The 144,179-nt window shown below is 48.2% G+C and overlaps 1 protein-coding gene across 1 annotated transcript; it reads left to right on the top strand.

The window, feature by feature from the left end:
- Window positions 1-32,041: 32,041 nt before the first annotated feature.
- On the top strand, window positions 32,042-117,595 carry PTK7 (protein tyrosine kinase 7 (inactive)). The gene is made up of 20 exons (XM_073563500.1): window positions 32,042-32,193; window positions 38,639-38,932; window positions 39,000-39,102; window positions 39,175-39,362; window positions 44,322-44,469; window positions 49,083-49,213; window positions 49,279-49,545; window positions 51,522-51,658; window positions 51,749-51,884; window positions 51,967-52,086; window positions 54,479-54,628; window positions 54,712-54,865; window positions 54,952-55,079; window positions 74,078-74,269; window positions 74,340-74,480; window positions 74,560-74,792; window positions 74,905-74,979; window positions 75,127-75,278; window positions 112,484-112,662; window positions 112,743-117,595. Exons 1-20 carry the CDS (start codon window positions 32,157-32,159, stop codon window positions 112,901-112,903), a joined length of 3,126 nt encoding a protein of 1,041 aa, XP_073419601.1. The 5' UTR covers window positions 32,042-32,156; the 3' UTR covers window positions 112,904-117,595.
- Window positions 117,596-144,179: the final 26,584 nt, after the last annotated feature.

Raw genomic sequence — 144,179 nt, 5'->3', positions numbered from 1 at the left:
AGACCAGTGTATACAGGAGACATTATACAGTATAGGAGATAATGTGAGACCAGTGTGTACAGGAGATATTATACAGTATAGGAGATAATGTGAGACCAGTGTATACAGGAGATATTATACAGTATAGGAGATAATGTGAGACCAGTGTATACAGGAGATATTATACAGTATAGGAGATAATGTGTGACCAGTGTATGCAGGAGATATTATACAGTATAGGAGATAATGTGAGACCAGTGTGTACAGGAGATATTATACAGTATAGGAGATAATGTGAGACCAGTGTATACAGGAGATATTATACAGTATAGGAGATAATGTGAGACCAGTGTATGCAGGAGATATTATACAGTATAGGAGATAATGTGAGACCAGTGTGTACAGGAGATATTATACAGTATAGGAGATAATGTGAGACCAGTGTATACAGGAGATATTATACAGTATAGGAGATAATGTGTGACCAGTGTATGCAGGAGATATTATACAGTATAGGAGATAATGTGAGACCAGTGTGTACAGGAGATATTATACAGTATAGGAGATAATGTGAGACCAGTGTATACAGGAGATATTATACAGTATAGGAGATAATGTGAGACCAGTGTATGCAGGAGATATTATACAGTATAGGAGATAATGTGAGACCAGTGTATACAGGAGATATTATACAGTATAGGAGATAATGTGAGACCAGTGTATACAGGAGATATTATACAGTATAGGAGATAATGTGAGACCAGTGTATACAGGAGATATTATACAGTATAGGAGATAATGTGTGACCAGTGTATGCAGGAGACATTATACAGTATAGGAGATAATGTGAGACCAGTGTATGCAGGAGATATTATACAGTATAGGAGATAATGTGAGACCAGTGTATACAGGAGATATTATACAGTATAGGAGATAATGTGAGACCAGTGTGTACAGGAGATATTATACAGTATAGGAGATAATGTGAGACCAGTGTATGCAGGAGATATTATACAGTATAGGAGATAATGTGAGACCAGTGTATGCAGGAGATATTATACAGTATAGGAGATAATGTGAGACCAGTGTATACAGGAGATATTATACAGTATAGGAGATAATGTGAGACCAGTGTATAGAGGAGATATTATACAGTATAGGAGATAATGTGAGACCAGTGTGTACAGGAGATATTATACAGTATAGGAGATAATGTGAGACCAGTGTATGCAGGAGATATTATACAGTATAGGAGATAATGTGAGACCAGTGTATACAGGAGATATTATACAGTATAGGAGATAATGTGAGACCAGTGTGTACAGGAGATATTATACAGTATAGGAGATAATGTGAGACCAGTGTATGCAGGAGATATTATACAGTATAGGAGATAATGTGAGACCAGTGTATACAGGAGATATTATACAGTATAGGAGATAATGTGAGACCAGTGTGTACAGGAGATATTATACAGTATAGGAGATAATGTGAGACCAGTGTATGCAGGAGATATTATACAGTATAGGAGATAATGTGAGACCAGTGTATGCAGGAGATATTATACAGTATAGGAGATAATGTGAGACCAGTGTATGCAGGAGATATTATACAGTATAGGAGATAATGTGAGACCAGTGTATGCAGGAGACATTATACAGTATAGGAGATAATGTGAGACCAGTGTATACAGGAGATATTATACAGTATAGGAGATAATGTGAGACCAGTGTATGCAGGAGATATTATACAGTATAGGAGATAATGTGAGACCAGTGTATACAGGAGATATTATACAGTATAGGAGATAATGTGAGACCAGTGTATACAGGAGATATTATACAGTATAGGAGATAATGTGTGACCAGTGTATACAGGAGATATTATACAGTATAGGAGATAATGTGAGACCAGTGTATACAGGAGATATTATACAGTATAGGAGATAATGTGAGACCAGTGTATACAGGAGATATTATACAGTATAGGAGATAATGTGAGACCAGTGTATACAGGAGACATTATACAGTATAGGAGATAATGTGAGACCAGTGTATGCAGGAGATATTATACAGTATAGGAGATAATGTGTGACCAGTGTATGCAGGAGATATTATACAGTATAGGAGATAATGTGTGACCAGTGTATGCAGGAGATATTATACAGTATAGGAGATAATGTGTGACCAGTGTATGCAGGAGATATTATACAGTATAGGAGATAATGTGAGACCAGTGTATACAGGAGATATTATACAGTATAGGAGATAATGTGAGACCAGTGTATGCAGGAGACATTATACAGTATAGGAGATAATGTGAGACCAGTGTATGCAGGAGATATTATACAGTATAGGAGATAATGTGAGACCAGTGTATACAGGAGATATTATACAGTATAGGAGATAATGTGAGACCAGTGTGTACAGGAGATATTATACAGTATAGGAGATAATGTGAGACCAGTGTATGCAGGAGATATTATACAGTATAGGAGATAATGTGAGACCAGTGTATACAGGAGATATTATACAGTATAGGAGATAATGTGAGACCAGTGTATACAGGAGATATTATACAGTATAGGAGATAATGTGTGACCAGTGTATACAGGAGATATTATACAGTATAGGAGATAATGTGAGACCAGTGTATGCAGGAGATATTATACAGTATAGGAGATAATGTGAGACCAGTGTATGCAGGAGACATTATACAGTATAGGAGATAATGTGAGACCAGTGTATGCAGGAGATATTATACAGTATAGGAGATAATGTGAGACCAGTGTATGCAGGAGACATTATACAGTATAGGAGATAATGTGAGACCAGTGTATGCAGGAGATATTATACAGTATAGGAGATAATGTGAGACCAGTGTATGCAGGAGACATTATACAGTATAGGAGATAATGTGAGACCAGTGTATACAGGAGATATTATACAGTATAGGAGGTAATGTGTGACCAGTGTATGCAGGAGATATTATACAGTATAGGAGATAATGTGAGACCAGTGTATACAGGAGATATTATACAGTATAGGAGATAATGTGTGACCAGTGTATGCAGGAGATATTATACAGTATAGGAGATAATGTGAGACCAGTGTATACAGGAGATATTATACAGTATAGGAGATAATGTGAGACCAGTGTATACAGGAGACATTATACAGTATAGGAGATAATGTGTGACCAGTGTATGCAGGAGACATTATACAGTATAGGAGATAATGTGAGACCAGTGTATGCAGGAGATATTATACAGTATAGGAGATAATGTGAGACCAGTGTATGCAGGAGACATTATACAGTATAGGAGGTAATGTGTGACCAGTGTATGCAGGAGATATTATACAGTATAGGAGATAATGTGTGACCAGTGTATGCAGGAGATATTATACAGTATAGGAGGTAATGTGTGACCAGTGTATGCAGGAGATATTATACAGTATAGGAGATAATGTGAGACCAGTGTATACAGGAGACATTATACAGTATAGGAGATAATGTGTGACCAGTGTATGCAGGAGATATTATACAGTATAGGAGATAATGTGAGACCAGTGTATACAGGAGACATTATACAGTATAGGAGATAATGTGTGACCAGTGTATGCAGGAGATATTATACAGTATAGGAGATAATGTGAGACCAGTGTATGCAGGAGATATTATACAGTATAGGAGGTAATGTGTGACCAGTGTATGCAGGAGATATTATACAGTATAGGAGATAATGTGAGACCAGTGTATACAGGAGACATTATACAGTATAGGAGATAATGTGTGACCAGTGTATGCAGGAGATATTATACAGTATAGGAGATAATGTGAGACCAGTGTATACAGGAGATATTATACAGTATAGGAGATAATGTGAGACCAGTGTATACAGGAGACATTATACAGTATAGGAGATAATGTGTGACCAGTGTATGCAGGAGACATTATACAGTATAGGAGATAATGTGAGACCAGTGTATGCAGGAGATATTATACAGTATAGGAGATAATGTGAGACCAGTGTATGCAGGAGACATTATACAGTATAGGAGGTAATGTGTGACCAGTGTATGCAGGAGATATTATACAGTATAGGAGATAATGTGAGACCAGTGTATGCAGGAGATATTATACAGTATAGGAGATAATGTGAGACCAGTGTATACAGGAGACATTATACAGTATAGGAGATAATGTGAGACCAGTGTATACAGGAGACATTATACAGTATAGGAGATAATGTGTGACCAGTGTATGCAGGAGACATTATACAGTATAGGAGATAATGTGAGACCAGTGTATGCAGGAGATATTATACAGTATAGGAGATAATGTGAGACCAGTGTATGCAGGAGACATTATACAGTATAGGAGGTAATGTGTGACCAGTGTATGCAGGAGATATTATACAGTATAGGAGATAATGTGAGACCAGTGTATGCAGGAGATATTATACAGTATAGGAGATAATGTGAGACCAGTGTATACAGGAGATATTATACAGTATAGGAGATAATGTGAGACCAGTGTATACAGGAGATATTATACAGTATAGGAGATAATGTGAGACCAGTGTATACAGGAGATATTATACAGTATAGGAGATAATGTGTGACCAGTGTATGCAGGAGACATTATACAGTATAGGAGGTAATGTGTGACCAGTGTATACAGGAGATATTATACAGTATAGGAGGTAATGTGAGACCAGTGTATGCAGGAGATATTATACAGTATAGGAGATAATGTGAGACCAGTGTATACAGGAGATATTATACAGTATAGGAGATAATGTGAGACCAGTGTATGCAGGAGATATTATACAGTATAGGAGATAATGTGTGACCAGTGTATGCAGGAGACATTATACAGTATAGGAGGTAATGTGTGACCAGTGTATGCAGGAGATATTATACAGTATAGGAGATAATGTGAGACCAGTGTATACAGGAGATATTATACAGTATAGGAGATAATGTGAGACCAGTGTATACAGGAGATATTATACAGTATAGGAGATAATGTGAGACCAGTGTATACAGGAGACATTATACAGTATAGGAGATAATGTGAGACCAGTGTATGCAGGAGATATTATACAGTATAGGAGGTAATGTGAGACCAGTGTATACAGGAGACATTATACAGTATAGGAGATAATGTGTGACCAGTGTATACAGGAGATATTATACAGTATAGGAGGTAATGTGAGACCAGTGTATACAGGAGATATTATACAGTATAGGAGATAATGTGAGACCAGTGTATACAGGAGATATTATACAGTATAGGAGATAATGTGAGACCAGTGTATACAGGAGATATTATACAGTATAGGAGATAATGTGAGACCAGTGTATGCAGGAGATATTATACAGTATAGGAGATAATGTGTGACCAGTGTATACAGGAGACATTATACAGTATAGGAGATAATGTGAGACCAGTGTATACAGGAGATATTATACAGTATAGGAGATAATGTGAGACCAGTGTATGCAGGAGATATTATACAGTATAGGAGATAATGTGTGACCAGTGTATACAGGAGATATTATACAGTATAGGAGATAATGTGAGACCAGTGTATGCAGGAGATATTATACAGTATAGGAGATAATGTGAGACCAGTGTATACAGGAGACATTATACAGTATAGGAGATAATGTGAGACCAGTGTATACAGGAGATATTATACAGTATAGGAGATAATGTGTGACCAGTGTATACAGGAGATATTATACAGTATAGGAGATAATGTGTGACCAGTGTATACAGGAGATATTATACAGTATAGGAGATAATGTGAGACCAGTGTATGCAGGAGACATTATACAGTATAGGAGATAATGTGAGACCAGTGTATACAGGAGACATTATACAGTATAGGAGATAATGTGAGACCAGTGTATACAGGAGATATTATACAGTATAGGAGATAATGTGTGACCAGTGTATACAGGAGATATTATACAGTATAGGAGATAATGTGAGACCAGTGTATACAGGAGATATTATACAGTATAGGAGATAATGTGTGACCAGTGTATACAGGAGACATTATACAGTATAGGAGATAATGTGAGACCAGTGTATACAGGAGATATTATACAGTATAGGAGATAATGTGTGACCAGTGTATACAGGAGATATTATACAGTATAGGAGATAATGTGTGACCAGTGTATACAGGAGATATTATACAGTATAGGAGATAATGTGAGACCAGTGTATGCAGGAGATATTATACAGTATAGGAGATAATGTGTGACCAGTGTATACAGGAGATATTATACAGTATAGGAGATAATGTGAGACCAGTGTATGCAGGAGATATTATACAGTATAGGAGATAATGTGAGACCAGTGTATACAGGAGATATTATACAGTATAGGAGATAATGTGAGACCAGTGTATACAGGAGATATTATACAGTATAGGAGATAATGTGTGACCAGTGTATACAGGAGATATTATACAGTATAGGAGATAATGTGTGACCAGTGTATACAGGAGATATTATACAGTATAGGAGATAATGTGAGACCAGTGTATACAGGAGATATTATACAGTATAGGAGATAATGTGTGACCAGTGTATGCAGGAGATATTATACAGTATAGGAGATAATGTGTGACCAGTGTATACAGGAGATATTATACAGTATAGGAGATAATGTGAGACCAGTCTATGCAGGAGATATTATACAGTATAGGAGATAATGTGAGACCAGTGTATACAGGAGATATTATACAGTATAGGAGATAATGTGAGACCAGTGTATGCAGGAGATATTATACAGTATAGGAGATAATGTGAGACCAGTGTATACAGGAGATATTATACAGTATAGGAGATAATGTGAGACCAGTGTATACAGGAGATATTATACAGTATAGGAGATAATGTGAGACCAGTGTATACAGGAGATATTATACAGTATAGGAGATAATGTGAGACCAGTGTATACAGGAGATATTATACAGTATAGGAGATAATGTGTGACCAGTGTATACAGGAGATATTATACAGTATAGGAGATAATGTGAGACCAGTGTATACAGGAGACATTATACAGTATAGGAGATAATGTGTGACCAGTGTATGCAGGAGATATTATACAGTATAGGAGATAATGTGTGACCAGTGTATGCAGGAGATATTATACAGTATAGGAGATAATGTGAGACCAGTGTATACAGGAGATATTATACAGTATAGGAGATAATGTGTGACCAGTGTATGCAGGAGATATTATACAGTATAGGAGATAATGTGAGACCAGTGTATACAGGAGACATTATACAGTATAGGAGATAATGTGAGACCAGTGTATGCAGGAGATATTATACAGTATAGGAGATAATGTGAGACCAGTGTATACAGGAGACATTATACAGTATAGGAGATAATGTGAGACCAGTGTATACAGGAGATATTATACAGTATAGGAGATAATGTGTGACCAGTGTATGCAGGAGATATTATACAGTATAGGAGATAATGTGTGACCAGTGTATACAGGAGACATTATACAGTATAGGAGATAATGTGAGACCAGTGTATACAGGAGACATTATACAGTATAGGAGATAATGTGAGACCAGTGTATACAGGAGATATTATACAGTATAGGAGGTAATGTGAGACCAGTGTATACAGGAGATATTATACAGTATAGGAGGTAATGTGAGACCAGTGTATGCAGGAGATATTATACAGTATAGGAGATAATGTGAGACCAGTGTATACAGGAGACATTATACAGTATAGGAGATAATGTGAGACCAGTGTATGGAGGAGATATTATACAGTATAGGAGATAATGTGAGACCAGTGTATACAGGAGATATTATACAGTATAGGAGATAATGTGAGACCAGTGTATACAGGAGACATTATACAGTATAGGAGGTAATGTGAGACCAGTGTATACAGGAGATATTATACAGTATAGGAGATAATGTGAGACCAGTGTATGCAGGAGATATTATACAGTATAGGAGATAATGTGAGACCAGTGTATACAGGAGATATTATACAGTATAGGAGATAATGTGAGACCAGTGTATGCAGGAGATATTATACAGTATAGGAGATAATGTGAGACCAGTGTATGCAGGAGATATTATACAGTATAGGAGATAATGTGAGACCAGTGTATACAGGAGATATTATACAGTATAGGAGATAATGTGAGACCAGTGTATGCAGGAGATATTATACAGTATAGGAGATAATGTGAGACCAGTGTATGCAGGAGATATTATACAGTATAGGAGATAATGTGAGACCAGTGTATGCAGGAGATATTATACAGTATAGGAGATAATGTGAGACCAGTGTATACAGGAGACATTATACAGTATAGGAGATAATGTGAGACCAGTGTATGCAGGAGATATTATACAGTATAGGAGATAATGTGTGACCAGTGTATACAGGAGACATTATACAGTATAGGAGATAATGTGTGACCAGTGTATACAGGAGATATTATACAGTATAGGAGATAATGTGAGACCAGTGTATGCAGGAGATATTATACAGTATAGGAGATAATGTGAGACCAGTGTATGCAGGAGATATTATACAGTATAGGAGATAATGTGTGACCAGTGTATACAGGAGATATTATACAGTATAGGAGATAATGTGTGACCAGTGTATGCAGGAGACATTATACAGTATAGGAGATAATGTGTGACCAGTGTATGCAGGAGATATTATACAGTATAGGAGATAATGTGAGACCAGTGTATACAGGAGATATTATACAGTATAGGAGATAATGTGAGACCAGTGTATACAGGAGACATTATACAGTATAGGAGATAATGTGAGACCAGTGTATACAGGAGATATTATACAGTATAGGAGATAATGTGAGACCAGTGTATGCAGGAGATATTATACAGTATAGGAGATAATGTGAGACCAGTGTATACAGGAGACATTATACAGTATAGGAGATAATGTGAGACCAGTGTATACAGGAGACATTATACAGTATAGGAGATAATGTGAGACCAGTGTATACAGGAGATATTATACAGTATAGGAGGTAATGTGTGACCAGTGTATACAGGAGATATTATACAGTATAGGAGATAATGTGAGACCAGTGTATACAGGAGATATTATACAGTATAGGAGATAATGTGTGACCAGTGTATGCAGGAGACATTATACAGTATAGGAGATAATGTGAGACCAGTGTATACAGGAGACATTATACAGTATAGGAGATAATGTGAGACCAGTGTATACAGGAGATATTATACAGTATAGGAGGTAATGTGAGACCAGTGTATACAGGAGATATTATACAGTATAGGAGATAATGTGAGACCAGTGTATACAGGAGATATTATACAGTATAGGAGATAATGTGTGACCAGTGTATGCAGGAGACATTATACAGTATAGGAGATAATGTGAGACCAGTGTATACAGGAGACATTATACAGTATAGGAGGTAATGTGAGACCAGTGTATACAGGAGATATTATACAGTATAGGAGATAATGTGAGACCAGTGTATACAGGAGACATTATACAGTATAGGAGGTAATGTGAGACCAGTGTATACAGGAGATATTATACAGTATAGGAGATAATGTGAGACCAGTGTATGCAGGAGACATTATACAGTATAGGAGATAATGTGAGACCAGTGTATACAGGAGATATTATACAGTATAGGAGATAATGTGAGACCAGTGTATACAGGAGACATTATACAGTATAGGAGATAATGTGAGACCAGTGTATGCAGGAGACATTATACAGTATAGGAGATAATGTGAGACCAGTGTATGCAGGAGATATTATACAGTATAGGAGGTAATGTGTGACCAGTGTATACAGGAGATATTATACAGTATAGGAGGTAATGTGAGACCAGTGTATACAGGAGATATTATACAGTATAGGAGATAATGTGTGACCAGTGTATACAGGAGACATTATACAGTATAGGAGATAATGTGTGACCAGTGTATACAGGAGACATTATACAGTATAGGAGGTAATGTGAGACCAGTGTATACAGGAGACATTATACAGTATAGGAGATAATGTGAGACCAGTGTATACAGGAGACATTATACAGTAATACATATAATCCAACCATAATGCCCCCATAACATGCAAAGATAGTGAAATCACAACAATCTGAAGGGCTCGAGATAAAAAGCCTCCAGGTAGGATACAACCAATGAACATGCCAGCCACAATTGCCATATAAAACGGCACTATACAAAAATCTCAAAAAAGTACCAAGAATTGCACCCAAAATACAATATATGACCAATGCACACACAGCTAGCCAAAATATATCCTATGCCGCCAAAGTGTCGATGGAACCTGCACACATAATGTGCTATAGGAAGAAGCCACAAAAGTGGTGGGAAAGTATCACAATTAGAAGATGCTATGCACGCAGCCAAATGCAAGGAGGTGGCAAATAATTATGACAAATGACGGATGCTATGCGTGCAACCAGTGCATGTCGGTGATATCAGCCCTCCAAACACTGGGGGCAACAATTCACCTACAAGGCAAGGCATAACATGATGAATAAAAAATGAGATCCATACCGAGGCGCCAATATATTTAGGGTAACGGGTGGGGTGTTATACAGTCATGGCCAAAAGTATTGACACCCCTGCAATTCTGTCAGATAATACTCAGTTTCTTCCTGAAAATGATTGCAAACACAAATTCTTTGTTATTATTATCTTCATTTAATTTGTCTTAAATGAAAAAAACACAAAAAGAATTGTCCTAAAGCCAAATTGGATATAATTCCACACCAAACATAACAAAGAGGGTGGACAAAAGTATTGGCACTGTTCGAAAAATCATGTGATGCTTCTCTAATTTGTGTAATTAACAGCACCTGTAACTTACCTGTGGCACCTAACAGGTGTTGGCAATAACTAAATCACACTTGCAGCCAGCTGACATGGATTAAAGTTGACTCAACCTCTGTCCTGTGTCCTTGTGGGTACCACATTGAGCATGGAGAAAAGAAAGAAGACCAAAGAACTGTCTGAGGACTTGAGAAACCAAATTGTGACGAAGCATGAGCAATCTCAAGGCTACAAGTCCATCTCCAAAGACCTGAATGTTCCTGTGTCTACCGTGCGCAGTGTCATCAAGAAGTTTAAAGCCCATGGCACTGTGGCTAACCTCCCTAGATGTGGCCGGAAAAGAAAAATTGACAAGAGATTTCAACGCAAGATTGTGCGGATGTTGGATAAAGAACCTCCACTAACATCCAAACAAGTTCAAGCTGCCCTGCAGTCCGAGGATGCAACGGTGTCAACCCGTACTATCCGTCGGCATCTGAATGAAAAGGGACTGTATGGTAGGAGACCCAGGAAGACTCCACTTCTTACCCCGAGACATAAAAGAGCCAGGCTGGAGTTTGCCAAAACTTACCTGAAAAAGCCTAAAACATTTTGGAAGAATGTTCTTTGGTCAGATGAGACAAAAGTAGAGCTTTTAGGGCAAAAGCATCAACATAGAGTTTACAGGAGAAAAAAGAGGCATTCAAAGAAAAGTACATGGTCCCTACAGTCAAACATGGTGGAGGTTCCCTGATGTTTTGGGGTTGCTTTGCTGCCTCTGGCACTGGACTGCTTGACCGTGTGCATGGCATTATGAAGTCAGAAGACTACCAACAAATTTTGCAGCATAATTTAGGGCCCAGTGTGAGAAAGCTGGGTCTACCTCAGAGGTCATGGGTCTTCCAGCAGGACAATAACCCAAAACACACTTCAAAAAGCACTAGAAAATGGTTTGAGAGAAAGCACTGGAGACTTCTAAGGTGGCCAGCAATGAGTCCAGACCTGAATCCCATAGAACACCTGTGGAGAGATCTAAAAATGGCAGTTTGGAGAAGGCACCCTTCAAATATCAGGGACCTGGAGCAGTTTGCCAAAGAAGAATGGTCTAAAATTCCAGCAGAGCATTGTAAGAAACTCATTGATGGTTACCAGAAGCGGTTGGTCGCAGTTATTTTGGCTAAAGGTTGTGCAACCAAGTATTAGGCTGAGGGTGCCAATACTTTTGTCCGGCCCATTTTTGGAGTTTTGTGTGAAATGATCAATGTTTTGCTTTTTGCTTCATTCTCTTTTGCGTTTTTTCATTTAAGACAAATTAAATGAAGATAATAATACCAAAGAATTTGTGTTTGCAATCATTTTCAGGAAGAAACTGAATATTATCTGACAGAATTGCAGGGGTGTCAATACTTTTGGCCATGACTGTATATATAACAGGAAATCACTTTTTTTCCTTCCCAGAAGCCAACTTTCAATTATCCTTATTTCAAGTGATAAAAAAACCGCATGCAATGAAAAAACACATCAAAAACGCATAAAAAATGCAGGTGACCCCCCTGTGACCTCAGATGCAGATTTGGTGCAGATTTCACCTGCGCCAAATCCTGAGCAAGCAATGAGCCATGCCTGATCGTGTGCACATACCCTTAAGGCCGGGGTCACACTATCCGACGCAAAATACGGTCAGTATTTTACATGCGTAATACGGATGACAGACCCCTAAACAGTGCTCCGTATGTCATCCGTAATCAAGGTGTGGTCGCGTATTTTGCGTATGTCAGCATCCGTATGTAATCCGTATGGTGAGATTTTCTCGCAGGCTTGCAAAATGGACATATAATGAAGCCCTATGACAGGGTTTATAACAGAAACCAAAGAATATAGACACATAGAATGCATATATAGATATATAGTGTGTGTATATATATATATGTGTATTCTATGTGTCTATATCTAGTCTTTCGTTTCTTTATTAAACCTGTCAGTGTGAGTTTACTGTATCGCGCACTGAATTGCCGGCCTTGCTAAAAGACACCGGGTGCGTATTTCTCGCAAGTCACACGTGTGGTCCGTGTGTAATCCGTATTTTTTGCGCACCCATAGACTTGCATTGGCGTACTATGGCCGTAGTACGCTGACAGTCCCAGCATGCTGCGATTGGCACGGACCGTGGAATACAGATGAGAAATATACGGCTGGTGCGAGGGACCTCATAGAGAATCATTTGTCCGTGTGTAATGCGTGCTTTTAGCGCCTCTCACTCGGCCGTATTCCTCGCCAGTGTGACCCCGGCCTTAGTCCCTTTCTCACATAGCGATCTCGCTGCATGTGACAAACAGCGGTGGCCCCCGCTGTGATCTCGCTGATCGTGCTCGAATGGCCCATTTTTTCATTGTTGGTGTCCCGCTGGCCAGTGCGCATCGTAGTATTTGACGCCAACGAGCGACCTCGTTGGCGACGCAGAACACATGGACGCAGACGGGAGTCATCTGAATAGCTGCTGTGTGACAAGATACCAACGACCACCGAGGTCGTTGTATGAATTGCCGGATCATTGCTGCGTTGTTGAGTAGATCTGTCTGTTTGACAGCTCACTAGTGACGATTTAGCGACGCACCAGCGATCCTTACCAGGTCGTATCGTTGTTGGGATTGCTGGTGCGTCACTAGGTGTAACGGTACCCTTAGGGATTTGGCTTTTTCACTATCATCGTTAGGAAAGGCCGGGTGATGCAAGTTTCCCAGCTATATAAAAACCCGGCCTCCTCTAACCTTGTGCCAAAATAGCAGCCATGGGATCTTCTAAGCAGCTGCCAATTATTCTGCAAATGGTGGAGACCCACAAAGCAGGAGAAGGCTATAAGAACATAGCCAAGTATTTTCAAGTTGCCATATCCTCAGCTCGAAATGTAATTAAGAAATGGAAGTTAACAGGAACAGTTAGGTCAAGATAAGGTCTGGAAAATCAAGCAAAATTTCAGTGAGAGCTGCTTGTAGGATTGCTAGAGAAGCAAATCAGGACCCCTGCTTTATTGCAAAAGATCTTCAGAAAGATTTAGCAGACTCTGGAGTTGCAGTATATTGTTCTACTGTTCAGATACACCTGCACAAATTTGGCCCTCATGGAAGAGTCATCAGAAAAAAACCTTGCCTGAGTTCTCACCATAATATTAAGCATCAGAAGTATGAAAAGAACATCTAAACAAGCCTGATTCATGTTAGGAACAAGTCCTGTGGACTGATGAGTTTAAAATAGATCTCTGTGGCAACAATGATCAAAGGTATGTGTGGAGAGAAAAAGGTACAGAATTTCAGGAAAAGAACATCTCACCTACCATTAAGCATGAGGGTGGATCATTGATGCTTTGGGGTTGTGATGCAGCCAATGGCACAGGGAACATTTCACATGTAGAGGGAAAAATGGATTCAATGAAATGTCAACAAATTCTTGATGAAAACCTAACACCATCTGTAAAAAAATTAAATGAACACGTGGATGAGGAGAAACCGGAACCACTGTTGCATCTGGAGCCAAAATGTGTGTCCATGCAGGGATAATGAATGATACTGCCTCTCAGATCTCAGGTTCTCACCAAATGGAAGGAACAATTCAGGCAATGTCCATGTGCAGACGAAGAAAGGTGGCATTCGCCTTCTGTATAGAAGATTCCCTTTATTGGGTCCCATTAAAATTGGAAGCAAAAGAGTCTTGTGTGGCACATATCGGATGACTGCCGATTTGATTTTGATGTGTGTTTAGGATCATTATCCATTTGTAGAAGCCATCCTATCTTCACCTTCAGCGAAGGTCCATCCAGTCCCGTCCTACCCCCTCAGAGCTCCACCCAATCCCCAAAGGGCTCCACCTGATACCACCCAGCCAGAGCTGCGCCTGGTCCCCCCTGCAGAGCTCAGTCCATTTCCACCCCTCCTCTGCAGGGCTGTGCCTGTTTTCAAACCCTAACCCTGCGACCACCATCCGGTCCCGCCCCTCACCCACCGAATTCCACACCTTCCCACACCTCTGCAGAGTTGCGCTCAGTCCCACCCCTCTTTGCAGGGCTCCACCTGATCCAAACTCTGCACAGATGTGCCTGGTCCCACCCACCCCTGTGAGCTCCACATGTTCCCACCCCTTCTCCGCAGTGCTGTGCCCAGTCCAGCTCCTCTCCTGTGGGCACCATCCAGTCCTGCCCCTCCACTACAGAGCTACAGATATTCGCACCCCTTCTGTGCAGAGCTGTGCATGGTCCTGCCCTTCCACGCAGGACTCCAATTGATCTCACCCCTACATAGCTGAGCCGGATCCCATCCCTCCTGTCATGAACACCGCACTGCACTTGCTCACTGAGCCAGTGCGCGTGTAATGAGTACAAAAGATACCTGTGGAGCGGGGCAGCAGCAGTGAAGATGCGTGCATCAGACTAACAGGACCTAGAGCACGTGACTGCTGTTGGCGTGGCGTAAGCTCCACAGAGCTAGGAGCTGAAGGAAAACTCCTAGAAACGTAACTACGGGTACAAGTTACAAAGGGGCATAGGCAGAGACGTAAACCAGATCAAGCCGGGGTCAAAGCACGAGATAGCATGACAGTACCAAAGGGTTAGACAGAGCGAAGTCAGGACGTAGCAATAGATCAGAAAACCAGAACGGGCAATAGACGGTACAATAGGGGCAAACGGTAACGGAGTAACGATAGCCAAGCCAGGAGGTCAGAACCGGAGAAGACAATAGTACCAAAACGTGAGACAGAGAACAGAGTGAGGGGACAGACCGGGTCATACACGGGAAGCAAAAAAGCAATGCAGTATACACGCACACCAGGGGGGGGTCAGACACACAGCCAGAATAACAGTATAGCTGACAGGGAATCCTAGTCTGGAGTGAGTATAAATACCCCTCCCATATCCAAAGTTAGGCCAGCAAAATTAACCCTGAGAAAACAGGACATTAACCATGTCCTAACCATGACACCTCCCTTGCGAGCTCCACACGTTTTGCACTCCTCTGCGGAGCTGTGCCTGACCCCACCCTTCCTTGCAGGGCTCCACCTGATCCCACCCCTGCAGAGTTGTGCCTGGTCCAGCCCCTCACCTGTGAGTGCCATTCCATCCCACCCCTACCCCGCAGAGCTCCACACATTCCCACCTCTTCTTCATGGTGCTTTGCCTGGTCCCACCCTTCACTGCAGAGCTGTGCATGGTCCTGCACTTCCCCGCAGGGCTGTGCCCTTCCCGCTGAGCTGTAAGTGGTCCTACCCTTCTCCGCAGAGCTGTGTGTGGTCAAGCCCTTCCCGTAGAGCTGTGCCTGCTCCCATCCTTCCCCACCATTTGGTGAGCTGCATTTCTTGCTACATGTTCACAGACTTACCAGTGGAAAAGCCAAACTTCACATGCCACAAATGCGGCTTGTGTCCCTGTTGGAGGAAAAGTTTTAAAATCTCGAAGAGAGGTTAGCTACACTGAAGATCATTAAGGAAGGTGAAGAGTTCTTAGAGCAGAATTACCGTATTATTTTTCGGACTATAAGATGCATCGGACCATAAGACGCACCCCAATTTTCAGAAGGAAAATAAGGAAACAGGCACAGGTGGAGGAGTGGTCACAGGGGTCATTCAGTGATCCAGGCTCGTGCGGTGGCGGCTCTGTGCTGGGGCAGGTTGGTTGTGCTGGAGCAGCTGGGCTGTACTGGGGCAGCTGGGCTGTGCTGGGGAAGCTGTGCTGTGCTGGGGCAGCTGGGCTGTGGCAGCTGTGCTGGGGCAGCTGGGCTGTGCTGGGGCAGCTGTGCTGGGGCTGGTGGGCTGTGCTGGGGCAGGTGGGCTGTGCTGGGGCACCTGTGCTGTGCTGGGGCAGGTTGGTTGTGCTGGAGCAGCTGGGTTGTACTGGGGCAGCTGGGCTGTGCTGGGGAACCTGTGCTGTGGTGGGGCAGCTGGGCTGTGGCAGCTGTGCTGGGGCAGCTGTTGTGAGTTCATTTTCCCCTTCGTCACTGAGGTCTGGTGAACTCCCTATTCTGGTAAAAGAAGGCAATGAGCCTGATTATCAGGCACCTGAGTCTAATGAGGATGACTGGCTGAGTGGAGTCACTGACTGGATATAAGGCTGCCGACGCCCTTCTGCCCTGCGGGTGATTTCTCTGTGGACTTCTAGGACACCAGTCTGAATCCTGCTTGCCTAAAGCTAAGTTTTCTGCTTTGCCTGTGTCACGTTTCCGCCAGACTTAGGGCCTGCTGTTCCGGTCGCGGCCTCTAGGAGGCGCCGGACCGCCACTTTATCGTCAGACTCAGGGACGGCTGTTCCTGCCTCGGCCACTGGACAGGGCCGTGGTTCTGTCACGTCAGGCTCAGAGCCTACTGTCCCGGCTTTAGCCTCTAGGAGGCGCCGGTCTGTCACGTCGCCGTTAAATTCTGGGTCTGCTGCTCCTGTCGCGGTCACTAGGAGGCGCCATGGCTCGCCCGGGAGTTATGGTGCTGACAGAGTAAGGGCACCTGCGCAGGCATCTGGTGGACGCAGGCTCCACCCCTCTGTCAGTCATCAAGAGGTTACTGCATCTCCATCTGGCCTGGTCCTGGGGGCGGTACTGATGACATCATCAGTCCAGGAACCTATGAGGGGTGACCTGATCCCTGAAATACCTTGGGACTGGTCTTGCAAGCCGCCGGATATATTCTTGGTTCCCCTGTGTGTTACTGTGTGAATTGCTTTCTGACTGACTGACTTTGGCCTGGACTTCTGACTCTCCTTCTGCCTAACGATTCTGTACCTCTGCGACTCTCCTGGTTTATGACTTTCGGCCTGAATCTGACTCTGCTTCTGCCTAACGATTCTGTACCTCTGCTACTCTCCTGGTTTATGACTCTCGGCCTGAATCTGACTCTGCTTCTGCCTAACGATTCTGTACCTCTGCTACTCTCCTGGTTTATGACTCTCGGCCTGAATCTGACTCTGCTTCTGTCTACCGTTTTTGTACCATTGCTGCCCGACTGGTTTAGACTCGCATATCTCCACGTTTGTGTCCTGTATTGGAACACCTTTCTGGCGACCGTCCTGCTCTGGTCACTGCTCCTATTCAGACAGCGCCTCCTGGGCTCTGCTATAAATCCAGATCCCTGTATAGGGGTAAAGGGTATCAGTGTTTCTCGGGGTGTTGCCTGGCTGCAGCCCAGACCCGCAGGCGGACGTCACAGCCTGTTTGCATTTATGTTTTGTTTTTGTTTTCCTTGCTTTTCTGGATTCTGCCATTCCCTGCTGGGATGAGCTGAATCTCCTTTTGCCGGTTGCTCTTCCTCTGAGTTGGTGCCCCTGTTTTTGCAACAGGTGGTTCGCTTGCACGGGATTCCTGAGAACATTGTATCTGACAGAGGAGTTCAGTTTGTGTCTAGATTTTGGAGGACTTTCTGTTCCAAGCTGGGAATTCAGTTGTCCTTCTCCTCTGCTTTTCACCCTCAGACCAATGGGCAGACAGAGAGAACAAACCAGACCTTGGAGTCGTATTTGAGATGTTTTATTTCCGCTGATCAGGATGATTGGGTTTCATTTTTGCCCTTGGCCGAATTTGCTTTAAATAATAGAGCTAGTTCTGCCACATTGATGTCACCTTTTTTTTGTAACTTTGGGTTTCATCCTCGATTTTCTTCAGGGCAGGTGGAGCCTTCTGCCTGCCCAGGTGTTGACACTGTGGTGGAGAGAATGCACCAGATCTGGGACCAAGTGGTGGATAAGTTATCTCTCTCCCAGGAAAAGGCCCAGCGGTTTTCCAATCGACATAGGACCATTGGTCCCCAGTTTAAGATTGGTGATATGGTGTGGTTATCATCAAAAAATATTGCTATGAAGGTGGCTTCTCCTAAGTTTAAGCCTAGATTTATTGGACCTAACAAGATTTTGGAGATTATTAATCAGGTCTCTTTTCGTTTGGCTCTTCCTGTCACATTTAAAATCCATAATGTGTTCCATAAGTCCTTGTTGAAGAGGTTTGTTGAACCAGTTGTTCCTGGGGTGGCACCTCCAGACCCTGTATTGGTTGAAGGTAACATGGAATATGAGGTAGAGAAAATACTGGATTCCCGTCTGGCTAGACGGAGACTCCAGTATTTGGTTAAGTGGAAGGGTTATGGTCAGGAGGATAATTCCTGGGTCTCTGCCTCTGATATTCATGCCAAAAGATTGGTGCGTGCCTTTCATCGGGCTCACCCTGATCGCCCTGGTGGCGTGGTTGAGGGTTCGGTGACCCCTCCTCAAGGGGGAGGTACTGTTGTGAGTTCATTTTCCCCTTCGTCACTGAGGTCTGGTGAACTCCCTATTCTGGTAAAGGAAGGTAATGAGCCTGATTATCAGGCACCTGAGTCTAATGAGGATGACTGGCTGAGTGGAGTCACTAACTGGATATAAGGCTGCCGACGCCCTTCTGCCCTGCGGGTGATTTCTCTGTGGACTTCTAGGACACCAGTCTTATTCCTGCTTCCCTAAAGCTAAGTTTTCTGCTTTGCCTGTTTGCATTTATGTTTTGTTTTTGTTTTCCTTGCTTTTCTGGATTCTGCCATTCCCTGCTGGGATGAGCTGAATATCCTTTTGCCGGTTGCTCTGTCTTCAGAATATTCCTGAGTACTGACATAGCTTTTTTGAAGCCTAGCGTCTTCAGGGCCTTTTTCACTGTCAGTCTGTTGGCTCTTATTTTCATAGGGTTTTTCACGGATTGCAGACAGCAGCCTTCCTGTCCTTTCCTATCTAGGTAGTTTGGGCCCCGTCTTTGCTCAGTCTATCTTTCTGTCTGTGTTAGTGTTTTCATCTTGCTTCACCGTCATTATATGTTGGGGGCTGCCTATTGCTTAGGGGTCTGCAATCCGATAGCTGCCAACCTCTCTGGTTTTCTGGACTTAGCTAGCAGTTCTGTTTTTGCCTCCTACGGTGACTCAATCATAACAGAATCACCCGCCATACCGCAGATCCTAGGGTACTCAATAGCAGGAAAGAATTGTGTTTAAAAAAAAACAAAAAAAAAACGAGTGTGTATATTCTTTCCTCTATATCTCTGAGGCCGTAGGGGGAATTTTTTTTTCTCTCAATGGAGATAAAGCAATTGTCTGATCGTGTGGAGCAGCTCGCTGCGGAAGTGCTGGGAATTTCCGCCTACCTTGCTCGTTCGCATGCTGTTGAACCAAAGATCCCTACACCTGATGTATTTTTGGGGGATCGATCTAAATTTTTGAGTTTCAAAAATAATTGTAAATTATTTTTTGCCTTGAAGCCTAACTCGTCAGGGAGCTCCGCGCAGCAGGTTAAAATTGTCATCTCTTTGCTGCGTGGCGATCCCCAGGATTGGGCGTTTTCTTTGAAACCAGATGATCCTATTCTGACTAATGTGAACGCATTCTTTCAAGCCTTGGGGTTGTTGTATGACGAACCTAATGCTATTGATCAGGCTGAAAAGACCCTGTTGGCATTGAACCAGGGTCGAGATTCTGCAGAGTTGTACTGTCAAAAGTTCCGAAAGTGGGCGGTCCTTACTACCTGGAATGATAATGCCTTGGCTGCTCTCTTTCGGAAGGGTTTGTCAGAAGCCGTAAAAGATACTATGGTGGGATTTCCTGTTCCCTCTGGTCTGGACGATTCTAAGTCATTAGCCATTCAGGTTGATCAGCGTTTACGTGAACGCAGGATTGCACGAGAGGTGTTGCCACCGGTTGAACAGATGTCTGAACCTATGCAATGTGATAGAGTTTTGTCTAAGGCGCAACGTCAGGAGTTCAGAAGGCGTAATAAGCTGTGTTTTTTCTGTGGAGATGCCTCGCATATTATTTCTGTTTGTCCTAAACGAGAGAAACGCTTTGCACACACGTTTTCTGTTGGTGGTGTTCAACCTAAGTTTCTTCTGGCTATTACTCTGATCTGCTCCCTGTCCACATTTTCCGCCAAGGCTTTTGTGGATTCGGGAGCAGCGCTAAACCTAATGGACTTGGATTTTGCTAAACGTTGTGGATTTCCGATGACACCTCTGCAGACGCCTATCCCTTTGAGGGGGATTGATGCTACTCCTTTGGCTAAAAATAAACCTCAGTTTTGGACCCAGGTGGTCATGCGGGTCTCCCCAGACCATCAAGAAAATTGCAGATTTTTGGTGTTGCATGGTCTGCATGATGCCGTTGTTCTGGGGTTTCCCTGGTTGCAAATTCATAATCCAGTTTTGGATTGGAAGTCTGTGTCTGTGGTGAGTTGGGGTTGTCGGTGTGCCTTTAGTGAGGCTCCGGTGTTTTCCACCTATCCTCAGTCGCATGATGTTCCTGACTATTTGGCGGAATTTTATGATGTATTTAGTGAGAATGAGTCTGCGTCCTTGCCTCCTCATAGGAGTTATGACTGTGCTATTGAACTAAGCCCGGGGTGTAAATTTCCCAAGGGTCGGCTCTTCAATTTATCTGTAACCGAGCACGAGGCTATGCTGTCCTATATTTAGGAGGCGTTGGAGAAGGGTCATATTAGACCATCCTCTTCACCCTTAGGTGCCGGTTTTTTTTTTGTGGCCAAAAAGGATGGTTCTTTAAGGCCTTGTATTGATTATCGTGCCCTCAATAAAATTACTATTAAATATCAGTATCCGTTACCCCTGATTTCGGATCTATTCTCTAGAGTTAGAGGTGCTTGCTGGTTTACCAAGCTTGACCTCAGGGGGGCGTATAATCTTATCCGCATTAAGCAGGGGGATGAATGGAAGACGGCGTTTAATACTCCGGAGGGACATTTTGAGTACCTGGTGATGCCTTTTGGGATCATTGATGCCCCTTCTGTCTTCCAGTGCTTCATGAACGATATTTTCCGAGACTTTGTCGATAAATTTTTGATTATCTATCTGGATGATATTTTGATCTTCTCCAAGGATTGGGATTCTCATGTGGAACATATTCGGACTGTGTTCCGGATCTTGAGGGAGAATTCCCTGTATGTCAAAGGATCGAAATGCCTTTTTGGAGTACAGAGGATTTCATTTTTGGGATTTATTTTGTCTCCGTCAACTATTGAAATGGACCCGGCCAAGGTACAGGCCATTTATGATTGGGTTCAGCCCACTTCTTTGAAGGCCCTCCAGAAGTTTTTGGGTTTTGCTAATTTTTATCGGAAATTTATAGCAAAATTTTCTAGTATTGCCAAACCATTGACTTATCTGACTAAGAAGGGTGCTGATGTGTTGAATTGGTCTCTGGAGGCTGTTGCTTCCTTTCAGGAGCTGAAGCGAAGATTTACCTCCGCCCCGGTTTTGCGGCAACCTGATGTCTCACTCCCGTTCCAGGTAGAGGTGGATGCTTCTGAGATTGGTGCAGGAGCTGTTTTGTCCCAAAAGGATCCTGTAACATCTAAAATGAATCCCTGTGCTTTCCTTTCCCGAAAGCTCTCTCCATCTGAACGTAACTATGATGTGGGGAATTGGGAACTGTTGGCCATGAAATGGGCATTTGAGGAGTGGAGACATTGGTTGGAGGGAGCTAAACATTAAGTTGTGGTCCTCACTGACCACAAGAATTTGATTTACTTAGAGTCGGCTAAACGCTTGAACCCTAGACAGGCTAGGTGGGCCTTGTTTTTTACACGTTTTGATTTTGTGGTCTCTTTTCTTCCTGGAACTAAGAATGTCAAGGCAGACGCCCTCTCTAGGAGTTTCTTTGCTGATTCTCCTGTGGTGACCAAGCCTGCCACCATCTTAGGCGAAGGGGTAGTTCTTTCTGCCATCTCGCCCGATTTGAGACTTGCTCTGCAAGAGTTCCAAGAGGACAAACCTGAGCGTTGTCCCAGTGGAAAGTTGTATGTTCCTGACCAGTGGAAGAAGAGAGTGATGTCTGAAGTTCATTGCTCTGCATTGGCTGGTCATCCAGGTATTTTTGGTACTAGAGATCTGGTGAGTCGCTCTTTTTGGTGGCCCACCTTGTCTCATGATGTCAGAAATTTTGTGCAGTCCTGTGGGACTTGCTCCCGGTCTAAATCTTGTTCTCGCTCTAGTGGGTTGTTGATGCCTTTGCCGGTCCCCAGGAGGCCATGGACCCATATTTCAATGGATTTCATCTCTGATATGCCGGTCTCTCAAAGAATGACTGTTATTTGGGTGATTTGTGATAGGTTCTCTAAGATGGTTCATCTTGTACCACTCCCTAAGTTGCCATCTTCCTCTGAGTTGGTGCCCCTGTTTTTGCAACAGGTGGTTCGCTTGCACGGGATTCCTGAGAACATTGTATCTGACAGAGTTCAGTTTGTGTCTAGATTTTGGTGGACTTTCTGTTCCAAGCTGGGAATTCAGTTGTCCTTCTCCTCTGCTTTTCACCCTTAGACCAATGGGCAGACAGAGAGAACAAACCAGACCTTGGAGTCGTATTTGAGATGTTTTATTTCCGCTGATCAGGATGATTGGGTTTCATTTTTGCCCTTGGCCGAATTTGCTTTAAATAATAGAGTTAGTTCTGCCACATTGATGTCACCTTTTTTTTGTAACTTTGGGTTTCATCCTCGATTTTCTTCAGGGCAGGTGGAGCCTTCTGCCTGCCCAGGTGTTGACACTGTGGTGGAGAGAATGCACCAGATCTGGGACCAAGTGGTGGATAAGTTATCTCTCTCCCAGAAAAAGTCCCAGCGGTTTTCCAACCGACATAGGACCATTGGTCCCCAGTTTAAGATTGGTGATATGGTGTGGTTATCATCAAAAAATATTGCTATGAAGGTGGCTTCTCCTAAGTTTAAGCCTAGATTTATTGGACCTAACAAGATTTTGGAGATTATTAATCCGGTCTCTTTTCGTTTGGCTCTTCCTGTCACATTTAAAATCCATAATGTGTTCCATAAGTCCTTGTTGAAGAGGTTTGTTGAACCAGTTGTTCCTGGGGTGGCACCTCCAGACCCTGTATTGGTTGAAGGTAACATGGAATATGAGGTAGAGAAAATACTGGTTTCCCGTCTGGCTAGACGGAGACTCCAGTATTTGGTTAAGTGGAAGGGTTATGGTCAGGAGGATAATTCCTGGGTCTCTGCCTCTGATATTCATGCCAAAAGATTGGTGCGTGCCTTTCATCGGGCTCACCCTGATCGCCCTGGTGGCGTGGTTGAGGGTTCGGTGACCCCTCCTCAAGGGGGAGGTACTGTTGTGAGTTCATTTTCCCCTTCGTCACTGAGGTCTGGTGAACTCCCTATTCTGGTAAAGGAAGGTAATGAGCCTGATTATCAGGCACCTGAGTCTAATGAGGATGACTGGCTGAGTGGAGTCACTAACTGGATATAAGGCTGCCGACGCCCTTCTGCCCTGCGGGTGATTTCTCTGTGGACTTCTAGGACACCAGTCTGATTCCTGCTTCCCTAAAGCTGTTTCCTGCTTTGCCTGTTTGCATTTATGTTTTGTTTTTGTTTTCCTTGCTTTTCTGGATTCTGCCATTCCCTGCTGGGATGAGCTGAATCTCCTTTTGCCGGTTGCTCTGTCTTCAGAATATTCCTGAGTACTGACATAGCTTTTTTGAAGCCTAGCGTCTTCAGGGCCTTTTTCACTGTCAGTCTGTTGGCTCTTATTTTCATAGGGTTTTTCACGGATTGCAGACAGCAGCCTTCCTGTCCTTTCCTATCTAGGTAGTTTGGGCCCTGTCTTTGCTCAGTCTATCTTTCTGTCTGTGTTAGTGTTTTCATCTTGCTTCACCGTCATTATATGTTGGGGGCTGCCTATTGCTTAGGGGTCTGCAATCCGATAGCTGCCAACCTCTCTGGTTTTCTGGACTTAGCTAGCAGTTCTGTTTTTGCCTCCTACGGTGACTCAATCATAACAGGCAGCTGTGCTGGGGCAGCTGGGCTGTGCTGGGGCAGCTGTGCTGGGGCTGGGGCAGGTGGGCTGTGCTGGGGCAGCTGTGCTGGGGAAGGTGGGCTGTGCTGGGGCAGAAGGGCTGTGCTGGGGCACCTGTGCTGTGGCAGCTGGGCTGGGGCAGGACTGTGCTGGGGCAGGTGGGCTCTGTGGGGTGAGGGTGGCGGCTCTCTGTGCTCCGGTGCAGGGGCGGCGGCTCCGCCGGCATTTCCTCCAAGCCCAGAGGCCCCCGCACATCCCTTGCTGGCCGCCGCCATGTTGCGGTGGCCTCCAGGAGCATGGACGCCGGAAAGATGGCCGCCGGTCCGGGCCTCCGGGCTTGGAGGAAATGCCGGCGGAGCCGCCGCCCCTGCACCGGAGCACAGAGAGCCGCTAACCCTGCACCGGAGCACAGCCCGCTGCCACCACCGCACTACAGAGCCCCGCGGCACCCGCACCAGCCTCGGAGGTAGGAACATTGCGACCATAAGACGCACCCCCCACTTTCCTCCAAAATTTTGGGGAAAAAAGTGCGTCTTATGGTCCGAAAAATACAGTATCGCTTCATGTTACAGAAAGAGAAGAAATTCGGAGTGCACCTGAAGAAACAGAGGGACGGAAACATGTGACCCAGAGAAGGAGGATCGGGAGGCGGTCAGCGCCCATACTGCTCAGGAACCAGTACCAGGCTCTCACGCAGGAAAACGATGAAGAAATACATCAGGATAAGACTTTGCCAACAAACAGCAACCTTGTACGCCTTCAGAATCCTCCTGGATGGAGAAAGAAAAATGTTGTGAAGAAGAAACGGAGAGTGGTGGTCATGGAGGATTCCCAGTTGGGAGGAACAGAGGCCGCTATCTGCAGACCGAATATAACCTTGTCACGCCGCTCTCACCTGGGGGCGGGACCCTGCACACGACATCACCACTTCCGGTGCCGCGGCCGCTCTGGGGGTCCCAACGGGTGCGCACGCGCACCTCTCGTACTTAGTTCCACGGCTGCACAACGTTGCTAGTGCGCATGTGCGCTCTTCTCGGTTCTAGCTGCAGCCTTGCCCTCTCTATGGTCCTGGAGGAACTGACCCAGAAGTCCTAGCACTCCTGCCCTATATCAGGCTACCTCTTCCTATGGGAGGTGCCTGATTATTGTTGTGCTTCCTGCTTGGTCTGCTTGGTCCTTGCCTGGCTGTGCGCTGTATTCGGATCCTCTGCCTTGTGCGCCGTTTCTGTACTCTGCCTTGCCGTGCTTCCCAGCACATGCTCCTGCATACACTCTGCTCTGTGTTCTATTGTGCTTCTTTGCACACACTCTGCCTCTGCTATGTGCCCTGTCATGCTTCTTAGCACATATTCTGCCTAACCTTGCACTCAGGCGTGCTCTCTGTGCACGCTGTCTAACTCTGTACTCAGGTGTGCTCCTTTGCTCGCACCCAGGCATGCTTGTCTGTGCACGCTATACATGCTCTTGTGTACCCGCCTGGCACTATGCTGTATCTAGCGCACCCCCATGTACACGCCTTGTATTGTCCTGTACTCTCTGTGCCTCCGTACACTCACCCTGTACCCCATGTGTCCCTGTGTCCACGCTTTACACGTTCCTGGAGACACTCACTCGTGTCTCCTGTGAGACGGCCACCTGGTGCCAGCAGTCGTGGTACCTCACCCCCTTGGGCTTGCCCCTGACACTCCCTGTATAGGGGTGGTCCAAACTAGGTCAGCTCGCCCTGGGTGGGTTGGTGCCACGACCCAGAGGGTCCACACCAAGAGTCGTCACAAACCATGAGATATGTGCTGTCTTCCAGGTGCAAAAATTAAAGATGTGTCTGACAGGATAGGAGGACTCTTCAGACGGCTACTACGGAAAGTCTTCAGACTCCTTTAAATTTTTCACTTTGTTTCATTGCAGCAATTTGGAAAATTCATAAAAGTTCATTTTTTTCTCATTAATGTACACTCTATGCCCCATCTTGACTGAAAAATGCAGAAATGTAGAAATTTTTGCAAATTTATTAAAAAAGAAAAACTGAAATCTCCCATGTTCATAAGTCTTCAGCCCCTTTGCTCAGTATTGAGGAGATGCCCCTTTTGAGCTAGTGCAGCCATGATTTTTCTTGGGAATGATGCCACAAGGTTTTTACCCCTGGATTTGGGGATCCTCTGACATTCTTCCTTGCAGATCCTCTCCAGTCTTGTCAGGTTGGATGGTGAACGTTGGTGGACAGCCATTTTCCAGGTCTCTTCAGAGATGCTCTATTGGGTTTAGGTCTGGGCCAGTCAGGAATGGTCACAGAGTTGTTCTGAAGCCAGTTCTTTGTTAATTTAGCTGTGTGCTTAGGGTCATTGTCTTGTTAGAAGGTGAGCCTTTGGCCAAGTCTGAGGTCCAGAGCACTCTGGAAGAGGTTTTCATACAGGTTATCTCTGTACTTGGCCGCATTCATGTTTCCTTCAATTGCAACCAGTCGTCCTGTCCCTGCACCTGGAAAACACCCCCATAGTATGATGCTGCCACCACCATGTTTCACTGTGGGGATTGTATTGGACAGCTGATCAGTAGTGCCTGGTTTTCTCCACATATACCGCTTAGAATTTTCAGCAAAAAGTTCTATCTTCGTCTCATCAGACCAGAGAATGTTATTCCTCATAGTCTGGGAGTCCTTCATGTGTTTTTCGCAAACCCTATGCGGACTTTCATATGTCTGGCACCGAGGAGAGGCTTCCATCGGGCCACTCTGCCATAACGGCCCTACTGGTGGAGGGCTGCAGTGATAGTTGACTTTGAGGAACTTTCTCCCATCTCCTTACTGCATCTGTGGAGCTCAGCCACAGTGATCTTGGGGTTCTTCTTTACCTCTCTCACCAAGGCTCTTCTCCCACGATTGCTCAGTTTGGCTGGACGGCCAGGTCTAGGAAGACTTCTGGTGGTCCCAAACTTCTTCCATTTAAGGATTATGGAGGCCACTGTGCTCTTAGGAACCATGAGTACTGCAGAAATTCTTTTGTAACCTTGGCCAGATCTGTGCCTTGCCACAATTCTGTCTCTGAGCTGCTTGGCCAGTTCCTTTGGCCTCATGATTCTCATTTGGTCTGACATGCTCTGTGAGGTCTTATATAGACAGGTGTGCGCCTTTACAAATCAAGTCCTATCAATGTAATTACACACAGCTGGCCTCCAACGAAGGATTAGAACCATCTCAAGGAGGATCACAAGGAAATGGATAGCATGTGATTTACATATGAATGTCTGAGCAAAGGGGCTGAATACTTATGATTTTTAATAAATTTTCAAAAATTTCTACATTTCTGTATTTTTCAGTAAAGATGGGGTGCAGAGTGTACATTATTGAGAAAAAAATGAACTTTTCTGAATTTACTAAATGACTGCAATGAAACAGACGTCCGCGTACTGGTGGTAGGGTTTAGGTAGCGCAGAGAGATCCGCAGGCACCTCCGTGGAAGCTACCTGAAGACTGCCCCTCAAACACCTTCCCTCAGTCCTTGCTCCAGGCCAGTATCTTTCCTGTGGCCGGACACCGACGGACGCTAGTGTAGGTGCGGTAAGCACAGTGGCGTGTAGCTTTCCACTACCTGGCGCTGACCTAAGTACACACTCAGTCACCACTCGTAGTATCAGAGGGTAGGGGTTTTCTAATGAGTCAGTCATCAGTCCATGCATCCATCACCATACACACACCATAATATGCTACACTAGCGCATGGCCGAGCCGCCATGCGGGCTTTTTATAGCCATGCGCTTCCGGGACCTTCCAGTATCCTGGGAAGGACCAATCAGATCCGACACAGGACCTGAACACGTGACCCCTGCTCTCCACTGAGAGGTGGCCTTGCGGGCATGCCCAGTAGCACGGCATGAGGACTTAGCCTCTGGAGCGGTTCCCTGCAGAGCAGGTTGCGCTACCATTGCTGCACAAGAGGTGGCAGCAATATCCAGGCTGTCAGAGCAAGTCTGAGCAGCACGCCTGGCTCGCTGTGATTGCTGAACAGCACCCGGAGCGGTCGGAGGAGAATGGGAGACCGCTGGATGTCTGGCTTTGGATTCCCGCTGTGCAGAGTCAGGAATCCGACGCCTAACACAAATGACTCAGCAAGAAACGACCTGGAAACCATCTGCAGAGACTTTAAAAACTTAGGTAAGAAAGTGAAAGACCTGGGAGCGCAGGTGGTCTTCTCTTCCATCCTCCCAGTGGATGGCCATGGAACAAGGAGGTGGAATAAGATTCTGCAGGTGAACTGGCTACGTCGATGGTGCTGTCAGCAAGGATTTGGATTTATGGATCACGGAGTTACCTTTACGATGGGCTACTTGCTAGAGATGGGGTGCACCTTACGAAGACTGGAAAACATGTATTTGGAAGTCGCCTTGCTACACTTGTAAGGAGAGCTTTAAACTAGAACAACATGGGAAGGGAAGCAAAAGACCAGAAAAAGCCATACACCTGACAAATGCTATTGAGAACTCTGCTATTAGAAGTGGAAGGGAAGAACAAAGACAAAAGAATCTAATTAATAAAAATATTGGAGAAAGAGAAACCAATCACAAACTAAAATGTTTCTATACTAATGCACAAAGCATGGGCAACAAACAAGGAGAATTGGAACTACTAACGCAGGAAAAGAAATATGATGTCATTGGAATCACTGAAACTTGGTGGGACAATACACATGATTGGAATACAAGACTAGAAGGATACAACTTATTTGCAAGAAACAGACTTGATAAACGAGGAGGGGGTGTCGCATTGTATGTTAGAAAGCGTATATCTGCACAGAGATCCAAGCTTCAGAGACTGGGAGTTCTGTGGAAACTGTTTGGGTAAGAATACAAGGGCAGAACAATGGAAAGGACACCATTGTAGGCATTTACTACAGGCCGCCTGTGCACGCTGAAGATTTGGATGAACTCTTTATGCATCAAATGGCCAAGTTCTCCAAAAAATATGACATAGTTGTCATGGGAGATTTCAACTATCCAGACATTTGTTGGGAATCTCTTTCAGGCAAAACTAACAGGTCAAGGAAATTCTTATCCTCTCTTGCTGACAACTTTATCTTCCAAAAGGTAAGGGAGAAAACAAGGGGAACTGGTACCTTGGATCTAATCCTTATAAACAGGGAGGAAATGGTTGAGGAGGTAAAAGTGGCTGGGACACTAGGAGGTAGCGACCATGCTATTTTAGAATTTTGGATAACTAGAGGCGGAAGACCTGTGAAGACTCAGACGTCAAAGGCAGATTTTAAGGGATTCAGAAAGAGAATTGGAGGGATCCAATGGCTGGATATCCTTAAAGGGAACCTGTCACCTCGTTTTTCAGCTATAAGCTGCAGCCACGGCCTTTCGGGGCTTATCTACAGCATTCTAAAATGCTGGGGGGGGTCCGATGGGCATCGCAGGTCCGGGTCATCCCATCTTCATGTGATGTCATCTTCCTTGCTTCGTGTAGTGACTCCTGCGCAGGCGTATTGATCTGCCCTGTTGAGAACAGAGCCAAGTACGGCAGTGCGCAGGCGCTGGGCCTCTCTGACCCCTCCCCCCATGTGCTCACCCACCTATCCACTCTCTCTTTCCTCATGTGCTGACTTCTCCTGTCTGTGCTCTCTTCTTTGACCTACCCCATGTGTTATCCCCCTTGTCTGCTGTCTCTCCCCTCATGTGCGGTCCCGTTTGAGCTGTCTCCCCCTGTGCTCTGTCTATTGTTTAAAAACAGTCAGTGAAATATTTTACCTCACAAAATGAATCCTCTGTGATCCCCTGCTGTAATGGCAGTATTGTCTTTTGCTTCCCCCCCGCCCAGGAGATGTGGTATGCTCCGTACACAGTCAGACACAATTTTTAAAATTAACTTTCGTTCGTGGTAAAACCCTTTAATGTGACCGGCTTCCTCTGCCTGTAGACACGTCGCGCATCTGCCGCCGGGATCAGCCGAATGATTCACTGTGCCAGCGCGGAATTCGCACAGGCGAAGTGCGACGGTGTTCCACTGGTTATACCGCACAATAGGTTGGTACCAGCAGCAGTTTCCATATTGAGACACCCATCACTTGGGTGTTCCAATATGGCGGTCGGTGAACTTCCTCCGCTTGGAATTCTGGGATACGGTGACATCTGGACAGAACAGGAAATGAAAACATTACAAGGCAATTATATAAATAGATCATTAACTCTACAGCGCTTTACAGATATTATCGTCACTGTCCCCGATGGGGCTCATAGTCTAAATTCCCTATCAGTATGTCTTTGGAATGTGGGATGAAACCCGCCCTTCCTGCAGAGCTGTGCCTGGTCCCTCCACCCGCAGAGCTGCGCCTGGTCCCGCCCTCCCCCGCAGAGCTGCGCCTGGTCTTGGCCTCCCCCGCAGAGCTGCGCCTGGTCCCGCCCTCCCCCGCAGAGCTGCGCCTGGTCTCGGCCTCCCCCGCAGAGCTGCGCCTGGTCCCGCCCTCCCCCGCAGAGCTGCGCCTGGTCTCGGCCTCCCCCGCAGAGCTGCGCCTGGTCTCGGCCTCCCCCGCAGAGCTGCGCCTGGTCCCGGCCTCCCCCGCAGAGCTGCGCCTGGTCCCGGCCTCCCCCGCAGAGCTGCGCCTGGTCCCGGCCTCCCCCGCAGAGCTGCGCCTGGTCCCGGCCTCCCCCGCAGAGCTGCGCCTGGTCCCGGCCTCCCCCGCAGAGCTGCGCCTGGTCCCGGCCTCCCCCGCAGAGCTGCGCCTGGTCCCGGCCTCCCCCGCAGAGCTGCGCCTGGTCCCGGCCTCCCCCGCAGAGCTGCGCCTGGTCTCGGCCTCCCCCGCAGAGCTGCGCCTGGTCCCGGCCTCCCCCGCAGAGCTGCGCCTGGTCCCGGCCTCCCCCGCAGATCTGCGCCTGGTCCCGGCCTCCCCCGCAGAGCTGCGCCTGGTCCCGGCCTCCCCCGCAGATCTGCGCCTGGTCCCGGCCTCCCCCGCAGAGCTGCGCCTGGTCCCGGCCTCCCCCGCAGAGCTGCGCCTGGTCCCGGCCTCCCCCGCAGAGCTGCGCCTGGTCCCGGCCTCCCCCCGCAGAGCTTCACCCCTATTCACCATGGCGACGCTGATCCGTGCATTGGTTTTTATATTCCCAACGATAAGAACAAGGTGCGATCACAAGAATTAGAATCCTGCAGAATCTGGTACATGAAAAATATTAAAAAACAAACAAACCCATGTCTGATGTTTATTCCACGATTCTGGCAAAAACGCCATGAAATCCGCACGGTAATAACGCCGCTGTACACACAGTGCATAGACGGCCAGGAGAGGCGCACCGGCGGCGGTCACACTGGCGGCTCCCCGCCGGTCTCAGCCTCAGCTCCCAGGATACACTGCGGGCGCCGCCTGTCCACTTCCTGTTTATGTCGGCGGAGGGCGCAGGATGATGACGTCACGGAGCGGCTCAGCGGAAGAACACGCCCCCTTCAGCGGCTGCAGTGGATTGTGGGAGAAGGAAATCGGTCCGGGAGCCATGAAAGACGCCGCCGAGATGTGCTGAGGTGTGGACGGAGCCGCCATGAGCCCGAGCGCCGCCCTGTGCCTGCTGCTGAGCGGTGAGACGAGGGAAGGGAGGAGGGAGAGGGACGCAGGGCTCATCGTGGAGGAGGAGAGAGGAGAGATGGAGGAAGGAGAGAGAAGAGATGGAGGAAGGAGAGAGAAGAGATGGAGGAAGGAGAGAGAAGAGATGGAGGAGGAGAGAAGAGATGGAGGAGGAGAGAGAAGAGATGGAGGAGGAGAGAGAAGAGATGGAGGAGGAGAGAGAAGAGATGGAGGAAGAGAGAGAAGAGATGGAGGAGGAGAGAGAAGAGATGGAGGAAGGAGAGAGAAGAGATGGGGGGAAGGAGAGAGAAGAGATGGAGGAAGGAGAGAGAAGAGATGGAGGAGGAGAGAGGAGAGATGGAGGAAGGAGAGAGAAGAGACGGAGGAGGAGAGAGAAGAGACGGAGGAGGAGAGAGAAGAGATGGAGGAAGGAGAGAGAAGAGATGGAGGAGGAGAGAGGAGAGATGGAGGAAGGAGAGAGAAGAGATGGAGGAGGAGAGAGGAGAGATGGAGGAGGAGAGAGAAGAGACGGAGGAGGAGAGAGAAGAGACGGAGGAGGAGAGAGAAGAGACGGAGGAGGAGAGAGAAGAGACGGAGGAAGGAGAGAGAAGAGATGGAGGAGGAGAGAGGAGAGATGGAGGAAGGAGAGAGAAGAGACGGAGGAGGAGAGAGAAGAGACGGAGGAGGAGAGAGAAGAGATGGAGGAGGAGAGAAGAGATGGAGGAAGGAGAGAGAAGAGATGGGGGGAAGGAGAGAGAAGAGATGGAGGAAGGAGAGAGAAGAGATGGAGGAGGAGAGAGAAAAGATGGAGGAAGAGAGAAGAGATGGAGGAGGAGAGAGAAGAGATGGAGGAAGGAGAGAGAAGAGATGGAGGAGGAGAGAGAAGAGATGGAGGAGGAGAGAGGAGAGATGGAGGAAGGAGAGAGAAGAGACGGAGGAGGAGAGAGAAGAGACGGAGGAGGAGAGAGAAGAGAAGGAGGAGGAGTTGGAGGAAGGAGAGAGAAGAGATGGAGGAGGAGAGAGAAGAGATGGAGGAGGAGAGAGAAGAGATGGAGGAAGGAGAGAGAAGAGATGGAGGAAGGAGAGAGAAGAGACGGAGGAGGAGAGAGAAGAGATGGAGGAAGGAGAGAGAAGAGATGGAGGAAGGAGAGAGAAGAGATGGAGGAAGGAGAGAGAAGAGACGGAGGAAGGAGAGAGAAGAGACGGAGGAAGGAGAGAGAAGAGACGGAGGAGGAGAGAGAAGAGACGGAGGAGGAGAGAGAAGAGATGGGGGAGAGAGAAGAGATGGAGGAAGAGAGAGAAGAGATGGAGGAGGAGAGAGAAGAGATGGAGGAGGAGAGAGAAGAGATGGAGGAGGAGAGAGAAGAGATGGAGGAAGAGAGAGAAGAGATGGAGGAAGAGAGAGAAGAGATGGAGGAAGAGAGAGAAGAGATGGAGGAAGAGAGAGAAGAGATGGAGGAGGAGAGAAGAGATGGAGGAAGGAGAGAGAAGAGATGGAGGAAGAGGACGAGGAAGGAGAGAGAAGAGATGGAGGAAGAGGAGGAGGAAGGCGAGAGAAGAGATGGAGGAAGGCGAGAGAAGAGATGGAGGAAGGCGAGAGAAGAGATGGAGGAAGGCGAGAGAAGAGATGGAGGAAGGCGAGAGAAGAGATGGAGGAAGGAGAGAGAAGAGATGGATGAGGAGAGAAGAGATGGAGGAAGGAGAGAGAAGAGATGGAGGAAGGAGAGAGAAGAGATGGAGGAAGAGGAGGAGGAAGGAGAGAGAAGAGATGGAGGAGGAGAGAGAAGAGATGGAGGAAGGCGAGAGAAGAGATGGAGGAAGGCGAGAGAAGAGATGGAGGAAGGCGAGAGAAGAGATGGATGAGGAGAGAAGAGATGGAGGAAGGAGAGAGAAGAGATGGAGGAAGGAGAGAGAAGAGATGGAGGAAGGAGAGAGAAGAGATGGAGGAAGGAGAGAGAAGAGATGGAGGAAGAGGAGGAGGAAGGAGAGAGAAGAGATGGAGGAAGGCGAGAGAAGAGATGGAGGAAGGCGAGAGAAGAGATGGAGGAAGGCGAGAGAAGAGATGGAGGAAGGCGAGAGAAGAGATGGAGGAAGGCGAGAGAAGAGATGGAGGAAGGCGAGAGAAGAGATGGTGGAGGAGAGAGAAGAGATGGAGGAAGGAGAGAGAAGAGATGGAGGAAGGAGAGAGAAGAGATGGAGGAAGGAGAGAGAAGAGATGGAGGAAGGAGAGAAAAGAGATGGAGGAAGGAGAGAAAAGAGATGGTGGAAGAGAGAGAGGAGATGGAGGAAGGATAGAGAAGAGATGGAGGAAGGAGAGAGAAGAGATGGAGGAGGAGAGAGAAGAGATGGAGGAGAGAGAAGAGATTGTGGAAGAGAGAGAAGAGATTGTGGAAGAGAGAGAAGAGATTGTGGAAGAGAGAGAAGAGATTGTGGAAGAGATGGAGGAGAGAGAAGAGATTGTGGAAGAGATGGAGGAGAGAGAAGAGATGGAGGAAGAGTTGGAGGAAGGAGAGAGAAGAGATGGTGGAAGACAGAGAAGAGATGGAGGAAGGAGAGAGAAGAGATGGAGGAAGGAGAGAGAAGAGATGGAGGAAGGAGAGAGAAGAGATGGAGGAAGGAGAGAGAAGAGATGGAGGAAGGAGAGAGAAGAGATGGAGGAGGAGAGAGAAGAGATGGAGGAGGAGAGAGAAGAGATGGAGGAAGGAGAGAAGAGATGGAGGAAGGAGAGAAGAGATGGAGGAAGGAGAGAAGAGATGGGGGAGAGAGAAGAGATGGAGGAAGGAGAGAGGAGAGATGGAGGAAGGAGAGAGAAGATGGAGATGGAGGAAGGAGAGAGAAGAGATGGAGGAAGGAGAGAGAAGAGATGGAGGAAGGAGAGAAGAGATGGTGGAAGAGAGAGAAGAGATGGAGGAAGAGTTGGAGGAAGGAGTGAGAAGAGATGATGGAGGAAGGAGAGAGAAGAGATGATGGAGGAAGAGAGAGAAGAGATGGAGGAAGGAGAGAAGAGATGGAGGAAGGAGAGAAGAGATGGAGGAAGGAGAGAGAAGAGATGGAGGAAGGAGAGAGAAGAGATGGAGGAAGGAGAGAGAAGAGATGGAGGAAGGAGAGAGAAGAGATGGAGGAAGGAGAGAGAAGAGATGGAGGAAGGAGAGAGAAGAGATGGAGGAAGGAGAGAGAAGAGATGGAGGAAGGAGAGAAGAGATGGTGGAAGAGAGAGAAGAGATGGAGGAAGAGTTGGAGGAAGGAGAGAGAAGAGATGGAGGAAGGAGAGAGAAGAGATGGAGGAAGAGAGAGAAGAGATGGAGGAGAGAGAAGAGATGGAGGAAGAGTTGGAGGAAGGAGAGAGAAGAGATGGAGGAAGGAGAGAGAAGAGATGGAGGAAGGAGAGAAGAGATGGAGGAGGAGAGAGAAGAGATGGAGGAAGGAGGTAGAAGAGATGGAGGAAGGAGAGAGAAGAGATGGAGGAAGGAGAGAGAAGAGATGGAGGAAGGAGAGAGAAGAGATGGAGGAAGGAGAGAGAAGAGATGGAGGAAGGAGAGAGACGAGATGGAGGAAGGAGAGAAGAGATGGTGGAAGAGAGAGAAGAGATGGAGGAAGAGATGGAGGAAGGAGAGAGAAGAGATGGAGAAAGGAGAGAGAAGAGATGGAGGAAGGAGAGAGAAGAGATGGAGGAAGAGAGAGAAGAGATGGAGGAAGAGAGAGAAGAGATGGAGGAGAGAGAAGAGATGGAGGAAGAGTTGGAGGAAGGAGAGAGAAGAGATGGTGGAAGACAGAGAAGAGATGGAGGAAGGAGAGAGAAGAGATGGAGGAAGGAGAGAGAAGAGATGGAGGAAGGAGAGAGAAGAGATGGAGGAAGGAGAGAGAAGAGATGGAGGAGGAGAGAGAAGAGATGGAGGAAGGAGAGAAGAGATGGAGGAAGGAGAGAAGAGATGGGGGAGAGAGAAGAGATGGAGGAAGGAGAGAGGAGAGATGGAGGAAGGAGAGAGAAGATGGAGATGGAGGAGGAGAGAGAAGAGATGGAGGAAGGAGAGAGAAGAGATGGAGGAAGGAGAGAGAAGAGATGGAGGAAGGAGAGAGAAGAGATGGAGGAAAGAGAGAGAAGAGATGGAGGAAGGAGAGAGAAGAGATGGAGGAAGGAGAGAAGAGATGGTGGAAGAGAGAGAAGAGATGGAGGAAGAGTTGGAGGAAGGAGAGAGAAGAGATGGAGGAAGGAGAGAGAAGAGATGGAGGAAGAGAGAGAAGAGATGGAGGAAGGAGAGAGAAGAGATGGAGGAAGGAGAGAAGAGATGGAGGAGGAGAGAGAAGAGATGGAGGAGGAGAGAGAAGAGATGGAGTAAGGAGAGAGAAGAGATGGAGGGAGAGAGAAGAGATGGAGGAAGGAGAGAGAAGAGATGGTGGAAGAGAGAGAAGAGATGGAGGAAGAGTTGGAGGAAGGAGAGAGAAGAGATGGAGGAAGGAGAGAGAAGAGATGGAGGAAGAGAGAGAAGAGATGGAGGAAGAGAGAGAAGAGATGGAGGAAGGAGAGAGAAGAGATGGAGGAAGGAGAGAAGAGATGGAGGAGAGAGAAGAGATGGAGGAGGAGAGAGAAGAGATGGAGGAAGGAGAGAGAAGAGATGGAGGAGGAGGAGAGAGAAGAGATGGAGGAAGGTGAGAGAAGAGATGGAGGAAGGCGAGAGAAGAGATGGAGGAGGAGAGAGAGGAGAAGAGAGAAGAGATGGAGGAAGGAGAGAGAAGAGATGGGGGAAGGAGTGAAAAGAGATGGGGGATGAGTGAGAAGAGATGGAGGAGGAGAGAGAAGAGATGGAGGAGGAAAGAGAGGAGATGGAGGAGGAAAGAGAGGAGATGGAGGAGGAAAGAGAGGAGATGGAGGAGGAAAGAGAGGAGATGGAGGAGGAGAGAGAAGAGATGGAGGAGGAGAGAGAAGAGATGGAGGAGGAGAGAGAAGAGATGGAGGAGGAGAGAGAAGAGATGGAGGAGGAGAGAGAAGAGATGGAGGAGGAAAGAGAGGAGATAGAGGAGGAGTTAGAATAGATGGAGGAAGAGATGGAGAGAGAAGAGATGGAGGAGGAGAGAGAAAAGATGTAGAAGAAAGATGGAGGAGGAGAGAGAAGAGCGAGATGGCGAGAGAAGAGATGCAGGAGGAGAGAGAATAGATGGAGGAAGAGATGGAGGAGGAGAGAGAACAGATGTAGAAGAGAGAAGAGAATAGAGATGGAGGAGAGAGGAGAGATGGTTTAGGAGAGATGCAGGAGAAGAGAAGAGATGGATGACGAGAGAGGAGTAATAGAGGTGAGTGATGGGATTGAGGAGGAGAGATGGATTAGAGAAGAGATGGAGGAGGAGAGAAGAGATTGGGAAGGAGAGAGGAGATGATTGTAGGAGGAGGATAGAGAAGAGATGGAGGAGGAGAGAGAGGAGATGGAGAAGAGATGGAGGAGGAGAGAGAATAGATGGGGAAGAGCGAGAAGAGATGGAGGAGGAGAGAGAAGAGATGGAGGAAGAGAGAAGAATGATGGGGGAGGAAGGAGAGAGAAGAGATGGGGAAGGAGACAGACAAGATGGAGAAGAAGAGATATGGAAGAGAGAGATGGAGGAAGAGAGATGCAGAGAGAAGAGATGCAAGAGGAGTTAGAATAGATACAGGAAGAGATGGAGAGAGATGAGATGGAGGAGCGAGAAGAGATGTAGAAGAGAGAAGAGAATAGAGATGAAGGAGGAGAGAGAAGAGATGTAGAAGAGATGAAGAGAGGAGAGATGGTTTAGGAGAGATGCAGGAGGAGAGAAGAGATGGAGGACAAGAGGGGAGTAATAGAGGAGAGTGATGAGATTGAGCCGGAGAGATGGATTAGAGAAGAGATGGACGAGTAGAGAAGAGATTGGGAAGGAGAGAGAAGAGATGATGTAGGAGAAGAAATGCAGGAGGAGGATAGAGAAGAGATGGAGCAGGAAAGAGAGGAAAGATGAAGGGGAGGATGAGAGATGGAGGAAAGAGCGAGAAGCTATGAAGAGCTCATGGCCAAGTCTTGCTCAGTTGGAGCAGGTGGCGATAGTTCTTGTTTTTGGTGACATCGGGCACAACGTGGACCTGCCTGTCCACTCCTGACGACATTTTATGTTGCTTCTGTTGCATGTGTTATTCGTGTGGTATTGCCGGGATCCATGGTCTGACTGGACTGGCGATGACTTCTGTTGATGCCATATTGGCTTCAGACTTAGGCTTCTCTATTGTACATGGCCAGTAAGATAGTGGTGACGTTGCTGGTTTTATGTGCCAATGTTCGTACTGGTGAGGTTTGGTTGGCGGTGGTGCACTCTTTCCGACTCCTCAGATTTGGCCGTATTTGGGTGCTTTAGTTACGGTGTGCTGCTTCTGCGGAGCTCCGTCTGCCGCCCACATTCCTGGCTGCTGGCGCTGCCTGTGGTTGCTTGGTTCTCGCTAACAGTTATCTGTCTTTTCAGCTGTCAGCACCGGTAGTGCCATTGTTTTCATCAAGCAGCCATCTTCCCAGGATGCCTTGCACAGTCGCAGTGCTTTCCTGCGCTGCGAGGTGGAGGGCGCCTCCAGGGTGCAGTTTGAGTGGTTGCAGAACGGGCTTCCTGTGGAAGACACGGAGCGGCGCTTTCATGAGGAGGGAAGTCTGACTATTACCGCTGTGGACCGGAGACTGGACGCAGGAAACTTCCAGTGTGTGGCGAGGGATCTGGACTCTGGCGAGGAGGGGCGCAGCGCCAACGCCTCCTTCAATATTAAGTGTAAGTTGCTGGTGGGTGCTGAGAGTCTTGTGGGGCGAAAGAGCATGCTCATGTGGTCACATTTCAGGGATAGAGAGTGGTCCGGTGTCCCTGCAGAGTCCGGCCAGCGTCAGTGACATCCAGAGTCAGTCCCCGGTCATTCTGCGCTGCCACATCGATGGACACCCCAGGTAGGATTCGGCGCACTGCGTTTGCCTCGCGTCTTCCTGTGCTGTCGTCCTCTCATTCACTGTTATTTCTAGACCCATCTGTCAGTGGTTCAGAGACGGAACCTCGATGGACAGTGGCCCCAACTACAGCGTCAACAGCAAGGATCGGACGCTGACGATACGGAGCGCCGGCCCCAACGACAGCGCCGAGTATTACTGCTGTGCACACAACGCGGCGGGAGACGTCTGCAGCAACCGCAACTTCACCCTCAACATCATCGGTGTGATGGGGTCCTGTGTGTGATGGGTGTGGTATGGGGGTCCTGTGTGTGACGGGTGTAGTATGGGGGTCCTGTGTGATGGGTGTAGTATGGGGGTCCTGTATGTGAGGGGTGTAGTATGGGGGTCCTGTGTGTGATGGGTGTAGTATGGGGGTCCTGTGTGATGGGTGTAGTATGGGGGTCCTGTGTGATAGGTGTAGTGTGGGGGTCCTGTGTGTGATGGGTGTAGTATGGGGGTCCTGTGTGTGATGGGTCTGGTATGGGGGTCCTGTGTGTGATGGGTGTAGTATGGGGGTCTTGTGTGATGGGGGTGTAGAATGGGGGTCCTGTGTATGATGGGTGTAGTATGGGGGTCCTGTGTGTGACGGGTGTGGTATGGGGGTCCTGTGTGTGACGGGTGTAGTGTGGGGGTCCTGTGTGTGATGGGTGTAGTATGGGTGTCCTGTGTGAGGGGTGTAGTATGGGGGTCCTTTGTGTGAGGGGTGTAGTATGGGGGTCCTGTGTGTGAAGGGTGTAGTATGGGGGTCCTGTGTGTGATGGGAGTAGTATGGGAGTCCTGTGTGAGGGGTGTAGTATGGGGGTCCTGTGTGTGATGGGTGTAGTATGGGGGTCCTGTGTGTGATGGGTGTAGTATGGGGGTCCTTTGTGAGGGGTGTAGTATGGGGGTCCTGTGTGTGATGGGTGTAGTATGGTGGTCCTGTGTGATGGGTGTAGTATGGGGGTCCTTTGTGTGAGGACTGTAGTATGGGGGACCTGTGTGTGATGGGTGTAGTATGGGGGTCCTGTGTGAGGGGTGTAGTATGGGGGTCCTGTGTGTGACGGGTGTAGTATGGAGGTCCTGTGTGTGACGGGTGTAGTATGGGGGTCCTGTGTGTGACGGGTGTGGTATGGGGGTCTTGTGTGAGGGGTGTAGTATGGGGGTCCTGTGTGTGATGGGTGTAGTATAGGGGTCCTGTGTGTGATTGGGTGTAGTATGGGGGTCCTGTTTGTGAGGGGTGTAGTATGGAGGTCCTGTGTGTGACGGGTGTAGTATGGGGGTCCTGTGTGTGACGGGTGTGGTATGGGGGTCTTGTGTGAGGGGTGTAGTTTGGTGGTCCTGTGTGTGAGGGGTGTAGTATGGGGGTCCTGTGTGTGATGGGTGTAGTATGGGGGTCCTGTGTGTTAGGGGTGTAGTATGGGGGTCCTGTGTGTGAGGGGGTTTAGTATGGGGGTCCTGTGTGATGGGTGTATGGGGGTCCTGTGTGATGGGTGTAGTATGGGGGTCCTGTGTATGATGGGTGTGGTATAGGGTTCCTGTGTGTGATGGGTGTAGTATGGGGGTCCTGTGTATGATGGGTGTGGTATAGGGTTCCTGTGTGTGATGGGTGTAGTATGGGGGTCCTGTGTGTGATGGGTGTAGTATGGGGGTCCTGTGTGTGAGGGGTGTAGTATGGGGGTCCTGTGTGATGGGTGTAGTATGGGGGTCCTGTGTGGGAGGGTTGTAGTATGGGGGTCCTGTGTGATGGATGTATGGGGGTCCTGTGTGATGGGTGTAGTATGGGGGTCCTGTGTGTGATGGGTGTAGTATGGGGGTCCTGTGTGATGAGTGTATGGGGGTCCTGTGTGATGGGTGTAGTATGGGGGTCCTGTGTGTGAGGGGTGTAGTATGGGGGTCCTGTGTATGATGGGTGTGGTATAGGGTTCCTGTGTGTGATGGGTGTAGTATGGGGGTCCTGTGTGTGATGGGTGTAGTATGGGGGTCCTGTGTGTGAGGGGTGTAGTATGGGGGTCCTGTGTGATGGGTGTAGTATGGGGGTCCTGTGTGTGAGGGTTTAGTATGGGGGTCCTGTGTGATGGATGTATGGGGGTCCTGTGTGATGGGTGTAGTATGGGGGTCCTGTGTGTGATGGGTGTAGTATGGGGTTCCTGTGTGATGAGTGTATGGGGGTCCTGTGTGATGGGTGTAGTATGGGGGTCCTGTGTGTGAGGGGTGTAGTATGGGGGTCCTGTGTGATGGGTGTAGTATGGGGTCCTGTGTATGATGTGTGTAGTATGGGGGTCCTGTGTGTGATAGGTGTAGTATGGGGGTCCTGTATGTGATGGGTGTAGTATGGGGGTCCTGTGTGTGAGGGGTGTAGTATGGGGGTCCAGTGTGTGATGGGTGTTGTATGGGGTCCTGTGTGTGATGGGTGTAGTATGGGGGTCCTGTGTAAGATGAGTGTAGTATGGGGGTCGTGTGTGTAGTATGGGGTCCTGTGTGATGGGTGTAGTATGGGGGTCCTGTGTGATGGGTGTAATATGGGGGTCGTGTGTGATGGGTGTAGTATGGGGGTCCTGTGTATGATGGATGTAGTATGGGGTCCTGTGTGTGATGGGTGCAGTATGGGAGTCCTGTGTGTGAGGGGTGTAGTATGGGGGTCCTGTGTGATGGGTGTAGTATGGGGGTCCTGTGTGTGATGGGTGCAGTATGGGGGTCCTGTGTGAGGGGTGTAGTATGGAGGTCCTGTGTGTGATGGATGTAGTATGGGGTCCTGTGTGTGATGGGTGTAGTATGGGGGTCGTGTGTGTGATGGGTGTAGTATGGGGGTCGTGTGTGTGATGGGTGTAGTATGGGGTCCTCTGTGATGGGTGTAGTATGGGGGTCCTGTGTGAGGGGTGTAGTATGGGGGTCCTGTGTGATGGGTGTAATATGGGGGTCGTGTGTGATGGGTGTAGTATGGGGGTCGTGTGTGTGACGGGTGTAGTGTGGGGGTCGTGTGTGATGGGTGTAGTATGGGGTCCTGTGTGATGGGTGTAGTATGGGGGTCCTGTGTATGATTCAGGGTGTAGTATGGGGGTCCTGTATGTGATGGGTGTAGTATGGGAATCCTGTGTGTGATGGGTGTAGTATGGGGGTCCTGTGTATGATGGGTGTAGTATGGGGGTCGTGTGTGTGATGCATGTAGTATGGGGGTCGTGTGTGAGGGGTGTAGTATGGGGGTCCTGTGTGTGATGGGTGTAGTATGGGGGTCCTGTGTGTGATGGGTGTAGTATGGGGGTCGTGTGTGTGATGCATGTAGTAGGGGGGTCGTGTGTGAGGGGTGTAGTATGGGGGTCCTGTGTGTGAGGGGTGTAGTATGGGGGTCCTGTGTGTGATGGGTGTAGTATGGGTGTCCTGTGTGTGATGGGTGTAGTATGGGGGTCCTGTGTGATGGGTGTAGTATGGGGGTCCTGTGTGTGATGGGTGTAGTATGGGGGTCCTGTGTGATGGGTGTAGTATGGGGGTCCTGTGTATGATGGGTGTAGTATGGGGGTCGTGTGTGTGATGCATGTAGTATGGGGGTCGTGTGTGAGGGGTGTAGTATGGGGGTCCTGTGTGAGGGGTGTAGTATGGGGGTCCTGTGTGTGAGGGGTGTAGTATGGGGGTCCTGTGTGTGAGGGGTGTAGTATGGGGGTCCTGTGTGTGAGGGGTGTAGTATGGGGGTCCTGTGTGATGGGTGAAGTATGGGGGTCCTGTGTGTGAAGGGGGTAGTATGGGGGTCCTGTGTGTGATGGGGGTAGTATGGAGGTCCTGTGTGTGATGGGTGTAGTATGGGGGTCCTGTGTGTGATGGGTGTAGTATGGGGGTCCTGTGTGTGATGGGTGTAGTATGGGGGTCCTGTGTGTGATGGGTGTAGTATGGGGGTCCTGTGTGTGATGGGTGTAGTATGGGGGTCCTGTGTGTGATGGGTGTAGTATGGGGGTCCTGTGTGTGATGGGTGTAGTATGGGGGTCCTGTGTGTGATGGGTGTAGTATGGGGGTCCTGTGTGATGGGTGTAGTATGGGGGTCCTGTGTGTGAAGGGGGTAGAATGGGGGTCCTGTGTGTGATGGGTGTAGTATGGGGGTCCTGTGTGTGATGGGTGTAGTATGGGGGTCCTGTGTGATGGGTGTAGTATGGGGGTCGTGTGTGTGATGCATGTAGTATGGGGGTCGTGTGTGAGGGGTGTAGTATGGGGGTCCTGTGTGTGATGGGTGTAGTATGGGGGTCCTGTGTGTGATGGGTGTAGTAGGGGGGTCCTGTGTGATGGGTGAAGTATGGGGGTCCTGTGTGTGAAGGGGGTAGTATGGGGGTCCTGTGTGTGATGGGGGTAGTATGGGGGTCCTGTGTGTGATGGGGGTAGTATGGGGGTCCTGTGTGTGATGGGTGTAGTATGGAGGTCCTGTGTGTGATGGGTGTAGTATGGGGGTCCTGTGTGTGATGGGTGTAGTATGGGGGTCCTGTGTGTGATGGGTGTAGTATGGGGGTCCTGTGTGTGATGGGTGTAGTATGGGGGTCCTGTGTGTGATGGGTGTAGTATGGGGGTCCTGTGTGTGATGGGTGTAGTATGGGGGTCCTGTGTGTGATGGGTGTAGTATGGGGGTCCTGTGTGTGATGGGTGTAGTATGGGGGTCCTGTGTGTGAAGGGGGTAGTATGGGGGTCCTGTGTGTGATGGGTGTAGTATGGGGGTCCTGTGTGTGATGGGTGTAGTATGGGGGTCCTGTGTGTGATTGGTGTAGTATGGGGGTCCTGTGTGTGATGGGTGTAGTATGGGGGTCCTGTGTGTGATGGGTGTAGTATGGGGGTCCTGTGTGTGATGAGTGTAGTATTGGGGTCCTGTGTGTGATGAGTGTAGTATTGGGGTCCTGTGTGTGATGGGTGTAGTATGGGGGTCCTGTGTGTGATGAGTGTAGTATTGGGGTCCTGTGTGTGATGAGTGTAGTATTGGGGTCCTGTGTGTGATGGGTGTAGTATGGGGGTCCTGTGTGTGATAGGTGTAGTATGGGGGTCCTGTGTATAATGGGTGTAGTATGGGGGTCCTGTGTGTGATGGGTGTATTATGGGGGTCCTGTGTGTGATGGGTGTAATATGGGGGCCTGTGTGTGATAGGTGTAGTATGGGGGTCCTGTGTATGAGGGGGGTCTTGTACAGGGTTCTGGGATGTGTTGTCAGACGTTGTCCTCCGCTATTTCCTCCTGTAGATGAGAGTTTCCCGCAGGTGGAGGTTGAACCTGTGGATCAGATTGTGATGGAGAATGAGGACGCCATGTTCCACTGCCGATTCTCCGCCGTCCCACCACCGACGCTTGAGTGGATTTTTAGAGATACTCCACTGAGTAACAAGTCCCGGTGAGTGAGGGCTGGGGACTACTTACACTGGTGGAGGCTGGGTGGTGGTGTGGGGGCAGTGACACGACATTACACTGGTGGAGGTCGGGTGGTGGTGTGGGGGCAGTGACACGTTACACTGGTGGAGGCCAGGTGGTGTGGGGGCAATGACACATACACTGGTGGAGGCTGGGTGGTGGTATGGGGGCAGTGACACACTACACTGGTGGAGGCTGGGTGGTGTGGGGGCAGTGACACTTCCACTGGTGGAGGTCGGGTGGTGGTGTGGGGGCAGTGACACGTTACACTGGCGGAGGCCAGGTGGTGTGGGGGTAGTGACACGTTACACTGGTGGAGGCTGGGTGGTGTGGGGGCACTGACACGTTACACTGGTGGAGGCTGGGTGGTGTGGGGGCAGTGACACGTTACACTGGCGGAGGCCAGATGGTGTGGGGGCAGTGACACGTTACACTGGCGAAGGCCGGGTGGTGGTGTGGGGGCAGTGACACGTTACACTGGTGGAGGCTGGGTGGTGTGGGGGCACTGACACGTTACACTGGCGGAGGCCAGATGGTGTGGGGGCAGTGACACGTTACACTGGCGAAGGCCGGGTGGTGGTGTGGGGGCAGTGACACGTTACACTGGTGGAGGCTGGGTGGTGTGGGGGCAGTGACACGTTACACTGGTGGAGGCCGGGTGGTGTGGGGGCAGTGACACGTTACACTGGTGGAGGCCGGGTGGTGTGGGGGCAGTGACACGTTACACTGGTGGAGGCTGGGTGGTGTGGGGGCACTGACACGTTACACTGGTGGAGGCCAGGTGGTGTGGGGGCACTGGCACGTTGCAATGGCTGAGGCCGGGTGGTGTGGGGGCAGTGACGTTACACTGGCGGAGGTCGGGTGGTGTGGGGGCAGTGACACGTTACACTGGTGGAGGCCGGGTGGTGTGGGGGCAGTGACACGTTACACTGGTGGAGGCTGGGTGGTGTGGGGGCACTGACACGTTACACTGGTGGAGGCCAGGTGGTGTGGGGGCACTGGCACGTTGCAATGGCTGAGGCCGGGTGGTGTGGGGGCAGTGACGTTACACTGGCGGAGGTCGGGTGGTGTGGGGGCAGTGACGTTACACTGGTGGAGGCCAGGTGGTGTGGGGGCACTGGCACGTTGCAATGGCTGAGGCCGGGTGGTGTGGGGGCAGTGACGTTACACTGGTGGAGGCCAGGTGGTGTGGGGGCACTGGCACGTTGCAATGGCTGAGGCCGGGTGGTGTGGGGGCAGTGACGTTACACTGGCGGAGGCCGGGTGGTGTGGGGGCAGTGACACGTTACACTGGTGGAGGCTGGGTGGTGTGGGGGCAGTGACACGTTACACTGGTGGAGGCCGGGTGGTGTGGGGGCAGTGACACGTTACACTGGTGGAGGCCAGGTGGTGTGGGGGCACTGACACGTTACACTGGTGGAGGCCAGGTGGTGTGGGGGCACTGGTACGTTGCAATGGCTGAGGCCGGGTGGTGTGGGGGCAGTGACACGTTACACTGGCGGAGGTCGGGTGGTGTGGGGGCAGTGACACGTTACACTGGTGGACGTCGGGTAGTGGTGTGGGGGACTTACACTGGTGGAGGCTGGGTGGTGTGGGGGCACTGACACGTTACACTGGTGGAGGCCAGGTGGTGTGGGGGCACTTGTACGTTGCAATGGCTGAGGCCGGGTGGTGTGGGGGCAGTGACACGCTACACTGGTGGAGGTCGGGTGGTGGTGTGGGGGCAGTGACACGTTACACTGGTGGACGTCGGGTGGTGGTGTGGGGGCAATGACACTTACACTGGTGGAGGCTGGGTGGTGGTATGGGGGCAGTGACACGCTACACTGGTGGAGGCTGGGTGGTGTGGGGGCAGTGACACTTCCACTGGTGGAGGTCGGGTGGTGGTGTGGGGGCAGTGACACGTTACACTGGTGGAGGCCAGGTGGTGTGGGGGCAGTGACACGTTACACTGGTGGAGGCTGGGTGGTGTGTGGGCACTGACACGTTACACTGGTGGAGGCCAGGCGGTGTGGGGGCAGTGACACGTTACACTGGCGGAGGCCAGATGGTGTGGGGGCAGTGACACGTTACACTGGCGGAGGCCGGGTGGTGGTGTGGGGGCAGTGACACGTTACACTGGTGGAGGCCGGGTGGTGTGGGGGCAGTGACACGTTACACTGGTGGAGGCCGGGTGGTGTGGGGGCAGTGACACGTTACACTGGTGGAGGCCGGGTGGTGTGGGGGCACTGGCACGTTGCAATGGCTGAGGCCGGGTGGTGTGGGGGCAGTGACACGTTACACTGGTGGAGGCCGGGTGGTGTGGGGGCAGTGACACGTTACACTGGTGGAGGCCGGGTGGTGTGAGGGCAGTGACACATTACACTGGTGGAGGCCAGGTGGTGTGGGGGCAGTGACACGTTACACTGGTGGAGGCCAGGTGGTGTGGGGGCACTGGCACGTTGCAATGACTGAGGCCGGGTGGTGTGGGGGCAGTGACACGTTACACTGGTGGAGGTTGGGTGGTGTGGGGGCAGTGACACTTCCACTGGTGGAGGTCGGGTGGTAGTGTGGGGGCAGTGACACGTTACACTGGTGGAGGCCAGGTGGTGTGGGGGCAGTGACACGTTACACTGGTGGAGGCTGGGTGGTGGTATGGGGGCAGTGACACGCTACACTGGTGGAGGCTGGGTGGTGTGGGGGCAGTGACACTTCCACTGGTGGAGGTCGGGTGGTAGTGTGGGGGCAGTGACACGTTACACTGGTGGAGGCCAGGTGGTGTGGGGGCAGTGACACGTTACACTGGTGGAGGCTGGGTGGTGTGTGGGCACTGACACGTTACACTGGTGGAGGCCAGGCGGTGTGGGGGCAGTGACACGTTACACTGGCGGAGGCCAGATGGTGTGGGGGCAGTGACACGTTACACTGGCGGAGGCCGGGTGGTGTGGGGGCAGTGACACGTTACACTGGTGGAGGCCGGGTGGTGTGGGGGCAGTGACACGTTACACTGGTGGAGGCCGGGTGGTGTGGGGGCACTGGCACGTTGCAATGGCTGAGGCCGGGTGGTGTGGGGGCAGTGACACGTTACACTGGTGGAGGCCAGGTGGTGTGGGGGCACTGGCACGTTGCAATGGCTGAGGCCGGGTGGTGTGGGGGCAGTGACACGTTACACTGGCAGAGGTCGGGTGGTGTGGGGGCAGTGACACGTTACACTGGTGGAGGCCGGGTGGTGTGGGGGCAGTGACACGTTACACTGGTGGAGGCCGGGTGGTGTGGGGGCACTGGCACGTTGCAATGGCTGAGGCCGGGTGGTGTGGGGGCACTGGCACGTTGCAATGGCTGAGGCCGGGTGGTGTGGGGGCACTGGCACGTTGCAATGGCTGAGGCCGGGTGGTGTGGGGGCAGTGACACGTTACACTGGCGGAGGTCGGGTGGTGTGGGGGCAGTGACACGTTACACTGGTGGAGGCCGGGTGGTGTGGGGGCAGTGACACGTTACACTAGCGGAGGTCGGGTGGTGTGGGGGCAGTGACATGTTACACTAGCGGAGGTCGGGTGGTGTGGGGGCAGTGACACGTTACACTGGTGGAGGCCGGGTGGTGTGGGGGCACTGGCACGTTGCAATGGCTGAGGCCGGGTGGTGTGGGGGCACTGGCACGTTGCAATGGCTGAGGCCGGGTGGTGTGGGGGCAGTGACACGTTACACTGGCGGAGGTCGGGTGGTGTGGGGGCAGTGACACGTTACACTGGTGGAGGCCGGGTGGTGTGGGGGCAGTGACACGTTACACTAGCGGAGGTCGGGTGGTGTGGGGGCAGTGACATGTTACACTAGCGGAGGTCGGGTGGTGTGGGGGCAGTGACACGTTACACTAGCGGAGGTCGGGTGGTGTGGGGGCAGTGACACGTTACACTAGCGGAGGTCGGGTGGTGTGGGGGCAGTGACACGTTACACTGGTGGAGGCCGGGTGGTGTGGGGGCACTGGCACGTTGCAATGGCTGAGGCCAGGTGGTGTGGGGGCAGTGACACGTTACACTGGTGGAGGTCGGGTGGTGTGGGGGCAGTGACACGTTACACTGGTGGAGGCCGGGTGGTGTGGGGGCAGTGACACGTTACACTAGCGGAGGTCGGGTGGTGTGGGGGCAGTGACACGTTACACTAGCGGAGGTCGGGTGGTGTGGGGGCAGTGACACGTTACACTAGCGGAGGTCGGGTGGTGTGGGGGCAGTGACACGTTACACTGGTGGAGGCCAGGTGGTGTGGGGGCAGTGACACGTTACACTAGCGGAGGTCGGGTGGTGTGGGGGCAGTGACACGTTACACTAGCGGAGGTCGGGTGGTGTGGGGGCAGTGACACGTTACACTAGCGGAGGTCGGGTGGTGTGGGGGCAGTGACACGTTACACTGGTGGAGGCCAGGTGGTGTGGGGGCAGTGACACGTTACACTAGCGGAGGTCGGGTGGTGTGGGGGCAGTGACACGTTACACTAGCGGAGGTCGGGTGGTGTGGGGGCAGTGACACGTTACACTGGCGGAGGTCGGGTGGTGTGGGGGCAGTGACACGTTACACTGGCGGAGGCCGGGTCATTACCGATGAATGTTTTGCGCCTCCTTCCTGCAGGATTACAGTTTTCCAGAATGGCTCTTTGCTCATCACCTCTGTGAGGCAGCGCAATAACGGGACTTATCGCTGCGTGGGCACTGGACTGAGGGGGAAGCAAGTGGTCCTCAAGGCCACTCTTAGCTTGGCAGGTGAGATGTGAGTGTCAGCTCTCTGAGCACTCGTCAGCCTTTCTGACCTCTTACATTTTCCACAGAGATAGACGAGATGCCACTATTCTACCCGCGGGTCCTGATCGCAGACACTATACAGCGTATCACGTGTGATCGGCCACGAGGCCAGCCACTGCCCATCGTGTGGTGGACAAGGAACGGGCAGCGAATACCAGCGCAGGGCCGAGTGCACCAGGACGCCAACGATTTAGTCTTCAGTCCCATAACTGAGATGGACGCAGGAACATACAGCTGCCAGGCCTCCAACACCGCCGGGAAGCGCAGACAGGACATACAGGTCACCGTGGCGAGTAAGAGTCATCACCCTGTCCTCTTAGGCCATGTGCACACGATGCAGATTTCCAGCAGATCCGCAGCGGATTTTACCGCGCAGAAACGCTGCATATCCGCATTGTGATGTACAGTAGCATGTTAGTCAATAGAAAAAACCGCTGTGCAGATGCTGCAGATTTTTCCGCGCTGTTTTCTTGCGGTACAAAATATGCAGCATGTCACTTCTTTTGTGCGGTTTTCCACCTGCTCCATTCTCCAAATCCGCAGGGGAAAACCGCAAGAAAACCACAATAAAAAAGGAAGAAATCCGCAGGAAAAATGTAGGTCATTTGACCTGCGGATTTCTTCAATTCTGCACGGAAAAATCCGCAGGGCAAAAAAGTACGTGTGCACTTAGCCTTACCCTTGCTCACTTCCACGTCTCGCTTGTCCCCCCTTTCTTCAGCCTCTTGCTCTTCCCCCTCAGTTCCACCTGTCGCTCGCCCCCTCCTTCCGCCTCTCGCTCGCCCCCTCTTTCCGCCGCTCACTCTCCCCCCTTCCACTGCTCGCTCCCCTTCTGCCTCTTGCTTCTTTTTCCACATTTCACTTGCCCCCCTCCTTCCTCCTGTTTGTCCCCCTCCTTCCTCCTCTCTTGCCCACACCTTCCTCCCACCTCTCGCTTGCCCTCATCTTTTGCTCATACTCTCTTCCCTCTTCTCCCTCATATGCTATTCTCGCCTCCTCCTCCCGCCCTCGCTCGCTCCTTTGTCCCCCACTCACTCGCCCCTTCCTCCCACCCCTCGCTCACTCCTCACCCTCTCTTGCCACCTCCTCCTGCGACTCGCTTACTTTTCTCCCCACTCTCCCCCACCTTGCCCGCACCTTCCACCTTTCACTCGCCCTCGCTCTCGTCACCTCCTCTCGTCCTTAGATCTCGTGCTTTTGTCATCTCCTCCCGCCCCTTTGCTCGCTCGCTCTCATCACCTCCTGCACCTTGCTTTCTTCCTTGTCACCACCTCCCGCCCCTCGCTCTTTCTTGCCACCTTCTGCCATCCCTCACTCTTTCTCGTCACCTCCTCCCGCCCCTCGCTCTTTCTCTTCACCTCCTCCCTCTTTCTCGTCACCTCCTCCTGCCCCTTGCTCTCTTTCTCGTCACCTTCTTCCGCCCCTCTCTCTTTCACGTCACCTTCTTCCGCCCCTCTCTCTTTCTCGTCACCTTCTTCCGTCCCTCGCTCTCTTTCTCGTCACCTCCTCCCGTCCCTCACTCTCATCACTTCCTCCCGTCAGTCGTTCTCTTTCTCGTCACCTCCTTCCGCCCCACAATCTCTTTATCGTCACCTCCTCCCGCCCCTCGCACTTGTCAGCTCTTCCCGCCCCTCGCTCGCTCTTGTCAGCTTATTCCGCCCCTCGCTCTTGTCAGCTCCTCTTGCCCCTCGCTCGCGTCAGCTCCTTCCACCCTTCGCTCGCTCTTGTCAGCTCCTTCCGCCCCTAGCTCGCTCTTGTCAGCTCCTTCCGCCCCTAGCTCGCTCTTGTCAGCTCCTTCCGCCCCTCGCTCGCTCTTGTCAGCTCCTCCCGCCCCTCGCTCGCTCTTGTCAGCTTATTCCGCCCCTCGCTCTTGTCAGCTCCTCTTGCCCCTCGCTCGCGTCAGCTCCTTCCACCCTTCGCTCGCTCTTGTCAGCTCCTTCCGCCCCTAGCTCGCTCTTGTCAGCTCCTTCCACCCCTCGCTCGCTCTTGTCAGCTCCTCCCGCCCCTCGCTCACTCTTGTTAGCTCCTCCCTCCCCTTGCTCGCTCTTGTCAGCTCCTCCCGCCCCTCGCTCGCTCTTGTCAGCTCCTCCCGCCCCTCGCTCGCTCTTGTCAGCTCCTTCCGCCCCTCGCTCGCTCTTGTCAGCTCCTTCCGCCCCTCACTTGCTCCTGTCAGCTCATCCTGCCCCTCACTTGCGCTTTCTCATCACCTCCTGCCCGCTCCTCAATCTTATTTTCTGGCCTACCTCTCACCCTCCTTCCCATTTTCTAGCATCTCCACAGTGGGTGGAGAGGCCTCGGGACACAGGGATGGATGAGGGACGGTCTGGATTTCTTCACTGTCTAAGTCGAGCTTCCCTGGAGCCGAGCGTCTCCTGGTACCGTAATGGAAATCTCATCTCCGGAGAGGTGAGTGTTTGGATCTCATTTGTGGCCCTCACTGGTGATCTGGATCCCCTGATTCGGTCAGTGCTTTCTTTCATGGCCCCCTTTTCACAGGACTCTCGTTACGAGGTCTTTCAGAATGGGACTCTGAAGATTGTGAATGTGGAGGTTTATGATGGCACGGTCTACACCTGTATGAGCAGCACGCCGGCGGGCAGCATAGAGGCGCAGGCGCGGGTCCTGGTGCAGGGTGAGTGAGAGCTCGTCTTCTACATGTCATGCTGACGGTTATCATGCCGGAGGTTCTTCACCTTATGTCCTTTGTGCTACAGAGAATTTAAAGTTCACCCCTCCCCCCCAACCCCAGCAGTGTATGGAGCTGGACAGAGAAGCCACAGTGCACTGCTCCGCCACCGGCCGCGAGAAGCCCACCATACAGTGGCTGAAGGCAGGTCAGTACAAGTCCCAACATGCACCATGACCCGATCCCTGAGTCCATGCTGACGTGGAGTGTGGGTGCAGGGCTCAGGCTGTGGTGCATGCTGGGATGTGTGGTGTGTGCAGGGCTCGGGCTGTGGTGCATGCTGGGATGTGTGGTATGGGTGCAGGGCTCGGGCTGTGGTGCATGCTGGGATGTGTGGTGTGTGCAGGGCTCGGGATGTGGTGCATGCTGGGATGTGTGGTATGTGTGCAGGGCTCGGGCTGTGGTGCATGCTGGGATGTGTGGTGTGGGTGCAGGGCTCTGGCTGTGGTGCATGCTGGGATGTGTGGTGTGGGTGCAGGGCTCTGGCTGTGGTGCATGCTGGGATGTGTGGTGTGTGTACAGGGCTCGGGCTGTGGTGCATGCTGGGATGTGTGGTGTGTGCAGGGCTCGGGGTGTGGTGCATGCTGGGATGTGTGGTATGGGTGCAGGGCTCGGGCTGTGGTGCATGCTGGGATGTGTGGTATGGGTGCAGGTCTCGGGCTGTGGTGCATGCTGGGATGTGTGGTGTGGGTACAGGACTCTGGCTGTGGTGCATGCTGGGATGTGTGGTGTGTGCAGGGCTCGGGCTGTGGTGCATGCTGGGATGTGTGGTACGGGTGCAGGGCTCAGGCTGTGGTGCATGGGTGCAGGGCTCGGGCTGTGGTGCATGCTGGGATGTGTGGTATGGGTGCAGGGTTCGGGCTGTGGTGCATGCTGGGATGTGTGGTGTGTCCAGGGCTCGGGCTGTGGTGCATGCTGGGATGTGTGGTATGGGTGCAGGGCTCGGGCTGTGGTGCATGCTGGGATGTGTGGTATGGGTGCAGGGCTCGGGCTGTGGTGCATGCTGGGATGTGTGGTGTGAGTGCAGGGCTCGGGCTGTGGCGCATGCTGGGTTTTGTGGTGTGAGTGCAGGGCTCGGGCTGTGGCGCATGCTGGGATGTGTGGTGTGAGTGCAGGGCTTGGGCTGTGGTGCATGCTGGGATGTGTGGTGTGGGTGCAGGGCTCGAGCTGTGGTGTATGCTGGGTGTCCATACCCGCTTTTCAGCACGTGACTTGAGGTTTCGCCTGCAAGGGTTAATCTATCTCCTCTCACTCCGTCCAGCATTCACCCTCTGTCCTATGCTGCATTGGGAGCATAAATCACACCCCGACACAGACCACACACCCCGCTCATACACGCTGCCACCACTCACCGAACACACGGGCGATGAGTCCCGGAAATACTACTACTGTCCGCCAATCACCAGGAGCACACTAAGGCTGTGGATTCTATAGAGCAGCAAGGTTCAGACTTATTAACGTTTTAAGCTTTAATAGAAAAGGTACAGTGCTTACAATAAAAGGATATAAGAATATGGAAATAAAAAGTGACAAATATGCAAAACAGTAATAAAATAAAAGGACAAAACTTACAGAACTATCAGACTTTTCATTCTGGTCTTCTGTTCCTGAAAGAGGGAGAAATATAAAATGAAACACATCAGCCTGGCTGCCCCTCACAGTGAACAGCTTTCTTTGTGTAAAGGCCTAATTTATAGGTTTAGCCTGGAGATCAGATTTCTAGACCAGCCTCTCAGGTTAATATTCTAATTGCTGGTTTGTGATTGGATTATGGCTATTTACCAATGAATACATTATTTTTCTAACAGTTCTTGTCTTAGCTTTTCTTTCCCATAGTAAATAGAAAGTGTCAGGTTACAAATAGGTCCCATTTGGCGTCTGCCCTCAAGGTTTCAGAGGTGTGAAATGTTTCCAATTCTGTGGGTTCGTAGGAAGGCATCCTGGGGTCTGAGACCAGGAAAACTGCCTTCTCTCAGGATAACATGTGTGACCTTTGTGAAGACCTGCAGCCTAAGGACACATGCTTGTTACCTGCCGGCCATACATCGCCTACAAATACATATTTCTACTACATGTGGTGTGGGTGCACGGCCGTGATGCATGCTGGTATATGTGGTGTGGGTGCACGGACGTGGTGCATGCTGGGATATGTGGTGTGGGTGCATGGACGTGGTGCATGCTGGGATATGGTGTGGGTGCACGGCAGTGGTGTATGCTGGGATATGTGGTGTGGGTGCACGGACGTGGTGCATGCTGGGATATGGTGTGGGTGCACGGCAGTGGTGCATGCTGGGATATGGTGTGGTTGAACGGCCGTGATGCATGCTGGGATATGTGGTGTGGGTGCACGGACGTGGTGCATGCTGGGATATGTGGTGCGGGTGCACGGACGTGGTGCATGCTGGGATATGGTGTGGGTGCACGGCAGTGGTGTATGCTGGGATATGTGGTGTGGGTGCACGGCAGTGGTGCATGCTGGGATATGTGGTGTGAATGCAGGGCCGTGGCTGGTTGTGATGATGGACTTTTCTCTCTGACAGATGGGAGTGATTTTCCGTCTCACGTGGACTCGCAGTCCGGGCACCTGCACTTCAAGCGCGTCAGCCGCAGCGATGCCGGGAATTACACGTGTGCTGCCTCCAACAGCCAGCAGGGGCAGATAAGGGCGTCTGTGCATCTGATGGTGGCAGGTGGGTGTGTCAGTGGGGGTCCATGAGCAGCAGTGATGCCCCCAGTTCCCAGGGTGGGTGTAATCTCCTGTCCTCTGCTCCAGTCTACATCAGCTTCACGGTGGTCCCTGAGAACACGACGGTCTACCAGGGCCACACGGCCACGCTGCACTGCCAGGCGGCAGGACACCCCACCCCACACGTGCAGTGGAGAGGATGGGACAGCATGCTGGAGACCACCAAGTCTCAACATCACCGGTACGCTTTGGGGTGTTCACTCCTCGGAGGCAGGTCCTGGCAGGGCTGCATATGGCGGCGTCTTCTCACTCCTCATTCTTTCGTAGGATTCAGCTGTTGCCCAATGGTTCCCTGGTGATCTACCAGGTGTCCAGCGAAGACTCCGGGAAGTTCACCTGCATCGCCGGAAACATCTGCAACATCAAGCACCATGATGCCTTCCTCTACGTAGTGGGTGAGTCCATGAGGGGGAAGGGCAAGAATAACACATGGCCGTGTGGTGGGAGGAGCCATCGATGGGGTGGAGCCATTGATGGGGAGGAGCCACCCAGGGCCCAGCTTTGCTATAAGGCTCTGGTGAGTCTGTGACTAAATGCGACCCGAGTCACTGAACATGGCAGCGGGACATGAGCGCCAACATCATCCTGTGTACAAGGGAAGGAGGCCGAAAGGATTCAACTAAGATCTAAAAATGTATCTCCAGAGATCACTTATCAAGAATGGATCCCAGATCCTCTCTAAATAAATATATAGTGCAGTTAGTGCTTAGTGACTATATGGTTCAGCCGTAGCACTTAATACAACTTGTGAGTGTAACGAATGGAAGCGGAGGCAGAGATGGTGAAGTTCACATTCGTTTTTATTTTTAAACACCTCGGGACCACGGTCCGGGGGGCTCCGAAGGGGGCGTGACTAGTGAGCCCCAGGCACCCGTAGTAAAGCCCCTCAGGCAGGGCCAGAATGGAATACCCGGAGGACACAGGTGCTCCCTCCAGTTAGACCCCGAACACGTGGCAGCTGTCCCAGCGGGACCAAAAGGGATAACAAAAGTTACAGCAGAGTCCGTAATGAGCTGGGTCCTGGATCCGGTTAATTGGTAAGGAGTCGGTTCCAGTGACCTTCACACAGTCCTTGGACTCGGATGGCTGTAGGCGGAACGGGATGTCTTAGGCCCAGATGGTTGCAGATATAACCAGGTAACACAGGATACTGATTTGCTGTGGAAACAGAGAGCATTAGACAATGCTCAGAGACTGCAGATGCAGCGCAGACAGGTTAGCATGAGAACCGGATGTAGCAATGATAGATACTCGTAGCTCCGGCGCTCTCCCTATGGAGGAGAGGTCAGAAATAGCAGCCAGTGCGCTGCCATTGGTTAATTGCACTTTTTGAATAATGCACGCTGCCCCTTTAAGAAGGCAAGAGAGCGGGCGGGCATGCCCTAATAGCCTTAGCTACAGATCTAGTCACAGGACAGCAGGAGGGAGGACAGAACGCTGAGCAGAAGCATGAGAGGCTCGAGGTGAGTGCCCAGAACGGAGAGCAGCGGCAGGCCTGGACGCAGCGCCAGTACGGGGGCCAGGTGTAACAGGACGAGGACCGGGTGTAACAGTATCCCCCTCTTTACACCCCCACTTCTTCAAGCCTGCGTAGAACCGTTTAAGGAGGAGAGGAGCCTGGATGTTCTCCCTAGGCTCCCAAGATCTCTCCTCAGGACCAAAACCCTTCCAGTCCACCAGGTAGTAGGTCTTACCCCTTACTTTTTTTATGGCCAGGATATGTTTTACCTGAAAAACATTATCCTCCGAGACAGGGTCAGGAGTGGTACCCGGAACCTTAAAGAAGGGACTCAAAACTACTGGTTTGAGGAGAGAAACATGAAAGGAGTTAGGCACACGTAGGGAAGTGGGCAACTTCAGCTTGTACGAGACTGGATTGATCTGTCTCAAGATCTCAAATGGTCCGATGAACCGGGGACCCAATTTGTAGGATGGCATCTTTAACCGGATGTACTTAGAAGAGAGCCATACCTTGTCTCCGGGACGAAAGATAGGCGCATCCAAACGTCTCTTGTCCGCATGCCTTTTCATACACTGGGAGGCTTTCTCCAGAGCCGTTTTGCTATCCCTCCAGACCTTAGAAAAATCTTCGGAGAAAGTATCGGCAGCTGGAACGCCAGATGATCCGGAGATGGGAAGAGGTATTCCAGGTTGCAATCCGAAGACAATCTGAAAGGGAGACTTTCCAGAAGATTCACTTACTTGATTGTTGTAAGAAAATTCGGCCCGGACAGTAAGTCTACCCAGTCGTCATGATGGGCGTTGACAAAGTGACGTAGGAATACAGTCAGGATTTGATTTGTCCTATCCACTTGTCCATTGGACAGGGGATGGTACGCTGAGGAAAAATCCAGTTCAATTCTTACCAGTTTACAAACTGCTCTCCAGAATTTTGAGGTGAACGGGACTCCTCTGTTGGACACGATGTGGAGAGGGAAACCATGGAGACGGAAGTTGTGCCGGATGAACAGGTCCACCAACTCAGGAGCAGTTGGAAGACCGGGTAGTGGAATGAAGTGAGACATTTTAGAGAAGCGATCCACCACTACCCACACCACAGAACAGCCAGATGAGATCGGGAGATCTGTGATGAAGTCCATCGCGATATGTTGCCAGGGAGCAGACGGAATTGGAAGAGGCTGAAGCCTACCTGCGGGTAGATGCTTGGCCGTCTTGTTACGAGCACAGGAAGGACAGGCTGTGACGTACTCCAGAATGTCCTTAGCCATGGCAGGCAACCAGTAGTACCGGGAGATGAGTTGCAGAGTCTTTCTCTGGCCGGCGTGACCAGCCAACTTGGACGAGTGACCCCACCGAAGGACACGAGTACGCTCAGAAGCTGACACGAAAGTCTTCCCGGGAGGCAACCGGGCAAGATCAGTAGAAGCGACCGCGACTAACCTTGAGGGTTCAATGATGTGCTACGGTTCTTCTTCTTGATCAGGAGGTAGAAAGGCTCTGGAAAGTGCGTCTGCTTTGACATTTTTGTCAGCTGGGCAAAAATGAAGAACAAAGTTAAAACGAGCAAAAAACAAAGCCCAGTGGGCTTGATGAGGATTCAGCCTTCGTGCAGTTTGGAGGTAAGCAAGGTTTTTGTGATCGGTGTATACGACCACCTGATGAAGAGCTTCTTCTAGAAGATGCATCCACTCCTGCAGAGCCAATTTGATAGCCAACAATTCCCGATCTCCAACAGAATAATTCCTCTCTGCGGAAGAAAAAACCTTGGAAAAAAACCGCACGAATACATTCGCCCGGTGGACGATTTTTGGGTTAGTACAGCTCCCGCACCTACTGAAGAGGCATCGACCTCAAGAAAAAATTGTTCATTGGAGTTAGGACGATGAAGAACAGGTGCGACAGCAAAGGCCTTTTTGAGAGAAACAAAGGCCTCCTCAGCCTCAGGAGGCCAATCCTTCGGATTTGTACCTTTCCGGGTTAGAGCTGAGATGGGCGCCACTCGGGTGGAGAAGTTAGGAATGAATTGCCTGTAGTAGTTGGCGAAGCCCAGGAATCACTGTATGGCCTTCAACCCAGACGGACGAGGCCACTTGAGTACAGCCGATAACTTCTCTGGATCCATTTTTAATCCTGTGGAGGAAACAATGTAACCGAGGAAAGGCAAAGAGGATTGTTCAAAGAGGCACTTTTCAAACTTGGCGTACAGTCTGTTCTCCCTGAGCCTCTGTAAGACCAGGCGCACTTGTCTGCGATGCGAGACCAAGTCAGTAGAAAAAATCAGAATGTCGTCTAGGTAGACAACAACACAGGTGTAAATCAGATCCCTGAAAATGTCATTGACGAACTCTTGGAAAACAGCAGGAGCATTGCTTGGACCAAATGGCATTACCAGGTACTCGTAGTGGCCATCACGGGTGTTGAAGGCTGTTTTCCATTCGTCTCCATCTCTGATTCGGATCAAATTGTAAGCCCCTCTGAGATCCAGCTTGGTGAAGATCCTGGCCCCTCGGAGACGGTCAAACAGTTCTGAAATTAGAGGCAAAGGGTACCTGTTTTTCACCGTGATCTGGTTCAGACCTCGGTAGTCGATACAGGGCTGCAGGGATCCGTCCTTTTTCTTCACGAAGAAAAAGCCTGCTCCTGCCGGTGACGATGATTTTCGGATAAACCCTCTGGCCAAGTTTTCCTGGATGTAGTCCGACATAGCCTGAGTCTCTGCCTGGGAAAGAGGGTAAACTCTCCCACGGGGAGGAGATGTTCCAGGAAAAAGGTCTATTGGACAGTCATACGACCTGTGGGGAGGAAGTTTTTCAGCCTCCTTTTTCCCCGAAGACATCCGAGAAGGACCAGTAAGCGGATGGTAATCCAGGCAGGGTAGCAGGTTGGACGGGGTTGAAGCTGGTTCAATCCGGGTTAAACAACGGTCCGAGCAGGAATCTCCCCAACGTAGAATTTCGCCTGTTCTCCAATTAAGGACTGGTTCATGTTTCTGAAACCAAGGCAAACCTAGAAGCAAGGGGTGAGACAAACCAGGGTACACATAAAAACGGATTCTTTGAGAATGCATAAGACCTACCCGGAGTTCCACTGGCTCAGTCTGGAACTGGACAGGTTCGGTCAGAGGCTGGCCATCGACAGCGGTTACCCGCAATGGGTTGGGAAGAGCCTGAACTGGTAAGTAGTAGCGATCCACAAGCATCTGCTGGATAAAGCTTCCGGCGGCTACAGAGTCCAACAGACAGAGTCCAGAAAATTTTATTGCTCCGCAGGTCACGGACACTGAGATCTGCAACGAAGGAGAAGAACGTTCTCTACCTAGGGTGGCCTCTCCTACTGAGCCTAGGCACAGGAGTTTTCCGACTTCTTTGGACAGGAGCGGATCAGGTGTTTGGAACTACCACAGTACAGACAGCTTCCGTTTTTGCGACGCGCCTCCTGGCGGCGGCTGGCCAGACTTACTCGATCTACCTCCATAGCTTCGGGAGAAGAGGATGAGGTAGACGTCTTGGAAGAATTAGAGTCCAGGTGGTAGGACCTCCTGTCACGCTTAATCTCCATGGAACACTCCTGAAAACGCAGGTCAATCCGGGTCGCCAAGGAAATCAGGTCATCCAAGATGGTAGGCCTGTCCCGTCCCGCTAGCTCATCCTTAATTTTTCCAGATAGGCCCTCCCAGAAGGTAGCTAGCAAGGCCTCATTGTTCCAGGATAACTCAGACGAGAGGTTGCGGAACTGAACAGCATACTGAGCCACCGTGAGGGTTCCTTGGCGTAAGCGAAGCAGGGCAGAAGCGGTCGATGTGACCCGGCCAGGTTCATCAAAGGTCCTGCGAAAAGTTTCTAGGAAAGATTGAAGATCATTAACCACCAGGTCTCCTCTCTCCCATAACGGATTAAGCCAGGCGAGAGCCTCTCCTGCTAGATGTGACATAATGAAGCCCACTTTGGCACGGTCAGAAGCAAACATATGCCCCAAGATTTTAAAGTGTAGGGTACACTGATTAAGAAAACCCCGACACTGAGTGGGATCACCATGGAAGCCGGTAGGAGCCGCCTTTGCTTGTCATGATAGCAGGTACCTGGGTGTTGCTATGTGAATCAGGAGCAGCCGGGTTCTGCAGAGAATCCATGCAGGTGGACAGGTTACGTATAGCTACGTTGTGATCTTATCCTGTTGATCTCTTAAGCGGGTCACCTCTTGGCACAACTCCAACGTCGGAGGCCTCTGGGGTCCAGCGGATTCCATGGCCGGAGCAATCTATAACGAATGGACTGAGGCAGGGATGGTGAAGTTCACATTCATTTTTAATTTTTAAGTGGAACCTCGGGACCACGGTCCGGGGGGCTCCGAAGGGGGCGTGACTAGTGAGCCCCGGGCACCCGTAGTAAAGCCCCTGAGGCAGGGCCAGAATGGAATACCCGGAGGACACAGGTGCTACCTCCAGTTAGACCCCAAACACATGGCAGCTGTCCCAGCAGGACCAAAAGGGATATCAAAAGTTACAGCAGAGTCCGTAATGAGCTAGGTCCAGGATCCGGTTAGTTGGTAAGGAGTCGGTTCCAGTGACCTTCACACAGTCCTTGGACTCGGATGGCTGTAGGTGGAACAGGATGGCTTAGGCCCAGATAGTTGCTGATATAACCAGGTAACACAGGATACTGATATGCTGTGGAAACAGAGAGCATTAGACAATGCACAGAGACTGCAGATGCAGCGCAGACAGGTTGGCATGAGAACCGTATGTAGCAATGATAGATGCTCGTAGCTCCGGCGCTCTCCCTATGGAGGGGAGGCCAGAAATAGCAGCCAGTGCGCTGCCTGTTGTGAGCTCACTTTCGGGTTTGCCTCTGGCTTCTGGTGAGGGTTATGGAGCTGGCTGTGCTGACAGAGGAGTAGTGAGTTCTCTATCTGGACTCCCTCTGTTGGTGAAGGGAGGAAATGAAGCTGATCTAAATGGCAGAGACTGGCCACCTGAGGAAGAGGACTGCGATTGGACATCAGGAGTTTCTGATTGGATTTAAGGCAGCCGACTCCCTAGTTTCTTGCTGGTGATTTTTCCTGACTGTGGCTCCTGGTTCCCAGTTGGGTTCCTGCCTTCCTAAAGCTAAGTTTTCTCTGCTATTGTTCATATGAGTTTTTGTCTGGTTTACTTAGTTTTTGTGTTCAGCCAGCCCTGGCTGGGTCTGGGCTGAATTCCCATTTTTGTCTCTGATCAGTTGATCTCTTTTGCTCTGTCTTCAGAATATACCTGAGTGCTGATATAGCGGGCCTTTTTCTATCAGATGTGTTGGACATTTTTTTTGGCAGGGTTTTTTGCGTGATTGCAGACTGCAGCTTTTCTTTCCTGTCCTTCTAGCTAGCGAGGGCCCCCATCGTTTGCTCAGCCTATCTTTCTACCTGTGTCTGTGTTTACATCTTGTTTCACCGACAATACATGTTGGGGGCTGTCTATTGCTTTGGGGTCTGCTCTGGGGCAGTTTAGATTTTCCCTTTCTTTCTTTAGGCTTATTTAGTTCTCCGGCCGTGACGAGGCGTCTAGGACCACCGTAGGCACGCTCCACGGCTACTGCTAGTTGTTGTGGATAGGATCAGGGGTCTGCAATCCGCTAGTTACCATCCTCTCTGGTTTTCTGGGCTTAGCTTGCTTTTTGTTTTTTCCTCCTCGGTGACTCATAACAGAATCACCAGCCATACCGCAGATTCTAGGGTACTCAAAAGCAGGAGAGAATTGTAAAAAAAAAAAGTGTCAGAATTTTTTTTTTATATATGTATATTTTCTCCTCTTTTTCTCTGGGGCCGTAGGAGGATTCTTTTTTTTTTTTTTTTTTTTTCTCCTTGATGGAGATTAAGCAATTGTCTGATCGTGTGGAGCAGCTCGCTGCTGAAGTGCAGGGAATTTCCGCCTATCTCACTCATTCACATGCTGCTGAACCAAAGATCCCTGCTCCTGATGTGTTTTTTGGGGATCGGTCTAAATTTTTGAATTTTAAGAATAATTGTAAATTATTTCTTGCCTTGAAGCCTAACTCATCGGGGAGCTCTGTGCAGCAGGTTAAAATTGTCATCTCCTTGCTGCTTGGCGATCCCCAGGATTGGGCGTTTTCTTTGACACCTGAAGATCCTGTTTTGACTAATGTGGATGCATTTTTTCAAGCTTTGGGGTTGTTATATGATGAACCTAATGCTGTTGATCAAGCTGAGAGAGCCCTATTGGCATTGAACCAGGGTCAGGATCCTGCAGAGTTATACTGTCAGAAATTCCGAAAGTGGGCGGTCCTTACTACATGGAATGATAGTGCATTGGCAGCTCTCTTTCGGAAGGGTTTGTCAGAAACCGTAAAAGATACTATGGTGGGATTTCCTGTTCCCTCTGGTCTTGACGATTCTATGTCATTAGCCATTCAAGTTGATCGGCGTTTACGTGAACGCAAGACTACACGGAAGACGCTGCCACCTTTTGAACAAATGTCTGAACCTATGCAATGTGATGGAGTTTTGTCTAGGGCACAACGTCAGGAGTTTAGAAGGCGTAATAAGCTGTGTTTTTTCTGTGGAGATGCCTCTCATGTTATTTCTGTCTGCCCTAAACGAGAGAAACGTTTTGCACACACATTTGCTGTGGGTGGTGTACAACCTAAGTTTCTTTTGGCAATTACTCTGATCTGCTCCTTATCCACATTTTCCGCGAAGGCTTTTGTGGATTCAGGAGCGGCCTTGAATCTGATGGACTTGGATTTTGCTAAACGTTGTGGTTTTCCTATGACCCCTCTTCGGACGCCTATTCCTTTGAGGGGTATTGATGAATTTCTGATTTTCCTTTGGCGAAGAATAAACCTCAGTTTTGGACCCAAGTGATAATGCAGGTCGCCCCAGACCACCAAGAAAATTGCAGATTTTTGGTGTTGCATAATTTACATGATACCATTGTTCTGGGTTTTCCCTGGTTGCAAATCCATAATCCAGTTTTGGATTGGAAATCTGTGTCTGTGGTGAGTTGGGGTTGTCGGTGTGCTCTTGGGGACACTCCTGTTTTCTCCACCGCTCCCCAGTCGCATGATGTTCCTGACTATTTGGCTCATTTTTATGATGTATTTAGTGAGAGTAAGTCTGCGTCTTTGCCTCCTCATAGGAATTATGACAGTGCAATTGAGTTGAGAGCTGGGTGTAAATTTCCCAAGGGTCGACTTTTCAATTTATCTGTACCCGAACACGAGGCTATGCGATCTTATATTAAGGAGTCGTTGGAGAAGGGTCATATTAGACCATCCTTTTCACCCTTAGGTGCTGGGTTTTTTTTCGTGGCCAAAAAAGATGGTTCATTAAGGCCTTGTATTGGCTATCATTCCCTCAACAAAATTACGGTTAAATTTCAGTATCCGTTACCACTGATTTCTGATTTATTCTCCAGAGTTAAAGGTGCCTGCTGGTTTACTAAGCTTGACCTCAGGGGGGCGTATAATCTTATTCGCATCAAGCATGGGGATGAATGGAAGACTGCGTTTAGTACTCCGGAGGGACATTTTGAGTACCTGGTGATGCCTTTTGGGTTCACTAATGCCCCTTCTGTCTTCCAATCCTTCATGAATGATATTTTCTGGGACTTTGATCATCTATTTGGATGATATTCTGATCTTTTCCAGTGATTGGGATTCTCATGTGGAACATGTTCGGACTGTGTTCCGGATTTTGAGGGAGAATTCCCTGCATGTTAAGGGATCGAAATGCCTTTTTGGTGTACAGAGGATTTCATTTTTGGGATTTATTTTGTCTCCGTCAACTATTGAAATGGACCCGGCCAAGGTACAGGCCATTTATGATTGGGTTCAGCCCACTTCTTTGAAGGCTCTCCAGAAGTTTTTGGGTTTTGCTAATTTTTATCATAAATTTATAGCTAATTTTTCTGGTATTGCCAAACCTCTGACTGATCTGACCAAGAAGGGTGCTGATGTGCTGAATTGGTCTCCAGAGGCTGTTTTGGCATTTCGGGAGCTGATATGGAGGTTCACTTCTGCTCCGATTTTACGGCAACCTGATGTCTCACTTCCATTTCAGGTAGAGGTAGATGCTTCGAAGATTGGTGCAGGAGCTGTTTTGTCCCAAAAAGATCCGGTGACTTCTAAAATGAATCCCTGTGCCTTCTTTTCCCGTAAGTTCTCCCCATCTGAACGCAGCTATGATGTGGGGAATCGGGAATTGTTGGCCATGAAGTGGGCATTCGAGGAGTGGAGACATTGGTTGGCGGGAGCTAGACATCAAGTTGTGGTCCTTACTGACCACAAGAATTTGATTTACCTGGAGTCGGCCAAACGCTTGAATCCTAGACAGGCTAGTTGGGCCTTGTTTTTCACGCGTTTTGATTTTGTGGTCTCCTTTCTTCCGGGCACTAAGAATGTTAAGGAAGACGCCCTTTCTAGGAGTTTCTTTGCTGATTCTCCTATTGTGACCAAACCTACTACCATCCTAGGTGAGGGAGTAGTTCTTTCTGCCATCTCGCCCGATATGAGACGTGCCCTGGAAGAATTTCAGGAGGACAAACCTGAGCGTTGTCCTATGGGAAAATTGTATGTTCCTGACCAGTGGAGGAAGAGAGTGATGTCTGAAGTTCATTGCTCCATGTTGGCTGGTCATCCAGGTATTTTTGGTACCAGAGATTTGGTGAGTCGGTCTTTTTGGTGGCACGCCTTATCTCGTGATGTCAGAAATTTTGTGCAGTCTTGTGGGACTTGTTCCCGGTCTAAACCCTGTTCGCGTTCTAGTGGGTTGTTGATGCCCTTGCCGGTGCCCAAGAGGCCATGGACCCATATCTCAATGGATTTTATTTCTGATCTTCCAGTCTCTCAGAGAATGACTGTTATCTGGGTGATTTGTGATAGATTTTCGAAGATGGTCCATCTTGTACCACTCCCAAAGCTGCCATCTTCCTCAGAGTTGGTGCCCTTGTTTTTACAACAGGTGGTTCGGTTGCATGGGATTCCTGAGAACATTGTGTTGGACAGAGGAGTCCAGTTTGTCTCCAGATTTTGGAAAGCTTTTTGTTCCAAGCTGGGAATTCAGTTATCCTTGTCCTCTGCGTTTCACCCACAGACCAATGGGCAGACTGAGAGAGCAAACCAGACTTTGGAGTCTTATTTGAGATGGTTTACATCTGCTGATCAGGATGATTGGGTCTCATTTTTGCCCTTGGCCGAATTCACCCTAAATAATAGAGCTAGTTCTGCCACATTGATGTCGCCCTTTTTCTGTAACTTTGGGTTTCATCCTCGATTTTCTTCAGGGCAAGTGGAATCTTCAGCCTGCCCAGGTGTTGACACTGTGGTAGAGAGAATGCAGCAGAATTGGGACCAAGTGGTGGATAAGTTGTCCCTCTCTCAAGAAAAGGCCCAGCGGTTTTCCAACCTGCATAGGAACATTGGTCCCCGGTTTAAAGTGGGTGATATGGTTTGGTTGTCGTCAAAAAATGTCTCTTTGAAGGTTGCGTCTCCAAAGTTCAAGACAAGATTTATTGGACCTTCCAGGATTTGGAGATTCTTAACCCGGTTTCTTTTCGATTGGCTCTTCCAGTTACATTTAAGATCCATAATGTGTTTCATAAGTCTGTTGAAGAGGATTGTTGAGCCAGTGGTTCCTATGGCGGCACCTCCTGACCCTGTGTTGGTTGAGGGTAATGTGGAATATGAGGTGGAGAAAATACTGGATTCTCGTCTGGCTAGATGGAGGCTCCAGTATTTGGTCAAGTGGAAGGGTTATGGCCAGGAGGACAATTCTTGGGTCCCTGCCTCTGACATTCATGCCGACAGATTGGTTCGTGCTTTTCACCGGGCCCATCCTGATCGGCCCGGTGGCGTGAATAAGGGTTCGGTGACCCCTCCTCAAGGGGGGGGTACTGTTGTGAACTCATTTTCTGGTTTACTTCTGGTGAGGGTGGTGGAGCTGGATGTGTTGACAGAGGAGTCGTGAGTTCTCCATCCGGGCTCCCTCTAGTGGTAACAGTAGGTATAAAGCTGATCTAAATGGCAGAGACCTGGCACCTGAGGGGGAGGACTGTGAGTGGACATCAGGAGTCTCTGACTGGATTTAAGACAGCCGACTCCCTAATTCTGTGCTGGTGATTTTCCTGCCCTGAGGTTCAAGGTAAGTGTTCTCTGCTATTTTTTCACATGAGATTTGGTCTGGTTTTTTCAGTTTTTGTTGTCAGCCAGCCCCTGCTGGGGCTGTGCTGAATTTCCATTCTTATGTCTCTGTTTATGCCAGTTTGCTTTTTGTCCCTGATCAGATTGGTTTCTTTTTGCTCTGTCTTCAGAATATACCAGAGTGATGATATAGGGAATTGAAGTCTAGTGACTTCAGGGTTTTTGTTATCAGAAAGTGTTAGACATTTTTTGACAGGGTTTTGTGCATGATTGCAGACAGCATCTTTCCTTTCCTGTCCTTTCTAGTTAGTGTTGGCCCCATCGTTTGCTCAGCCTATTTTTCTATCTGTGTTTGTGTTTTCATCTTGTCTCGCCGACAATACGTGTTTGGGGGCTGTCTATTGCTTTGGGGTCTACTCTGGGGCAGTTTAGATTTCTCCTTTTCTCGCTTTAGGTTTATTTAGTTCTCCGGCTGTGACGAGGCGTCTAGGATCATCATAGGTACGCTCCACGGCTACTGCTAGTTGTGTGGATAGGATCAGGGGTCTGCAATCCGCTTAGTTACCAACCCCTCTGGTTTTCTGTGGCTTAGCTTGTTTTTGTTTTTCCTCCTCGGTGACTCATTCATAACAAATCTCCCCCGGTTTCCAGTTAATGACTGGGTTATGGCATTGTAACCAGGGCATGCCCAACACCAATCCTGCTGGTAGATTGTCTAGAACCAAACAACTTAATTTTTCCACATGGGTCGCGCCCACTTTGAGCGAAAACAAGTCAGACATAAAGAGAATTCCCTCTTTAGTGAGGGGAGAGGAGTCAATGGCCACCACTTTGCTCGGAACCTTAAGTCTAACTGTCCCTATCTTACAGCGTGTGACCAATTGGGAGTCAATGAGATTGATGGATGATCCGCAGTCCACAAAAGCTGTAGAGGGAAAACAACAATCGTCCACTAACAGTTCCACATGAAGCAACACCTTAGAAAACGAGGAAAAGGGTCTGGGGGGTCTGAGTAGTCTCCCCGCTGACTACCCAGACCTAGTCGTTTCCCGTCGACCGGGTTGAGGATGGACAATCGGGACACTCCCTTTTCCAATGTCCTGTTTTACCACAGTAGAAGCATAACTGCTTTTCTCTCCGGCGTTGTCTCTCCTTTTCCTTCAGGGAGAGAGCCCCTACCTCCATGGGCACAGAAACAGTCTCTTTTCCACTAGGGAACAATGGAGTCTCCGCCTGCATCACCCCCCTGGCCCACAGCCTGCGGTCCATCCGGACGGCCTGGGTCATGGCGTCCTCAAGAGAGTTAGGTGGGGGATGTAATGCCAAGAAAAAAAATCATTTGAAAGGTAACTCACCAAACCCTGACTGATGCACTGGCAGGACGCAGCAGAACACCATTGATAAAGGTTTAGGCAGCACAGGTGCATTCCACTGATAAGGACAGCCAGTAACCATTTGTGGTCCGGCTGCCCAGTGGAAATGCACACAGATGAGGCTTGCATAAGGCATAAGTCACACTGATAAATGTGATGCAAAAGTGTCTGAGCAGCCTATTGATCACGCCCATAGTATTAGCAGGCGGGCTGCTCTGCACTATAGATACATGCATCACACAAGGAACCAAGCCAAATATAAAGGGTTCCGGCTGCGTCCTGCTGAAAAGTGCAAAAAAGATAAATAGATATGGGGTATTGGTTACTATTTTGGCCAAAGCAGATAAGCTCACAACCCAACGTCAAGGGTCCCCAGATATTGTGAGTCCCTAACACTAAATATAAACAAACACTAATCAGAAAAAAATCCATAAAAAAATCATTTGAAAGGTAACTCACCAAACCCTGACTGATGCACTGGCAGGACGCAGCAGAACCCCATTGATAAAGGTTTAGGCAGCACAAGTGCATTCCACTGATAAGGACAGCCAGTAACCATTTGTGCTCAGACACTTTTGCATCACATTTATCAGTGTGACTTATGCCTTATGCAAGCCTCATCTGTGTGCATTTCCACTGGGCAGCCGGACCACAAATGGTTACTGGCTGTCCTTATCAGTGGAATGCACCTGTGCTGCCTAAACCTTTATCAATGGGGTTCTGCTGCGTCCTGCCAGTGCATCAGTCAGGGTTTGGTGAGTTACCTTTCAAATGATTTTTTTATGGATTTTTTTCTGATTGGGGATGTAATGCCAAGGCATCCTGTAACCGGTCGGACAGGCCTCTGCGAAAGAGTCCTCGGAGTGCGGCAACGTCCCAAGAGATCTCTGCAGCCCAGCGGTGGAATTCAGTGCAAAACCACTCAGCCGAGTGTTTCCCCTGACAGACACTCATCACCATGTCCTCTGCCAATCGCACTCGGTCCGGCTCATCATAAATGTGCCCGAGGGCCTCAAAAAACGCATTCACAGACACTCAGGGGCAGTGGGAGGAAGGGAGAAAGCCCAAGCTTGTGGGGACCCTCTTAACAGAGACATAATGACCCAAACCTTCTGACTTTCGTCCCCAGAGGAATGTGGTCTCAAACTAAAGAAGAGTTTGCACGCCTCCATGAGGACCCTGAACTCCTTTTTGCTCCCAGAAAAGAAATTAGGCAGTTTAACAGGTGGTTCTGGGGACACCAAAACAACATCACTCGCCCCAGCCCCCAGAGACCCAGCAGCTAGAGCCCCCCGCACTGTCTCAGAAACCTGCTGCTGAGAACGAGCCTGAGCTTGCTGCTCCAGAGATAAACCCTGAAACATCTGATTCAGATTTTTCATTTGTTCAGCCAGAGATTGTATGGGATCCATATTTCTCAGCAGAGAAAGAAAAAAAAAAAAACCCAAAAACTTAATGGTCAGTTATAATGTCAGGATCACCTCCGCTGAGCAGGGACTCACCTGCACTGGAGGGGGGCCCGGAGTCAGGTACAGCCGGAAAGTGCAGATATACAGGACCTGTGGACGCTGAAGTTTATCAAGCAGTGAAGGACCTACGGTAATGTGACTGCAAGGGGCGGGGCTTAGTGTCCTGCTTTCAGAGATGGCAGGACACTAAACAGAAATACTCAGTCAGGCAAAACGGAGGTCATACACAGAGATAGCAGTAAAGTACCAGGGATGAGACAGAACGCAGGGCCAAGCAGCAGTCAAAACCAAACAGGCATAGACGGTACCAAGCAGAATCCAACAAGCAATATCCAGAGAACAGACCGAGTCCTACACAGAGAATCAAGCAACCAGAACACAGCACAAACACACTCAGGGGTCACCACACAATGCCAAGGGCAAAAGTATAACTGACAGGGATGGGAGCGTCCTGAGGCTATAAGAAGCCTCCCCAGAACCAGGGAGAGGCCACAATCATAGCCCCAGGTGTGCAGGTAAGCCTGCACTGGGATCACAACCTTTAACCTCAGAAATGCCAGTCATCAGCACTGGTTCCAGACATTAACCCCACGTGTGCGTGTCAAACCCGCACTGAGATCATGACATGTGTCTGCAGTGCAAAATAAAAGTAAGTGTGGACCTGGTGGAGTTATTTGGCCAAGGCAATGTTTCAGAAAACCCGACATGGGCTTTTATTTTTGGAGCGAACTACAGGATGGCAGTGGGGCGGTTTGCTCCCTCCAGGCCGGGTCTTCAGGCCAGGCCCATGGCCACAGATTCCATTTAAAAACCCTGCAGCAAAGGGTTGGGTGTGTCAGTCTTGTTTTGCAAGTTGCAGGCCAGGTGGCTCTGTAAGGTTCAGCGGTGTGAAGTAACACCGAGCCAAAGGAAGCCAAAACACCTGGCACCCCTCAGTGTGACATAGTGGTGCAGTCGCCCACAGGAACAGGTCTCGGATATGCACTGTTTTGACGCCCCGGCTGTGATCTGGAGGACACCATTTTGTTTTCCATTTGTGAGTGACGTTGGACATTAAAGACACTTTGTTTTGAACTTTCCTGTGGTCTCTGCCTGCCTGTCACACTGCACCACATATGGTGACAGAATGTGGGCATTGTGAACTGAGGAATACACCAAGCCCTATGCATGTAAGTTATTAGGCCTGCAGCGCTTCAGGCCAAGCCTGCCGACAAGATGAAGGAGCTTTTGAGGCAGTTGGTCCTCACTCAGCAGCAGGAGCAGCAACAACGGCAGCAGCAGGAGTATAATCATCATCAGCAGCAGACAAATAATCTGTGGATGCAGCAGATGGCAGCTCTGCGAGAGGCGGCTCCACCACCAACCCCAATCCTAAATAAATCAGTATCAGGAATAGATCCCAGATCCTCTCTAAATATATCAGTATCAGGAATAGATCCCAGATCCTTTCTATATAAATCAGTATCTGGAATAGATCCCAGATCCTCTCTATATAAATCAGTGTCTTCAATAGATCCCAGATCCTCTCTATATAAATCAGTATCAGGAATAGATCCCAGATCCTTTCTATATAAATCAGTATCTGGAATAGATCCCAGATCCTCTCTATATAAATCAGTATCAAGAATAGATCCCAGATCCTCTCTAAATAAATCAGTATCAGGAATAGATCACAGATCCTCTCTATATAAATCAGTATATGGAATAGATCCCAGATCCTCTCTATATAAAACAGTATCTGGAATAGATCCCAGATTCTTTCTATATAAATCAGTATCTGGAATAGATCCCAGATCCTCTCTATATAAATCAGTATCTGGAATAGATCCCAGATCCTCTCTATATAAATCAGTATCAAGAATAGATCCCAGATCCTCTAAATAAATCAGTATCAGGAATAGATCCCAGATCCTCTCTAAATAAATCAGTATCAGGAATAGATCCCAGATCCTCTCTATATAAATCAGTATCAAGAATAGATCCTAGATCCTCTCTAAATATATCAGTATCAGGAATAGATCCCAGATCCTCTCTATATAAATCAGTGTCAAGAATAGATCCCAGATCCTCTCTAAATAAATCAGTATATGGAATAGATCCCAGATCCTCTCTAAATATATAAGTATCAGGAATAGATCCCAGATCCTCTCTAAATAAATCAGTATCTGGAATAGATCCCAGATCCTCTCTATATAAATCATCAAGAATAGATCCCAGATCCTCTCTATATAAATCAGTATCTGGAATAGATCCCAGATCCTCTCTATATAAATCAGTATCAAGAATAGATCCCAGATCCTCTCTAAATAAATCAGTATCAGGAATAGATCCCAGATCCTCTCTAAAGAAATCAGTATCAGGAATAGATCCCAGATCCTCTCTATATAAATCATCAAGAATAGATCCCAGATCCTCTCTATATAAATCAGTATCTGGAATAGATCCCAGATCCTCTCTAAAGAAATCAGTATCAAGAATAGATCCCAGATCCTCTCTAAATAAATCAGTATCAGGAATAGATCCCAGATCCTCTCTAAAGAAATCAGTATCAGGAATAGATCCCAGATCCTCTCTATATAAATCAGTATCAAGAATAGATCCCAGATCCTCTCTAAATATATCACTATCAGGAATAGATCCCAGATCCTCTCTAAATAAATCAGTATCAGGAATATATCCCAGATCCTCTCTATATAAATCAGTATCAAGAATAGATCCCAGATCCGCTATATAAACCAGTATCTGGAATAGATCCCAGATCCTCTCTAAATAAATCAGTATCTGGAATAGATCTCAGATCTTCTCTATATAAATCAGTATCTGGAATAGATCTCAGATCCTCTCTATATAAATCAGTGTCAGGAATAGATCCCAGATCCTCTCTAAATGTATCAGAAATAGATCCCAGATCCTCTCTAAATAAATCAGTATCTGCAATAGATCCCAGATCCTCTAAATAAATCAGCATCAAGAATAGATCCCAGATCCTCTAAATAAATCAGTATCAGGAATAGATCCTAAATCCTCTCTAAATTAATCAGTATCAGGAATAGATCTCATCCTCTCTAAATAAATCAGTATCTGGAATAGATCCCAGATCCTCTATATAAATCAGTGTCAGGAATAGATCCCATATCCTCTAAATGTATCAGGAATAGATCCCAGATCCTCTCTAAATAAATCAGTATCTGGAATAGATCCCAGATCCTCTCTAAATAAATCAGTATCTGGAATAGATCCCAAATCCTCTCTAAATAAATCGGTATCTGGAATAGATCCCAGATCCTCTCTAAATTAATCAGTATCTGGAACAGATCCCAGATCCTCTCTAAATAAATCAGTATCTGGAATAGATCCCAGATCCTCTAAATAAATCAGTATCAAGAATAGATCCCAGATACTCTCTAAATATATCAGTATCAGGAATAGATCCCAGATCCTCTCTAAATAAATCCGTATCAAGAATAGATCCCAAATCCTCTCTAAATAAATCAGTATCTGGAATAGATCCCAGATCCTCTCTAAATAAATCAGTATCTTGAATAGATCCCAGATCCTCTCTAAATAAATCAGTATCAGGAATAGATCCCAGATCCTCTCTAAATATATCAGTATCAGGAATAGATCCCAGATCCTTTCTATATAAATCAGTATCTGGAATAGATCCCAGATCCTCTCTATATAAATCAGTATCTGGAATAGATCCCAGATCCTCTCTATAAAAATCAGTATCTGGAATAGATCCCAGATCCTCTCTAAATATATCAGTATCTGGAATAGATCCCAGATCCTTTCTATATAAATCAGTATCTGGAATAGATCCCAGATCCTCTAAATTAATCAGTATCAGGAATAGATCTCATCCTCTAAATAAATCAGTATCTGGAATAGATCCCAGATCCTCTATATAAACCAGTATCTGGAATAGATCCCAGATCCTCTCTAAATAAATCAGTATCAAGAATAGATCCCAAATCCTCTCTAAATAATTCAGTATCGGGAATAGATCCCAGACTCCCTATAAATAAATCAGTATCTGGAATTGATCCCAGATCCTCTGTAAATAAATCAGTACTGGGAATAGATCCCAGATCCTCTCTAAATTAATCAGTATCGGGAATAGATCTCAGATCCTCTAAATCAGTATTTGGAATAGATACCAGATCCTCTCTAAATAAATCAGTACTGGGAATAGATCCCAGATCCTCTCTAAATAAATCAGTACTGGGAATAGATCCCAGATCCTCTATATAAACCAGTATCTGGAATAGATCCCAGATCCTCTCTAAATAAATCAGTATCAAGAATAGATCCCAAATCCTCTCTAAATAATTCAGTATCGGGAATAGATCCCAGATCCTCTCTAAATAAATCAGTACTGGGAATAGATCCCAGATCCTCTATATAAATCAGTATCGGGAATAGATCCCAGATCCTCTAAATCAGTATCGGGAATAGATCCCAGATCCTCTCTAAATAAATCAGTATCATGAATAGATCCCAAACGCTAAATAAATCATTACTGGGAATAGATCCCAGACTATAAATAAATCAGTATCTGGAATTGATCCCAGATCCTCTGTAAATAAATCAGTGTCGGGAATAGATCCCAGATCCTCTCTAAATAAATCAGTGTCGGGAATAGATACCAGATCCTCTCTCAATAAATCAGTGTCGGGAATAGATACCAGATCCTCTAAATCAGTATCGGGAATAGATACCAGATCCTCTAAATCAGTATCGGGAATAGATACCAGATCCTCTCTAAATGAATCAGTATCAGGAATAGATCCCAGATCCTCTCTCAATAAATTAGATACAATAATAGATCTCTAGAAATACATCAGGTTAACAGGAATAGATCCCAGAACCTGTCTAAATAAATCCGGTATCTGGAATAGATCCCACAACCTCCATAGATAGATCCTGTATGTGAAGATTTTTTGACCTCTTGTTCCAGATAAACCCGTTAGGTCTGATCCTGACACCAGCACGCCATACAAGATGATCCAGACGATCGGGTTGTCGGTGGGCGCGGCGGTGGCGTACATCATCATCGTCCTTGGGCTCATGTTCTACTGCAAGAAACGTCGGAAAGCAAAAAGACTGGGCAAGAACGAGGGCGAGGAGCCAGAGATGGAGTGTCTGAATGGTGAGGGGGCTGCGGCGACGTGGGGGCTTGCGGTGTCCCTGAATGGTGCTGATGGTTTTCTTTTCCTCAGGGGGCGCGACACTACAGAACGGGCAAATGACTGCAGAGATCCAGGAGGAACTTCCACTGACCACCCTGGGGAACAAGAGAATGAGCTCTGGAGACAAGATCAACTTCCCACGTTCCAACCTGCACCCCATCACCACGTTGGGTAAGCGCAGCCCTGGCCCATATTCGGGCTTGCCCCTTTCCCGGTCTCTGAGCTCAGCCTCCTTTCTTCTTCGGCGTAGGTCGCGGTGAATTTGGAGAAGTTTTCTTGGCAAAGGCTCAAGGCATCGATTCGGGCTCCAAAGATGCAGTAGTTGTGGTGAAGGCCTTGCAGACACGTGATGAGCAGCTACAGATGGACTTCAGGCGGGAGATGGACATGTTCTCCAAACTCAGTCACAATAACGTGGTGCGACTACTCGGTCAGTGCCGCGAGGCCGAACCACACTACATGGTCCTGGAGTATGTGGACCTGGTGAGTCCTAAAGGGATTGAGGCTGATCTGGGATTTTATGGCGCTACTTATCAGCCTACACCGGCCCCATGAGATGCCGGAGAATCATTGTGTCTCATCTGCTCTATTTTAGGGCGACCTGAAACAATTTCTTAGAATCTCCAAGAGCAAAGATGAGAAGATGAAGCCTCTGAGCACTAAACAAAAGGCGAGACATCGGGGTGATGGCGGGAGAATTGGGGTGGTGATTGTTCTTTGGGTCCCGTGGCTTCTGCGGTGTGGTCTGTATGTGGCTGTCATTCCCATTATGGCGACTGTCTTGACTGCCGCCCTACCATTGTCTTATCTCTTCTAGGTGGCACTGTGCTCTCAGGTGGCTCTGGGAATGGAGCATCTCTCCAATCATCGCTTTGTGCATAAGGACCTGGCAGCTCGGAACTGTCTAGTGAGCGCTCAGCGGGTAATCAAGGTATCCGCCCTGGGGCTGAACAAAGACGTCTATAACAGGTGACTGCGGGCGAGGGGACAACTCTCCTCTGCACAAATACATCTGGTGCTACATGGGGGCCACCATTTGTATACAGTGTATTGGAGATATGTTTGTGGGCTTCATGTGGATCACTGGTCTTATAGTGGGCAGAGGATCCCTGATCTTACAGTAGACTGTCGCTGCTTCTCATGGGCGGAGGATCCCTGGTCTTTATAGTAGACAGTCGCTGCTTCTCATGGGCGGAGGATCCCTGGTCTTTATAGTAGACAGTCGCTGCTTCTCATGGGCGGAGGATCCCTGGTCTTTATAGTAGACAGTCGCTGCTTCTCATGGGCGGAGGATCCCTGGTCTTTATAGTAGACAGTCGCTGCTTCTCACGGGCGGAGGATCCCTGGTCTTTATAGTAGACAGTCGCTGCTTCTCATGGGCGGAGGATCCCTGGTCTTTATAGTAAACAGTCGCTGCTTCTCATGGGCGGAGGATCCCTGGTCTTTATAGTAGACAGTCGCTGCTTCTCACGGGTGGAGGATCCCTGGTCTTATAGTAGACAGTCGCTGCTTCTCACGGGCGGAGGATCCCTGGTCTTATAGTAGACAGTCGCTGCTTCTCATGGGCGGAGGATCCCTGGTCTTTATAGTAGACTGTCGCTGCTTCTCATGGGCGGAGGATCCCTGGTCTTTATAGTAGACAGTCGCTGCTTCTCATGGGCGGAGGATCCCTGGTCTTTATAGTAGACAGTCGCTGCTTCTCATGGGCGGAGGATCCCTGGTCTTTATAGTAAACAGTCGCTGCTTCTCATGGGCGGAGGATCCCTGGTCTTATAGTAGACAGTTGCTACTTCTCATGAGCGGAGGATCCCTGGTCTTTATAGTAGACAGTTGCTACTTCTCATGGGCGGAGGATCCCTGGTCTTTATAGTAGACTGTCGCTGCTTCTCATGGGCGGAGGATCCCTGGTCTTTATAGTAGACAGTCGCTGCTTCTCATGGGCGGAGGATCCCTGGTCTTTATAGTAGACAGTCGCTGCTTCTCACGGGCGGAGGATTTCTGGTCTTATAGTAGACAGTTGCTACTTCTCATGGGCGGAGGATCCCTGATCTTATAGTAGACAGTCGCTGCTTCTTATGGGCAGAGGATCCCTGATCTTATAGTAGACAGTCGTTACTTCTCACGTGCGGAGGATCCCTTGTCTTTATAGTAGACAGTTACTGCTTCTCATGGGCGGAGGATCCTTGGTCTTATAGTAGACTGTCGCTGCTTCTCACGGGTGGAGGATCCCTGGTCTTTATAGTAGACAGTCGCTGCTTCTTATGGGCGGAGGATCCTTGGTCTTTATAGTAGACAGTCGCTGCTTCTTATGGGCGGAGGATCCCTGGTCTTTATAGTAGACAGTCGCTGCTTCTCATGGGCGGAGGATCCCTGGTCTTTATAGTAGACAGTCGCTGCTTCTCATGGGCGGAGGATCCCTGGTCTTTATAGTAAACAGTCGCTGCTTCTCATGGGCGGAGGATCCCTGGTCTTATAGTAGACAGTTGCTACTTCTCATGGGCGGAGGATCCCTGGTCTTTATAGTAGACAGTTGCTACTTCTCATGGGCGGAGGATCCCTGGTCTTTATAGTAGACTGTCGCTGCTTCTCATGGGCGGAGGATCCCTGGTCTTTATAGTAGACAGTCGCTGCTTCTCATGGGCGGAGGATCCCTGGTCTTTATAGTAGACAGTCGCTGCTTCTCACGGGCGGAGGATTTCTGGTCTTATAGTAGACAGTTGCTACTTCTCATGGGCGGAGGATCCCTGATCTTATAGTAGACAGTCGCTGCTTCTTATGGGCAGAGGATCCCTGATCTTATAGTAGACAGTCGTTACTTCTCACGTGCGGAGGATCCCTTGTCTTTATAGTAGACAGTTACTGCTTCTCATGGGCGGAGGATCCTTGGTCTTATAGTAGACTGTCGCTGCTTCTCACGGGTGGAGGATCCCTGGTCTTTATAGTAGACAGTCGCTGCTTCTTATGGGCGGAGGATCCTTGGTCTTTATAGTAGACAGTCGCTGCTTCTCATGGGCGGAGGATCCTTGGTCTTATAGTAGACTGTCGCTGCTTCTCACGGGTGGAGGATTCCTGGTCTTTATAGTAGACAGTCGCTGCTTCTTATGGGCGGAGGATCCCTGGTCTTATAGTAGACAGTCGCTGCTTCTCACGGGCGGAGGATTCCTGGTCTTATAGTAGACAGTCGCTGCTTCTCACGGGCGGAGGATTCCTGGTCTTATAGTAGACAGTCGCTGCTTCTCATGGGCGGAAGATTCCTGGTCTTTATAGTAGACAATTGCTGCTTCTCATGGGCAGAGGATCCCTGGTCTTTACAGTAGACAGTCGCTGCTTCTCATGGGCGGAGGATCCCTGGTCTTTATAGTAGACAGTCGCTGCTTCTCATGGGCGGAGGATCCCTGGTCTTTATAGTAGACAGTCGCTGCTTCTCATGGGCGGAGGATTCCTGGTCTTATAGTAGACTGTTGCTGCTTTTTGTGGGTAGTGGATCTGATCTTACAGTAGACCAGAAGTCCCCAACCTGTTTCTCGGGAGCCACATGTGCAAGATTCTACATCTGGGCAAGAAAAACGAAAATTACATCTACAGAATGGGAGAAATAGAACTAAGCAACAACACGTGTGAAAAAGACTTGGATATACTAATAGAACACAGACTGCACATGAGTCAACAGTGTAATGCAGCAGCAAGAAAGGCAATCACAGTTGTAGGATGTGTAAGAGAAGCATAGAGACTAGATCACGTGAAGTAATGATCCCCCTCTTCTCCTCCTTGGTCAGGCCTCATCTAGATACTGTGTTCAGTTCTGGGCACCACATATTAAAAAAACTTTGAAAAACTGGAGGAAGTTCAGAGAAGAGCTACCAGGATGGTGAGCGGACTTAAAGGTAATCTGTCACCTCATTTTTCCCCTATGAGATGCGGCCACCGCCATCAGGGGCTTATCTGCAGCATTCTGTAATGCATTCTGTAATGCTGTAGATAAGCCCCCAATGTAACCTGAAAAACAAGTTAGATTATACTCACCCGGGGGGTCTGGACTGATGGGTGTCGCTGTCCGGTCAGGCGCCTCCCATCTTCTAGCGATGACGTCCTTCTCCTTGCTTCTCCCTCGGCTCCTGCGCAGGCGCACTATAGCTGCCCTGTTGAAGGCAGAGCAGAGTACTGCAGTGCGCAGGCGCCGGGAAAGGTCAGAGAGGTCTGACGCCTGCGCACTGCAGTACTCTGCTCTGCCTTCAACAGGGCAGCTATAGTGCGCCTGCGCAGGAGCCGAGGGAGAAGTAAGGAGGATGTCATCGCTAGAACCTTCTCTTTCAGGTCACATCGGGGGCTTATCTACAGCATTACAGAATGCACTACAGAATGCTGGAGATAAGACCCTGATGGCGGTGGCCGCATCTCATCGGGGAAAAATGGGGTGACAGATTCCCTTTAACAATATGTGCTATGAGTAATGGTTAACCCCTTAGTGACTGAACCAAATTTGACCTTAATGACCAAGTCAAATTTTACAGTTCTGACCAGTGTCCATTTATGTGGTAATAACTCTGGAGCTTCACCGGATTCTGAGACTGTTTTTTGGAACATGCTGGACTTCATGATAGCGGTACATTTCTTCTATATGAAATGGGTTATTTTTGAAAAAAAAAAAAAGAAATTTGGCAAAAATTTAGCAATTTTCACAATTTTTGTGCCCTTAAATCAGAGATTTGCGTCACACAAAACAGTTAATAAATGACGTTTCCCACATGTCTACTTTACATCAGCACAAATTTTTTGTTACGAAGTTAGAAGGGTTAAACCAGCGATTTCTCATTTTTACAACACCATTTTTTTAGAGACCACCTCACATTTGACGTCACTTTGAGGGGCCTAAGTGACAGCAAATACCCAGAAGTGACCCCGTTCTAAACACTGCACCCCTCAAGGTGCTTAACACCACATTCAAGGCGTTTATTAACCCTTCAGGTGCTTCATTTCACTTTTTTCAGAAAAATGTTACTTTAGCTCCAAATTTTATTTTCACAAGGGTAACAGGAGAAAATGGATCCTAAAATGTGTTGTGAAATGTCTTCTGAGTACACCGATACCTCATATGTGGGGTAAATCCACTGTTGAGGCGCAAGGCGCAGCTCGGAAGGGAAGGAGCGCAGTTTGACTTTTTGAACACAAAAAATGGCTAGAATCGAGAGTGATGTCGCGTTTGGAGAGCCCCTGATGTGCCTAAACGGTGTAAACCCCCCACAAGTGACCCCATTTTGGAAACTTGACCCCTTAAGGAATGTATCTAGATTTGTGGTGAGCACCTTGAAGCCCCTAGGTGCTTCACAGAAGTTTATAGCGAACCATGAAAATAATTTTTTTTTTTTTTCCCTCAGAAATGTTATTTTAGACCCAATTTTTTTGTTTTCACAAGATTAACCAAGGAAAATGGACTCCAAAATGTGTTGTGAAATTTCTGCTGAGTACACATACCCCATATGCGGTTGAAAATTTCTTGACGCACAGTGCAAAGGTTAGAATTAAAGAGGCGCCATATTGGAGCTCACATTTTGCTGGGCCGGTTTGAGGGTGCCATGTTACATTGGCAGAGCCCCTGAGGTGCCAGAAAAGCAGAACACCAAAATAAGTGACCCCATTCTACAAACTAAACTCCCCCAATGAATTCATCTAGGGGTGCAGTGGTCATATTGACACCACGGGTGTGTCACAGATTTCTATACCATTGGGCAGTGAGGAAGAAAAAATTACATGTTTACCACCAAAATGTTTATTTTACCCCCAGATTTTGCAGTTTCACACTGGGAAATGGGTAAAAATTGCACCAGTTTTGTCCCACAATTTCTACTGATTGTGGCAGTTCTCCATATGTGGCTGTACAGTGCTGCTTAGCCATGCGGAGAGACTCGGGAGGGACGGAGCGCTATTATACTCCTGGAGCGCAGGTCTTGCTAGAACAGTGTGTGGATTCCATACACAGAGCCCCTAAGTGCTAGAAGAGCAGACTCCCCCTCAAGTGGCCCCATTTTGGACATTATCCCCATTTGGGAATTTATCTACAGGTGTAGTGATGATTTAGACTCCATGGGTGTTTTCTAGAAACAAGCACCAGTTGATCTTGCTGAGTAAAAATTGCAGATTGCCGTTGCAGTGATCAGTACGTTGCAGTGTCCCGGTTATTGCAGTGATCAGCACGTTGCAGTGTCCCGTTCATTGTAGTGATCAGCACGTTGCAGTGTCCCGTTCATTGTAGTGATCAGTACGTTGCAGTGTCCCGTTCATTGTAGTGATCAGCACGTTGCAGTGTCCCGTTCATTGTAGTGATCAGTACGTTGCAGTGTCCCGTTCATTGTAGTGATCAGCACGTTGCAGTGTCCCGTTCATTGTAGTGATCAGTACGTTGCAGTGTCCTGTTCATTGCAGTGATCAGTACGTTGCAGTGTCCCGTTCATTGCAGTGATTAGTACGTTGCAGTGTCCCGTTCATTGTAGTGATCAGTACATTGCAGTGTCCCGTTCATTGTAGTGATCAGTACGTTGCAGTGTCCCGTTCATTGTAGTGATCAGTACGTTGCAGTGTCCCGTTCATTGTAGTGATCAGTACGTTGCAGTGTCCTGTTCATTGCAGTGATCAGTACGTTGCAGTGTCCCGTTCATTGTAGTGATCAGTACGTTGCAGTGTCCCATTCATTGCAGTGATCAGTACGTTGCAGTGTCCCGTTCATTGTAGTGATCAGTACGTTGCAGTGTCCCGTTCATTGTAGTGATCAGTACGTTGCAGTGTCCTGTTCATTGTAGTGATCAGTACGTTGCAGTGTCCTGTTCATTGCAGTGATCAGTACGTTGCAGTGTCCCGTTCATTGTAGTGATCAGTACGTTGCAGTGTCCCGTTCATTGTAGTGATCAGTACGTTGCAGTGTCCTGTTCATTGCAGTGATCAGTACGTTGCAGTGTCCCGTTCATTGTAGTGATCAGTACGTTGCAGTGTCCCGTTCATTGTAGTGATCAGTACGTTGCAGTGTCCCATTCATTGCAGTGATCAGTACGTTGCAGTGTCCCGTTCATTGTAGTGATCAGTACGTTGCAGTGTCCCGTTCATTGTAGTGATCAGTACGTTGCAGTGTCCTGTTCATTGTAGTGATCAGCACGTTGCAGTGTCCCGTTCATTGTAGTGATCAGTACGTTGCAGTGTCCCGTTCATTGTAGTGATCAGTACGTTGCAGTGTCCTGTTCATTGCAGTGATCAGTACGTTGCAGTGTCCCGTTCATTGCAGTGATTAGTACGTTGCAGTGTCCCGTTCATTGTAGTGATCAGTACATTGCAGTGTCCCGTTCATTGTAGTGATCAGTACGTTGCAGTGTCCCATTCATTGCAGTGATCAGTACGTTGCAGTGTCCCGGTTATTGTAGTGATCAGTACGTTGCAGTGTCCCATTCATTGTAGTGATCAGTACGTTGCAGTGTCCCGTTCATTGTAGTGATCAGTACGTTGCAGTGTCCCGTTCATTGCAGTGATCAGTACGTTGCAGTGTCCCGTTCATTGCAGTGATCAGTACGTTGCAGTTTCCCGTTCATTGTAGTGATCAGTACGTTGCAGTGTCCTGTTCATTGCAGTGATCAGTACGTTGCAGTGTCCCGTTCATTGCAGTGATCAGTACATTGCAGTGTCCCGTTCATTGCAGTGATCAGTACGTTGCAGTGTCCCGTTCATTACAGTGATCAGTACGTTGCAGTGTCCCGTTCATTGTAGTGATCAGTACGTTGCAGTGTCCCGGTTATTGCAGTGATCAGTACGTTGCAGTGTCCCGTTCATTGTAGTGATCTGTACGTTGCAGTGTCCCGTTCATGCAGTGATCAGTACGTTGCAGTGTCCCGTTCATTGTAGTGATCAGTACGTTGCAGTGTCCCGTTCATTGCAGTGATCAGTACGTTGCAGTGTCCCGTTCATTGTAGTGATCAGCACGTTGCAGTGTCCCGTTCATTGCAGTGATCAGTACGTTGCAGTGTCCCGTTCATTGCAGTGATCAGTACGTTGCAGTGTCCCGTTCATTGCAGTGATCAGTACGTTGCAGTGTCCCGGTTATTGCAGTGATCAGCACGTTGCAGTGTCCCGTTCATTGTAGTGATCAGTACGTTGCAGTGTCCCGTTCATTGTAGTGATCAGCACGTTGCAGTGTCCCGTTCATTGTAGTGATCAGTACGTTGCAGTGTCCTGTTCATTACAGTGATCAGTACGTTGCAGTGTCCCGTTCATTGCAGTGATTAGTACGTTGCAGTGTCCCGTTCATTGTAGTGATCAGTACGTTGCAGTGTCCCGTTCATTGTAGTGATCAGTACGTTGCAGTGTCCCGTTCATTGCAGTGATCAGTACGTTGCAGTGTCCCATTCATTGTAGTGATCAGTACGTTGCAGTGTCCCGTTCATTGCAGTGATCAGTACGTTGCAGTGTCCCGTTCATTGCAGTGATCAGTACGTTGCAGTGTCCCGTTCATTGTAGTGATCAGTACGTTGCAGTGTCCCGTTCATTGCAGTGATCAGTACGTTGCAGTGTCCCGTTCATTGTAGTGATCAGCACGTTGCAGTGTCCCGTTCATTGCAGTGATCAGTACGTTGCAGTGTCCCGGTTATTGCAGTGATCAGTACGTTGCAGTGTCCCGTTCATGCAGTGATCAGTACGTTGCAGTGTCCCGTTCATTGTAGTGATCAGTACGTTGCAGTGTCCCGTTCATTGCAGTGATCAGTACGTTGCAGTGTCCCGTTCATTGTAGTGATCAGCACGTTGCAGTGTCCCGTTCATTGCAGTGATCAGTACGTTGCAGTGTCCCGTTCATTGCAGTGATCAGTACGTTGCAGTCTCCCGTTCATTTTAGTGATCAGTACGTTGCAGTGTCCCGGTTATTGCAGTGATCAGTACGTTGCAGTGTCCCGGTTATTGCAGTGATCAGTACGTTGCAGTGTCCCGTTCATTGTAGTGATCAGTACGTTGCAGTGTCCCGGTTATTGCAGTGATCAGTACGTTGCAGTGTCCCGGTTATTGCAGTGATCAGTACGTTGCAGTGTCCCGTTCATTGTAGTGATCAGTACGTTGCAGTGTCCCGGTTATTGCAGTGATCAGTACGTTGCAGTGTCCCGGTTATTGCAGTGATCAGTACGTTGAGTGTCCCGTTCATTGTAGTGATCAGTACGTTGCAGTGTCCCGTTCATTGTAGTGATCAGCACGTTGCAGTGTCCCGTTCATTGCAGTGATCAGTACGTTGCAGTGTCCCGCTCATTGCAGTGATCAGTACGTTGCAGTGTCCCGTTCATTGCAGTGATCAGTACGTTGCAGTGTCCCGTTCATTGTAGTGATCAGTACGTTGCAGTGTCCCGTTCATTGTAGTGATCAGTACGTTGCAGTGTCCCGTTCATTGTAGTGATCAGTACGTTGCAGTGTCCCGTTCATTGCAGTGATCAGTACGTTGCAGTCTCCCGTTCATTGCAGTGATCAGTACGTTGCAGTCTCCCGTTCATTTTAGTGATCAGTACGTTGCAGTGTCCCGTTCAATGCAGTGATCAGTACGTTGCAGTGTCCCGTTCATTGTAGGGATCAGTACGTTGCAGTGTCCCGTTCATTGTAGTGATCAGTACGTTGCAGTGTCCCGTTCATTGTAGTGATCAGTACGTTGCAGTGATCAGTACGTTGCAGTGTCCCGTTCATTGCAGTGATCAGTACGTTGCAGTGTCCCGTTCACTGTAGTGATCAGTACGTTGCAGTGTCCCGTTCATTGTAGTGATCAGTACGTTGCAGTGTCCCGTTCATTGTAGGGATCAGTACGTTGCAGTGTCCCGTTCATTGTAGTGATCAGTACGTTGCAGTGTCCCGTTCATTGTAGTGATCAGTACGTTGCAGTGATCAGTACGTTGCAGTGTCCCGTTCATTGCAGTGATCAGTACGTTGCAGTGTCCCGTTCACTGTAGTGATCAGTACATTGCAGTGTCCCGTTCATTGTGATCAGTACGTTGCAGTGTTCCGTTCATTGTAGTGATCAGTACGTTGTGGCGCCCTGCTCATACTGCTGGAAACACCCCCCCCCAAAACAATAGGCGGGCTCTCATTGCTACAGAAATACCAGATATGTGGACACTAACTGAGATTTAGGCACACTGTGAGTCTTAGAAGGGAGGGGGCATTTGGATTTGGGAGTGTAGAATTTGCAGCATTTCTTTTGGCGGGTGAGGAGCCATTTCGCCTTTCCAGAGCCTTTGTGCTACCAGTAACGTAGAAGCCACATATACTTTTTTAACGGATGACAGATCTTTTTTTTTTTCTTTTTTGATCAAATAGATTTTTATTAATCAGAATTGAAAATACAGAATATACAGTAAATCTTCCACAAACAATAGATTTACAAATTGAACATCCCTGTTCCCCTGTTGTGAGTTCATTTTTCCCTTCACCATTGAGGTCTGATGAACTCCCTCCTCTGGTGAAGGAAGGTAGTGAGACTGATTACCAAACACCGGGGCAGCTAGATGATAACTGGGTGGCTGGAATTGAGGACTGGATATAAGGCTGCCGACGCCCTTCTGCCTTTCTGGTGATCCTGCTGGATTCTTGGAGACCAGTCTGATTCCTGCGTCTCAAAGCTAAGTTTTTCTGCTCTGCTTTGTGCACTTCAGTTTTGTTTTTGTTTTGCCTTGTTTTTTGGGAGTTCTGCCATCCCCGGCCGGGGGTGAGCTGAATTACATTTTTGTCTCTGATTTGTTGATCTTTTGCTCTGTCTTCAGAAAATACCTGAGTGCTGATTTAGTCTTTTGAAGCCTAGCGACTTCAGGGCCTGTTTTTCCTATCAGTCGGTTGGCTCATTTTGATAGGGTTTTTGCGGATGTCAGACAGCAGCTTTCCTATCCTGTCCTATTTAGTTAGCTTGGGCCCCATCATTTGCTCAACCTATCTTTCTGTCTGTGTTAGTGTTTTCATCTTGCTTCACCATCATTATATGTTGGGGGCTGCCTATTGCTTTGGGGTCTGCTCTGGGGCAGTTTAGTTTTTCCCCTTTCTGTCTTTAGGCTATGTAGTTCTCCGCCTGTGATCGAGGGGTCTAGGGCACCGTAGGAACCCCCCACGGCTACTGCTAGTTGTTGTGGATAGGTTCTGGGGTCTGCAATCCGATAGCTGCCAACCTCTCTGGTTTTTCTGGACTTAGCTAGTATTTTGTTTTTTCCTCCTTCGGTGACTCATCATACCATTCCCCCCCATGTAGACAGCTTATATAACTCTTTTCTCCATAAGATTTCTCTTACACTGTAATTTACCATTAGTCATCCTCTTTACCCATATTGTCAAACAAACCATACAAAACAGAAATGTTCCTATGTCCGGGTATTAATGGTTTATCCACAACACCAGCATTGTAAAATACAGCACATTCCCGTCAGTTCACTGTACCGTATTGTAACCAGGGATTCCAAAGCCTCTCATAGGTCTTAGAATTGCCTCTTGTAGCATATTATCCTCTCCTCCAGCCGGATGATACAAGACACCTGTTTCACAAACTCTCTCCCAGAAGGTGGTTCTTTCCTGATCCAGTTCCTCGCAATCAGCTTCCTTGCTACATATAGTAGTCTGGCTATAGCAAGCTTTGCACTATTAACTATTCCAATTTCCTCCACATATCCCAGTATGCAGACCAGTGGGTTTTTGGGTATAACACTTCCGTAAGCCCCTCCTATTCTGTCAATGACATTAAACCAGAACGCAGATAGCCTGGGACAAGTCCACATCATATGAAGGATTCCGGCATCAGACCCCCCCACATCTTGGATCGTCAGAGTTGTCCCTCATCCCCATTTTAAACATCAGAAGGGGGGTACGGTACACACGATGGATCACATAAAGATGGGACAACCTAGCTGCTTCACTCACGGTGAGTGTGCGGACATATTCTAGGACGCTGTCCCATACCTCGTCAGTCATCACCCCAATCTCTCCCTCCCATTTGGATCTTGCTTTAAGTGGGAACCCCATTAAATGTGTATGCAATATATCTTTGTAGGTGTTAGAAATTGCCCCTTTCGTAAGTCCAGCACCACCACATGTATAGCCCAACACTATGTCAGATTGTATCTGCAGGTTTCTGGAAAGTTTTTGAGCCGTGATGGCATGCCGTACCTGACAGTAGTAGTGCCATTCAGAATCCGGCAACTGAAACTCACTCTGTAATTGCACAAACGGTCTCAGCTCCCCGTTACCCATAATTTGAGACATTAATGTCAGCCCCCTACGTTTCCAGCCTCCCAAGTTTCCAAATCTCTGGGAGGTCGCTATTATCCCATATAACTGTGAATCTAGTCACCCCGGTCACCCCTCTCACCCTCTTTAGTCTGTTCCACAGGTCTTGTGAGAGTCGCAGAGTGGGAGACCCTTCTCCCATTACACCCATCTTCCCATCCTCTAGGCCAAGTATCAACGGGCTTCTATTTAGTACGTATTCCAGCACTCCTCTGATGACGCCTGCCTTCTCTTGATTAGACCACCCTCTGAGATGTTGACTTTGGGCAGCTAAAAAATACAGTTCCGGATTTGGCAGTGCCAGTCCCCCCTCATCCTTTGGTCTCTGCAAGGTTTCCAGCCTTATTCTAGGTTGTTTCTTACCCCATACCAAGGCCCTAAACAGTGAATTTCACCACTCCGAACCTTCTCTGCGGTATCCAGATTGGGGAGTTGTGTAATATATATAAAAGCTTGGGCATTAAAACCATTCTAAGTAGATTATTATTATTATTATTATTTATTGTTATAGCGCCATTTATTCCATGGCGCGTTACATGTAAGGAGGAGTATACATAAAAACAAGTACAATAATCTTAAACAATACAAGTCATAACTGGTACAGGAGGAGAGAGGAACCTGCCCGCGAGGGCTCACAATCTTCAAGGGATGGGTGATAATACAGTAGGCGAGGGTAGAGCTGGTCGTGCAGCGGTTTGGTCGATCGGTGGTTACTGCAGGTTGTAGGCTTGTCGGAAGAGGTGGGTCTTCAGGCTCTTTTTGAAGGTTTCGATGGTAGGTGAGAGTCTGATATGTTGTGGTAGAGAGTTCCAGAGTAGGGGTGATGCGCGAGAGAAATCTTGTATGCGATTGTGGGAAGAGGAGATAAGACGGGAGTAGAGAAGGAGATCTTGTGAGGATCGGAGGTTGCGTGCGGGAAAGTACCGGGAGACGAGGTCACAGATGTATGGAGGAGACAGGTTGTGGATGGCTTTGTATGCCATGGTTAGGGTTTTGTAATGGAGTCTCTGGGCAATTGGGAGCCAGTGAAGGGATTGACAGAGGGGAGAAGCTGGGGAATAGCGGGGGGACAGGTGGATTAGTCGGGCAGCAGAGTTTAGAATAGATTGGAGGGGTGCGAGAGTGTTTGAGGGGAGGCCACAGAGCATGAGGTTGCAGTAGTCAAGGCGAGAGATGATGAGGGCATGGACTAGGGTTTTTGCAGATTCTTGGGTGAGGAATGAACGGATTCGTGAAATATGTTTGAGTTGAAGTCGGCAGGAAGTGGAAAGGGCTTGGATATGTGGTTTGAAGGAGAGATCATCGTCAAGGATTACTCCGAGGCAGCGAGCTTGTGGGACTGGGGAGAGTGGGCAGTCATTTACTGTAATTGATAGGTTCGTAGGGGGGGTCACGTGAGATGGGGGAAAGATGATGAATTCTGTTTTGTCCATGTTGAGTTTCAGAAATCAAGCAGAGAAGAAGGATGAAATAGTGGACAGACATTGAGGGATTCTGGTTAGTAGGGAGGTGATATCTGGTCCAGAGATGTAGATCTGTGTGTCATCAGCATAGAGAAGATACTGAAAGCCATGAGATTCTATGAGCTGTCCCAGGCCAAAGGTGTAAATAGAGAACAGCAGGGGCCCAAGGACTGAACCTTGTGGGACTCCGACAGATAGGGGGCGAGGTGAGGAGGTGGTTTGTGAGTGGGAGACGCTGAATGTCCGGTCTGTTAGGTATGATGAGATCCAGGATAGGGCCAAGTCTGTGATGCCGAGGGATGAGAGGGTCTGTAATAATAGGGAATGGTCCACTGTGTCAAAGGCAGCCGACAGGTCCAGGAGGAGGAGGACAGAGTAGTGTCGCTTGCTCTTGGCGGTTAAGAGGTCATTGGTGACCTTAGTAAGGGCAGTTTCAGTGGAGTGGTGTGACCGGAAGCCAGATTGTAAGCGGTCGAAGAGGGAGCAAGAAGAGAGATGGGAGGATAGTTCAAGGTAGACGTGTTGTTCCAGGAGCTTGGAGGCGTAGGGGAGAAGTGATATAGGGCGATAGCTAGATACAGAGGATGGGTCAAGAGAGGGCTTTTTGAGGATAGGTGTGATGGAGGCATGTTTAAAGCTTGAGGGGAAAACACCAGTTGTTAGTGATAGGTTGAAGAGATGGGTTAGGGTTGGGATGAAGACTGTGGTGAGGTTTGGTATGAAGTGGGATGGGATCGGGTCGAGTGCACAGGTGGTGAGATTTGATCTTGAGAGTAGAGTGGAGAGTCGATCTTCTGTAATGGTGGAGAAGTTGGTTTTGAAGGTGGAGGGCTGGGAAGTCAGGAGGAAGGGCTCTGGGGGTTGTTGACCAAAACTGTCCCTGATGTTATCAATTTTCTGCTTGAAAAATGAAGCAAAGTCTTCAGCTGAGATGAGTGGGGAGGGAGGAGGTGCTGGGGGGCGGAGGAGAGAATTGAAGGTGTTGAATAACTGTTTAGGGTTGTGAGACAGGGAGGATATGAGAGATGAGAAGTAGGTTTGTTTAGCTGTGGCGAGTGTGGCCTTGAAAGTAGTGAGGGACTGTTTGAATGAGATGAAGTGCTCGTTGGAGTGGGATCTTTTCCATCTGCGCTCAGCAGCCCTGGAAGCTCGCCTCAGTTCTTTGGTCAGGCTGGTGTGCCAGGGCTGTCTGTTGATTTTGCGAGTTTTGGTATGTGTAAGTGGGGCAGCGGATTCCAAAGCTACAGCTATTGTGGTGTTATATAGAGCAGCAGCGTCATCTGCATTGTGTAAGGAACTTATATCTGTGAGAGGGAGGAGGGATTCAGAGAATGAGAGTAGGTCAAGGTGTTTAAGATTCCTGCGAGGGTGTGAAAGTTTGTGGGGTGGGGATTGTAGACATGGAGTGAAGAGGGAAGAGAATGTGAGCAGGTTGTGGTCAGAGAGAGGAAGAGGTGAGTTAGAGAGGTTAGATAGGGAGCAGAGGCGGGTGAAGATGAGGTCCAGTGTGTGGCCATCTTTATGGGTGGATGTAGAAGACCATTGAGTGAGGCCGAAGGAGGAAGTGAGAGATAGAAGTTTAGTGGCAGCTGAGAGGGAAGTGTCAATGGGGATGTTGAAGTCGCCCATGATGATAGTAGGGATGTCCGCGGAAAGGAAATGAAGTAACCAGGTGGTGAAGTGGTCAAAGAAGGTGGTGGCTGGCCCTGGGGGGCTGTAGATGACAGCCAGTTGGAGGTTGGAGGGGGAGTAGGTGCGCACAGAGTGCACCTCAAAGGAAGGGAGGGTAACAGAGGGTGGCAGTGGGATTGGGGTGAAGGAGCAGGTATCTGACAGGAGAAAACCAACTCCTCCGCCATGTTTGCTGCTGGGGCGGGGGGTGTGAGAAAGGTGGAAGCCGCCATACGAAAGTGCAGCAGGAGAGGCTGTGTCAGAAGGGGTGAGCCAGGTTTCGGTGATGGCGAGGAAGGAAAGTTTGGTAGTAACAAAAAGATCATGGATGTAGGAAAGCTTGTTGCAGACAGAGCGAGCGTTCCACAGAGCTCCTGTTAGTGGCACTGGGGAAGCGGGGGCTGGGCGAATGGGTATAAGGTTGGAGAGGTTACGGAAGGTTGTGATAGAGCGTGGATGGGAGGTAGAAATGACTGTGGGAATGTGGTGAGGAGGACCAGGATTTGGAGAGATATCACCAGCAGTGAGAAGGAGCAGAGAAAGTGTTAGCAGGTGGGAGCAGGAGAGGGCATGAGGGGGCTGTCTGGGTTTGGAGACAGAGGATTGTATGTTAAGGAACAGTTTTGAGGCGGAGGTGAGGTGGATGGGGAGGATTGAAGAAGAGATGAACAGCTCCTTACTTAGATTAATCCTTCCCACCACCGACAAGTGTAATTTGTTCCAAGTGTCCACCTTAGTTCTTAGAATTGCCAGTACAGGTACTAGATTAGTATTAAGGTACTCAGTCACCGGTAGGGAAACCTGTACCCCCAAATATTTAAACATTTCCACACATTGTAGTTTGTTGGCCCCTATGTCTTCCTGAGTCCATACCACCTCCTTGTCCACTTTATATAGGCTTGATTTAGACCAATTTATGGTCGTGCCTGAGATCTCACCGAACCCCTCAATGGTCTGCACAGCATGATCCAATGAAGCTGAGGGATCCCCTAGAAACAACAGGTCCTCCGCATACAGGGCCACCTTTTCCTCCAAATCGCCATATTGAAACCCCTTTATTGCCTTGTTGCGTCTAATAGCAGCCGCCAATGGCTCTATCGCAATAGCGAACAGGAGCGGCGACAGTGGACAGCCTTGCCTCGTTCCTCTATGCATCTGTATTCCCGCGGACATTACCCCATTAATCTTGACTCTAGCTGTGGGATGAGTATACAATAGCTGAATCCACGCTGTAAATTGAGGACCAAAGCCCATACTATGCAGCAATCTCCACAGGTATGACCACTCTACAGCGTCAGAGGCTTTACGGGCATCAAGTGAGGCTATCACCCTCCCACCTGGGTTATCGACTGGCAACTGCAGATTGAGATATAGTCTCCGTATATTGGCTGCTGTTGATCTGTTGGGCATAAACCCCGATTGATCCATATGGATCAATGTATCTATAACACCAGTTAGTCGGTTCGCCAGCACTTTAGACAGTATTTTCACATCAGCTGTCAGCAAGGATATTGGCCTGTATGAATCTGGAATTCCTGGATTCTTACCGTCCTTAGGAATCGCCACTATCACCGCCTCCCGCATAGACGCAGGCAAAATCCCTTCTTTCATAGCCTCCTCAAACACTACTAATAGCTTGGGTAGCAGAATTTCTTCTAGGTGTTTGTATATTTCCGCAGGAAGACCGTCTGCTCCTGGGGCCCTCTCAGTAGTCATGCCATGCAGAGCCATCTCCAACTCCTCTACTGTGATAGGAGACTCCAACTTATCCCTATCTTCCATAGATAGTGTCGGAAGCAGTCCCGCTCCTAGAAATGCCTCCGCCCCCCCTTCCCCTCCCATTCTACTCGATGAATAGAGGTTCTGGTAAAAACCTGCGAAGACCTCCAGATTTTCGGGCGTCTCAGTAACCCTTGTCCCCTTTGCAGTATCCATACTATGTATAAATGAGCTGCCTCTCTGGGCTGCAGCTATAATCGACAATAGATGACCAACTTTTTCCCCTTCTTCGTAGAATCTAATCTTCTGAAAAGCCTGCTTCTTAGTTGCTTTATCTAGTAGTAACCTATTGACCCTTTCATGTGCCTGCCTAAAGCCCCCGTTACACACTGCGATATCGCTAGCAATATCACTGTAAAGTCACCGATTTTGTGACGTAGCAGTGATATTGCTGCATGTGATACTTACCTCCAACCGGCTCCCACGCTGATTATCGCTGATCGCGCGAGAAGCTCCTGGATCATTCCTCATCAGTCACTTCCTGCTGGGCTTCCTGTGGCGCCGACGAGAGACGCGTGGAGCCGGGCGGGAGGACGCAGGATCGACGCGTCTGACAGGTAAGTAGCGATCCCTGTCCCCAGCGATGTCGCTGGTGAGATCTGCCTGTGTGGCAGCTCACTAGCAACCACCTAGCGATGCACCAGCGATCCTGACCGCGTCATATCGTTAGTCGGGATCGCTGGTGCATCGCTAGGTGTAACGGTACCCTAAGTGTCAGTTGAGTGTCGGGTGTAGCGTGCTGTGCCACTTCTATTTCCGCCCTAGTTAGGGCTTCCAGACTATCCACCTCATCTCGCTTAGTTTGTGCCTTTCTCCTACATATATCCCTGTGTAGAATTCCCTGGAGATATGCCTTCATGGCGTCCCATACCACCAGAGGGTGAGCACTATCATCATTATGGACAAAGAATTCCCCAGTCTCCCGCATGATGCCCTGCATATTTATATGTTGTATCCAGGCCGGATGTAGCTTCCACTCTCCCCTTATACCCCCTCTCAAACGCTCCCGTTTAATGGGCACAAGGATGGGACTGTGGTCCGAGATCACTCTCGGTAAGTATTGCACGTCCCCCACCACTGCATTCATCAACTCATTAGCCAATGCCATGTCGATGCGGGATGGGGGTACTATGAGATGCTGAATAGCAGGAGAAGCACTGTTTCCCGTCATTTCTTACCCTCCAAATGTCCATCAAACCCATTTCCCGAACTAAATTGCCAAATGGGGTTATAGTGTCACTCAACACTCCCAACGGCCTCCTATTCCTGTCCCAATAAGAGTCTATTCCATTATTATACTCACCCACTACCAAAAGAGGCAATACTCCCCCTCTTCCTGAGGATTCCCAAGTCTCCCTCAGCTTAGTACTCGAGTAGGGGGGTGGAATATAAATAGCGGCAATGCACATAAGGTGGCCAAATAATTTACATTTGATGACTATACACTGTCCATCCGGGTCAATATGCACCTCTATTTCCTCATATTGTACAGAAGTATGAATTAGCACAGATACCCCCCTTGCGTAGCTAGAAAAAGTAGAGTGGTAGGCCCTCTGTATGCATCGCCTACTCAAGAGTCTCGCTGTGTCCGGTAAAAGATGCGTCTCCAGGAGGCATACCACCGAGGGGCCCTGGTCTTGTGTATATTTCAATATAGCTGCCCTCTTAGTTTTGTCAGATAAACCCCTAACATTCCAACTTAGTAGCTTAATTTCCCCCCCTCCATAGTGTTGATAACTGGAATTATTAATCGGTGTAGTTTTCCCCCTTGCGGTCTGAACCCATCCCTCCTCCCTCACCCCCCGCTCCTCCCTCACCCCCCGCTCCTCCCTCACCCCCCCTCCTCCCTCACCCCCCCCTCCTCCCTCACCCCCCCTCCTCCCTCACCCCCCCTCCTCCCTCACCCCCCTCCTCCCTCACCCCCCTCCTCCCTCACGGAGGCCTCACCCCCCCTCCTCCCTCACCCCCCTCCTCCCTCACGGAGGCCTCACCCCCCCTCCTCCCTCACCCCCCCTCCTCCCTCACCCCCCCTCCTCCCTCACACTCAATTCCAGCTCATGTCTTCCCCCAGAGTTTATGCGCATTAATGTCAATCCATTGGTTAGCTTCTATCGGATCGATGAAAAATTGCACTTTATCAAGCGCCACCACCCTTAGTTTAGCCGGGAAAATCATGGAGTACTGCACTCCCAGCTCTCTAAGACGCTTCTTCACTCCTCCAAATTGCATACGCTGTTTTTGGACTGCAATAGGAAAGTCTGGGTAGACAGCTACTTTTTCACCATTCATGGCAGGATCCCCATCTCTCTCGCCCTCCTTAGAATTATGTCTCTATCCCTATAATGGAGAAGCTTAGCAAGCAGAGTGCGTGGTCCCCTACCCGGTGGTTGTGGCTGCATGGGACTCTGTGTGCACGCTCCACAGCAAAAAACCTGGTCAGAGTATCTGTGCCAAATTTCTCCCTGAGCCACTCTTCCATAAATTCTGTGGGGTTTCTCCCTTCGGATTTTCCCGGGAGGCCAACAATCCTTATATTATTACGTCTAGAGCGATTCTCTAGATCATCATTTTTGCCCACTATTTCAGAGATTTGCTGAGCGAATCTTTTTTCTGCTTTCTGGAGTTTGGTGATGTGGTCCTCTGCTTGCCCCACTCTCTTTTCTACCTCTTCTGTTCTGGTATCGGCTTTTTTCATATCTTTTTTTAAACCAGCCACTTCAGGTTGAATTCCCAGAACCTGCTGTGTCAGCGTGGTTAAGGCATTCTTAAGGAAGGAGACCGCGGCAAATATGTCCTTCAGTGTGGGATTCTCATGATCCTCCCCGGCCTTCTGGGTCTCACCTGCCCCCACCACAGCTCCTCCATTTTGCGGCTGCTCCTCTTCCTCCCCCATCTCTCCCAGGGAATCCTCTGAATCATTCTCCTCCTCCTCCCCTTGTTTACCTCCAGATCGCAGGGAATCCTCAGTTCTAGCAAACTTCTTCAGCTTAGCTGCAGCCTCCATACGTCTCTGACATTCAGTGTTTGCTCTCTCCGCCTCCTTCCTGGCCTCAGCTCCATCTTGTGAGCTGAGTACATCTCCCCTTCCTGCATCTTTCTGTCTCTGGCAGATCATGGCTCCTCACCAGGGCTTCAGAATGCAGCTGCAGGTAGTCTTCCCCCTTATCTATCTGATCGTCTGGCCGAGGATATCAGTGGTGTCAGCGGGGCTGCGAATTCCTCCAGGCACCATAGGGAGAAACAGACCCTGCGTCCTTTCACATTGCCTGCCGGCCACGCCCCCCAGATGACAGATCTTAGTGGGGACTTGCTTTTTTTATGGATTGAGTTGAATCTTTTGTTTGGAACATTTTACGTAACATTTGGGATCACTTTTATCCTGCGCTCTATGCTGAGCACTTACATCGGGGTTTACATCTCAATCTCCGAGTGACGTGATTCACACGCAACCCCCGATTGATCCGTTCACTATATTGAGGCCACATAGTTACTGTGGGCTCCATCTGTCCACTGTTCAGCGGTGTCCTTCTTTTCAGAAGTGCACAAAACTGTCTGACAGCGCTTTTATGCAATCCTAAAAAGATGGACACCGCCGGATCACAGGTCCTATGGCGTCCACAGTGCCTCCATCTGCGTCATTATAGGGAATCTTCTCCTGGGATTCTGTCTGAATCATGTATTTAAGAGAATTACACGGAAACCCTGGTGTAAGAGCTCAGCGCAGAGGGCAGGATAAATACTGGGATCTTTGGGAGGCAGAATGAACAAATCAGCAGCAGGTGAAGAATTGGTTTTATTTATTTTTATGCCGTTCCTCGTGCGATATAAGTGATTAGGCGACTTTATTCTTCGGGTCGGTGCGATTACAGCGATCCCAGATTTATATCGGGTTTTTGTTTGGTTGCTGTCACACACTAAAAGATGCTTTTTATTGCAAAACTAGTTTTTACATTGCCATACTTGAGAGCTATTATTTTTCCATATTTCGGCTGACAGTCATGTATGGCTTGATTTTCCGAGAGAGGTTGAATTTTTTTGGTACCATTTTCGGGCACATGACATCTTTTCATCATTTTCTATTCTGATTTTTGGGAGACAGAGTGAACAAAAACCAGCAATTCAGGAATGTTTTTGTTTTTATACTGTTCCGCGTTTGGTAAAATTGATAAGGCAGTTTTATTCTTCGGGTCAGTATGATTACAGCGATACCTCATTTATATTGTTTCTTTATGTTTTGTCGCTTTTACGCAGTAAAAACTTTTAGAAAAAATAATTATTTTTGCAACTATTGTGAGAGCTATAACTTTTTTTATTTTTTCGCTGATAACGCTGTGTGGCGGCTCGTTTTTGTGCTGATGCTGTTTTCAGCGGTACCATTTTTATTTACATCTGTCTTTTTGATCCCGTGTTATTGCACTTTTTATTCGGCGGCATGATGATAAAGCATTGTTTTTTGCCTTGTTCGTTATTTGTTTTTTTAACGGTGTTCACTGAAGGGGTTAACTAGTGTGACGGTTTTATAGAGCGGCTCGTTCCAGATGCATCGATACCAGATATGTGTATGTACCTTATTTTTCGGACTATAAGGCGCACCCCAAATTTGGGGTGAAAATAGCAGAAATAAAGATTTTTATAAGAGGGGGGGCCGTCTTTTTAGTTTCAACGATTTTATTGTAAACATGAATATCTTTTAACATGAAAGACATTGATATCAAAGCACGAGGGTCCCCTCGCAGGGGGGCATATGTGAGAGGATAAATGGAAAAATATACAATATCTGCATTAGCATGGTCTGACCTTTATAAAACCATAGAATAACAGTCTGAACACAACTAAGGGTTAATGGGGAGAGGGGGGATGGGCAATGGGTGCTGCTATTAAGAAATGAGTGGATGCGGCATAGTGGAACGTTAGTTTCATGTCCTGTGTTCAGCAGTGATAATAACTATATGTTACATGGATAATATCATTCTGGGGAGATCATCCTTGTCCAAGGTTCCCAGATCCCTCTGAAAACATGAAGAGTCAGAGCTAGCGGCTTCTATCTTCTCGTACAGCATCATTCGCTGAACTCGCTTCTTCACCTGTAGTATTGACAACATGTTAGTTTTCCACTTACCGGCTATGTGGTTTCTAGTTGCCATAGTAATAAAATCAATAAGTCGGCACGGTTTGTTATTGGCATGGACTGTCCCCTAGGAGTGACACTGTCGGTGTTAGTGGTAGTTTCTTATTCAGGACAGTGCTGAGTAATTTTATGACGTCTTTCCGGAGAGACCTCACTATGGGTCATGTCCACCATATGTGGGGTGTCTCTGCCATCAGCGCGACCCCTGAAACAATTGCCGGGCACCGTATGGTAAACGCCGTGTAGGAGACTGGAGACACAATGTATTCTGTGAGACAAAGTAAGGGGCGTCTCAGTGAGTGAGACTTGGTTACTGCCTTTTACTATACATAGCGTCTGTACCACCTCCGAGGTGTAAGGGGAGTCTCAGTGAGTGAGACTTGGTTACTGCCTTTTACTATACATAGCGTCTGTACCACCTCCGAGGTGTAAGGGGCGTCTCAGTGAGTGAGACTTGGTTACTGCCTTTTACTATACATAGCGTCTGTACCACCTCCGAGGTGTAAGGGGCGTCTCAGTGAGTGAGACTTGGTTACTGCCTTTTACTATACATAGCGTCTGTACCACCTCCGAGGTGTAAGGGGCGTCTCAGTGAGTGACACCTGGTTACTGCCTTTTACTATACATAGCGTCTGTACCACCTCCAAGGTGTAAGGGGCGTCTCAGTGAGTGAGACTTGGTTACTGCCTTTTACTATACATAGCGTCTGTACCACCTCCGAGGTGTAAGGGGCGTCTCAGTGAGTGAGACTTGGTTGCTGCCTTTTACTATACATAGCGTCTGTACCACCTCCGAGGTGTAAGGGGCGTCTCAGTGAGTGAGACTTGGTTACTGCCTTTTACGATACATAGCGTCTGTACCACCTCCGAGGTGTAAGGGGCGTCTCAGTGAGTGACACCTGGTTACTGCCTTTTACTATACATAGCGTCTGTACCACCTCCGAGGTGTAAGGGGCGTCTCAGTGAGTGAGACTTGGTTACTGCCTTTTACTATACATAGCGTCTGTACCACCTCCGAGGTGTAAGGGGCGTGTCAGTGAGTGACACCTGGTTGCTGCCTTTTACTATACATAGCTTCTGTACCACCTCCAAGGTGTAAGGGGCGTCTCAGTGAGTGAGACTTGGTTGCTGCCTTTTACTATACATAGCGTCTGTACCACCTCCGAGGTGTAAGGGGCGTCTCAGTGAGTGAGACTTGGTTACTGCCTTTTACGATACATAGCGTCTGTACCACCTCCGAGGTGTAAGGGGCGTCTCAGTGAGTGACACCTGGTTACTGCCTTTTACGATACATAGCGTCTGTACCACCTCCGAGGTGTAAGGGGCGTCTCAGTGAGTGAGACTTGGTTACTGCCTTTTACTATACATAGCGTCTGTACCACCTCCGAGGTGTAAGGGGCGTGTCAGTGAGTGACACCTGGTTGCTGCCTTTTACTATACATAGCGTCTGTACCACCTCCGAGGTGTAAGGGGCGTCTCAGTGAGTGAGACTTGGTTGCTGCCTTTTACTATACATAGCGTCTGTACCACCTCCGAGGTGTCAGGGAGACTTGTACATCTTCCATTGTTCCATGACCTTCATGGCGAGTGTGTATCCAGAGGTGTATGGCGAATGTATATCCAGAGGTGTATGGCGAGTGTATATCCAGAGGTGTATGGCGAGTGTATATCCAGAGGTGTATGGCGAGTGTGTATCCAGAGGTGTATGGCGAGTGTATATCCAGAGGTGTATGGCGAGTGCGTATCCAGAGGTGTATGGCGAATGTGTATCCAGAGGTGTATGGCGAGTGTATATCCAGAGGTGTATGGCGAATGTATATCCAGAGGTGTATGGCGAGTGTATATCCAGAGGTGTATGGCGAGTGCGTATCCAGAGGTGTATGGCGTGTGTGTATCCAGAGGTGTATGGCGAGTGTGTATCCAGAGGTGTATGGCGAATGTATATCCAGAGGTGTATGGCGAATGTATATCCAGAGGTGTATGGCGAGTGTATATCCAGAGGTGTATGGCGAGTGCGTATCCAGAGGTGTATGGCGTGTGTGTATCCAGAGGTGTATGGCGAGTGTGTATCCAGAGGTGTATGGTGAGTGTATATCCAGAGGTGTATGGCGAGTGTATATCCAGAGGTGTATGGCGAGTGTATATCCAGAGGTGTATGGCGAGTGTATATCCAGAGGTGTATGGCGAGTGTATATCCAGAGGTGTATGGCGAGTGTATATCCAGAGGTGTATGGCGAGTGTATATCCAGAGGTGTACGGCGAGTGTATATCCAGAGGTGTATGGCGAGTGCGTATCCAGAGGTGTATGGCGAGTGCGTATCCAGAGGTGTATGGCGTGTGCGTATCCAGAGGTGTATGGCGAGTGCGTATCCAGAGGTGTATGGCGAGTGCGTATCCAGAGGTGTATGGCGAGTGCGTATCCAGAGGGGTATGGCGAGTGCGTATCCAGAGGCGTATGGCGAGTGCGTATCCAGAGGTGTATGGCGTGTGTATATCCAGAGGTATATGGCGAGTGCGTATCCAGAGGCGTATGGCGAGTGCGTATCCAGAGGCGTATGGCGAGTGCATATCCAGAGGTGTATGGCGAGTGTATATCCAGAGGTGTATGGCGAGTGTATATCCAGAGGTGTATGGCGAGTGTATATCCAGAGGTGTATGGCGAGTGCGTATCCAGAGGTGTATGGCGAGTGCGTATCCAGAGGTGTATGGCGAGTGCGTATCCAGAGGTGTATGGCGTGTGCGTATCCAGAGGTGTATGGCGTGTGCGTATCCAGAGGTGTATGGCGAGTGCGTATCCAGAGGTGTATGGCGAGTGCGTATCCAGAGGGGTATGGCGAGTGCGTATCCAGAGGCGTATGGCGAGTGCGTATCCAGAGGTGTATGGCGTGTGTATATCCAGAGGTGTATGGCGAGTGCGTATCCAGAGGCGTATGGCGAGTGCGTATCCAGAGGCGTATGGCGAGTGCATATCCAGAGGTGTATGGCGAGTGTATATCCAGAGGTGTATGGCGTGTGTATATCCAGAGGTGTATGGCGAGTGTATATCCAGAGGTGTATGGCGAGTGTATATCCAGAGGTGTATGGCGTGTGTGTATCCAGAGGTGTATGGCGAGTGCGTATCCAGAGGTGTATGGCGAGTGCGTATCCAGAGGCGTATGGCGAGTGTATATCCAGAGGTGTATGGTGAGTGCGTATCCAGAGGCGTATGGCGAGTGCATATCCAGAGGTGTATGGCGTGTATATATCCAGAGGTGTATGGCGAGTGTATATCCAGAGGTGTATGGCGAGTGCGTATCCAGAGGCGTATGGCGAGTGTATATCCAGAGGTGTATGGCGAGTGTATATCCAGAGGTGTATGGCGAGTGTATATCCAGAGGTGTATGGTGAGTGCGTATCCAGAGGCGTATGGCGAGTGTATATCCAGAGGTGTATGGCGTGTGTATATCCAGAGGTGTATGGCGAGTGCGTATCCAGAGGCGTATGGCGAGTGCATATCCAGAGGTGTATGGCGAGTGTGTATCCAGAGGTGTATGGTGAGTGCGTATCCAGAGGCGTATGGCGAGTGTATATCCAGAGGTGTATGGCGTGTGTATATCCAGAGGTGTATGGCGAGTGCGTATCCAGAGGCGTATGGAGAGTGTATATCCAGAGGTGTATGGCGTGTGTATATCCAGAGGTGTATGGTGAGTGCGTATCCAGAGGCGTATGGCGAGTGTATATCCAGAGGTGTATGGCGAGTGTATATCCAGAGGTGTATGGCGAGTGTATATCCAGAGGTGTATGGCGAGTGTATATCCAGAGGTGTATGGCGTGTGTATATCCAGAGGTGTATGGCGTGTGTATATCCAGAGGTGTATGGCGAGTGTATATCCAGAGGTGTATGGCGAGTGTATATCCAGAGGTGTATGGCGAGTGCGTATCCAGAGGCGTATGGCGAGTGCATATCCAGATCTTTTGGTAAAGGTCCCGTGGCCCAAATCAGACTTTCCCAGGGTGTAAGGCGCTAGGTGAGCGTTTTCTATGTGTGGCCAGATAGGCGCCTGCTGTTCCGCGTTCACCGCTGCCATGGAGCGATCTGGGCCGCCTTGTAGCAGACAGCAGAATTCGGCAGTGAGAGTCCTCCTTGTCTTTTGTGTCTAGACAGGGTATACGGAGATACGGGGTTTTATATTGTTCCAAATAAAGCGCAGGATGTGTGAGTTTATCATTGTAAATGTCAGGTGAGGTATCGGAATAAATATAGAAACTGAGGCAATGGAACCATTTTTACCGAGTGGATCCTTCCCAGAAAAGAAAGGGATGGGGAAGACCATATAGAGTTTGCGGTAATCTATGAGGGAGAGGGGCGCAGTTATATGTAAGCAGACCGGATTTGCATGTTGTAAGTTTAATCCCTAAATAAGTGATATTTTGCTTTGCGTGTCGGAAATGAAATTGCTTAGTCTGGAGGCTTGGACGGCAGGTGGAATATTCCGGAACATAATCTCTGATTTATCCATATTAACCTCCAGAGACCTCCTCAAAATGATTAAGTGCTTTTATAAGATTAGGTAGCGATACGTGAGGATTCTTTAAGGTTAAGAGGAGGTCGTCGGCACAAAGACTGACCTTGTATTCGTGGTTACCCACATTTTGGCCCACTATGTCGGGGTGCAGGCGGATCTTTGAGCCAGTGGTTCCATCACCGTAGCGAATAGGGCCGGGGACAGAGGGCGCCCTGCCTGGTTCCCCTGCTAATAATTATTGGTTCGGGGTGGTCGAAGGTAATTTCAAGTAAGCCACCGGGTTATTATAGAGGAGCTTAAGTGAGTCAATTCATTGTTGCGAAATCCCCATTTTATACAGTATATGGAACACACATGGCCAGATGACCGTGTCGAAAGCCTTTTCTATGTCTAAAGCCAACAGGACCAAGGGAGATTTTTGTTCATTGGCGGTGTGAATAAGACTTAGATTCCTGCGAATATTATCCAGGGCCTGTCTTGTTGGGATAAATCCGACCTGATCGTTGTGAATGAGGCTGGGTAAACATTTATTGATCCTATTGGCTATTATGGACGAGAATATCTTAAGATCTAGATTTAGTAGAGAAATAGGTCTGTAGTTCTTGGTAAGTAAAGGGATCCCTCTGCTGCTTTGGAATACCTGCAATATGTGCAGTATGGAACTCTGGTGGCATTGGCTGACCTGGTAACATGCTGTTACAGTATGCTCGGATATGTTTAGTCATGATTGTCGAAAAACTTTTATAATCTAGTGCCGTTAGCCCATCAGGGCCTGGGGCCGTTCCAACGTTTAGATGTTTGATAGTAGAGGCAATTTCCTCCTCAGAGATAGGAGAGTGTAGTGTTGTAGCGTAAGTCGGGGTTAAAGAGGGTAGGGGGACATTAGACAGAAAGTCATTCAGTTTGGGCAAAGAGAACCTCGCATTATCAGTGTACAGCTTTGGATAATCTGATTTGTGCCCTGCACATTATCAGTGTACAGCTTTGGATAATCTGATTTGTGCCCTGCACATTATCAGTGTACAGCTTTGGATAATAATTTTGGAATGTTTTGTAAATCCTGTTTGGGTTTGGGTAGTGTGGGACGGCTCGTCTTTTATGGAGAGGACACGGTTTAATCTCTGTTTGCTTTAATTTTCTTGCAAGCATTCGATCCATTTTGTTGGAAAACCGATAAAATGTCGCCTGTGTCCACCGTATTGCTCTTTCAGTACGAGTAGTTAATAAGGTGTTTAACCCCTTCACTACCAAGGGTGGGTTGCACGTTCATGCCCGGGCCAATTTTTACAATTCTGACCACTGTCCCTTTATGAGGTAATAACTGGAACGCTTCCATGTATCTCGGTGATTCTGATATTGTTTTCTCGTGACATATTGTACTTCATGTTAGTGGTAAAATTTCATTCATATAACTTGCGTTTATTTGTGAAAAAACAGAAATTTGGCGAAAATTTTTAAAATTTTGCAATTTTCCAACTTTGAATTTTTATGCCCTTAAATCACAGAGTTACGGCACACAAAAAACTTAATAAGTAACATTTCCCACATGTTTACTTTACATCACCACAATTTTGGAACCAAAATTTTTTTTTCCCTAGGAAGTTATAAGGGTTAAAATTTGACCAGCGATTTCTCATTTTTACGACACCATTTTTTAGGGACCACATCACATTTGAAGCCACTTTGAGGGGTCTATATGATAGAAAATACCCAAAAGTGACACCATTCTAAAAACAGCACCCCTTAATATGCTCAAAACCACATTCAAGAAGTTTATTAACCCTTCAGGTGCATCACAGGAACTGAAGCAATGTGGAAGGGAAAAAATGAACATTTAAATTTTTTTCACAAAAAAAATACTTCAGGTTCAATTTTTTTTATTTTACCAAGGGTAACAGGAGAAATTGGACTGCAAAAGTTATTTTGCAATTTGTCCTGAGTACGCTGATACCTGATATGTGGGGGGGAACCACTGTTTTGGCGCATGGCAGAGCTCAAAAGGAAAGGAGCGCCGTTTGACTTTTTCAATGCAAAATTGGCTGGAATTCAGATTGGACGCCATGTCACGTTTGGAGAGCCCCTGATGTACCTAAACAGTGGAAACCCCCCACAAGTGACCCATTTTGGAAACTAGACCCCCTAAGGAACTTATCTAGATGTGTGGTGAGAACTTTGAACCAACAAGGGCTTCACAGAAATTTATAACGCCCGGGCGTGAAAATAAAAAAATCATTTTTTTTCCACAAAAATGATATTTTTGCCCCCAATTTTTTATTTTTCTAAGGGTAACAGGAGAAATAGGACCCCAAAAGTTATTGTGCAATTTGTCCTGAGTATGCTGATACCTGATATGTGGGGGTAAAACAGTGTTTGGGCGCATGGCAGAGCTTGAAAGGGAAGGAGCGCCGTTTGACTTTTTCAACGCAGAATTGGCTGGAATTGAGATCAGACGCCATGTTGCGTTTGGAGAGCCCCTGATGTGCCCAAACAGTGGAAACCCCCAATTCTAACTCCAGCCCTAACCCCAACACACCCCTAACCCTAATCTCAGTCCTAGCCCTAACCCTAATGGGAAAATGGAAATAAATACATTTTTTTTATTTTCTTATTTTTCCCTAACTAAGGGGGTGATAACGGGGGGTTTGATTTACTATTTATGGCGGTTTTTATGTTTGGCAGCTGTCACACGCTAAAAATAATTATATTTTATATAAAATTGTTTTTATTCTATAAAAGCGCCAAAATATAAAAAAACGACCTAAATGAGGTATCGCTGTAACCGTACTGACCCGAAGAATAAAACCGCTTTATCAAGTTTACCGCACGCGGAACGGTGTAAACGCACCCCCCAAAATATATTCATGAAACGCTGGTTTTTGCTCAGTCTGCGTCCCAAAAATCGGAATAAACAGCGAACAAAAAATGTCACGTGCCCGAAAATGGTACCAATAAAAACGTCAACTCGTCCCGCAAAAAATAAGACCTCACATGACTCGGTGGGTCAAAATACGGAAAAATTATAGCTCTCAATATGTGGTGATGAAAAAACTATTTTTACAATAAAAAGCGTCTTTTCCATCGTTTTATTCTGCGAGCTATAACTTTTTTATTTTTTTGTGGATGACGCTGTATGGCAGCTCGTTTTTTGCGGGACAAGATGACGTTTTCAGCGGTACCATGGATATTTATATGCGTCTTTTTGATCACGCGTTATTGCACTTTTTGTTCGGCGGTATGATAATAAATCATTTAATTTTTGCTTCGTTTTTTATTTTTTAAGTGGTTCGCTAAAGGGGTTAACTAATGGGACAGTTTTATAGGGCAGGTCGTTACGGACGCGGCGATACCTAATATGTGTACTTTTATTGCTTGTTTTTTTTATTTCCAAAAAATGAATTTATTTGGGAATACCGTATTATTTTTTTTATTTATTTAGCGATTTTTTTTTAAAATTATTTTTACACTTTTTTTTTTACTTTATTACACTGTCCCAGGTGGGACATCACTGTCCTGTGACAGATCGCTGATCTGTCACATCACAGATCACTGTGATACATCAGCGATCTGTCACAGGCACTGCTGCAGACTTCCTCCTTGCCTGCGCTTTGCAGGCATGAGGAAGCCAGCTCCCTGCAGGCCCCCGAAGGTCTCAGTCGCCATCTTGGATCCGGGGACCTGCAGGGAAGGAGCCCCCCGCAGCAGCGCTGCACATTGCAGGTGGGGAGCCCCCTCCCTGCCAATGCTTCCCTTTAACCCCCGGTACACCGCGATCGTGTTTGATTGCGGTGTGCAAGGGGTTAACGTGTCGGGGGCGGTCCGTGACCGCTCCTGACACATTGTGTCGGGTGTCAGCTGTGATAATCAGCTGACACCTGGCCGCGATCAGCGGCGCTCACCACGTGGGCGCCGCTGATCGCTATGACGTAATATTCCGTCCACGGGAATTAGGTCCAGGGTCACATGGACGGGATAGTACGTCCATTGCAGGAAAGGGGTTAATTGCAATTTTAAATCGTATATTCGTTTGGTTATGTGTAATGAGGGGCACGATCGGTTGGCGATTTCTAATCTAAGAAGCTCATGTTTCAGTGATCTTTGTTCTTGGAGACGGTCGCTCTTTTTTTGGGAGGCGATCCTAATAAATATACCCGTGATGTACTCTTTGTGGGCCATCCACACGTTACCCACAGACACATCAGGAGTAGTGTTCAAGAGAAAGAAGGTTTTAAGTCCACGTTCAACTAATTATTATTATTATTATTATTATTATACATTTACTTAGCGCCATTTATTCCATGGCGCTTTACATGTGAAATGGGGAAATATAGACAGGTACAATAAACGTGTGTAAGGCAAGGGACACACAAGTACATAAGGAGAGGGAACCCTGCCCGCGAGGGCTCACAGTCTACAGGGAGGGTGAGGATACAGTAGGAGAGGGTAGAGCAGGTCGTGCGGTGGTTCAGTAGACCGAGGATCATTGCAGGCTGTAGGCTTGTCGGAACAGGTGGGTCTTCAGGTTCTTCTTGAAGGTTTCCGTTGATGGTGAGAGTCTGATGTGTTGCGGTAGGGAGTTCCAGAGTATGGGGGAAGCACGGGAGAAGTCTTGTATGCGGTTGTGGGAAGAAGAGATAAGGGGGGAGTAATGACCTCGTTTGGGGGTCCGATAATAAGGATTCGTTTAATCTCCATTTACAGAGTCGTGAGATTGCTAGGTCAGATGTACACACAGAGCACACACGATGATCATGGTCAGACCATGAAGAGAGGACATGTCTAGAGTACAACCGTGAAGGTATACTCTCCGAGGTAGTGAGAATCCAGTCTATCCTGGACTCTAGAGAAGTACAGTCATGGCCAAAAGTATTGACACCCCTGCAATTCTGTCAGATAATACTCAGTTTCTTCCTGAAAATGATTGCAAACACAAATTCTTTGGTATTATTATCTTCATTTAATTTGTCTTAAATGAAAAAACACAAAAGAGAATGAAGCCAAAAGCAAAACATTGATCATTTCACACAAAACTCCCAAAATGGGCCAGACAAAAGTATTGGCACCCTCAGCCTAATACTTGGTTGCACAACCTTTAGCCAAAATAACTGCGACCAACCGCTTCCGGTAACCATCAATGAGTTTCTTACAATGCTCTGCTGGAATTTTAGACCATTCTTCTTTGGCAAACTGCTCCAGGTCCCTGATATTTGAAGGGTGCCTTCTCCAAACTGCCATTTTTAGATCTCTCCACAGGTGTTCTATGGGATTCAGGTCTGGACTCATTGCTGGCCACCTTAGAAGTCTCCAGTGCTTTCTCTCAAACCATTTTCTAGTGCTTTTTGAAGTGTGTTTTGGGTCATTGTCCTGCTGGAAGACCCATGACCTCTGAGGGAGACCCAGCTTTCTCCCAGTGGGCCCTACATTAAGCTGCAAAATTTGTTGGTAGTCTTCAGACTTCATAATGCCATGCACACGGTCAAGCAGTCCAGTGCCAGAGGCAGCAAAGCAACCCCAAAACATCAGGGAACCACCGCCATGTTTGAATGTAGGGACCGTGTTCTTTTCTTTGAATGCCTCTTTTTTTCTCCTGTAAACTCTATGTTGATGCCTTTGCCCAAAAAGCTCTACTTTTGTCTCATCTGACCGGACAACATTCTTCCAAAACATTTTAGGCTTTTTCAGATAAGTTTTGGCAAACTCCAGCCTGGCTTTTTTATGTCTCGGGGTAAGAAGTGGGGTCTTCCTGGGTCTCCTACCATACAGTCCCTTTTCATTCAGACGCTGACGGATAGTACGGGTTGACACTGTTGTACCCTCGGACTGCAGGGCAGCTTGAACTTGTTTGGATGTTAGTCGAGGTTCTTTATCCAACATCCGCACAATCTTGCTTTGAAATCTCTTGTCAATTTTGTTTTCCGTCCACATCTAGGGAGGTTAGCCACAGTGCCATGGGCTTTAAATTCTTGATGACACTGCGCACGGTAGACACAGGAACATTCTGGTCTTTGGAGATGGACTTGTAGCCTTGAGATTGCTCATGCTTCCTCACAATTTGGTTTCTCAAGTCCTCGGACAGTTCTTTGGTCTTCTTTCTTTTCTCCATGCTCAATGTGGTACACACAAGGACACAGGACAGAGGTGGAGTCAACTTTAATCCATGTCAACTGGCTGCAAGTGTGATTTAGTTATTGCCAACACCTGTTAGGTGCCACAGGTAAGTTACAGGTGCTGCTAATTACACAAATTAGAGAAGCATCACAGGATTTTTCGAACAGTGCCAATACTTTTGTCCACCCTCTTTTTTATGTTTGTTGTGGAATTATATCCAATTTGGCTTTAGGACAATTCTTTTTGTGTTTTTTCATTTAAGACAAATTAAACGAAGATAATAATACCAAAGAATTTGTGTTTGCAATCATTTTCAGGAAGAAACTGAGTATTATCTGACAGAATTGCAGGGGTGTCAATACTTTTGGCCATGACTGTAGGTGTAACCTCTTGTTTGTCGGTGAGTTTCTCTCCATGTATCACCCAAGTGATGAGCTTGGAGAATGGCTTTCAGTACAGTTTTTTCCCTCTGTGATATGCCAGATCTCTTGTTAGAGCTATTGCATCTATTGTTGCATCTATGGTCCAGGTGAAATCGCCCCCCCATATGATATTGTCGTATGGAACGGAATGGATTGAATGGTCTTCATGTGTAGGGTTGGGGGTACGTAACAACTAAGCCAACTCGTCTCTGCTGCCCCTTACCCCAGAGGGTCATATATCGGCCCTCTGTGTCTTTAGTTATCTCCTCCTGTATAAACGGAAAGGAATTGTGAGGCAGAATGGCGACTCCTCTAGTTCTGTTATCATGTGAAGCTAAAAAGAATCTAAGTAAAACTTATGGAGGAACTTGGGGGACGAATTATTAGAAAGATGAGTTTCCTGCAGGAATATCCCATCAGGGGAATGTTTTTGATAATCAATAAACGCACATTTTCTTTTTATCGGGGAGTTAGACCCCCTAACATTGTGCGATAATGTTATAAACATTTCCGTTGTGTGAGGAAATCCTATTAAATCACCTAAAATGACAAAGTGGGTAGGGAATTGTTCCCCGTCATCTATCATTTCGACTGTACCTTTATATCTCGTCAGCACTGTTTTAGGGAAAAGAAAAGCAGTAAGGTAAAAAGGGAAAAGGCGACAAGATAAACGGTCACAACCAATAGCCAGTTTGGGGGTAAAGCGTGTCGGTCCGTTATCAGTAGACCTGAGACCGCAATCTCCCAAGGTGGAGCAGCATGGATACCCCAAGGGCCCAGCGCGGATACCCCAAGGGCCCAGCGCGGATACCCCAAGGGCCCAGCGCGGATACCCCAAGGGCACAGCACCCTAAGATAACATATTATAAAACTCTCTATAACGGGTGTTAATTAGCAGTAACATCAGAACAATGTCTTGCCTTTTTTTGACTACTCTTTGGGTCGATCTCAGCACATGCCTCTACAGAGGCCTCAGGGAGCAGATGACCTGTTGTGCTGTGGTCTGCTGGGCCGTGCACGGCAAACCTCAATCCAGTCTCTGCGAGGTCTTTGCCTCTGTGGTAATGCTCCTGAATCCAGCATCGGGATACCCGCTTTTTCTAGTGCCTTTTTACCACCTTCTTGATTTTTTGGCGAATAGTTAGTGTTACCATGTGAGAAGAGTAATGCATGTGGGAATCCCCATCTATATGTGATGTTTGCCTTGGTTAGAGCCATTGTTACATCTTTCATGGCTCTTCTCCTCTGCAGAGTCGCCGGGCAGATGTCAGGAAACAGTATCTGAGACCCCTGGTACTTTAGGTATTTTACGAGCTGCAGTCAGGATCTCTGGATTCTTCATGGTGCATTTTAAGGACAATGTCCCTTGGTGGAGCGTCCGGTTTAGGTCCTCCCAGTGCTCTATGAATTCTGGTTATTCGTAAAGTGGCAGGGTCCGCCTGAGGTAGGAGAGCACCAAAGAGGTTCCAGGCAGCTTCCATTAAATTAGTATTGCTTTCTGGTAGCCCCTTAATTCTCATATTAGCCCATCGTGAGCGATTTTCCAAGTCCTCACATTTAAACTCTAGGAATTCAACTCTAGCGTCTTGCTCCTGTAGCTATTCTCTGTCACATTCAGTGGCATCAGCGGAATCGTCCTTTCTTTTCTCTAGAGCATTGGTTCTTTGGGCAATATCTTGGATTTGCTGTGTAAAATAGTCCTCAGCAGATGAGAGTTCAGCTCGGAATGTCTTCTGAATGGTGGCCAGCAGGTCCTCCATTGTCATTGGAATCGCTTGGTTGTTTGTAGAGACCTCCTGTGTTCTGCATTTCATATCATGGAGTTTAATTATACATTTGAGTGCGTTTGTGCTCGTGGTGGCTGACCTAGTGCACCATGATCATAGGTTATCAGGCCCGTCCATGTCCTCCGTGTTGAATTTCATCGGGTTATGGGGTAAATTTTGTAATCCACAACTATGCACCAGCCTATTTCTGATGTGAGCTTGTACAATCCTATATCGGTGCTTTTATATCTATAGAAATGAGCTATGGACACCGCTTGGGCATTAGATATACTTCATTTTTACCATATTGAAAACTGAAGGTGTAGAATTCGTGCAGTAGCACCAAGTGGTCACAGGTGGAGCCCTACTCCTTTATACAGTACAGGCCAAAAGTTTGGACACACCTCATTCAAAGAGTTTCTTTATTTTCATGACTGAAAATTGTAGATTCCCTCTGAAGGCATCAAAACTATGAATTAACACATGTGGAATTATATAATTAAAGTGTGAAACAACTGAAAATATGTCTTATATTCTAGGTTCTTCACAGTAGCCACCTTTTTCTTGATTACTGCTTTGCACACTCTTGGCAGTCTCTTGATGAGCTTCAAGAGGTAGTCACCGGAAATGGTCTTCACGTCACAGGTGTGCCCTGTCCGGTTTAATAAGTGGGATTTCTTGCCTTATAAATGGGGTTGGGACCATCAGTTGTGTTGTGCAGAAGTCTGGTGGATACACAGGTGATAGTCCTACTGAATAGACTGTTAGAATTTGTATTATGGCAAGAAAAAAGCAGCTGAGTAAAGAAAAACGAGTGGCCATTATTACTTGAGAGTGAATCTACAATTTTCATAGTCATGAAAATAAAGAAAACTCTTTCAATGAGAAGGTGTGTCCAAACTTTTGGTCTGCACTGCATGTACCATGAGGCAGCGATGAGTATAGTACCCAGATATACAGATTTGTACTTTCTCTTTTCAGCTGCAGATAAATCAGATAAAAAATAGTCCCCCAATCCTGGGACCTGGCTGAGATTAGGGTTATATCAGCTCTATAAGGCTTCTGTTATTTAGAAGGAGGTTGCAAAGGAGCTGCAATATGGCTCCTGCAGAATACTCCCAGCCCGGGAGATCTCCGGGTACCTACGTGTCCCCAGTGAGTCGCCCGCCTCCGGGTATTAGCTTATTGGTGCCCCCTTCTGTGTTACCTCCTCAGCACTACCACCGCGCTTCCCGCTATCAGCGTTGACGGCGGGCCACCTGTTCCAAGCCACAGTCTCGCCGGAAGTGCAGGCCGCAGAAGACGCCGCGTTCTCCTGCCTCATCAAGCGGTCCCATGCAGGCTCTCCCCGCTTTCCAGTCGGGGGTCGGAGAGGGGTTATGCTTACAGCCCAATACCGTGCGGCCCTCCAAAGAAATGCCACCCCACACCATTACTGACCCACTGCCAAACCGGTCATGCTGAGGTTGCAGGCAGCAGATCGCTCTCCACGGCGTCTCCAGACTCTGTCACGTCTGTCACATGTGCTCAGTGTGAACCTGCTTTCATCTGTGAAGAGCACAGGGCACCAGTGGCGAATTTGCCAATCCTGGTGTTCTGTGGCAAATGCCAAGCATCCTGCACGGTGTTGGGCTGTGAGCACAACCCCCATCTGTGGACGTCGGGCACTCAGACCATCCTCAGAGAGTCGGTTTCTAATCGTTTGTGCACACATACACATTTGTGGCCTGCTGGAGGTCATTTTGCAGGGCTCTGGCAGTGCTCCTCCTGTTCCTCCTTGCACAAAGGCGGATGTAGCGGTCCTGCTGCTGGGTTGTTGCCCTCCTACGGCCCCCTCCATGTCTCCTGGTGTATTGGTCTGTCTCCTGGTAGCACCTCCAGCCTCTGGACACTACGCTGACAGACACAGCAAGCCTTCTTGCCACATCTCGCATTGATATGCCATCCTGGATGAGCTGCACTACCAAAGCCACTTGTGTGGGTTGTAGAGTCCATCTCATGCTACCACGAGTGTGAAAGCACAACCAACATTCAAAAGTGGCCAAAACAGCCAGAAAGCATTGGTGCTGAGATGTGGTCTGTGGTCCCCGCCTGCAGAACCACTCCTTTATTGAGGGTGTCTTGATAATTGCCAATAATTTCCATCTGTTGTCTATTCCATTTGCACAGCAGCATGTGAAATTGATTGTCAATCAGTGTGGCTTCCTAAGCGGACAGTTTGATCTCACAGAAGTTTCATTTACTTGGAGTTACATTCTGTTGTCTAAGTGCTCCCTTTATTTTTTTTGAGCAGTGTATATTTATTTTCAATTATCATATTTTTTTTGCCTATTTTCAGTAAAGTTGATTACATTTGCATATGGTCTGTGTCATGCTTCACGTGTTAGGGACTTTGATATGCTTCATGTGACCTGTACTTATGTGTGGGACTATACCAGTATTATTCCCCTCATGGGTGGTGGATCCCTGGTCTTACGTTAGACTGTCACCTCTTCATGTAGGTTGTGGATCCCTGGTCTTATAGTACATCGCCTCTTTTCATGTGTGATGGATCCTTGGTCTTACAGTAGCCGCTCGTCACTTCTCGTGAGTGGGGGATCCCTGGTCTTGTAGTACACAGTCACCTCTTCCCCATGGATGGTGGATCGCTCGTCTTACAGTAGACAGTCGCCTTCTCTCATTAGTTGTTGATTTCCGTTCTTACAGTATAGAGTTGAGTCATCTTTTGGGTGGAGGATTCCTTATCTTACAATAGATGCTTACCTCTCTGTGTAGGTGGTGGATCCCTGGTCTTACAGTAGATGGTCTCTGGTTGTGAGTGATGAATCCCTTACAGTAAATGGTCTCTTCTTTTCCGTGGGTGGTAGATCCCTGTTCTTACAGTAGATGGTCATCTTCTCTTGTGGATGGTGGATTCCTGATCTTACAGTAGATACTTACCTGCTCCTTTAGTGGGTGTTGATCTCTTGCTCTCTGACCAGTAATGTCACTTTTCCTCCTCGTAACATCCCCAGTAAAGGTTGATGTCTATTAGGATGAGTGACGTCTTCTTTGCTCTTTGTCTTACAGTGAATATTACCACCTACGCCAGGCCTGGGTGCCACTACGCTGGATGCCTCCAGAAGCTGTGCAGGATGATGACTTCTCCACAAAATCTGACGTCTGGTCTTTTGGGGTCTTAATGTGGGAGGTCTTCACTTTGGGAGAGTTGCCTTACATGGACATGGCAGATGACGAAGTGCTTGCAGGTAGGTAACTCCCTCTCTGGGATTTAGGGTCTGGGTGTCAATCCATTTGCCTCTTTGGTTCACCATGGTCTTTGTGGCAGGTTTACAGGACGAATCCCTAAAGCCGGCGGCTCCTGAGAACTGCTCCTCCCGTTACTACAAATTGATGCAGCGCTGCTGGGCCTCCAGCCCCAAAGATCGCCCCTCATTCAGCGACATCGCAAACACGCTGGGAGACACTCATTCAGACAGCAAGATGTGACGCTGTAGTGGGAGAGCGGTGACCATGGACAAGCACAGAATCTGCCTCAGGGAGGGCGAGCACTGGCGGCCGGACACTACACTGCAGCCGCCCCAGCTGTCTGCTGCTGACATTATGGACCTCAGAGGGGATGGGAGCTTTGCACAATTCAGCCACCATCGTCCTCCGCTCCCATCCTCAATGTACATACAGCAGTCACTAATGTTACATGTCTCATAGGAACATATTTATTCACAGATTAATGTTTAATCTTATATGTCGGTACGAGCTGAAGCTGCCTCAGGGCACCGGGTGCCAAATCTGAGTTGTGGACCTTGTGCCACAGCAACCTCTAGAACTTGTCCGTAGTGGATGTCTGTCCAGGCTCTGGGGGGCGCTGACTATCAGTATTTCAAATTCTCATGCTGCATATTAGACTACAGAATTAAGTGCCTCTGGGCCGCAACACTTGGGTGGTTTCCATACCGGCAGTCTGTGTAGATGCCAGGTCCTTCAGGATGCAGGACAGTGATGGACGTAGCCTTAATCTACCCATGTGACGCGACCCACAACAATTGGAAAGAGCAGAGTGATTTGCTGCCAGATAAACATGTGACTGGTGCTGAGGGTCCTCCAATCTGAGATGTGGGCCACTCTTACAATCGCTATATACTTGTGCATCTGTTACCCCTGACCTCCTAGACACGCACCATGGGTTCAGCCACATTTCCTTGTGTTATCAGTGTGGAGAGGAGACCACACCATTGCCAGACTCCATTGGTCTCTCCTCCAGATACCTTGGTCCTCCTTTCTTGCATTTTTTTATTTCCCTCTGTTGGGATCTCTTTGGCAGCTGCTGATGTCTTCTAAGAACTAAGGGATTGGCTGCTAAAATTTACCTTGCCCAATCTTTCTGTCAGGAGAGCTGGAAGACCTCCAGACCGGCAGGTCCTGCACACTTTTCTTCAAGAAAACCTGACAGATGATATTTGCTCCCAATCTGTGGGCAGCAAATATCTGTCACTGGCTGTATGATCTCAGCCCCGTATACTTGACTCTCAGACGCTGCAGCGGTTTAAAGAAAAACATTCTTTAATAACTGCTGGGGGCCGAGCCAGAGACTAGTCAGACACGTGGGGTCCCCAGTGCCGTCTTGCCCGCTGGCCTGGATTAACAGTTCTCAGCCTTTGTGGCTTATACAGTGACTTGGAACCCCTCTTGGCATTTTTTGTGTTTTTTCTACCTCCAAGCCTGGAATTTCAATGTTTTTTATAGGCGGGTTTGCATCAGTTCATGTAAAGAACATGCCGACAACTGAGAACATTTGGTTATATTTTTGTGAAGCAAACAACAAACAGGACAAAATTACTCAAAACTTCAGTGTGCATTCACCCTCCTAAAGTCAGTACTTTGCAGAGCCTCCTTTTGCAGCAATTACAGCTGTAAGTCGCTTTGGATAAGTCTCTATGAGCTTTCCAAATCTTGCCACTGGGATTTTTTCCCAATTCTTCAAGGCAAAACTGCTCCAGCTCCTTCACGTTTGGTAGCTTCCTCCGGTGAACAGCAATCTTCAAGTCTGACCACAGATTCTCCACTGGAAGTTGTTGCTTTAGCAGTATGCTCTGGGTCATTGTCTTCTTGGAAGTTGAACCTCTGTCCATGTCTCATATCACTGACAGAGTGAAACAGGTTTTGCTCAAGAATATCCCTGTATTTCGCACCATCCATCTTCACCTAGACTTGGACCGTTTTCCCTGTCCCTGCTGCCAAAATTATCCCCAGAGCATGATGCTGCCACCACAATGTTTCACTGTGGGGATGGTGTTCCAGAGGTGATAAGCTGTATTAGTTTGTCGCCAGTCATGGTGACCAAAAAGTTCAATTTTGGTCTCCTCTGACCACAGCACCTTCCTCCATACACTTGGGGAGACTCAAAATTAGCCTTTCAATTTTTGTGTGTAAGTAAAGGCTTTTTTCTGCATACTCTTCCATAAAGACCACCTATATGGAATGTGCCGCTTATTTTTGTCGTATGAACAGATAATCCAGTCTCTGCTTGGGAACTCTGCAGCTCCTTCAGGGTTATGTTTGCTGCCTCTCTGATTCATGCCCTCCTAGCCTGGGTCCATAGTTTTGGTGGGCAGTTTGGTGACAGGTTTGTTGTGGTACCATGTTCTTTCCATTTGATGATGATGGATTTGATGGTGCTCTGGTGGGGGATCATCAAAGATTGGGAGATTTTTTTTTTTTATAACCCAACCCCTGACTTGTACTTCTCAACATCTTTATTCCTGACTTGTTTGGAGATCTACTTGGTCTTCATGGCGTTGTGCGGAGATCTCCTTGATCTTCATGATGGTGTTTGGAGATCTCCTTGATCTTCATGGTGTTGTGCGGAGATCTCCTCGGTCTTCGTGGTGTTGTGCAGAGATCTCCTCGGTCTTCGTGGTGGTGTTTGGATATCTCCTTGGTCTTCGTGGTGGTGTTTGGTTAGCGGCGCCTCTTGTTAAAGGTGCTGCAACCTCTATGACCTTTCAGAGAAGGTAAAGTGTATATACTGACAGACATGACACTTAGAGTGCACACGGGGACGTCCTGTCACTAAGCATGGGACTTATGAAGGGAATTTCTTGCACCAGAAATTTTTAGGGGCTTCATCGCAAAAGGGGTGAATACATGTGCATGTGCCAATTTTTAGTTATTTGATCCCATAAAATAATTTATACCTACATTTTTCTCACTTCACCAACTTAGATGATTTCGTGCTGATCTCACATCGAAGTCAGATTACTAAAATATTTAAACATAGGTTGTAATGTAAGAAAATAGGCAAAAAGCTAAAGGGGTGAATATTTTCACAAGCCACTGCAGGGGAGACCTGTCAATCCAGCAGGCGGGGAGAAGTTGTCGGGGACCCCACCTGTCTGACTAGTCTCCAGCGCAGCTCAGTCCTCGGTGGTTATTAAAGTGTATTTTTCTCTGAACCGCATCCAAAGTCAGTCTTACCAGGCTGAGATCATACCGCCAGTGCCTGATGCATGGAGAATGCAGCATGTATCATCTCGCATGATCATTTTAAATATTTTGGGGTCTAATGTAGAGACCCACATACTTGATCAGTAGTGAAGGAGTTTTTGCACGGGAGGTTTGTAATGGACCATGCATTTGGGATGTGGGCAATGCCAAGGGATGATCAGTCCTGGATTTAGGTCAATCCACCTCTAGTGAAGGTTTGTTAGGGGGCCTATAAAATAAATTCTGAGTCTCCACCAGTCTAAGCTCATGGTCAGTGCTGAGGGACCACCCAGTTAGGGCTCCAGCTCAGTTTGGGGACCACCAGTCTAAGCTCATGGTCAGTGCAAAGGAGCCTGGGGTTTGTCCATCTTCTGATTTGACCCTGTTGTAGCCCGAGGTCGGCTTGTCCGTTGTTTTTTTTTGCTTGTTTTGTGTTTTGTTTTTTTTGTAGTGTATTTTCCACATCGCGTCTTCCATGTAACCCGCACCTCACACTAAGTGCCTGTGTAATGAAGGATTCCTCGGCCGATTAGAAGTCTGCCTTACTACATTCAGCGCAGGACCCGCTCTCCTGTTATAAAGTTTTTTTTTACTGGTTTCTTTTTTATATTGGTTACTGATAGTAGAATTGCTGTTAATATTGTTGGGCCTTTTTTTGCTCATTTTGCTTTTTTTATTTGACATTTTTCTTAAACTGTTGCACCTGAGATAATAAAGGTCTTTTTATACAAGATCTCGGCCTCTGTTTCTGGAAAGCCCCAGTGGGACAGAGGAATTACTTGCAGTAAGGGACAAGGGAGACTCCATTTTGGATTTATTAATTCAGGCCCAATATATTGTCCAGAGATTTTCTTCCAATCTGGAATTGTGGCCCCACCCTTGAGATAAGTACCCAAATTCCCAAAAGAACAGGGACATGCCATATATCCAGAGAATTAGAGTCCCCTTGTCAATTAAGGCAAGGAGGAACAGAGCTGGGACCCCCTGCTCTCTTTTGTGCAAGGTGGACATCAATCCGCTACCAATGGAAGCTCTAGACTGAGCGTCACAGACACCCAGAGATGAATTATGAGAGCACTGTGCACCTCAGGGTTAAGTCCAATGTACCACCAGAATCCTGGGAGCCCCGTGCACGCACCCCTGAGTCTCATCTTTCTCTAAATGTCTCAGATACCGATCTATCGAGAATGGCTCTCCAGAACCACTTAGCCGACCCAAGTTTGGACTCTCCATATCGGTCCAGCCCCAACGAACCCGTTGAGACGTCAGTCGTCCCGTTTGGATCTCCCACTAGGAAGTTATGACCCATCCTAGATATTGGTAATTATTTCAGCTAGGAGGTCAAGGGAGAAGATTTCAGTCCATCCCAGAGGGGCAATGGCAAATATGGGAAGGGGGGAGCTAGGTGTTAAAAGATAGCTACACACCTTTAGCCAGTGTCATTGTTCTGCCGCGTCACATCACTCATGGGGACTGACCAGAAACTAAAGTGCCTGTGAACGCGAGCATTTCGCTGGGCCCACATGTTATAAGGAACTGTCACCTGACACAGCTAACTGCTATCCCCAACCTGTACCTTACTTTTATCTGCACCTCTGGCTGTAATATCTGTAGATTACTCTGTATATATTTGTTGTATCTAGTGCGCCTTTCTGCAATTAAAATAATTTTGGGCTGCTCTTTTATCTCAAAACCCGATTTCCCACGTCTGGCTAGTACTTATGCGCTACCTGGGGTTGGTTTCTGACCCGACTTAAGCTTGGTAACGGACCGAGCTCAAATCCAACGAGGAACTGGTGGTGTAATACCGTCCTGGTGTTACTGGGGGATCCTGGCAGTGACAGACTGGAGGTTTATATGTATATTCTCAGCCAGGGACTGGTGATATATATACCGCCCTCACTGCAGAGTGCTCCGATAACCAGTACGTGACATGGCAGCCTCTCCGGTGACTACTTATCCTAGGGTCACTTCCATGAATGACCTGAGGGTAAGGGGGGCACCAGAGAGCTAAAACTGATAAGCTCCGTCACAGATTGGTGACGACCAGGGGATATCTGTAGTCCCCCGACATTCTTGTTTCCTTACAAGTGGTGGCACATCGGTGGGATAGAGATAATAGTGTGTGTGGGACCCCTACTCACACAAAACTATAGACTACCAGCGGTAGCTTTTGCTGCTGGGGTCTTAAGATCAGCCCAGCACTAGACTGTCAGAGTGCATAATAATAATATAAGGTGTGTGGGTGCACGGGTCTCAGCTCTGTGTCGGTAACCAAAGAGTGCAAGGATGGCCAGTGGCACCACGGTAAGAACCCAGGAAATGGCCAATGCTATGGTCGATGGGGAGGAGGTGGACAATTGTGTTCTTCAAGGCGATGGGGAGCCTGCCAAAAGTGACAGTCCTGAAGTGGACTCTCATGGCAGAACGTCAGTGGGCGCACGAACAAGAGCAACAAATGCCTCAGTTCCAGCTGCAGACCCCAGCCTGTCGTGAGTTTCCTGAGATACGGATCCCGAAGCTATGGGTAGAGGCCTTCCCTCTTCTGGACCAAGGAGGGGACTTGAACACTTTCTTGCTGGCATTTGAAAAAACTTGCCATCAGTACCATCTGCCTGAGGACTAGTGGGTCCGGTTCTTAACCCCTCGACTCATGAGTAAGGCCCTGGAAATATTTGGCTACCTGCTCAGCAAGACCACCCTGAACTGTGACGACATCAAGCAGGCTCTGGTCCGGCAGTACAATTTGAACCCTGAGATGTACTGGAAAAAGCTCTGGAGAATGCAGCGGGGTCCTACAGACAGCTGGGCCGATCACACGCGGGCCTTACTGAGAGCAACTGACTAATGGACCACAGGACTAAATCTCACCACCGTTCAGCAGCTGAAGGAGCTCATCGGAACTGAGCAGTTTTTGTGGAACTGATCGGAGGACTTCCAGCAGTTCATCCGTGACCGGAAACCAAAGGGGTACTCTGCTACATCCGGACTGGCAGATGAATACGCCAACAATAGGGCACCTGAGGCCAAGAGGGCTGCCAGCAGCACCTAGAGAGGGGCTAAGACCAATCCTGCCTGTTTTCTTGGCCCCTAGAATGCAGGGGTGCACCCCTCTCCAGGTCAGGGGTGGTACCTCGCTGATGTCTTCATTGCAACCAACCAGGACACTTGCAACCCGTCCCGGAAACCATCCACTGTTTTGTGTGTGGGAGGGGGTGGTGGTAGGTCCCTTGACAATTACCAATCCGTCACCATCGGCCACACGGTGGTCATGGGACTGCGGGACACCGGCGCTGAGATAACCCTTGTACGGGCTGAGATGGTGTCTTCCCTGTGACTTGGTACACGTAAAAACTCTTTCCGACTCCGGGATTGGAGGCGTCGAACCGGCACTGCCTGTTGCCAAGGTGTATTTGGACTAGGGCGCCAGCAGAGGAATGCAGGAGGTGGGGGAATCGCCAAATATTCCCGCCAATGTTTTGCTTGGGACCGATTTGGGGCGGCTAGTGTCCCAATATGTGGCCATTGAACCCCCAAGTTCGGCTCCCATAGACTATCTTGAAATGTCCACTGCAAATGTCTTTGATATTGATGTATTGACTGCCTCCTGCTGTGGAAGAAGCGAAATCTGAAACTTTCCAATACATTGACACTACATGCACATGGACAGCAGCTGTGACAGGCGAGAGGTGTGAAGATGCCCTGAGGTGTGATCAGTCAGTGTGTTGGGATCTATTGTCCTCTAGTGGGAGAGACCATGGGAAAAGTGGGAAAGTGGAGGCAATTGCATCCTGGCCCAGCCCCATGTCTAAGAAGCAAGTGATGTCCTACTTGTGGACTGTCGGGTACTATAGGAGGTTTGTCCCACACTATAGTACCCTGGCAAAGGCCCTGACAGACCTCACCAAGAAGAAGCTGCCCATTGTAGTTGACTGGACAGTCCCCTGCGAGACAACTTTCTAGGCGCTCAAGACCGCTCTCTCTAGCATCCCAGTGCTACAAGCTGCTGACTTTGAACGGCTGTTTGTAGTACAGACCAACGCCAGTGACTTTGGCCTTGGTGCTGTGCTCAGTCAGGTTAACTCAAAGGGCCAAGAACATCCCATCTTGAGCAGGAAGCTATTGTCGAGGGAGGTGGCCTACTACAAGATGAAAAAGGAATGCCTCGCAATTGTACGGGCTCTGGGTGACTCAAGTCACTATAGTTTATTTTAGTTCCGAAAGTGAAGAAAAAGACTACAATAACAGATAGTAATAATACATACTACATACTGAATAAGTAACGGGAGGTGAAACAATCCGAGGTCAGGTCCAGGAAACGGTGCAGTACAAGGGGAAGTCGGAGACAAAATCCAATTCACAAGCCAAGGTCAGGAAAACCAGAAAGACAAGACAGTTTACAGGGAGCAGGCACAAAAGAAGTCAGGTCACAAGCAAAGGGTCTAAGACCGGGAAGAGAATCAAGTCAAGCTGGGTCAGGCACAGAGGGATCAGTCTTACACAGGCAGCAGCAAGTGTACGATTGACACTGAAGGAGCTAGCATGCTTAAGTAGAAGACTAATCAAGGAAAGTGAACACAGATGATTGCAGCCCAGACCCAGCACAACCAAAACAGACTGACAGCCCCTACACAAAGTAACATATCAGACAGGAACAGAGTGGAGATCGTGACAGTACACCCTCTTCAAGGGGGGGGGCACCGGACCCCCAGGTTTCCCAGGAAACCTCCGATGAAAGGCCCAGTCCAACTGATCAGCCCTTACAGAATAAGATGGGACCCAGGACTGTTCCTCAGATCCGTACCCTTCCAATGTACCAGATATTGAAGGGAATTCTGGACCATTTGGGAATTAATGCTCCTTTGTACCTCATATTCCAAGATTCCCTTAATAGACACCGGAGGAGGAGGGGTGAGGAAGACAGAGCAGGGGGAATAGACTCCTTCAACAATGACTTGTGGAACACATTAGGAATACGGAAAGACCGAGGGAGTTTTAACCCCTTAGTGACAGCCAATTTGCAGCTTATTGACCAGGCCAATATTTACAATTCTGACCACTGTCACTTTATGAGGTTATGACTCTGGAACGCTTCCATGGATTCCACTGATTCTGAGAGTATTTTTATGACATATTGTATTTCATGTTAGTGGTAAAATTTCTTCAATATGATTTGCATTTATTTATGAAAAAAGCGCAAATATGGTGACATTTTTACAATTTTCAAACTTTAAATTTTTATCCCCTTAAATCGGACAGATATGTCACACAAAATAGTTAATAAATAACATTTCCCACATGTCTACTTTACATCAGCACAATTTTGGTAACAAATTTTTTTTGTTAGGAAGTTATAAGGGTTAAAAGTTGACCAGCGATTTCTCATTTTTACACCATTTTATTTTTACGGACCACATCACATTTGAAGTCACTTTGAGGGGTCTATATGATAGAAAATACCCAAAAGTGACACCATTCTAAAAACTGCACCCCTCAAGGTGCTCAACACCACATTCAAGAAGTTTATTAACCCTTCAGGTGCTTCACAGGAACTGAAGCAATGTGGAAGGGAAAAAATGAACATTTAACTTTTTTTCACAAGCATTTTAATAATAATAATAATCTTTATTTATATAGCACCAACATATTCCGCAGCGATTTACAGTTTAACAGTTTCAAAACACAAGTCATAAGTAACAACGTTAACAATACAATGATTACTGCACAATCAGATGCCCCTGCTGGTGAGAGCTTACACTCTACAGTGAGGTGGGGGAGATACAGAGGACAGGGGTGTATTTACAATGGTGTATGTACAATGATGGTCCGGCCATCTTGAGGGAGTGAGGGATGGAAGGAGATAGTGAATGGGCTACACACACTTACACATAGAATGACTGTGTTTAGTGACCGTGATAGGCCGCTCTGAACAGATGTGTTTTGAGGGAGCGCCTAAAACTATGCAAATTGTGGTTAGTCCTAATTTCTTGGGGTAGAGCATTCCAGGGGATTGGAGCAGCGCCGGAGAAGTCTTGGAGTCGTGAGTGGGAGGTACAGATTAGTGCAGAGGTTAGTCGAAAGTCGTTTGCAGAGCGCAGCGATCGGCTTTACTTCAGAACCAGTTTTTTTTTTATTTTCACAAATGTAAAAAGAGACATTGAATCACAAAATGTGTTGTGCAATTTCTCCTGAGCACGCCGATGCCCCATATGTGGGGGTAAACCACTGGGCGCATGGCAGAGCTCAGAAGGGAAGGAGCGCCGTTTGACTTTTTCAATGTAGAATTGGCTGGAATTGAAATCGGACGCCATGTCGAATTTGGCGAGTCTATGATGTGCATAAACAGAGGAAACCCCCCACAAGTGACCCCATTTTGGAAACTAGACCACCCAAGGAACTTATCCAGATGTATGGTGAGAACTTTGAACCCCCAAGTGCATCACAAAAGTTTATAACGCAGAGCTGTGAAAATAAAAACATTTTTTTCCACAAAAATGATTTTTTTAGTCCCCAGTTTTTTATTTTCACAAGGGTAACAGGAAAAATTGGACTCCAAAAGTTGTCCAATTTGTCCTCAGTACGTTGATACCCCATATGTTTGAAAAAACTACTGTTTGGGGAAGTAGTGACATTTTTGGAATGCAGACTTTGATGGAATGGTCTGCGGGCATCATGTTGCGTTTGCAGAGCTCCTGATGTGCCTAAACAGTAGAAACCCCCCACAAGTGACCCCATTTTGGAAACTAGACCCCCCCCCCCAAGAACTTTATCTAGATGAAGTTTATAACGCAGAGCCGTGAAAATAAAATACAAAAAATCCATAAATATGAATTTTTAGCCCCCAGTTTTTTATTTTCACAAGGGTAATAGGAGAAATTGGACACCAAAAGTTGATGTTCAATTTCTCCTGAGTGCGCTGATACCTCATATGTGGGGGTAAACCACTGTTTGGGCGCATGGCAGAGCTCGGAAGGGAAGGAGCACCGTTTGACTTTTTCAATGCAGAATTGGCTGGAATTGAGATCAGACGCCATGTCACGTTTGAAGAGCCCCTGATGTGCCTAAAACAGTGGAACCCCCCCAATTCTAACACCAACTCTAACACACCCCTAACCCTAATCCCAAGCCTCATCCAAACCGTAACCCTAACCCAAACTCTAGCCCCAACCCTATCCGCTACTTTAGCCCCAACCCTAACACTTAACTTTAGCCCAACTCACTTTAACCCATCTTTAACCCTAATGGGAAAATGGAAATACTTTTATTTTATTATTTTTCCCTAACTAAGGGGGTGATACAGGGGGATTTGATTTACTATTTTTTTTTTTTTTATCACTGTGATCAAAATGAGCCAATACGAAAAATCTCCTATTGTTGCCGGCTGGCAGATCTCGGCGGGCGCACTGCACATGCGCCCATTTTCTTACCGGAAGAAGAAGCTGGTGGCCGTGGGGAGAAGCAGGAAAGCCCAGGGACATCGGGAGGTACCGGGGGGGATCCGTAACCCTATTTCTCTCCTCTGATGTGCGATCATATCAAAGGAGAGAGAAATTAAATGGCAAATCAGACTTCTTTTTTTTTTGCGGTCGCCAATATACCATTAACAACAGCTATCGCAACCCCGGGGTCAGTAAAAAAAAACAACTGAATCATGTTGTCTGGAGTCTCTGCTACCCTCGTCAGCCGAGACCCCAGAGAAATTCTGACTCTGGGGGGCGCTATACACTTAAACCTCAGCGCCGTTGAAAAGCGGCGCTGTGGATTAAGCACCCTCAACTGCCGCTGTTAAAAGGGATATCGGCGGTCATTAAGATGTTAAAAGGCAACTGGATAGACCACATCCAGAATTTCATACGGACCAATGAATCAAGGACCTAACTTCAGCGAGGGCATCTTCAATCAAATATTCTTAGAGGATAGCCATACCTTATCTCCCACTTTGAAGGCGTCCCCTGACGAGCGCCTCCTATTGGCCTTCCACTTCTGTCGATGCTGAGCCACCCCAATGTTCTTTTTAACCTCCTTCCACACATCCCCCAGCTCTTGAATGGCGACATCCCCCCCTGGACACCCAGAACATATCCTTTAGAACTCACCAAAATGAGGATGAAAGCCGTTATTACAGAAAAATGGCAAGGTCCCCGTGGACTGATTACCCCGACTGTTAAAGGCAAACTCAGCCAGAGGAAGAAATGATGGCCAATTCTCCTGCTGATCGGCTACAAAACATCTTAAAATTTGCTCCAAAGACTGATTTGTCCTCTCTGTCTGACCGTTAGTTTCATGGTGACAAACAGAGGAAAAGGACAAATCAATCTCCAATTTTATGCAGAAAGCCCTCCAAAATCTAGAGACGAATTGTACACCCCCTATCCGATATAATATTTAGAGGAATCCCATGCAATCATAACCACATGAATAATAAACAGTGAAGAGAGTTTCAGCATTGGGTAACCAAGATAATGGGATGAAGTGAGCTTGTTTGCTGAAGCAATTAACTACCACCCAAAGAGCAATCATTCCCCCAGACCGCAGTAAATCTGAAATTAAATCCATGGACAAATGAGTCCATGGTCTTTCCGGAATTGGCAAAGGAGCCAATTACCCTGCCAGCAATGCTGTACTTTGGCGCGTGCACAAGTTTCACAAGCAGCCACAAAATCTCTAACATCCTTATGCATAGCAGACCACCAAAAGAGTCTAGCAACTGCCTTCTGGGTGGCAGTGACCCCAGGATGACCACTCAACACAGAATCATGGAATTCCTGCAAAAGACGTAATCTGAGATACACAGGAACAAACAGCTTGCATTCAGGGGTATTGGAAGGAGCCAAAGACTGAGCAGTACGAATTTCATCTTCCAGCTCAGTGGAAACCAAAACCACAACAACACCCTGAGGAAGAATGGATGATTTAGGTTCTGGAGGAGACACAGAACCAAGTTTACGAGACAGGGCATCCGCCCTCACGTCCTTTGACCCTGGTGTGAACGTAATAGAAAAATGAAATCATGAAAAAAATAAAGACCATTTGGCCTGTCTAGGTGTCAACCACTTGGCAGATTCAATATAAGCTAGATTTTTGTGATTTGTCACCATGGTGACTGGATGAACGGCTCCTTTCGAAAAATGCCTCGATTCTTCAAAAGCCAACTTGACAGCAAGCAACTCCCGATTACCCACATCATGGTTTCTTTCAGCAGGAGAAAAAAATTTTAGCCAAGAAGGGGCATGGTCGCAGGTTAAAGTCTCAGGACCTTGAGACAATACAGCCTCCACCCCGACCTCAGAACCATATACAGCCACAATGAACGGCCTCTGAAGGTCTGGTTGCACAAGAACAGGAGCAGACATAAAACATTTCTTCAAATTTTCAAAAACTCCATCAGTTTCTGGCGACCAAACCTTTATCTCCTCCCCTTTACGAGTGAGGTCCGTAAGAGGCTTGACGATCTGAGAAAACCCTCTAATAAATTTTCTGTAATAATTTGTGAGCCCTAAAAAGCGCTGCAGAGCTTTGAGGTTGCTGGGCTGAACCCAATCGATGATGGCCTGAACTTTCCCAGGATCAATCTTTTTTTTTTTTTTATCAGGTAATTTTTTATTAAACATTTTCAAAAACTGAAAAAACAGGTAATCACATACTGGGTAATTCCCAAATAGTGTATTACATAAACACAATAGAACACAGTAAAATTCCCTCCCATCTCACCCCCCACCCTCACCCGACGAAAACCTCTCCTCTCCCGATGCATTTGGTCCCTCACAGCCACAGTTTTCGGCTATAGCCTCCCCAATGCTCTCATCCACATTAATCTAGAAGGCGCCAACCCGGGTGTGTCCAACCAAGGCGCCCACATATCCTCCCATTTCTTAGTTCTCTTTTTTTTACACATATTTCTCCATATCTATATTATTATTAACTGCACCAGTAACTTCCGTGATTGTGGGTACAGAAGATCTCCTCCAGTGAGTCGCCACTCTCTTACGAGCCTGATATAATATTCGTGAGACTGCCAGCTGGTGCTCCTCCGAGAGCGGCAAATTCTCCACCCGACCCAGGAGAGCCATTTTGGGGTCTAGTACCATTTGACATTGATAGACAGTGTTATTTAAGTCAGTCACATCCCCCCCAATACCTGTGTAACCGACGACAGTTCCAGGTCATGTGTATCACATCCGCATTGGGCGTTCCACATTTCCAACAATCTGCCTCTCTAGCATATCCCATTTTCAACAGCCGTACAGGGGTTCGATAAACTCGGTGAAGCAAATAAAGATGCCACACTCTCTGCGCCTCGCTAACCGAGACTTTCGTGACTTCTTGCAATGCATCCTCCCATTCATCATCTGTTAATCACCTACATCACCTTGGCACTTATTCTTCAGCGCCTCCAAGCTTGCCACTCTCTATTCCAACATGGTTGCATATATCATGATATAATACCTCTTGATCCTCCTCCCCCCCCTACTCTATCCAACAGCGGAGTTCTAGCTGGATTACCTAGTGGAGCGAGTCGCTGTTGTGCTTCACAAGAATGTCTCAGCTGAAGATATTGAAAAAACCTTGCATTAGGAATGGAAAACGTCTGTTTAAGATTGAAGCTCCCCTTCCGAATAAAGCTGTGATACTAGTTTAAGCCCTCTCCTCTCCCATAGCTCAAAACCCTCTAATTTATTTAGCTCTGCTCATGTCAAGTTTCTCCAGATCAGGGAATGCGCCGTGACTCCCTGTATACCCAATATTTCTTTTGCCGTGTTCTATGCCTTGTCCATGCACTTCATTATCGGACTATTGATAGCTTGACCCTGATGGAACCGCCCCGAGTCTAGCGCCTGCCCCAGTAAGTCCTTTCCCACTACGCATGTAAGCATACACCCCGAGGAACTTCGCATGAAGGAATCCTCCCCCCATCCTTTAAAATGCTGCAACTGCGCTGCAAGATAATACAGAAACGGGTCAGGAACCGCTAATCCCCCCAGTTCTTTAGATGTACGCAAAACCTCCAACCAAATTCTAGGAACACGCCTCTCCAGATAAGCTCTCTAAATATTCTATTTATGTGATAAAAGACTCGACCAGGAATCCAAATGGGCGCATTGTGGAGGGCATACAAAGCTTGTGGCATGAGAACCATTTTTACCAGGTTTGCCCTTCCCACCATACTCAGTGGTAACTTGCACCAGTCCTTTATTTTTTGATGAAATTTAGCAAGTAACGGGTCAAGATTTAAATGCTCAAAATCCTGTATATTATGCCCAATATGGATTCCCAAGTATTTGAACTCTTTGACTACATTTAAGCGTCCAGCCGATCCCAAGGAGTTCTCGGGGGCCTCTACCACCGGCATAATTGAAGATTTCTGCCAATTAATAAATAGACCAGAAATCACTGCGAAGGATCCAAAGACTTCCATTGCCACCCTCAGAGAAGATGGCCACTCTCCCAAAAACAAGAGCATGCCATCAGCATACAACGCTATTTTTTCTTGCTAAGACTCATACCTAAACCCCTTAATTTCAGGTGTCTCACGAATTACTACTGCCAAGGGCTCAATTGCCAGAGCAAAGAGTAGGGGAGACAGGGGGCACCCCCGTCTGGTCCCTCTGTGTAAGTTAATTCTATTTGAGATCTCCCCATTTATTCTAATTTTGGCCTCTGGACCTCGAATACAGCAGCTGTATCCAGGCAATAACATTTTTACCGAAACCCATCTTGGCTAAAATAGTCCACAGATATGGCCATTCGACGCTGTCAAATGCTATAGCAGCATCCAAAGATGCAACAGCCCTAGGTTCCTTTCCATTTGATGGCATCTGTAAATTTAGATACAACCGCCGGATATTAATTGTAGTCGATTTCTCTGGCATAAAACCAGTTTGATCTGGATGAATAATACTAGATATTACTCTAGACAGCCGCATTGCCAAGATTTTTGCTAAAATCTTAACATCAACGTTTAAAAGGGAGATAGGCCTGTATGACTCTGGAAGACAAGGATCCTTATCAGCCTTGGAGATCACCACTATGATTGCTTCATCTTCAAGTGACCATCTTCCCGAGCCGCTGCAAACACCTTCAGCAGCTGTGGAAGCATTATATTTGAGTACATCCACAGGCAGCCCATCAGACCCCGGTGTCTTATTCCCTGCCATAGAATCTAGAGCCTCCTCTAATTCCTCCAGACTAATTGGTGCCTCCAGCCCAACAGCTTCCGATTCCGACAAAGTAGGCAGACTAGTAGTCCCCAGAAAATTATTGAGCAACTCGTCAGAGAGAACCCCCCCTGCGAATTATATAATGTGTCAAAGAACTCGCTAAAAGCTACTAGAATTGCCCCGGAAGACCTTTCTAGTTCCCCGTTTTTATTGTTTTATCTCCGCCATCATTGCAGGGCCAGATTGAGACTTGATCAAGGTAGCTAGCAGATGTCCAGCTCCCTCTCCCTCCCCGAAATAAATCTGTTGCCGGAAATATCGTTTATCTGCAGCCTTTGAAAGCCTGTGTTGCGCTGATCGTTTTTCTGCGTCCTTTCCCAGGATCCATCTTAAACCCGGAGGCAGACACAATGAAACCCAAGAATGATATTTCTTGAACAGAAAAGGTGGATTTTTCAATTTTAGCCAACAAACAATTATCTCTCACCTTTGCAGAACCAAACAGACAAGTTTGTAATGTGAATCCAGGTCAGGTGAGAAAATTAGAATGTCTTCCAAATAAACAATAAATCTCCCAATATAAATCAGAGAAAATATCATTCATATAATTTTGAAAATCCGCGGGTGCATTAGTTAGACAAAAGGTATGACGAGATTTTCAGAGACCTTCAGATGTTAAAAATGTTGTCTTCCACTCATCACCCTCACAAATCCGTATAAGATTATATGCCCCTCTGAGATCCAGTTTGGAAAACCATTTGGCTCCGGAAAGCTGATTATATAGATCAGGGATAAGTGGAAGTGAGTATTTCTAACAGTTATTTTGTTTAATTCTCGGAAATTGAGGCAGGGACGGAGACCTCCATCTCTCTTTTTAACAAAAAAAGAATTCGGCAGCTCAGAAACTGCCTGGGAGCTGTTGCAACAAGACCCTCCATGCATTTTGATGTGACGCCCCTCCCCCGCAAGCATGGTTAGCCTGGAATGATCTAAGCAACATGTGAGTGTCCCTGTTTTAATCCTCTTTACTTTGTAATTGCTTTGTACATACTTTAATTGTCTCATAGTAGCATAGTTAGTAAGGCCGAAAAAAGACATTAGTCCATCCAGTTCAGCCTATAAAATTCTGTCAGAATGAATCCCCAGATCTACATCCTTCTAAAGAGCCTAACAATAACTGTAAGATACAATATTGTTACGCTCCAGGAAGACATCCAGGCCTCTCCTGATCCCCTCGACTGAGTTCGCCATCACCACCTCCTCAGGCAGGGAATTCCAGATTCTCACTGCCCTAACAGTAAAGAATCCTCTTCTATGTTGGTGGAGAAACCTTTTCTCCTCCAGACGCAGAGAATGCCCCCTTGTGACCGTCACCTTCCTTGGTATAAACAGATCCTCTGAGAGATATTTGTATTGTCCCCTTATATACTTATACATGGTTATTAGATCGCCCATCAGTCGTCTTTTTTCTAGACTAAATAATCCTAGTTTTGCTAATCTCTCTGGGTATTGTAGTTCCCCCATCCCCTTTACTAATTTTGCTGCCCTCCTTTGTACCCGCTCTAGTTCCATTATATCCTTCCTGAGCACCGGTGCCCAAAGCTGTACACAGTCCTCCATGTGCGGTCTAACCAGGGATTTGTACAGAGGCAGTATAATGCTCTCATGTGTATCCAGACCTCTTTGCTCCCCATGATCCGGTTTGCCTTGGCAGCCGCTGCCTGGCACTGGCTGCTCCAGGTAAGTTTATCAGTAACTAGGATCCCCAAGTCCTTCTCCAGGTCAGATTTACCCAGTGGTTTACCGTTCAGTGTGTAATGGTGATATTGATTCCTTCTTCCCATGTGTATAACCTTACATTTATCATTGCTAAGCCACATTTGCCACCTTTCGGCCCATGTTCCCAACTTATCCAGATCCATCTGTAGCAGAATACTATCTTCTCTTGTACTGACTGCTTTACATAGTTTTGTATCATCCGCAAATATCGATATTTTACTGTGTAAACCTTCTACCAGATCGGTAATAAATATGTTGAAGAGAATAGATCCCAACACCGACCCCTGCGGTCCCCACTGGTCACAGCAACCCAGTTAGAGAATATATCATTTATAACCCCCCTCTGCTTTCTATCACTCAGCCAGTTACCCATTTACACACATTTTCCCCCAGACTCGGCATTCTCATTTTGTGTACCAACCTCTTGTGTGGCACGGGATCAAACGCTTTGGAAAAATCAAGATATACCACGTCCAGTGACTTACCTTGGTCCAGTCTATAGCTTACCTCTTCATAAAAGCAAAGCCCTCTGTAAGGATTCCCAAGGGTGAACCCACTGGACCGCGGCAAGCGAACCTCCCCTGGGCGAGCGGACCAGGTGGACCACCCCCTATACAGGGAGCGTTTGGGACAGGCCCAGGGGAAACTACTCACCACGGCAGCTGGTACCCGAGGACGGAGGTGCACAGTAGAGGGTGCAGCGGGCAGGCGGAGGGATGAGCTGGACTGGAACCGGCAGGACTGGAGGCCAGGAACGGAGGCTGAAGGATACAGGCAGGCAAGGCTGGAACGGCAAGACACGGGTCAGACGCAGGGCACAGGCTGAACACGGAGACGAGATGGCGGGCACTGGGAGGAACACAAGGAACGGTTAGACAGGGAGGACGAGGAAAGGGTAAGAGCAGCAGGGAAAAAGGCAGGCAGGCTGGAGCCAGAGTCCCAGAGAGAGGAAGTGACGATCAGGCGGTGAGCTGGAGGAAGAGGCTGCCTCTTATAGAGGCAGGAGTCTCCGGGTCAGGTCAGCAGGGTCAGGAGGGCGGGGAGAAGGCCTGGCTAGGCCTGTAGTGGGACCTGCAGCGCAGGGAGCGCATGCGCCCCGGGCCGAATGCCGGGACAGAGCGCGGGGTGGAGGACAGGCGTGCAGGTGAGCGCGCGCCCGCCACGGGAGCACGCCGGAGGCGGCGGGCGCACCCAGCGCGGGGAGAGGCGGCAGCAGGAGCCGAGGACGCGGCGGGAGCGGCGAGCGTGGAGCCGGCGGTGAGCGTGACAGTACCCCCCCTTTTACGCCCCCTCTTCCCACGGCCGGAAAGAAACTTAGCTAAAATCTGGGGAGCTTGAATGTTCTCCCGGGGTTCCCAGGATCTCTCCTCAGGGCCAAAACCTTTCCAGTCAATTAAAAAGAAAGTTTTACCTCTAGATCGTTTCATAGCAAGAATTTCCTTAACCTCAAAGACATCCTGTGCGGAAACGGGTGCGGGAGCGCTGCCAGTAGAAGCATGAAACTGGTTGAGTATGACCGGTTTTAAGAGGGAAACGTGAAACGAATTAGGAATCCGCAGTGAAGCGGGGAGTTTTAGCTTGTAGGCAACGTCATTGATACGGGCTAGAACCTCAAAGGGACCGATGTAGCGGGGACCCAGTTTGTAGGAGGGAATTTTGAGACGAACAAATTTTGAGGATAGCCAAACTTTATCCCCAGGGTGGTACAGCGGAGAATCTAGGCGTTTCTTATCGGCGTGCTTCTTGAACCCGTCTCGTGCTCGCTTAAGTGCGGTTTTGGTCTCCTGCCAGACCCTGGAGAACTCCTTGGTCAGAAGATCGGCCGCCGGCACACCCGAGGTCGGGAGTACCGGCAGAGGTATACCAGGATGTTGACCGTAGACCGTAAAGAAAGGCGACTTGGCGGAGGATTCGCTGGTATGGTTGTTGAAAGCGAATTCGGCCCAAGGAAGCAAGTTGGACCAATTGTCTTGATGGCCGTTGGAAAAATGTCGGAGGTATGCTACGAGGATCTGGTTCGTGCGTTCCGCTTGACCGTTGGACTGAGGGTGATAAGCGGAGGAAAAGTCCAACGTTACCTCCATCAGCTTACATAGAGCCCTCCAGAAACGCGAGGTAAACTGAACCCCTCTGTCCGAGACAATGTGCTTGGGGAAGCCATGAATCCGGAAGACATGAGATATAAAAATTCTCGCCAGGTCAGGAGCGGAAGGAAGACCGGGCAGAGGGATGAAGTGGGCCATCTTGGAGAAGCGGTCCACGACCACCAGAATGACCGTGTGACCTGAGGAACGCGGTAGATCCGTAATAAAATCCATCGCGATATGCTGCCACGGAGCCGAGGGAACCGGAAGTGGATGCAGAAAACCGGAGGGTGGCTGACGTGGGACCTTGTTCTTGGCACACGATGGGCAGGAGAGGATGAAACTTCGGACATCTTGAGACAAAGAAGGCCACCAATAAAAACGAGAGATGAGGGAGAATGTCTTCTTGAGGCCGGCATGACCCGCTAACTTGGTAGCATGACCCCAATGTAGAACTCGCCTCCTGTCATCATCTTGGACAAAAGTCTTGCCGGGGGGCACGGAAGTCAGGTTAACAGGCGCGACTACGATGAGCTTGCTTGGCTCCACAATGTGTGAAAGCTCCTCCTCGTTGTCGGTGACCAGAAAGGATCGAGACAGGGCATCCGCTTTGAGATTCTTTTCACCCGGACGTAAATGGAGCTCAAAGTCGAAGCGGTTAAAGAATAATGACCATCGGGCCTGCCGGGGATTAAGCCTTTGTGCTGATTGAATGTAGGCTAGATTCTTGTGGTCGGTGAAGATGTGGAGTGGGTGTACCGCTCCTTCCAGAAGATGCCGCCACTCTTCCAAGGCTAACTTAATGGCAAGCAGCTCTCTGTCCCCGATGGTATAGTTTCTCTCCGCAGGGGAGAAAGTCTTGGAGAAGAAGCCGCAGGACACCAAGCGACCGGAAGGAGATCTCTGGGAGAGAACCGCACCGGCTCCGGTGGCAGAAGCGTCTACCTCTAGGGTGAATGGTTTGTTCGCCTCTGGACGATGTAGCACCGGGGCTGTGGCAAAGGCTTGCCTCAAGGTTCGGAAGGCATTCTCGGCCTCAGGAGGCCAGTGGTGAGGATCGGCTCCCTTTCGGATCAGAGCAGAGATGGGAGCAGTCAGAGAGGAAAAGTGCGGAATAAACTGCCGGTAATAGTTGGCGAAACCCAGGAACCGTTGGATAGCCTTAATTCCCTGAGGACGCGGCCAGTTGAGTACCGGAGACACTTTTCCCGGATCCATGCGCAAGCCAGAATCGGAAATGATATAACCCAAGAACGGCAGAGACGACTGTTCGAAGGCGCATTTTTCCAGCTTGGCGTAGAGACGATGTGTTCTCAACCGAAGTAAAACTTGACGCACGTCTTTTCGATGTGTGGACAAATCAGGAGAAAACACCAGAATGTCGTCCAAGTAAACCACCACGCAGGAGTAAAGAAGATCTCGGAAAATATCATTGACAAATTCTTGGAACACTGCGGGGGCATTGCATAGGCCGAAGGGCATGACGAGGTATTCATAATGGCCGTCACGAGTGTTGAAGGCGGTCTTCCATTCGTCACCGGAGCGGATCCGGACCAGATTGTAGGCCCCTCGAAGATCCAATTTAGTGAAGATCCGTGCACCCCGTAGACGGTCAAATAACTCCGGGATGAGGGGCAGAGGATATTTATTCTTGATGGTGATAACGTTGAGCCCTCTATAATCAATACAGGGACGCAGGGACCCGTCCTTCTTCTTGACAAAAAAGAACCCAGCGCCTGCAGGAGAGGAAGACTTACGAATAAAGCCTTTGGCCAAGTTTTCCTGAACGTATTCGGACATGGCCTGGGTCTCGGAGGAAGACAGCGGGTAGATGCGACCACGAGGCGGCGTAGAACCGGGGAGCAGATCGATGGGGCAGTCATATGGACGATGCGGAGGCAGGACCTCTGCTTCCTTCTTGTCGAAGACATCCAAAAAGGCCCAGTAGGTGGAGGGTAATTCGGTAGACATCGACATAGGACGTGGAAATTTCGGCGGCTGTACAGGGAGTAAGCACTTATCTTGACAAAGTCGACCCCATCGCAGAACGTCACCAGAGCGCCAATCCAGGATAGGCTCGTGGGTCCTTAGCCAGGGAAGTCCCAGAAGGATGGCATGGGACAAAGAAGGTAGCACATAGAATACTATCTTCTCCCGGTGTAAGGCTCCGACCTGAAGCTCCACCTCTTCGGTAACCTGAGTAACGGACTCCCGCAGGGGTTGACCGTCGACCGAAGCAATCTGCCGAGGGGTCTCCAGGGACCTGACAGGAATTCCAAGTCTCCTAACCGCCTCAAGTTGGATGAAGTTACCGGCCGCCCCAGAATCTATATAGGCCCATTCTGAAAAACGTTTAGAATCCAGGTGCAAAAGGACAGATAGGGTCAAGGGTAGAGAGGAGTCAAAATTACCTAGGAAGACCTCTCTTACCTGTCCTAGGCGGAGGCGTTTCCCGGACGAGTGGGGCAGGCACGAAGAAAGTGGGACGCACTCCCACAGTAGAAACAGAGCCCCTGTTCGACCCTCTCTCTCCGACGCTCCTCCACCGGTTTGAGGCGATCCACTTGCATGGGTTCCGGTAGCGGGAGCGTGGAGGCTGGAGTCGAGCGGGCTCGAGGTGGACTCCGAGCGGCCGGAGGAGCGCGGAGAGGTCTCCTGTCCCTAGCGAGCTCTCGGGAACGTTCTTGAAAGCGGAGGTCGATGCGGGTGGCCAAAGAGATTAAATCCTCCAAGGAGGTGGGGGTATCCCGCCCCGCCAGCTCGTCCTTGATCCGCCCCGAAAGGCCCCGCCAAAAGGCTCCCACCAAGGCCTCATTGTTCCAACCCAACTCTGAGGACAGGGTGCGAAACCGAATGGCGTACTGACCTACTGAAAGCGTGCCCTGATGCAGATTGAATAGTGCCTCGGTAGCGGAGGCAAGGCGACCGGGTTCATCAAACACCTTACGAAAGGTGTCTAGAAAAAAGGAGAGTTGAGTGACCACGGGATCGTCTCTCTCCCAGAGGGGGTTAACCCACGCTAGAGCCTCTCCTTCTAAGTGGGACACAATGAAGGCCACCTTGGCACGGTCAGTGGGGTACTGATGTGGCAGCAACTCAAAATGTAACTGGCATTGATTTAAAAACCCTCTACACATCTTGGGGTCGCCACTATAACGCGGGGGTTTAGCCAGCCGAGGGGAGGGGAGCGGAACCGCAGGCTGTGCCGGGGCTGCGGCCTCGGTCTGGAGGGCCAGCAGGCGGTTGTCCACCGAGGCCATGTAGTTCAGGATATGAGCCTGAGTGTCGCGCTGCTGGGCTAGCTCCTGTTGGAGGCCGGCGATCTGGGTGGTACTCCCTGGATCCGAGGCCTGTAGTGACGAGAGACGAGACTCCATGGATTTGAGGAACGACATGATCCTCGCTTGATTTTCCCGCAGGAACAGAAGTTCCTTTTGGGTCGGGGTAGAAGTACCAGCGGGGTCCATGGCCTGATCGTTCTGTAAGGATTCCCAAGGGTGAACCCACTGGACCGCGGCAAGCGAACCTCCCCTGGGCGAGCGGACCAGGTGGACCACCCCCTATACAGGGAGCGTTTGGGACAGGCCCAGGGGAAACTACTTACCACGGCAGCTGGTACCCGAGGACGGAGGTGCACAGTAGAGGGTGCAGCGGGCAGGCGGAGGGATGAGCTGGACTGGAACCGGCAGGACTGGAGGCCAGGAAAGGAGGCTGAAGGATACAGGCAGGCAAGGCTGGAACGGCAAGACACGGGTCAGACGCAGGGCACAGGCTGAACACGGAGACGAGATGGCGGGCACTGGGAGGAACACAAGGAACGGTTAGATAGGGAGGACGAGGAAAGGGTAAGAGCAGCAGGGAAAAAGGCAGGCAGGCTGGAGCCAGAGTCACAGAGAGAGGAAGTGACGATCAGGCGGGGAGCTGGAGGAAGAGGCTGCCTCTTATAGAGGCAGGAGTCTCCGGGTCAGGTCAGCAGGGTCAGGAGGGCGGGGAGAAGGCCTGGCTAGGCCTGTAGTGGGACCTGGAGCGCATGCGCCCCGGGCCGAATGCCGGGACAGAGCGCGGGGTGGAGGACAGGCGTGCAGGTGAGCGCGCGCCCGCCACGGGAGCACGCCGGAGGCGGCGGGCGCACCCAGCGCGGGGAGAGGCGGCAGCAGGAGCCGAGGACGCGGCGGGAGCGGCGAGCGTGGAGCCGGCGGTGAGCGTGACACCCTCCATGGCTCAGCACCACCCTACATGTCCTCCCTTGTTTCAGTATACCACCCTACCTGCGCCCTCCATTCTGCTGATGAACTGAGGTTAGCATCCTCAATAATCAGAACCTCCCACTCCCGTCTCCAAGACTTTACACGTGCTGCGCCAATTCTTTGGAATGCACTTCCCAGGTCAATACGATTAGTCCCCAATCCCCACAATTTTAAGCGTGCCCTGAAAACGCATTTATTCAGACTGGCCTATCGCCTCAACATATTAACCTAATCTATCCCTGTGTGGCAGAGCCAAAAGTTTTACCATAACCAGGTTCCCCGCATCATGTTCCCACATGCTTTATGCATCCATTAGCCCTCTGTGTCTGTACTGTTACACACTTAACATTATGGCTGGTCCATACAATCAGGGCAACTGTTACCACCCACCTTTCGTGTCTACCTCTTTCCTCATAGACTGTAAGCTTGCGAGCAGGGCCCTCACTCCTCTTGGTATCTGTTATGATCTATGTGATTATTGTTATGCTGTAATGTCTATTGTCTGTACAAATCCCCTCCGAAATGTAAAGTGCTGCGGAATATGTCGGCACTATAGAAATAAAATTTATTATTATTATGAAAGCTGGTTAGATTGGTGTGACAGGAGCGATTCCTCATAAACCCATGCTGATATGGAGTTACGCAGTTATTCTCAGTGAGATAATCCAGAATAACATCCCTCAGAAACCCTTCACATATCTCACCAATGATATAGAAGGGTTAATGGTTTGCTTTTATATCCCTTTAAATGCCTTTAAGACTTCAATTGCCTTTTGCCTTATTATTGCTAGAATTATTCTTATGTAGACTACTAGTCTCTGTCTTCAAGGAAACTATACTTGTTATCATATTTGTTCTCAACAATGTGTTCTGGTTACATTGTAAACAAGGTACGACCCTGAGGTGATGGTGGGGGCCAAATGAGCTCCATAGAGTCACATATTGTGGTAAATGGTATAAAAACATGTCTTGTATTTCATTACGTCAGATAAAGTGATTTGACCACGGCTTGTGTGTTGAAGTCTCTTTGTCTCCAAGCGCTTGTAACAGAAAGGGCGAAAAACCTCATAATTCGGACTCACTGGTGATCTGGACAGCTGACACTTGGTCAGAACTAAAACAGCTACGACAGTTTTTGACGCCCAACGGGGACCGTGGAAACCAGCCTATTCGGAATCCATATGTGGGAGCTTCCTGGGAGGTTGAATATGCAGAATCCAGGCTGCAGCAGGTGAGAACATTTATTCTTACATTGATTCTGCATCTGCAGCCTCTAATAATAATAATAATAATAATAATAATAATAATAATAAATTTTATTTCTATAGTGCCGACATATTCCGCAGCACTTTACATTTCAGAGGGGATTTGTACAGACAATAGACATTACAGCATAACAATAATCACATACAGTAGATTATAACAGATACCAAGAGGAATGAGGGCCCTGCTCGCAAGCTTACAGTCTATGAGGAAAGAGGGAGACACGAAAGGTGGGTGGTAACAGTTGCCCTGATTGTATGGACCAGCCATAATATTAAGTGTGTAACAGTACAGACGCAGAGGGCTAATGGATGCATAAAGCATGTGGGAACATGATGCGGGAAATCTGGTTGTGGTAAAACTTTTGGCTGTGCCACACAGGGATAGATTAGGTTAATGTGTTGAGGCGATAGGCCAGTCTGAATAAATGCGTTTTCAGGGCACGCTTAAAATTGTGGGGATTGGGGACTAATCGTATTGACCTGGGAAGTGCATTCCAAAGAATTGGCGCGGCACGTGTAAAGTCTTGGAGACGGGAGTGGGAGGTTCTGACTATTGAGGATACTAACCTCAGGTCATCAGCAGAACGGAGGGCGCGGGTAGGGTGGTATACTGAAACAAGGGAGGAGATGTAGGGTGGTGCTGAGCTATGGAGGGCTTTGTGGGTGAGGGTAATAAGTTTATACTGAATTCTGGAGTGGATGGGTAGCCAGTGTAATGACTGGCACAAGGTAGAGGCATCGGTGTAACGATTGGTGAGGAATATGATCCTGGCTGCAGCATTCAAGACAGATTGGAGAGGGGAGAGTTTGGTAAGAGGGAGACCGATTAGAAGAGAGTTACAATAGTCGAGACGAGAATGAATAAGAGATGAATAAGAGATGAATAAGCCTCTCTAAGGATCTCTACATATCTCTGGGTAAGACTGTACAAACACGGTTCAAAAGAACCCACATCACCAGTGAGTGGTGAGTATGTCCGTATGAGAGTTGAATAATAGAGTAATAAGATAATAATTGTCATCTGTATTATCTGTTAAACTGTTCTGGCAATATACTACTATACTAACTGGTTGTGTACTGGTGTACTGTGTAGCACAAAGTCTGGGATAGACTCTGTGCAGTTGTTGTTTTTGATTGGCAGTAAATCATATGAGGCTGTATTTTGTATAGGGCTGTGGTTTTTGGTTGGTTTGGACCGTCTGACGTTGGTTTGGTTTTCATTGATTCTTGTTGTTTAAAGAAGTTGGCTTTGGTGTCCTCGGAGTGTCAGTGGACACTGCTGTAGGTTAAGGTGTTAAATCCAAGGTCCAAGATAGGCAGGCTGTGTGAATCCTTGTATATATGTCTATGAGAACCTCTGAATGAGTTCAGAGACTGAATGAATTGAGTATAAAAAAATCCCTGAATGAGCACGTATGAATGAATCATCACACATCATTTTTGTGTCAAGAGATTTGTTACCTTTCTAGTTGTGGTGGAATCCCGGACAGATGCGTTATAGATATTTCAAATCTACATCTGAGACTGAATGAATTGAGTAATGATATAGCTCGTGTTATATGTGACATTACATTGTAAAGTTTCCTGAATGCATTTGGCCAGAAAAAGGGCAAGGTATGGTTAATCTCTTTATACAGTTATCTGCTCTTACAGTGAAATCCCGTGATTTTGAGTTTCTTTGTAGAAATTGATTTTGATAAGTGTTAGGAATCTGGGTCATTCTATGCATATGCAGCAACCCAGATTCTCACATTTGTCTCCAGAGGCTAAGTCCTTTTTCCCTGCTTCTGAGCATGCTCACGGGATGAGCTCTCACTGGAGTTCAGGAGTCAGGTGCTCAGGTCCTGCTCCTGATTTGATTGGTTATGCTCTGGGCTCTGAAGATTTCCGGCAGGTCCCGTACGCTATAAAAAGTGCGCATGGCCGCTATGCCATGCGCTAGTATTTTCTATACTTGCTGCTGTGTGTTTGGTGATGGATGCTTGGTCTGGTGGATGACTTATTATGAAACCCCTTCCCTCTGATATTACGTTTGTGTGAGTGATTGGGTCAGCCAGTATTGTGCTAGCGCCAGCGTGCTCAAGCATCCTCTATTGCAGCAGCCAGCGTCCTGCTTTGCGCCTGCTAAATTGCGCTGCAGCCCGCTCTTGGCGTTCGCAGTTGCGACGCCGTGCACACACCTATCTACGGTAAGTCCATTCGGTTGTAGTGCTGTTCTTAACTACTCCGGCTTTGGCTACCGCACGTGTGCCGCTGAGTGTCTGTGAAGTTAATACAGACTCAACGTTTTTGTATTTGTGTTTTTTGGGTACAGCTCTGTGAGTTCTAACAGAGTCTGCTTGTGTGCACCAGGTACACTTCTTCCCTGTGCACATTCCCGTCCGTGTGCTCTGCCTATTTTAGCAGCGGTTATTACACCTGCCGCACAGTGGACCCCGGGCGGCGAACACGTTTATTTATATTTTTTAAGCGTGTTCCGCCGCCGTAACATAATACTAGCGCCCGGGTCTGGCTAAAAATGGCGGATCAGCAGCAACTGTTGCAATGCGCGCGACAGCTCGAGGCTCGCTTGACCACCCTTGAGAGGGCTCTCGCAGCTTCGCAAGCCATGGATGCTGCTGTCCAGGCACTTACGGACGCAGTGGGACGTATGTCCATATCCGCCCTTGCGCCGACAGTTACCCGCCTCCCGTTACCTGAGAAATATTCTGGGGATGGCGCCTCCTGCAGGGGTTTTATCAGCCAGTGCTCGATCCATCTGGAGCTGCTGGCTGCACAATTCCCTACAGAACGGGCCAAGGTGGCCTTTATTATATCCCTACTGTCAGGCAAGGCGCTGGAATGGGCAACGCCACTTTGGGAGCGTGGTGACCCGGATGTTCGGACAGCGGCTAATCTGCTTACTGCTATCAAGCAGGTGTTTCTTGGTCCACGGGTTACCCATGATACCTCTCTCCAATTGCTGGCCTTGTCTCAAGGATCACTCTCAGCAAGCCAATACGCCGTCCGTTTTCGGACATTGGCGTCTGAGTTAGAGTGGTCTGACAAGGCACTCATCCCAGTTTATTGGAGAGGACTAGCTGAGCATGTGAAGGATGCTCTCTCCACTAGAGAGATCCCTACCACTCTGGAGGAGCTAATCTCCATCTCCTCCCGTATTGACCTCCGTTTTTCGGAGCGTGGTTTGGAGCGTGCTCACACCAAACGTAGAGGTACTCCGGCTCCCAAATTTTTTGAGCCTTTGGATCTGCCCGAGCCAGAGGTTCTACCCCCCGAGCCCATGGAGGTGTCTCGCACCATTTTGGAGACATGTCCGGCGCAAGAGACCATTTGCGGTGGTCACCATCCGCCTGCTGCTTCTCAGGAAGAAAGCTTCCCGCATTGGTCTGATTGCGAATCGGTGGGCGAGACTTTTGTCCCTCCTCGCCAGCGGCCTAAAGTTCTCGCGTGGGCACATGCGCCCAATGCGGACGGCCATCGTGGCTATATGCAGACCACGAAGTCACTGGCCGGTTCGTATTGGTGGCCGCACAGAGCTCGGGATGTAAAGAAATTCATTCGGGCATGCACCCTATGTGCTCGGGATAGCCTTCCCGAACGGAGAGTGGCTACGCCCGCCGATACACGGCGGCCGTCTCCTAAAACTCCCACTGTCTCCCGGGTGTCCCTCCTGAGACCTGGTGATCTGGTCTCCCACGATACCGTCCGCATCTCCCGGTTCTTGGTTTCACCTACCAGGAGATCAGGCTCGCCTTTTGACGAGTCTGAGACCTGTGCTGCTGTCGGGCACAGGCTGATGGATCGGAGGGTTCAGGGAGGAGGGGGCCCTAGGAGGGGGGGTAATGTTAGGAATCTGGGTCATTCTATGCATATGCAGCAACCCAGATTCTCACATTTGTCTCCAGAGGCTAAGTCCTTTTTCCCTGCTTCTGAGCATGCTCACGGGACGAGCTCTCACTGGAGTTCAGGAGTCAGGTGCTCAGGTCCTGCTCCTGATTTGATTGGTTATGCTCGGGGCTCTGAAGATTTCCGGCAGGTCCCGTACGCTATAAAAAGTGCGCATGGCCGCTATGCCATGCACTAGTATTTTCTATACTTGCTGCTGTGTGTTTGGTGATGGATGCTTGGTCTGGTGGATGACTTATTATGAAACCCCTTCCCTCTGATATTACATTTGTGTGAGTGATCGGGTCAGCCAGTATTGCGCTAGCGCCAGCGCGCTCAAGCATCCTCTATTGCAGCAGCCAGCATCCTGCTTTGCGCCTGCTATATTGCACTGCAGCCCGCTCTTGGCGTTCGCAGTTGCGACGCCGTGCACACACCTATCTACGGTAAGTCCATTCGGTTGTAGTGCTGTTCTTAACTACTCCGGCTTTGGCTACCGCACGTGTGCCGCTGAGTGTCTGTGAAGTTAATACAGACTCAACGTTTTTGTATTTGTGTTTTTTGGGTACAGCTCTGTGAGTTCTAACAGAGTCTGCTTGTGTGCACCAGGTACACTTCTTCCCTGTGCACATTCCCGTCCGTGTGCTCTGCCTATTTTAGCAGCGGTTATTACACCTGCCGCACGGTGGACCCCGGGCGGCGAACACGTTTATTTATATTTTTTTAAGCGTGTTCCGCCGCCGTAACAATAAGTCTAAAGAACTACAGAATTCTGTGAAGGATGACGCTGCATTCTGATGGGAGGGGGGAATGATGCCGCTGCGCAGTTTTTCTTCTCCCTTCGCTCTTATCTCTGCTGAGTGTGAGTTGTGCTCAAAATTCTCTGTAATTCTATCCGTAAGGTACACGCTGAAAGATTTGTGCATTTTAAAGCAACAGTACTTAATTGAAGTTGGAAGTTAAAAGTAAGATATGGTGCCTAATTTAGAAGGGAATTGTAAGTGATTGTTTGGTCATTAATGTGTTTGAACCTGCTTCTAGTTGTGTGATTGATTTGTATAGCAAATTGTGTATCAACAGAGGAGGTAGCCGACTGTACGGCTGATGAAGTAGGTCAGAGGCCTATCACACCTGGGCCTTCTTACTTTAGTCAGCGGGTTTTTTTGTTGTGGGTGAGAGGCGAGGGCGAGGAGCCCTCTGGATATACCTTGGCAGGCTCACTCTGACTTGCTATGTGTGGGCTGTAAGACAGGTCCAGACACACAGAAGGGCATTTCAGAAGAAAGGTGAGCTGTCTAAGTTGAAGTAGCCTTCCCACAATCCATGGAGCTATTTCTATCTAGTCAGCTGATCTAGCGGGTGAGAGGCAAGGAGCCTTCCCGCTACACCTTGGCAGGCTCTCTCTGACATGCTAAGTGTGGCCTGTAAGACAGAGGTCCAGGCACACTGGGAGGGCATTTCAGAAGAAAGGTGAGCTGTCGGCAGAAAAAGGTTGATTCCTCAAGCGCAGGCATGAGGAAGCCTTCGGCACTGCCTGTGACAGATCGCTGATCTGTCACAGTGATCTGTGATGTGACAGATCAGCGATCTGTCACAGGACAGTGATGTCCCACCTGGGACTATTTAATAAAGTAAAAAAAAAATAAAAAAAAGTTAAAATAAATTAAAAAAAAATCGCCAAATAAATTAGAAAAAAAAAAAAAAAAATTCCCCCAAATAAATCCATTTTTTAGAAATAAAAAAAAAAAAAAACAATAAAAGTACACATATTAGGTATTGCCGCGTCCGTAATGACCTGCCCTATAAATCTGTCCCATTAGTTAAGCCCTTTAGCGAACCCCTTAAAAAATAAAAATAAAAAACGAAGCAAAAAATAATGATTTATTATCATACCGCCAAACAAAAAATGTAATAACGCGCGATCAAAAAGACGCATATAAATATCCATGGTACCGCTGAAAACGTCATCTTGTCCCACAAAAAACGAGCCACCACACAGCATCATCCGCAAAAAAATAAAAAAGTTATTTCTCGCAGAATAAAGCGATGCAAAAATAATTATTTTTTATATAAAATAGTTTTCATTGCATAAAAGCGCCAAAACATAAAAAAACGACCTAAATGAGGTATCGCTGTAACCGTACTGACCCGAAGAATAAAACCGCTTTATCAATTTTACCGCACGCGGAACGGTGTAAACGCACCCCCCCAAAAGAAATTGATGAAATGCTGGTTTTTGTTCATTCTGCGTCCCAAAAATCGGAATAAAAAGCGATCAGAAAATGTCACGAGCCCGAAAATGGTACCAATAAAAACGTCAACTCGTCCCGCAAAAAATAAGACCTCACATGACTCTGTGGGTCAAAATACGGAAAAATTAGAGCTCTCAATATGTGGTGATGCAAAAACTATTTTTACAATAAAAAGCGTCTTTTAGCATGTGACAGCTGCCAAACATAAAAACCGCCATAAATAGTAAATCAAACCCCCCGTTATCACCCCCTTAGTTAGGGAAAAATAATAAAATAAAAAAATGTATTTATTTCCATTTTCCCGCTAGGGTTAGGGCTAGGGTTAGGGTTAGGGCTAGGGTTAGGGTTAGGGTTAGGGCTAGGGTTAAGGCTGAGATTAGGGTTAGGGGTGTGTTGGGGTTAGAGTTGGAATTAGAATTGGGGGTTTCCACTGTTTGGGCACATCAGGGGCTCTCCAAATGCAACATGGCGTCTGATCTCAATTCCAGCCAATTCTGAGTTGAAAAAGTCAAATGGTGCTCCTTCCCTTCCAAGCTCTGCCATGCGCCCAAACAGTGCTTTACCCCCACATATGTGGTGTCAGCATACTCAGGTCAAATTGCAAAGCAATTT

The sequence above is a fragment of the Dendrobates tinctorius genome, unplaced genomic scaffold (assembly GCF_039654945.1).
Source record: "Dendrobates tinctorius isolate UK_male_01 unplaced genomic scaffold, ASM3965494v1 ptg000393l, whole genome shotgun sequence".
Taxonomy (NCBI): domain Eukaryota; kingdom Metazoa; phylum Chordata; class Amphibia; order Anura; family Dendrobatidae; genus Dendrobates; species Dendrobates tinctorius.
The sequence above is the reverse complement of the archived record's forward strand: the minus strand, read 5'-3'. Positions and strand labels throughout refer to the sequence as shown.

Excerpts from the sequence above, each read along its gene's own strand:
- PTK7 (XM_073563500.1), top strand. The coding sequence starts at position 32,157 with ATGAGCCCGAGCGCCGCCCTGTGCCTGCTGCTGAGCG. Across the intron at positions 39,363-44,321 it reads CTTCACCCTCAACATCATCG|ATGAGAGTTTCCCGCAGGTG; the intron begins GTGTGATGGGGT and ends TTCCTCCTGTAG. Across the intron at positions 75,279-112,483 it reads AACAAAGACGTCTATAACAG|TGAATATTACCACCTACGCC; the intron begins GTGACTGCGGGC and ends TTTGTCTTACAG.